Source organism: Neoarius graeffei, chromosome 4, assembly GCF_027579695.1.
Source record: "Neoarius graeffei isolate fNeoGra1 chromosome 4, fNeoGra1.pri, whole genome shotgun sequence".
Classification (NCBI taxonomy): Eukaryota; Metazoa; Chordata; class Actinopteri; order Siluriformes; family Ariidae; genus Neoarius; species Neoarius graeffei.
In genome coordinates, this window is record NC_083572.1 from 6,916,542 (window position 1) to 7,060,720 (window position 144,179).

The window sequence follows — 144,179 nt, forward strand, 5'->3', positions numbered from 1 at the left end:
TCGTTTTCATTTTGGAATCCAGGCGACTTTTAACCTGTGAAAGCAAAGAGCGATAACAAAGAAAGAAAAATATCTTGCTTCTCAGAAATAAATCTCAAAATGTTAGGCTATGTGAAACATTTCATCCTTTCACACATGTAATGTCCCAAACAGCAGTGGCACACAGCTTTGCGCATTCAGTTTGCTTACAAGGTCACTTTCCTACTTTTCTGGAAAGCGAAGTCATTAATGAAATCATTGAACTCAAGCTGGCGTAGCGTGTGAAGACATGGTGGACAGTGATCATATTGACAATGACGGGTGATTTATGCGACAGGACAAGGTGGGCTTCCTTACGGGTGGCGAAATGCATCAAAAATGTTATCAATATGATCAAAACTTCTGAAAATATCGTTTCATATTTTCCGATCTTGCTACCTCCGAGGCCCCGGGCAGCTGCCCATGAAGCCCATTAGGATAACGCGTCCTTGCACTTGTCAGCCTTTTCGGTTTTTAGCCATGTTGAATGCAGTTCGTTTGGTCCACGGCAGGCGTCACTTATCTATACGATCTTCACGAGACTTCAAATGTGAAGTATCAGTGCTGCCATTTTGAAAACTGTTTACACAGCGGCCAGCTCGCCGTATCATTCCAATTTAGATCAATTTCGAGGTTTGCCAGCTTCATCAGTGATGGCGTGTCAGTCTTGCGTACTGTGATGTGTGCACCTGAAGGCACGCCTCGGGCTGCGCACGCACCGAGTGGACTCCAGTATGCACGCCATGAACAAGGCGCACCTGAGCTCAATTAAGGAACTACGTGTTTGCTTATTTAAGGACTGTGCTGATGCATTTGCATCGCGAAGTATTACGATACGCCTTTCTACCCGTTGTCTTGATTTCCTGTTTCTCGTTCTTGTCCTCGCTTAGCCTTTGATGTACTGTTTGCGCCTCGACCGATCCTTTTGCCTGTATTCTCATTTTTGATCTCGCCTGCCGTTTTGGATTGTTTGCCTGTGCATATATTGTCTCACTGTATATATATTCTGCACTTTATTAAACTGTATACTTCTGCACATACATCCGCCTCCCTCGCGTATGTGACATGGAGATTATTCCATACGACAGGATAAGGACTAGTCTGTCGCGCTGGTATTTACGTCATTACTGTCGTAAAATTAAAACGTGCCAGATCAGGCGGCTGGTGGGTTTTCAAAATGATAAATGCATGCATGTATGTATTTTTGTGATAAATACATATTACTGTATACTGAGCGCATTTCCCACATAATCCTCACTAAGGTTTTGGACAGCACTACAAAATGGCGTCTCCAGTATATAGTGAGTAGGGAGCGATTTCAGACACAGGGAAAACTTCCGGCTTGATTACATCAGCATTCGAAAGAGGGCGCACGCGTCTTTTGACAATGTTGGCAGATGTCGGTCACTTTGATTTCCGCTGTACGTTTTACTTCCGTCCTACAAAGTCTTGTACAGGTCTCAACGAATCTCGTTTACGGCCATCGCTTTGACATATGGACTGATATATTACAGAGCATATTTCAAACACTCATAACTTGCTATAGCAGTGACAAAATAGCGATCAGAAATGCATTCCGATATTTTATAAAATGAGAGAAATAGAATTTTGATAATAAAAAATTTGCCTTCAGTTCCCTTTTAATTGCAGTTATGTAACTTTGGGTAGAAGGTATCTAGATGCACCCCAGGCAGACCTACCTTCCTGCCAAAAAGAATAAAAATTGGTGAAGAATTGAAAGAAGATGCAGCAATTTTTGTGAAATGTGGACGACGGACAACACGTGATGGCATAAACTCATCACCTGTCGGCTGGATGAGCTAATAATGACCAAGACTGCACTAGGAACATCTCTACACCTTTACTCTAATATTTTATATATATATTAGTTTTTTTAAATGGGAAATTTTCTTCAATCTTATTAGAATAAAGTCATAAGAGAAAAATGAACGCTACCAGCGAACGCCACCCATGAATTTTTTACCTTCTTATATGAATGGACTTGTGTGAATCGTTATGAATTTGCACCTATGAGAATTATCTATATTCTCTTTTGTCATAATGTCAAATATATGATTAATATCTCATCTCATTATCTCTAGCCGCTTTATCCTTCCTCAGGGTCGCAGGCAAGCTGGAGCCTATCCCAGCTGACTATGGGCGAAAGGCGGGGTACACCCTGGACAAGTCGCCAGGTCATCACAGGGCTGACACATAGACACAGACAACCATTCACACTCACATTCACACCTACGGTCAATTTAGAGTCACCAGTTAACCTAACCTGCATGTCTTTGGACTGTGGAGGAAACCGGAGCACCCGGAGGAAACCCACGCGGACACGGGGAGAACATGCAAACTCCGCACAGAAAGACCCTCGCCGGCCACGGGGCTCGAACCCGGACCTCCTTGCTGTGAGGCGACAGCGCTAACCACTACACCACCGTGCCGCCTATGATTAATATTAATATATTATTAATGGCCGGCTGTAACTATTTTAGATTTCCTTATCACAGCGCTGTTGAATTCTCAACTCTGATTGGTCTGATGTTGCGTTCATTCTAATACGTGATCATTTCTGGAGTAATACCGCCTACACCAAGAGGTGTAATCCAAAAAACGGGTTAAAAACGCATGTGATTGTTGATATGGTGTGTGAGAAGACGTTTATTTCACCTTGATGGAAGGAGTCTCCAGCTGGAAGTTTACTATAATTTTACTGCTGTGGAAAAGTTTATGAACTGAATATTTAGGTTTTTTTTTGGCTTATTACAGTCATTTACAGAGAAAGAAAAGAAACATTTATCTACAAGTGTACACACACTCACTGGCCACTTTAATAGGAACTTCTTGTTGATTCTAGGATTCCTGTTCTTGGCTGTAGAAGTGGAACTCTTCTGTTTTCTGTTGCATGCTGAGATGCTTTTCTGCTCACCACGGTTGTAAAGAGCGATCATCTGAGTTACTATATCCTTCCTGGCAAAAAAAAAAAAGCTCAAACCAACCTGTCCATTTTCTGATCCCTGACCTCTCTTATCAACAAGGTGTTTCCCGTTTCCACCCACAGAACTGTCGCTCACTTACTCGATGTTTGTTGTTCGCACCATTCTGTGTAGAGACTGTTGCGTGTGAAAACCCCAGGAGATCAGCTGTTTCTGAAAAACCTAAACCAGTGACAGTCATTACATTAATGTTACATGTTATGCTCTTATCCAGAGCGACGTACCGTACAACACACCCAGAGCAGCCTGGGGAGCAGTTGGGGGTAAGGTGCCTCACTCAAAGGCACTTTAGCCATTCCTGCTGGTCCAGGGAATCAAACCAGCAACCTTTTGATCCCTGTTTCTCTAACCATTAGGCCATGGCTTCCCATAGCTTCAAAGTCACACTTTGAGACCATTCTGATATTTGAAGTGAACATCAACTGAAGCTCTTGATTTGTGTGACATAGGAGGATTAAAACATACATCAGACCTCAATCACCCCGTCACTGATTACTTTCCTATAACAGCAGGCCTCGTCGTGTTTTCTTCCAGTTCCAGCTGCATCAGATGAAAACTGTGCTCCAGAAAAGCAAGAGGAATCATTATACTGATGTGTTTTAATTTTACATAGAAAGAAGAGAGGGTCGCTACAGCAGTCAACCCCACTTGACTTTTTGACTCCTTCTATCTCTCACACACACACCATCGATGCTATATTCCCTTTTCTCTTTTCACTCCCTAACACACACACACACACACACACACACACACACACACACACACACACACGGTGACCTCTTGATTCAGCACGTTAACTGAATTCAGATGGTATGCTAATTCGGAGAGCTTGAGTCCGAGGCTTGGATTTGCATATGCAGTAGCTGCACTCGTGCTCATTATCATTCAGGGGCCATTCTGCAATAAGAGGGATGGGCTGTAATTATCTCTGAGAAACAAAGTAGACACGTCCGGAGACATCGACATCTGTTTTGTTTTTTGTTTTTAAAGATTTTACTGTAACTAAAAATATTAAGGAATGATACAATATTATACTAAAATGATCTGGAGTATAAAACAATCTTCTCAGTCACATGACCATTTCTGAATAATATTAATTCATTTAATTTATGCAACACTCATTAGCGATCATTTTTAATATGCGTATTACAGCTACTTAGGCTATTTAATGCTTCTTTTTATTAGAGACAAGAAAATGCATTTGTGGGTAATTGCACAATGTGTGCTCGAATGCATAAGAGATGAAGCGTAGATGAATATTTACACACACACACACAAAGCTGCGTATTCTGTGCTTGGAGCACCTGTTGAGTCTTCGCTCAGGCTCAAGGTCGAACGTCAGAATGTTCTTCTCTGTGATGGCATTTAGATGGAGGGAGGGAGAGAGAGAGAGAGAGTCTGGGGAGGAGAAGGGCCCGAGGCTGAAATGGCACAGGGGTCAGTGGGTACATGATATAAACCTCGACAGCCACATCTCTGCCTTTAGAACTCTCAACCTCAAGTCGGTGTGTGTATTCCTCCGCGTGTGTTGCCATGTTTTTATATCTTGCCAAGGACTAAATTCAGAGACATTTGCCCAGTGGACAATAGCCTTTTCTTTTAAACAATTAAAATATCCAAAATAACTTTTGGTTACCGTGTTTAAAGGAGATCCGCAGAACCATGGCCTCATTTTCGTTTATAAATGCCTTGAGACCTCAAGAATGGCGCAGGAATAGTTTTAAGCGTTAAGAATAAATCTAATATAGTAATTTTTACGATTAAAGTGATTCATATACGGTAGGTAGCGGTCTGAGTGAATGACCTTGACGTCCATAACGTCACAATAGGAAGTCTATCGGTCTCCTCGCCATTCCTGCTATACTAAAACACAGAGCTGACTGCAACTCCGATCCTCCATTTTGAGCTAATTGATCGCCATGCCACGTAGATGTGTTGCTGGCCAGAACAGCAACATGACAGAAGGTGGATTTATGTTGCATTCATGACCCAAGAATGTTCAAACTGCAGAGATTTGGACGCGTTTTGCGAGAAGTTCACGGGCACATTGGGCGCCTATGAAGCGGTCTCTCCTCTGCTCTGCACATTTTACTGAAGACTCGTACGAGACCTCTGATCTGTTGAGGAGCGTTGGCTATAAGCCCGGATTGAAAGAGGGTGCAGTCCCAACAATTAAAGGAAAAGAAAACCACAAGAAAAGGAAAAAGTATTTATTTTATTTTTAAAAGGAAAGTGAGTTCGGTTGCACCAGTCCTCCAGGAGTGAGTCGAGGGTTGTTGCTAAAACCTGGGACGGAACGGGACGGGACATATCGCTCGGGCAGCGACCTCCCCGCGGTTGTTGCTAAAACCAGTGACGTTCCGTCCCGTCCTAGGTTTTAGTAATTGCCTGAGCCCAGCAGTAATGGCGGAGTACTCAGTACGAAGGAAAGTGAATGAGTGGAGCAGCCGTCTTATTTCTCAACTGGATATTGCTGCCGTCTCGCCCTTACATGGAAGAAGTGAATGAACGGAGAACTGAACGAACAACTGAGTCAGACTGTTTCAAAAACAATCGGCCATAAGTTCAGCCTTCAAGAAGCGAGAACACAGACGGGTAAGATGCGACTCTCATTGGGCTACATCACAACACTCGTCGTTTACCTGCATTTAGATTAATACATGTACAGTGGTGCTTGAAAGTTTGTGAACCCTTTAGAATTTTCTATATTTCTGCATAAATATGGCCTAAAACATCATCAGATTTTCACACAAGTCCTAAAAGTAGATAAAGAGAACCCAGTTAAACAAATGAGACAAAAATATTATACTTGGTCATTTATTTATTGAGGAAAATGATCCAATATTACATATCTGTGAGTGGCAAAAGTATGTGGACCTTTGCTTTCAGTATCTGGTGTGACCCCCTTGTGCAGCAATAACTGCAACTAAATGTTTCCGGTAACTGTTGATCAGTCCTGCACACCGGCTTGGAGGAATTTTAGCCCGTTCCTCCGTACAGAACAGCTTCAACTCTGGGATGTTGGTGGGTTTCCTCACATGAACTGCTCGCTTCAGGTCCTTCCACAAAATTTCGATTGGATTAAGGTCAGGACTTTGACTTGGCCATTCCAAAACATTAACTTTATTCTTCTTTAACCATTCTTTGGTAGAACGACTTGTGTGCTTAGGGTCGTTGTCTTGCTGCATGACCCACCTTCTCTTGAGATTCAGTTCATGGACAGATGTCCTGACATTTTCCTTTAGAATTCGCTGGTATAATTCAGAATTCATTGTTCCATCAGTGATGGCAAGCCGTCCTGGCCCAGATGCAGTAAAACAGGCTCAAACCATGATACTACCACCACCATGTTTCACAGATGGGATAAGGTTCTTATGCTGGAATGGAATGTTTTTCTTTCTCCAAACGTAACACTTCTCATTTAAACCATAAAGTTCTATTTTGGTCTCATCCATCCACAAAACATTTTTCCAATAGCCTTCTGGCTTGTCCACGTGATCTTTAGCAAACTGCAGACGAGCAGCAATGTTCTTTTTGGAGAGCAGTGGCTTTCTCCTTGCAACCCTGCCATGCACACCATTGTTGTTCAGTGTTTTCCTGATGGTGGACTCATGAACATTAACATTATCCAATGTGAGCGAGGCCTTCAGTCACTTAGAAGTTACCCTGGGGTCCTTTTTGACCTCACCGACTATTACACGCCTTGCTCTTGGAGTGATCTTTATTGGTCGACCACTCCTGGGGAGGGTAACAATGGTCTTGAATTTCCTCCATTTGTACACAATCTGTCTGACTGTGGATTGGTGGAGTCCAAACTCTTTAGAGATGGTTTTATAACCTTTTCCAGCCTGATGAGCATCAACAACGCTTTTTCTGAGATCCTCAGAAATCTCCTTTGTTCGTGCCATGATACACTTCCACAAACATGTGTTGTGAAGACCAGACTTTGATAGATCCCTGTTCTTTAAATAAAACAGGGTGCCCACTCACACCTGATTGTCATCCCATTGACTGAAAAACACTTGACTCTAATTTCACCTTCAAATTAACTGCTAATCCTAGAGGTTCACATACTTTTGCCACTCACAGATGTGTAATATTGGATCATTTTCCTCAATAAATAAATGAACAAATATAATATTTTTGTCTCATTTGTTTAACTGGGTTCTCTTTATCTACTTTTAGGACTTGTGTGAAAATCTGATGATGTTTTAGGTCATATTAATGCAAAAATATAGAAAATTCTAAAGGGTTCACAAACTTTCAAGCACCACTGTAACTTGTATTGTGTGTTTAAGTTACCGGTATAAGATTATTTAATTTGCTTCAGAATGTGATTGTCTCAGTTCATCTGATTATTTAATTCGCCTTTGACGTTTTATCAGTGAAAATGCATGCATGTATGTTGCATAAGTTATAACACCCATCCTGTTTTAATGAGAGTCAACCCACAATCAGTGAAGTCAAATCAGTCTTAGTTGAGCGAGTTGGTAACGGTATTTCTTACTTTCACCATAAATTTTTATTTATATGACTTTGGTCTATAGCTGTAAAAGGCCTCGGCCTTAAAACCGGTTACCGCTGTGACGTCACGCACTCAGGGCTGGCTGGTTCAGCGGGGCGGCTCCAACGACAACTTTGCGGTCGATTTTAACTCTCAAAAAATATATTTTTTTATTCCCATTTATGCAGCATACAAGAGTCAAAGATGGAGATACTATCCACTCAGAAATGTATTTAAAAATAAAGGCTCTGCGTATCTCCTTAAAGGTTTAAGCTTAGCTGCATCAATTAGCTTCATTGCTAATTATGTTAATAGACGGTCCTTGCAAGGACAGTAAGACAAAAGTGTGTGTTTGTGTGTGGCTAAGCTCTTAACCACAATAGATGTTCAGTGTGTTTAAATGATCTCACAGTGTCGGATTAGGGCAATAACCAAGCCGACTCAGACCATTAGATGTGTAACGTGACTCCAGAGACACCTGATGGATCTCACACACTCACAAACCTCAGACATTAGAGCTGTTTGTTTTTTACACTACCTCGATGAAAAAGAAAAATCGATGATCGCAGATTCGTGCTAATTTCATCCAGGATTTATAACGGTTTCAGGGCTGAATAGCGAGCGGATAATCAATACGCCGCTGCCACACGCGCTAAGCCAACGATGATTAATCTACAGTACAGCGAGGAAGAAGCAAAGCTAATAGACACAAAAGAGACAAATGATTTCCCAGCAGATGCCAGACTCCAGACATAAATCCAGTGAAAGTGGCTAGACGTGGTCCTTGCTAAAGGATGTGGGTTTATGGGTCTAACAGCATGAAAATGTGACGCTGGTAATTATACTGATACTCAACTCAAGTGTCCATTTTAAGTATCTTCTTTTACGTAATACTTTTACTTACGACATTTTGAAAGTCGCGGCACGGTGGTGTAGTGGTTAGCGCTGTCGCCTCACAGCAAGAAGGTCCGGGTTCGAGCCCCGTGGCCGGCGAGGGCCTTTCTGTGCGGAGTTTGCATGTTCTCCCCGTGTCCGCGTGGGTTTCCTCCGGGTGCTCCGGTTTCCCCCACAGTCCAAAGACATGCAGGTTAGGTTAACTGGTGACTCTAAATTGAGCGTAGGTGTGAATGTGAGTGTGAATGGTTGTCTGTGTCTATGTGTCAGCCCTGTGATGACCTGGCGACTTGTCCAGAGTGTACCCCGCCTTTCGCCCGTAGTCAGCTGGGATAGGCTCCAGCTTGCCTGCGACCCTGTAGAACAGGATAAAGCGGCTACAGATAATGAGATGAGATGAGATTTTGAAAGTCAACAGGTGACGTTTTAGCAACGTTCGGGCAACTTGAAGGGTCTAAAGTCCGAGATCCGAGTCTGAGATCAGTGTATGTGCCGCTACGTACGCTCTGTGTTCATCTGCGGTTCGTACTGGAACGGCTAGTGATTAGCATGATTTTTTTTATGCTAGCTAACAGTTCAGAGATTAGGAATAAGCTCATTTAGCTCATGTTTTCCTTCATTGTTTGGTTCCTTGGTGAAAAAGGAACTCATTAATACATGAGGATCATATTTGTACATTTTTTTTTTCCGGGCTCAACTTTTCTGAAGAAAAATTCAGTCTCTTCACCTGTACTGATATCCTCGTTAGATTTTTTCTTAGACATCACATGGACAGATAGCTGTTATGGTCAAACCACTACACGCTTCCTTCTCATTTTTAGGCCAGAACCTGAAAAGAAAAGTGTACGAGAGAGAGAGAGAGAGAGAGAGGAGATGGTCAATCTAAAATCAGACACAATCTGATGGCACAAAAGAGCTGTGGTGGAAGAATGCCATCAAGTAGTGTACCTGTAAAAAGAGTCCAACAGTACAGAAGAAGAAGAAGGTTTTTGAGGAAATTGGTAAAAAAAAAAAGATGTTTTAACAAATTCCCTTCCATTAAATGAGATCCAAACACTTGGCCATTATGTGTAAATGTCACAATGGCTCCGCCTCTTGCTTGTCGCTTGGCAACACACCAAACCAATCAGGTGTCTGCTTTTACAGGAATGAATGCTTTTGCTTCTATTGGTGCATTAATATTTTCCTGAGCACATTAAAATATATATCAAAACATCAAAAGTGCTTCACAATTAAGCAATAACACACCTATGGCTCCTGTTCTGTTCTAGGAAAATAATCAACACTGTCACGCAGCAAAGCCCATCGTTGATTATTTTCCAATAACAGCATGCGCTCAGGTCTTTAGTTCCCATTTTTTTTGTTTGTTTTTTTTACTAGTAGCCGACTACAGCAATTTGTCAATGATTACAACTTCTTAGCTAAGAACAACACGACATGGGATACTTTTTATCCGTTTACATTTAACGTTGCGAAATATCTACGAAACAGATCCGTTTCTGCCAGTGACGGGTACAGAAAGGGGCGAATGGGTGGGCGGGCTTGGAAAAAATCTGGGTAGGCTTAAATGACTGCAACAATAATACAGTTAATAATACGGTGTCACTATTGCGTCATCATACAGCTGGAAAGAGCACCACTAGAGGGAGCTCACTACGCGAGTTCACGTCACGTCAGGTCAACGTCGTCTCATTGTCTCTAGCCGCTTTATCCTTCTACAGAGTCGCAGGCAAGCTGGAGCCTATCCCAGCTGACTACGGGCGAGAGGCGGGGTACACCCTGGACAAGTCGCCAGGTCATCACAGGGCTGACACATAGACACAAACAACCATTCACACTCACATTCACACCTACGCTCAATTTAGAGTCACCAGTTAACCTAACCTGCATGTCTTTGGACTGTGGGGGAAACCGGAGCACCCGGAGGAAACCCACGCGGACACGGGGAGAACATGCAAACTCCGCACAGAAAGGCCCTCGCCAGCCACGGGGCTCGAACCCGGACCTTCTTGCAGTGAGGCGACAGCGCTAACCACTACACCACCGTGCCGCCCGTTATTATTATTATTATTATTATTATTAACTACTTATTAACTGAGCATGAGGTCTTTACAGGAAAATATCAGACTGAACTCTTGAGAGTACGGACCAAGCAGTAGGCAAAGCTGTACAAAAAGCCCTTGGTCTGATATTTTCCTGTAAAGACCAAGCGAGCAAGGTTAATAAGGAGTTTATTATATGGCTTTTTTATTTCTAAGATTAAAATAGATGGTCATTATAATGAGGTGTGACGCTGCTTTCAGTCATGTCGTATTTTTGGCGTAGTTGAGTCACACGTGGAATAAACGGCTAGCGGTATCAAAACTGAATTTCTGTTAGCGGTTACCGAATGCTCTTCGTTACTCATTTCTTGAATAACTCAGTGACTCTTGTTAGCTCACCCGGCCAACAGGTGATGAGTTTATGCCATCGTGTTGTCCGTCGTCTGTCTGGCGTCATCCACATTTCACGAAAATCGCTTCTTCTCTCTCAATTCTTCACCGATTTTGATTCTTTTTGGCATGAAGGCAGGGGGACCTAGGGTGCATATAACTTCTACCCAGATTTGCTTCATTACAATTATTAATGAAGTTATGGGCTAATTAAGCTTTAATGAGCAGTTCAACAAAAATCGCTTCTTCTCGGTCAATTCCTCGCCGTTTTGGATTCTTTCTGGCGAATAGGTGGGTATTCCTAGGGTGGCTATCGCTTCTATATATACGGTAGCTTGCAACATTTATTGTGCAAGGTGGCCCACTTTAGATCATTCCTTCTGGACTAGACAGGGCCGGAGTGAGCTACACCGTCATTGACCGTTTCGTGCATCTTTTGTGTTTCGGCCGTTTTGATTCCGTTTTGATTTCCAGTTAATCTTTTGTGTCGTTTTGTTTTTGTTTCTTTTTTGCAACATTGAAAGCCAGCACCTTGGAAAAAAGTCTGTAATCGTCCATGGGCATTACGTGAAAATTCTGCCCGACAAGGAACCAATCAGAGCTTACGATTTTACCTGAAGTAGCTTGTGCTATATAATAAATAAATAAATAAATAAAAACCAAGACAAAACAGTTAACATTCAAAGTAATTTGCATAATTTGCCCCACCCATAGAGCCGCCTCTGGTTCCTGCTATCCCTTACACTATCACAGCTTGTGCTCTCACTTTTTAGTGAAGTGAATAAGACAACAGCAACAACAAAAGCAGCAAAAGAAAGAATCAGTAAACAGAATGTCCTCCATTTTAAAAAGGAAATTTTAAGTTATAGCTTCATCTCTGGCTGTTAAAAAGCGCTGACATTGGAGACTCCTTCCATAAATGTTACATATTTAACAGTTATTCCATGAAATCGAGTCGTACATGAGCTGATAGCCGACGAGGCACGTAGCACCAAGTTGAGTCGGCTATAATCCATGCATGATGAGATTGAGTGAAATAACTGTTTTATTCTGTCCACATTCACTGGATTTTGAGAAACAGAGCATTTTTATTTTTTGCAAATTCGATAAATAAAAACTTTATACTAGTGCTGTCAAGCGATTAAAATATTTAATCGCGATTAATGTCGCGACTGTCATAGTTAACTCACGATTAATCGCAATTTAATCGCACATTTTTGTCACATGAAAAACCATTGTAATTCTCTTATCAGCATAAAAAAGTGAATGGGCTTGCTCACCGTTCGAACTACGGGGGTACTCGGGGGATCCGAGATCCCCTGAAACAGACATGAGATCCCTTGAAAACATGATTTGGGAAATGTTGGGGGGTCTCTAAAATATTGGCAAAATGATGTTTATTGACATAGCAATCGTGTGTAACGGGAAGCATTTGCATATCCGAAGTGAGCGCGCGATGGAGAGCCGCGCTCTGAGACAAGCGCAAGCACCCCCCCAAGGGAATAAAGGGACCCCCCCGAAAATATCGGCATAGTTCGAACACTGGTTGTTAGGGCTGTAACGATACACCCAACTCATGATTCGATTCGTATCGCGATTTTTGACCCACGATTCGATACGCCCACGATTGGCTTGTGGCACACCTAGCCAGCCAATGAGCTGCTTGTTTACAGATTCACTCCCCGCGTCGCAACCAGAATGGCGACCGCTTAAAAGAAACGAATGCTCTGCCAGTGGCGAGTGTGGACGTTGCGTGACTCACAGAAGACTGTCGCAGGTCGGTGAAAAAACGACTTACTAATAGATATAAAAAAATAAAAGTAATTTAAGTAAGTTTAAAATGTAATTTAAATAAAAAGTAAAGTATTCATAAATTGAAGTTTGGAAGCGCCTCTGTTTTTGGGCTGAGGAGAAGTTTGAAAGGGTGTACCGCGATTCTGCCTTCTTGTATCATGATACGGATCGTGGCTCTGCGTATTGCGATTTCAATATGCATATCGTTACAGCCCTACTGGTTGTACCAATGTTTTTTTTTTTATTGCAAAGCATAACACGTCTTGTCACAGCCACTGCAAAGTGGGGCTGGAGCCGCTGATGGGAAAACGAAACCTAAGCCGAGCACCGTGGCTCTTCGGGGGAGGGCAGAGGACTCTGGCTGTGCGGGGTGTGGCATCATGTCACAGAGCGTTAATCTCGCGATAAAAAAATTATTGCCGTTAAAATTGAATCAAGTTAACGCGTTAACGCGACATTTTTGACAGCACTACTTTATACAAAACGTCCGACAAAATCATTTCCGCTTAGAATGTAAACAAACTGGTGAAATGACAGGAGCGATTTGTGAAAAATATGATGATAATAATAATTTTTGAAAAATAAAAAAAAGAGATGTTCTTACCATCACATACTTTCATTCCATATTTTGTTCCTTTTTTTTGTATTTTTTGGGGTTTTGTTTTTGAGTAGAGTTTTTATTTCGTCCTCGGTTGGTTCAGCAACACGCTCTGCCATTTTGTTTTTCTCTACTCATGGTATATGAACTGATATCCTAGTAGTAGAGTAGCCAATCAGAGCGTGCGATTGCTCATATCCAGTGAATGTGGATAGAATAAACCATGGTATCATTATAATCAACAATTCTGTGTTGTTGTTGTTTTTTTTTTTGCTAAAATCATACCACATTTATTGATCCATCACAATAAATCCATTATTATTATTATTATTATTATTATTAGGTTGAGATTATGTGGAGTATCTGTTTCAGCTGTTACTATAGAAACGATAATGTATTGAATGAGTGTATTAATATAAACCTGTGCTCAGAGTTAGAAAAGGAAGATATGAAAAAATCAAATGAGGAAAAAAATGTGTTAGATGATGTGTGGGGAAAAAAAAAAACCTTGTGTAAATTTTGTGTGATGTTATAACCGTACTCTTGCAATACTGTGCTTCATCACCAGACGTGTGTGTGTGTGTAAGCAATAAGACCAGCTCCTAGCCACTCATGTGGAATCATTTCTCACAGTTCTGACTGCAATCTGAGGGGAAAAACCCTGTAATATGCATTAGGGATGATTTAGATGTATAGTCAAATACGCCCAGTGTGACTGCGAGTCTATATCCAGTGTATCATAACGGCTTTAACGTACGTCTAACTGAGATGAATGGGCATATTTTTAGTTGGCGGTCTCCATGGAGAGGTCAGAAGCAGAGAGAGAGAGAGAGAGAGCGAGCTGCAGTCTCGTCTGTGTTTTTGCTCTGATGAGATGTGGATCTGTTTTTTTCCCCCCGGTTCCAGGTTTTGGGTCAGAGGCAGACATTTCAGATTTCGGTTCTGAGCAGCTTTTAAAGACATGAGGAAGAAAACAAGCAGGAGGTCACACACAAATACAAAACATGTTGATTCCAATTACACAGAATTTGCTGAATGGTGTCAAATAATGGCCAGTTGGATACTGTGGTGTGTGTGTGTGTGTGTGTGTGTGTGTGTGTGTGTGTGTGTGTGTGCGTGCGTGCGTACTGGTAGTTTAAAATGCAGTCTTTGTTAAGCTGCAGCCAATTTAAAGCAGCATGGTACAATTTACATTTAAGTGTCTATTGATTCTTCATTCCCCCCCCCCCCCCCCCCCCCCCACACACACACACACACACTAATTAAATAGCATTTCTATAGTATCCATCACATAATCACTCTGCAAATGGAGTAGAGTCATGCAAAGCTTCTGGCATTTAGTCATTCACCCTGTGTCAAAGCCATCAACACGGATAACACACACACACACACACACATTGAGAGAGTGAAAGAGAGAGATTGAGAAAGAGAGATTGAGAGAGCGCAAGAGATTGAGAAAAAGAGACAGAGAGATTGAGAGAGAGAGAGAGAGAGAGAGAGAGACTGAGAAAAAGATTGAGAGAGAGATTGAGAAAAAGAGATTGAGGGACAGAGATTGAGAGAGACAGCAAGAGATTGAGAGACAGAGAGATTGAGAGAGAGAGATTGAGAAAAAGAGATTGAGAGAGAGAGATTGAGAGAGAGATTGAGAGAGATTGAGAAAAAGATTGAGAGAGAGAGATTGAGAAAGAGATTGAGAAAAAGAGAGAGATTGAGGAAAAAGATTGAGAGAGAGATTGAGAGAGATAGCGAGATTGAGAAAAAGAGATTGAGAGAGAGATTGAGAACAAGAGATTGAGAGAGAGAGCAAGATTGAGAAAAAGAGATTGAGAGAGATTGAGAAAGAGATTGAGAAAAAGAGAGAGATTGAGAAAAAGATTGAGAGAGAGATTGAGAGAGATAGCGAGATTGAGAAAAAGAGATTGAGAGAGAGATTGAGAGAGAGAGCAAGATTGAGAGAGAGATTGAGAGAGAGATTGAGAAAAAGAGATTGAGAAAAAGAGATTGAGAGAGAGATTGAGAAAAAGAGATTGAGAAAGAGAGAGATTGAGAGAGAGAAGCAGCCGTCACGAATAACTGTACTGGAAAATAAAGCAACACATCGTGCTTATTTCACAGACATTCGGCTTTCAGATGGTCAAATCCTTCCTTCATTTGCATAATTTATTCCTCTTTCTTTACTTCCTGTACTGGCTTTGTGTACTTTACTGTTATTTACATATGCTGTCCATTTAAGGACACTTACTGAGAATTAGCACACTAGCACCTTAATTGTTGTGCAGTGAGTGGAAAGAAAGAAAGAAAGAAAGAAAGAAAGAAAGAAAGAAAGAAAGAAAGAAAAAAATTTCCCTGAATCTCACTTAAAAAAAAAAATTAAGTTGAAAACAATGCACTGAAGCAGATTGAGTGTAAAAGTCAGTGTTCCTGGAACAAGCACTGTGTGTGTGTGTGTGTGTGTGTGTGTGTGTGTGTGTGTGTGTGTGTAAAAGCTGTAACTGCGTCGTGAATCAGTTTAATGAACATGGACTAATCGAGCGCTGTATGCGTGGGTGTCTTACTTCTGACATGTTAAACGACTGCACTGTTGAATTATAGCCTCAGTTTCCAGGAGACAGTTTCATCTGCTTGCCATTTTAAGTTAGAAAAGAAGGAAATAAATAGATAAATAAACAGATAGATAAACAAATAAATAAAGAACTACAGTAGCTCTTCTGTGGGATTGGACCATATGGGCTGGCCTTCATGTCCCATGCGAACTCAACACCCATGACCGTATCACCGGTTGTCCTTTGGATCCTTGGACCACTTTTGGTAGGTACTAACCACTGCATACCGGGAACACCCCACAAGACGTGCCATTTATTATTATTTTTTTTAAAGAGATGCTCAGACCCAGTCATCTAACCATTATAATTTGGCCCTTGTCAAAGTCACTCATGCCTCTTTTCCACCAAATCAGTTCCAGGGCTGGTTCGGGGCCAGTGCTGGTGCTGGTTCACAACTCGTTCAACTCGCGAGCCAGCTGAGAACCAGTTTGCTTTTCCATAGCTCATGGTGCTAAGGGAAGACACGTCATTACGTCGCTGTATACGTCAGTTACGTCGCCGTATATGTCATTACGTCACTGTATACGTCAGTTACGTCGCTACGTTTGCATAAACCTTGGCGCGAATATCGAAGCAAAAACAACACGGAAGAAGCAGCAGCAGCAGCAACAATAATAATAATAATGGATGACTTCGCGTTTGTACAGCTGCTGCTTCTCGTCACTTAAAAATGGCGATCTTTCGCGGTCTTGTTATTGCTGTTGGTCTTAACAACTCCGCCCCCCCGCTGACATAAGCGGTTCTTTCCTCTGGCCCAGCAGAGAGTTGGTGCTAGCCTGGAACCGGTTTTTCTGGCCCCAGAGCCAGTTCTTTGTCAGTGGAAACAGAAAACCCGGTTCCAAACTAAGCACTGGCCCCGAACCAGCCCTGGAACTGCTTTGGTGGAAAAGGGGCATCAGATCCTTACGGCTGCCCATTTTTCCTACTTCCAACACATCAACTTCAACAACTGACTGTATATATTCTAATATAAATCTATTATTCAATCCACATTCAATGGATATGAGCAATTGCACGCTGTGATTGGCTACTCTACTACTAGGATATATCAGCTCATATACCGTGAGTAGAGAAAAACAAAATGGTGGAGCACATCAAGTCAGATACATCACTTTGTCATCAAGTATTTAAAAGAAACAGAAATAGCTAAAAGAATATTGTTTTTTTTCCCCCCACAATATCTCCTGTTCCACACTCCAGCCCAGTCGGTGGTGGTAATGCACCTTTAATTTGGTTTGCCAACCGCCAAAAAAAAAAAAAAAACCTTAACGAAGAAGAAGAAATAAAAACCAAAATGGCGGAGTGTGTTGCTGAACCAACTGAGAACCAAATAAAAACTCTACTCAAAAACAAAATCCCCAAAAATACAAAAAAAAGCGCAACAAAATGTGGACTGAAAGTATTTGATGGTAAAAAACGTATGTTTTTTATTTTTCAAGAAAAACTATTATTATTGCCATTTTCACAAATTGCTCCTGTCATTTCGCCGGTTTGTTTACATTCTAAGTGGAAATTATTTTGTCGGATGTTTTGTATAAAAGTTATTATTTATTAAATTTGCAAAAAATAAAAATGCTCCATTTCTAAAAATCCAGTGAATGTGGATAGAATAAAACAGTTATTCCACTCAATCTTGTCGTACATGGATTATAGGTAACTCGGTGCTATGCGCCTCGTCAGCTATCAGCTCATGTACGACTCGATTTCACAGACTACAGTGTGTGTGTGTATATATATATATATATATATATATATATATATATATATATCCAGAAGTACTGGCACCCTGCATGAAAACTGAGCAACAAAGACCATATACCGTAAAATAAACAACACATCCAGTACCGGTATTTCTATCTTCTGCCTAACAGTACTGATACTATAGTTGTATTTTGTCTTATTCAAACATTCCTTTCTTTCCTTGCGTCCTCGAATTGAGGAGCCAAGAAGCAAGGACAGAAAACAAGGAGGAACATTTAAATAAATCAGACACACCCCGGTTACTGTCTCCTTATGGTCGGTTTTGCCTGTTTCCTGTTATGAACTTCCTGCCTCAGAGCTGTTCTGCGTAGTTTGTGAAGTCTCTCACTTACACACTGAGTTTCAGGGCCTTAGTTACACTACTTTTATTTCCTATTGCTTTGTTTGTGTGTGTTTACACCATTTTTGTGAGTTTAACCCATGTTATATTGATTAGTTTCTAAGCCCTGTCTGGCCTGCAGTGCATGATTCTGACCTTTTAGTTTGGAGGTTTGGATTCTTCTTTCGGTGAAGGAGATCTCGCAGATGCCTTCTACCTCTTAGAGTCATGATTTATCACATGATACCGTATTGAGATCGATTTCAACCAGTTTGTTTCGGTTTCAAATACAGCTTGAGAGACACTGAAATACAAAACGCAAACTGTTCTTGAGCCACTTACATAATACAAGCCTTTATACTCGTACAGAAGTTTATAATGATCTCGGAGAACATCTGTATTATTGACCAAATTATTTATATATATCATTATATCAGCCTGTTCTCTGTGAGTGGATCCTCTGGGCTTAAATTTGAATCTGAGAGAGCTTTTGTCCCAGGCGGCCTCCTGTGATGCCAAGAATGTGTGTATTTATATTTATTTCATCAAATTATTTGTTTGCTTTGTTCTACAGATTGGTCAGAAGGTGTAAAGTAAGGACTTTAAGGTTGATATGAGTTGGCCTGACGCAAAGTGTTTTATTCCACTTATTCCTCTGAATAGGTATTCACACCTGTTACTGTGAAACCCCTAAATTAACCATCTGCACAGTGAAGCATGGTGGTGGAAGCATCAGGATCATATTGAGGGCTGCCCTTACACCAATGGTACTTAATACTTTTTTTTCCCCACCACACTTCAATAATACGGGCTGTTTTGTGTAAATTCATGGCGTATGTACTGATATAATCATATTTACTGATATAATTTATGGCTGAACCAAATAACAGAGTCTGGTTAGTAAATACTGTGTATTAAATTAAACACAAATCAGATAAATAAAGAAACAAACACTTATCGATAGGTTTTTGTAGCAACTTGGTATAATGTCTTTGTACATTCAGCAAAACAGCTCCATTTGCACTACTTGCTTGGAGATACATAAACGTGGCACTATTTTTAGATATGCACAAAGCCTTAACAAAACACGAGCACACAAACCCTCAATCAACACGACAATCTGAGGAACTGTACAAATTTACAAATTCTTTCCTGAGGTTCTCTTTCGCTCAATCACACACACACACACACACACACACACACACACACACACACACACACACACACACACACACACACACACACAGAGTAGCCCAAGTACTCTATAGGTCGAGAGTATGATCATGAATGCTTTTAGCTCAACTTAACATCTGGGAGACGCTGCACTGTTAAACACAGCTGGAATAACACATTGGGTTTATCTCATAGCCCACAGACAAACCCTTAACACAACAATCTGAGGCACTGTACACATTTTGGGTCCAACAATGCTGGCGGAAATAGTTTGGTTCTGAGGAAAAGTAGTGTGTTAAAGACATGGCTTGGTGGGAAATCCAATGTAAACCAGTTTCCACTTACTTCAAATGGAGTCAATCGTTCAAGGCATCTGGCATCTGATTTTTTTTTTCCTGCTTTAGTTTTGAAACGGAGCTTTGAGGATAATGTAGCTTATTTATGCAAGTCTATGTAATCCTAAATCTCTTGTAATCTATAAAAATTAGTATCTTCCAGCTGCGATCAATAGAATTGTAGATAATTGACAGTTATTCCATGAAATCGAGTCGTACATGAGCTGATAGCTGATGAGGTGCGTAGCACCAAGTCGGCTATAAACCATGTACGACGAGATTGAGTGGAATAACTGTTTTATTCTATCCACATTCACTGGATTTTGAGAAACAGAGCATTTTTATTTTGTTTTTTTTTTGCATACAAAATGTCTGACAAAATCATTTCCGCTTAGCAGACACGTGACAGATTGCAAAAAAAAAAAGGTACGTTCTTACCATCAAATATTTTTATTCCATATTTTGTTGCTTTTTTTGTATTTTTGTGGGTTTCATTTTCAAGTAGAGTTTTTATTTCGTCCTCGGTTGGTTCAGCAACATGCTCCGCCATTTTGTTTTTCTCTACTCACGGTATATGAGCTGATATCCTAGTAGTAACCAATCAGAGCACGTGATTGCGCATATCCAGTGAATGTAGATAGAATAAAATGTATTATTCTTTCTTAAGTACAATTTGGTATGTTTCCATTCAAGACCACAAGCAAATCTGATCTGGTCCTGTACTACTTTCCACCCTAAGGGAAGATTTTTACTTTTGTGCAAGAAAATGTATTTGCATCAAGCATCCAGACCAAACCAGAACTTGGTCAAAAGTTCGATGTTCAGTTGACAAAACAGATACATCAACAGTATTAATGTATCTGAGTAATCTTGAAAATATTACAAAACCAGTAAAGTGACAAAGAGACATAGAGAGTGAAAGACACGGGTAACAATCCACAGATGTGCATGAATAAAGGCAATGTAGGTTAAACCCAGTGTTGTGGTTCTTCTATACATAGGAATATAATGTGTAGCTGAAACACAATTTGGCTTGAGCCACCTACCAAAGTTTCAGTTGGATTTGAACCAGTAACCCTGTGTTCACACTAGTGAGTGATAAATCACTTGTGTCGCTTGTGGGTGTAGAGCGAGTGCTATTGTTGTAGCTTTGTCGCCTGCCATTGTGGCTGAATTTGTTGTACACGTAGACAGAAAATGAATAGTTGGTTTCTCCAATTCTTCTCACATTATGAGCTTTAATTCCCAATAACTTCCAATTATATTAACGTCATTTAGCAGACACTCTTATCCAGTAGCCTGGGGAGCAGTTGGGGGTTAGGTGCCTTGCTCAAGGGCACTTCAGCCATTCCTACTGGTCCAGGGAATCAAACTGGCGACCTTTTGGTCCCAAAGCTGCTTCTCTAACCATTAGGCCATGGCTTTCCCAATTATGAGCTATAATAATAATAATAATTAGTGAAAGATGAGACGACAGAACGTATCAATGTGATATGAAGCTAGACTTCCAATTCTTGTTCGATCTGGTGAACTACATTCGACTGGGATTAACGACTACCTTTGGAGTAAGTGGGAAATTGGACGTATCTGATTTCTCGCCAAAGTGCTCCTTTAACGAAAGTAAAACATGGAGGCCGCCAAGGCTGGAATGGAGAAACCTCACACCTAATGATGGGTAATCATGCCTTGGGTCTTCCATGGCCAACATAGTATACTGCATATTCATCACTCACATCGAGTACATTCTTAAACCTCATTCCTCAGTGTGTATATCTCTGCATCCATCTATTCAACACCATTCTATTTGTCCGTTCATCTCTTTGTCCTCATAAGGAGGTTGGAGTTTCTTAAGGTAGGGCTTTGACTGTCCCACAGGAAAAAAATGGATGTGTGTGTCAACAGCCAATGGTCCCCATGTGTACTTTATTCAGCCCCTCCAATCAGAGCGTGCTCAGTCTGACCCCAGCTCCATGAGTTCTACTTCTTACTCTGTGCAGTCTCTCTGGATAGCCCATCCCAAGCACAAACCACAAGCCAACATGTGTAAGTGTGTGTAAGGAGTACACATCCATGGATTGAACAACCTCCTACACCTGTGCTCAAGCAATACCACCCTCCAGAGCACCAGAGGGTGCTGGTGCACATCCTCAGAGCCAAAACACTAATACAAAATCCTTTGCTCCTTCAAAAGGTGAAGATTCAGCAAGGTGTGTGTGTGTCGAGGCAGAGGTGTGTGTGCGACGAGGCAGACGAGTACAGATTTGACGAGGTGGCTGCGCAGGAAGTTGCTGCGAAGCACTGTCCGGATGCGGCACTGCCTTGAGCGAGAGACTCGAGGCTACGCAGAGAGTCACTGGGATTGGTAGGTTTAAAGAGCAGCGACGTGGTATTGCTTGACTGCTCGTATCCGTTTCCCTTATGCCCCTCGTTTCCCCCTGGCGGCCTGTAGAGAGGACTGCTTGCTGACTGACTATCTGAATTAGAAGTACCGCCGAAACCAAACTCCTCGAATGCCCTTATGTCACCTGGTCCAGCTGGATAGTAGGGCTTGCCAAGGCTGTCCGAACTTGTGGAACCATTATCTGCAACACTAGCAGGCAATGGTGCCAGAGTGGGAGTTGGGTAAGAGTAGCCACTCATGCTAGATGCTGGTAGAGGTGTAGCTGGTGCAATGCTGGTAGAAAGGCAGGCGGCAGAAGGGGACGGAGGACTATAGGGGTATCCAGTGCTTGGGTAACCATAGGTGGGAAGGCTGGGTGAGGCATTAGCACCATATGTTGGCACCAAGTTGGGATGGGAGGCAACTGGATGGAGAAGTGGTCCATTATAGGAACCCACAGAGTGCAAGTAAGGGGCACTATATAGGGTGCTGCTGTACTCCTGGGCACTCGTTTGGCTACCACAGTTACTGCTGGAGAAACTGGGCTCTGGTAAGCTACCAGCACCAACACCAGGGGAGCTACCAACACTCGCAGGCATGTCCGATACACTCAACGGTGCTTTGGGAATCAGTTCTGGGACGCAGCCCAGTGGAGGGTATATGCTCTCAAGCCAAGGCTCTGCCTCCAGTTTTCGCCCGGTAAGCAAGGGTGGAGCTCTATTAACAATGCTAGGTCCATTTACACTGGCGGAAATGGTAGGATCTGGGTATCCGATGAGCCCGTTATCACAGGGGAGGTCCAAAATGGTGGAGTAACGTTCTGCATATCTTTTTAGCAGGTTGGAGGCGGTCAGCGCTGAGATGTCATCGTTAGCCCAGGAATGATGGTACGCTCCACCTGAAGATGAACTGGTTAACCTCTGACTGCGGAAAGGTTCAAACTTGCGTGCTGGTGAGCATGTGGTGGATGTGATGTCATAGTGCTGCTCCGCCCACTGTGGCTGCTCAGAGGCCCACTGCATTGTCACGCCTAAGAGAAAGAAGGGGGGACACACACACACACAAATGAGTGGTCATGATTTAAAAAAAATTCAAAAATTCGTTACGACTAAATAATATATATGATAAAAAAATCATGAAAAAGATTACAGAAATATATATATATACATACACACAGTATATTAGGAACACGTTATAAAAATCCAATGGATGCTCAGCAGTGAGATAAAAAGTAAGAAAATTTGACTTTTAAAAAAAAAAAAATCATTAAAGTATTTCATTTAAAAGGTTAACCCTGTTTATTCTTTACCCGGTAGCACTAATTGTTTGAAGGAACTCTCATCACACACACAACCCACACATGGCGAGGAAGCGAGGAGGAAAAACAGCGTAGTGGATGATATCACTGAAGTTTGATACACAGATACGGCAGAAGGCTTAATCTCAAGTGGATCAAATGAAAGCTCTTTAATGTAATCAAGAAATCTCCTATTACACAAACACTCACACACACACACTCATCCGTACATGCAAATACACACCAGAAGGGAACATAATATTTCAGCGTACTGTAATAATGAACAATCAATAACGGTGCTCTCTGCATTAGCAACTGTAGCCGACGACAGCTGTCCCCCCCCCCCCCCCCCCCGGTCCCGAGAACATAATGTGTCTCAACCATTTTCTGCTTACACACACACACACACACACACGGATAAAAAGATTTTAGATCGTGAATACAAAGGGCTTTTATACGACTCACCATATGGGGGCGAGGGAAAGAGGGAGAGATAGAGCGCACAGAACAGATTTCCTTTTTTCATCAAGCCATTTCGGCCAATTATATCAGTCATGGGAGCGTTATTGGACAACACCACGGCACATAAAGGCCATGCACATGGACACACACACACACACACACACACACACACACACACACACACACACACACACACACACACACAGATCCGAGTTATGTAGAAACCCACACCCTATGTGTAGTGCACTATTTTGGGAAGTGCTCCATTTTGTCCGAAAGCACAACGACAATAAATTGTGTCCAAATGTTGTATCACGGCAGATACAGAATACCCGTAATGCACCGGGCTGTTCGAAGATGACGGATGACCTATATAGTGAGTAGGTTGTGTGGTTTCGGACACATCCAGGTTCTGCCCAGCGGGAGAACAGAGACTGACCTACACACATCCTCTACTGACACACACCCTGCATTAGCACATGAAAATGAGATGCGTTTGCTGTGTACCGGTAGTGCGCATTCCATTCTACTACATCTGCTTAAATTATTTAATGCATTTGAATTTTAATTATGCTGTAATTTCATCCTGCCCTGTACAGGACAAACATTAGCCGTCGAGTTACACTGTGCGCTTATGGTATATCGCTACGGCAAAAAAAAAAATTGCATTGCATTATTACAGAGATGTAAAATAAATAATGAAGTATAATAAATGTCTGTCAAACTGTTTTTATTTGGCGTTATTTATTTACTTACAGTGTTGTTTCTTAGCACTGGATGGTGTAAAATGATTTTTTTTAAATTTATTTAACTCACTCCATTATGATCAACCTAAATAGTCATTTTAGTATAATTACAGTATATAAGTATTAGGCTTATATTATTGCTTGTATAATAACAATTCAATTCAATCTAATCTACAAGCAGACGTCTGTACGGAGTGTTCTACAGGAGGGGTTTATTTATCATTTTACGAACGAGTCTCTCTCCAGTGTCAGTCTCCAATGCACTTCAAAACAACGTCCAATTAAATATGCCTTTGACAAATACAACGAGACCGTACTGTACATTATAACTGTAAGACGATTATTTTCCATGCGTTTCTATTTCGAGGTCAAGTCATGCATGTTGTTTTGTTTGTCAGCAAGACTACTTTTCAGGAGATAATGACTGATTCGTGTGGAAAGGGCTGCATTTACATCTGCTATCTGTTGCAATCAAAAAAGCCTGACTAATTACATTTGGTTCTATCTAGCTGCTAATCCTTCTGATCGACACACACACACACACACACACACACACACACACACACACGCCCTCCCTCGGGTCACTTCACACTCCCAAAGGAATTCTGTACTACATGAGACACACTAGTGGTCAGATGTGTATTCATACACTCACAATGAGATCATATTCAAAAGTTATAAATGTGAGACCAAAAAAAAAAAACAGGATTCTTCAGTACTTTGATAAAAAACACCTTTTTTTCTGTTCTTGCTAAAAAGACGAGACGTTAACAGTAATTAATTCTGCATAACCTGTGAACGAGGCATGAAAAAAACGTGAAAAGCAGCAGAGATGGAGCGTGTGAGGAACATCACGTCCTGCACAGAGCGAGAGACAGAGAGAGATGAGACAAGACAGAGGAGACACCGTTTAAAATAAAGTCTCGCCTTCAGAATAAACAGAAGACGGTGAAATATGGCGGTTGTGCTCTAAAAGAAGAAAGACGTGTCCTTCAGTTTTTTTTTCTGACTAAAGAGTATTGGATGGAATGTTATACAAGATAACACCATGTGGTACTAATCACTAAAATATCCATCCATCCATCCATCCATCTATTTCTATACCGCTTATCCATTGCAGGTCGTGGGTGAGCTGGAGCCAATCCCAGCTGACATTGGGCGAAAAGCAGGATACAGTCACCAGTCTATCGTGGGGCTAACACAGAGAAACCAACAGACACTCACACTCAGATTCACTCCTATGGGCAATTTAGGCCCTGTCCACACGGCAACGGATTCAGGTGAGTCCGATACAATTGCTTATCGTTTAGGCCTGGCGTCCACACGGCACCGGCGTTTTGGGTGCCCAAAACGCAATCTTTTTGAGAACGGGTTCCAGAGTGGAAAGATCTGGCAACGTTGCCGTTGTGAAGTCGTCTGGATGAGTAGAACGGATTTGTTTACGATGACGTCACAACCACATGACTGTGAGTGCTTCACGCCGGGTAGAAGTGTAACGAACTCGATGCGAGTTGTCAACAAATCCTATAACTTGGTTCATGAAACGCGCTTACAAAATATTTTCACTGTGAATATTTATTGTGTAATGGTGCAAAGTGAGGGAGAGAGAGAGACTCTGCTCTTAGGGCAGAGTCAATCCCGCCAGCAAAAATAGGGAAAAAAAGGGAGCGATCTCACCTCTTCAGATATTGGTTTAAATCCTACAATACATTCCTCAAAAAGGGTGTAGAAGAGCAAATCAATCCATCAACGTGTAGCATTCAATTTATTCCGGACCATTAAAGACGCCGCCTTCCGCGTAGAATCATACGTCATCCTCGCCGCCATATTGGATAGGTCAAAGCGGAGAATAAAGATTCATGTGCTGCGTTTAACTGTACCAACAGGTTCACCGTCCAAACGAGATCACATGGGATTACCTTTCACAGGTGAGAAACAACAAATTAATCCATCAACGTGTAGCATTCAATTTATTCCGGACCATTAAAGACGCCGCCTTCCGCATAGAATCATACGTCATCCTCGCCGCCATATTGGATAGGTCAAAGCGGAGAATAAAGATTAGCTGCATTTAACTGTACCAACAGGTTTGCTGTCCAAACGAGATCACATGGGATTACCTTTCACAGGTGAGACTGGACTGGAAAAATACTTTTCATTGTATTTGGTCATTATAATGTAATTTTATGAACAGATTTTCCTGACTTTGTGGCTAATATGAAGTCTCGCGCATAAGTTTATGCGCATGCGTCCTTACTTCTTCTATTGTTCTGGTGTCTCCGAAGGAACCGTCTTACAGCGCCCCTAGAGGTGTGGCATGTGTATTGCATCGTTTTCAGCAAGCGTTGCGTTGCCATATGGACCTGATATTTTACTGATCGTTGCCCATTTGGACGCGATATATTTTTAAATAACATCTAGTTGCCATTGTCGTGTGGATGTAGCCTCAGATTCACTCCTATGGGCAATTTAGAGTAGCCAGTTAACCAAATCCACGTCTTTGGACTGTTGGAGGAAACCGGGAACAGGACAGGAATATGCCAACTCCACACAGGATGGCCCTGGTTGAATGGCAGGTACCCACTGTCCCACCATGCTGCCCTAAAATATTCATATTTGCTGAAAAAGGAACAATTTTCCTATAAACTTTGCATTTTTATCGATATTAGCCTTAAACGACCGCTATCAGTGAGTATTATGAGTATATTAGTGAGAGCTAAGCTTATATTAGTGAAGCTTAGCCCTATATTTGTGATTGACAAGATTATAACGTTGAGTTTGAGCTTTATATTAGTGACCATTATTATTTTGTTAGTGTCGACTAACCATGTATTAGTGAGAGCAAGCCTTATATTAGTGAGGTAAATGTTAGCCTAATAATAGTGAGTGTTAACCTTATAGTACTGACAGTGAGCCTAATATTAGTGAGGTAAATCAGAGAGGAATAAGCTAGCCTTATATTACAGTATAAGCCTTATGTCTGTGGGCACTAGCTTTATATTAGTGAGAGCGAGCCTTATATTAGTGAACACTAGGCTTATATTAATGTGTTTTAGCTTTATATTAGTGAGAGCGAGCCTTATATTAGTGAGCACTTGCCTTATATTAAAGTGTTTTAGCCTTATATTAGTGAGAGACATCCATATATTAGTGAGTAATAGCCTTATATTAGTGAACACTAGGCTTATATTAATGTGTTTTAGCTTTATATTAGTGAGAGCTAGCCTTATATTAGTGAACACTAGGCTTATATTAATGTGTTTTAGCTTTATATTAGTGAGAGCGAGCCTTATATTAGTGAGCACTTGCCTTATATTAAAGTGTTTTAACCTTATACACTGTAAAATATAATAAGTTGACTTTGCTTAAAAAAAATATGCAAAGTCGTTGCCTCAAAAAAAGTCATTTATGTTGATTTAGATAAATTAGATTGGGTTAACTTATTTTTTGTGAGTTTGCAGTACTCAAATTAACTTAGATTAGTTTGATTACATTAACTTATTTATTTTGAGTTTGCAGTACTCACATAAACTTATATTAATTTGATTACATTAACTTATTTATTGTGAATTAAAATTATATAAGATGAGTACTGCAAACTCACAATAAATAAGTTAATGTAATCAAATTAATATAAGTTTATGTGAGTACTGCAAACTCAAAATAAATAAGTTAATGTAATCAAACTAATCTAAGTTAATTTGAGTACTGCAAACTCACAAAAAATAAGTTAACCCAATCTAATTTATCTAAATCAACATAAATGACTTTTTTTGAGGCAACGACTTTGCATATTTTTTTTAAGTAAAGTCAACTTATTATATTTTACAGTGTATTAGTGAACAATAGCCTTATATTAATGAGAGTTAGCTGTATATTAGTGAGCACTAGCCTTATATTAGTGAGAGTTAGCTGTATATTAGTGAGCACTAGCCTTATATTAATGTGTTTTAGCCTTATATTAGAGAACACTAGCATTCCATTAGTGACAGCTAGCCTTAATTTAGTGAGCACTTGCCTTATATTAATGTTTTAGCCTTATATTAGTGTGAGCTAGCCTTATATTAGTGAGCACTAGCCTTATATTAATGTGTTTCAGCCTTATATTAGTGAGTAATAGCCTTATATTAGTGAACACTAGGCTTATATTAATGTTTTAGCCTTATATTAGTGAGAGCTAGCCTTATATTAGTGAACACTAGGCTTATATTAATGTTTTAGCCTTATATTAGTGAGAGCCATCCTTATATTAGTGAGTAATAGCCTTATATTAGTGAACACTAGGCTTATATTAATGTGTTTTAGCCTTATATTAGTGAGAGCGAGCCTTATATTAGTGAGCACTTGCCTTATATTAATGTTTTAACCTTATATTAGTGAGAGCTAGCCTTATATTAGTGAGCACTAGCCTTATATTAATGTGTTTCAGCCTTATATTAGTGAGTAATAGCCTTATATTAGTGAACACTAGGCTTATATTAATGTTTTAGCCTTATATTAGTGAGAGCTAGCCTTATATTAGTGAACACTAGGCTTATATTAATGTTTTAGCCTTATATTAGTGAGAGCCATCCTTATATTAGTGAGAGCTAGCCTTATATTAGTGAACACTAGGCTTATATTAATGTTTTAGCCTTATATTAGTGAGAGCTAGCCTTATATTAGTGAGTACTAGCCTTATATTAGTGAACACTAGGCTTATATTAATGTGTTTTAGCTTTATATTAGTGAGAGCTAGCCTTATATTAGTGAGCACTTGCCTTATATTAATGTGTTTTAGCCTTATATTAGTGAGAGCCATCCTTATATTAGTGAGTAATAACCTTATATTAGTGAACACTAGGTTTATATTAATGTGTTTTAGCCTTATATTAGTGAGAGCTAGCCTTATATTAATGTGTTTCAGCCTTATATTAGTGAGCACTTGCCTTATATTAATGTGTTTCAGCCTTATATTAGTGAGAGCCATCCTTATATTAGTGAGTAATAGCCTTATATTAGTGAACACTAGGCTTATATTAATGTGTTTTAGCTTTATATTAGTGAGAGCTAGCCTTATATTAGTGAACTCTAGGCTTATATTAATGTGTTTCAGCCTTATATTAGTGAGAGCCATCCTTATATTAGTGAGCACTTGCCTTATATTAATGTGTTTTAGCCTTATATTAGTGAGAGCCATCCTCATATTAGTGAGTACTAGCCTTATATTAGTGAACACTAGGCTTATATTAATGTGTTTTAGCCTTATGTTAGTGAGAGCTAGCCTTATATTAGTGAGCACTTGCCATATATAAATGTGTTTTAGCCTTATATTAGTGAGAGACATCCATATATTAGTGAGTAATAGCCTTATATTAGTGAACACTAGGCTTATATTAATGTGTTTTAGCTTTATATTAGTGAGAGCTAGCCTTATATTAGTGAACACTAGGCTTATATTAATGTGTTTCAGCCTTATATTAGTGAGAGCCATCCTTATATTAGTGAGTACTAGCCTTATATTAGTGAACACTAGGCTTATATTAATGTGTTTTAGCCTTATATTAGTGAGAGCCTTCCTTATATTAGTGAGTAATCGCCTTATATTAGTGAACACTAGGCTTATATTAATGTGTTTTAGCTTTATATTAGTGAGAGCGAGCCTTATGTTAGTGAGCACTAGGCTTATATTAATGTGTTTTAGCCTTATATTAGTGAACAATAGTCTTATATTAATGAGAGTCAGCTGTATATTAGTGAACACTAGCCTTATATTAATGTGTTTCAGCCTTATATTAGTGAGAGCCATCCTTATATTAGTGAGTACTAGCCTTATATTAGTGAACACTAGGCTTATATTAATGTGTTTTAGCCTTATATTAGTGAGAGCCATCCTTATATTAGTGAGTACTAGCCTTATATTAGTGAACACTAGGCTTATATTAATGTGTTTTAGCTTTATATTAGTGAAAGCGAGCCTTATATTAGTGAGCACTTGCCTTATATTAATGTGTTTTAGCCTTATATTAGTGAGAGCCATCCTTATATTAGTGAGCACTAGCCTTATATTAATGTGTTTTAGCCATATGTTAGTGAGAGCTAGCCTTATATTAGTGAGCACTAGGCTTATATTAATGTGTTTTAGCTTTATATTAGTGAGAGCTAGCCTTATATTAGTGAACACTAGGCTTATATTAATGTGTTTTAGCCTTATATTAGAGAACACTAGACTTCTATTAGTGAACGCTAGCTTTATATTCGTGAGAGCCAGCCTTATATTAGTGAACACTGGTGTTATATTAGTGAGAGCTAGCCTTATATTAGTGAACTCTAGCCTTATATCAACATGTTTTAGCCTTATATTAGAGAACACTAGACTTCTATTAGTGAACGCTAGCTTTATATTCGTGAGAGCCAGCCTTATATTAGTGAACACTGGTGTTATATTAGTGAGAGCTAGCCTTATATTAGTGAACTCTAGCCTTATATCAACATGTTTTAGCCTTATATTAGTGAGCATTAGCCTTATGTTAGTGAGAGCGAGCCTTATATTAGTGAGCACTAGGCTTATATTAATGTGTTTTAGCTTTATATTAGTGAGAGCGAGCCTTATATTAGTGAGCACTAGGCTTATATTAATGTTTCAGCCTTATATTAGTGAACAATAGTCTTATATTAATGAGAGTTAGCTGTATATTAGTGAACAATAGCCTTATATTAGTGAGAGTTAGCTGTATATTAGTGAACACTAGCCTTATATTAATGTGTTTTAGCCTTATATTAGAGAACACTAGCATTCCATTAGTGAGAGCTAGCCTTATATTAGTGAGCACTTGCCTTATATTAATGTGTTTTAGCCTTATATTAGTGAGAGCTAGCCTTATATTAATGAGCACTAGCCTTATATTAATGTGTTTTAGCCTTATATTAGTGAGAGCCATCCTTATATTAGTGAGTACTAGCCTTATATTAGTGAACACTAGGCTTATATTAATGTGTTTTACCCTTATGTTAGTGAGAGCTAGCCTTATATTAGTGAGCACTAGGCTTATATTAATGTGTTTTAGCCTTATGTTAGTGAGAGCTAGCCTTATAGTAGTGAACACTAGCTTTATATTAGTGAGAGCTAGCCTTATGTTAGTGCACACTAGTCTGATATTAGGTGAGAACTAGCCTTGTTAGTGCACACTAGCCTTATATTAGTGAGCACTAGCCTTATATTAATGTGTTTCAGCCTTATATTAGTGAGTAATAGCCTTATATTAGTGAACACTAGGCTTATATTAATGTTTTAGCCTTATATTAGTGAGAGCTAGCCTTATATTAGTGAACACTAGGCTTATATTAATGTTTTAGCCTTATATTAGTGAGAGCCATCCTTATATTAGTGAGTAATAGCCTTATATTAGTGAACACTAGGCTTATATTAATGTTTTAGCCTTATATTAGTGAGAGCTAGCCTTATATTAGTGAACACTAGGCTTATATTAATGTTTTAGCCTTATATTAGTGAGAGCCATCCTTATATTAGTGAGTACTAGCCTTATATTAGTAAACACTAGGCTTATATTAATGTTTTAGCCTTATATTAGTGAGAGCTAGCCTTATATTAGTGAACACTAGGCTTATATTAATGTGTTTTAGCCTTATATTAGTGAGAGCCTTCCTTATATTAGTGAGTAATCGCCTTATATTAGTGAACACTAGGCTTATATTAATGTGTTTTAGCTTTATATTAGTGAGAGCGAGCCTTATGTTAGTGAGCACTAGGCTTATATTAATGTGTTTTAGCCTTATATTAGTGAACAATAGTCTTATATTAATGAGAGTCAGCTGTATATTAGTGAACACTAGCCTTATATTAATGTGTTTCAGCCTTATATTAGTGAGAGCCATCCTTATATTAGTGAGTACTAGCCTTATATTAGTGAACACTAGGCTTATATTAATGTGTTTTAGCCTTATATTAGTGAGAGCCATCCTTATATTAGTGAGTACTAGCCTTATATTAGTGAACACTAGGCTTATATTAATGTGTTTTAGCTTTATATTAGTGAAAGCGAGCCTTATATTAGTTAGCACTTGCCTTATATTAATGTGTTTTAGCCTTATATTAGTGAGAGCTAGCCTTATATTAGTGAGCACTAGGCTTATATTAATGTGTTTTAGCTTTATATTAGTGAGAGCTAGCCTTATATTAGTGAGCACTAGGCTTATATTAATGTGTTTTAGCCTTATATTAGTGAGAGCCATCCTTATATTAGTGAGCACTAGCCTTATATTAATGTGTTTTAGCCATATGTTAGTGAGAGCTAGCCTTATATTAGTGAGCACTAGGCTTATATTAATGTGTTTTAGCTTTATATTAGTGAGAGCTAGCCTTATATTAGTGAACACTAGGCTTATATTAATGTGTTTTAGCCTTATATTAGAGAACACTAGACTTCTATTAGTGAACGCTAGCTTTATATTCGTGAGAGCCAGCCTTATATTAGTGAACACTGGTGTTATATTAGTGAGAGCTAGCCTTATATTAGTGAACTCTAGCCTTATATCAACATGTTTTAGCCTTATATTAGAGAACACTAGACTTCTATTAGTGAACACTAGCTTTATATTCGTGAGAGCCAGCCTTATATTAGTGAACACTGGTGTTATATTAGTGAGAGCTAGCCTTATATTAGTGAACTCTAGTCTTATATCAACATGTTTTAGCCTTATATTAGTGAGCATTAGCCTTATGTTAGTGAGAGCGAGCCTTATATTAGTGAGCACTAGGCTTATATTAATGTGTTTTAGCTTTATATTAGTGAGAGCGAGCCTTATATTAGTGAGCACTAGGCTTATATTAATGTTTCAGCCTTATATTAGTGAACAATAGTCTTATATTAATGAGAGTTAGCTGTATATTAGTGAACAATAGCCTTATATTAGTGAGAGTTAGCTGTATATTAGTGAACACTAGCCTTATATTAATGTGTTTTAGCCTTATATTAGAGAACACTAGCATTCCATTAGTGAGAGCTAGCCTTATATTAATGAGCACTTGCCTTATATTAATGTGTTTTAGCCTTATATTAGTGAGAGCTAGCCTTATATTAATGAGCACTAGCCTTATATTAATGTGTTTTAGCCTTATATTAGTGAGAGCCATCCTTATATTAGTGAGTACTAGCCTTATATTAGTGAACACTAGGCTTATATTAATGTGTTTTACCCTTATGTTAGTGAGAGCTAGCCTTATATTAGTGAGCACTAGGCTTATATTAATGTGTTTTAGCCTTATGTTAGTGAGAGCTAGCCTTATAGTAGTGAACACTAGCTTTATATTAGTGAGAGCTAGCCTTATGTTAGTGCACACTAGTCTGATATTAGGTGAGAACTAGCCTTGTTAGTGCACACTAGCCTTATATTAGTGAGCACTAGCCTTATATTAATGTGTTTCAGCCTTATATTAGTGAGTAATAGCCTTATATTAGTGAACACTAGGCTTATATTAATGTTTTAGCCTTATATTAGTGAGAGCTAGCCTTATATTAGTGAACACTAGGCTTATATTAATGTTTTAGCCTTATATTAGTGAGAGCCATCCTTATATTAGTGAGTAATAGCCTTATATTAGTGAACACTAGGCTTATATTAATGTTTTAGCCTTATATTAGTGAGAGCTAGCCTTATATTAGTGAACACTAGGCTTATATTAATGTTTTAGCCTTATATTAGTGAGAGCCATCCTTATATTAGTGAGTACTAGCCTTATATTAGTAAACACTAGGCTTATATTAATGTTTTAGCCTTATATTAGTGAGAGCTAGCCTTATATTAGTGAACACTAGGCTTATATTAATGTGTTTCAGCCTTATATTAGTGAGAGCTAGCCTTATATTAGTGAGTAATAACCTTATATTAGTGAACACTAGGTTTATATTAATGTGTTTTAGCCTTATATTAGTGAGAGCTAGCCTTATATTAATGTGTTTCAGCCTTATATTAGTGAGAGCCATCCTTATATTAGTGAGCACTTGCCTTATATTAATGTGTTTCAGCCTTATATTAGTGAGAGCCATCCTTATATTAGTGAGTAATAGCCTTATATTAGTGAACACTAGGCTTATATTAATGTGTTTTAGCTTTATATTAGTGAGAGCTAGCCTTATATTAGTGAACACTAGGCTTATATTAATGTGTTTCAGCCTTATATTAGTGAGAGCCATCCTTATATTAGTGAGCACTTGCCTTATATTAATGTGTTTTAGCCTTATATTAGTGAGAGCCATCCTCATATTAGTGAGTACTAGCCTTATATTAGTGAACACTAGGCTTATATTAATGTGTTTTAGCCTTATGTTAGTGAGAGCTAGCCTTATATTAGTGAGCACTTGCCTTATATTAATGTGTTTTAGCCTTATATTAGTGAGAGACATCCATATATTAGTGAGTAATAGCCTTATATTAGTGAACACTAGGCTTATATTAATGTGTTTTAGCTTTATATTAGTGAGAGCTAGCCTTATATTAGTGAACACTAGGCTTATATTAATGTGTTTCAGCCTTATATTAGTGAGAGCCATCCTTATATTAGTGAGTACTAGCCTTATATTAGTGAACACTAGGCTTATATTAATGTGTTTTAGCCTTATATTAGTGAGAGCCTTCCTTATATTAGTGAGTAATCGCCTTATATTAGTGAACACTAGGCTTATATTAATGTGTTTTAGCTTTATATTAGTGAGAGCGAGCCTTATGTTAGTGAGCACTAGGCTTATATTAATGTGTTTTAGCCTTATATTAGTGAACAATAGTCTTATATTAATGAGAGTCAGCTGTATATTAGTGAACACTAGCCTTATATTAATGTGTTTCAGCCTTATATTAGTGAGAGCCATCCTTATATTAGTGAGTACTAGCCTTATATTAGTGAACACTAGGCTTATATTAATGTGTTTTAGCCTTATATTAGTGAAAGCCATCCTTATATTAGTGAGTACTAGCCTTATATTAGTGAACACTAGGCTTATATTAATGTGTTTTAGCTTTATATTAGTGAAAGCGAGCCTTATATTAGTGAGCACTTGCCTTATATTAATGTGTTTTAGCCTTATATTAGTGAGAGCCATCCTTATATTAGTGAGCACTAGCCTTATATTAATGTGTTTTAGCCTTATGTTAGTGAGAGCTAGCCTTATATTAGTGAGCACTAGGCTTATATTAATGTGTTTTAGCTTTATATTAGTGAGAGCTAGCCTTATATTAGTGAACACTAGGCTTATATTAATGTGTTTTAGCCTTATATTAGAGAACACTAGACTTCTATTAGTGAACGCTAGCTTTATATTCGTGAGAGCCAGCCTTATATTAGTGAACACTGGTGTTATATTAGTGAGAGCTAGCCTTATATTAGTGAACTCTAGCCTTATATCAACATGTTTTAGCCTTATATTAGAGAACACTAGACTTCTATTAGTGAACGCTAGCTTTATATTCGTGAGAGCCAGCCTTATATTAGTGAACACTGGTGTTATATTAGTGAGAGCTAGCCTTATATTAGTGAACTCTAGCCTTATATCAACATGTTTTAGCCTTATATTAGTGAGCATTAGCCTTATGTTAGTGAGAGCGAGCCTTATATTAGTGAGCACTAGGCTTATATTAATGTGTTTTAGCTTTATATTAGTGAGAGCGAGCCTTATATTAGTGAGCACTAGGCTTATATTAATGTTTCAGCCTTATATTAGTGAACAATAGTCTTATATTAATGAGAGTTAGCTGTATATTAGTGAACAATAGCCTTATATTAGTGAGAGTTAGCTGTATATTAGTGAGCACTAGCCTTATATTAATGTGTTTTAGCCTTATATTAGAGAACAATAGCATTCCATTAGTGAGAGCTAGCCTTATATTAATGAGCACTTGCCTTATATTAATGTGTTTTAGCCTTATATTAGTGAGAGCTAGCCTTATATTAATGAGCACTAGCCTTATATTAATGTGTTTTAGCCTTATATTAGTGAGAGCCATCCTTATATTAGTGAGTACTAGCCTTATATTAGTGAACACTAGGCTTATATTAATGTGTTTTACCCTTATGTTAGTGAGAGCTAGCCTTATATTAGTGAGCACTAGGCTTATATTAATGTGTTTTAGCCTTATGTTAGTGAGAGCTAGCCTTATAGTAGTGAACACTAGCTTTATATTAGTGAGAGCTAGCCTTATGTTAGTGCACACTAGCCTTGTTAGTGCACACTAGCCTGATATTAGTGAACTCTAGCCTTATATCAACATGTTTTAGCCTTATATTAGAGAACACTAGACTTCTATTAGTGAACGCTAGCTTTATATTCGTGAGAGCCAGCCTTATATTAGTGAACACTGGTGTTATATTAGTGAGAGCTAGCCTTATATTAGTGAACTCTAGTCTTATATCAACATGTTTTAGCCTTATATTAGTGAGCATTAGCCTTATGTTAGTGAGAGCTAGCCTTATATTACTGTGTTTTAGGCTTATATTAGTGAGAGCTAGCTTTATATTAGTGAACACTAGCCTTATATTACTGTGTTTTAGGCTTATATTAGTGAGAACTAGCCTTATATTAGTGAACACTGTTAGTTAACACTAGCCTTCTGTTACTGAGTGCTACACTCGGTGAGCACAAAGACTCTCTGCTCTTTTAGAAGGTTTTTTAAAAATAATATACAAGTTTAAAATGTCATCAGAATCAGGTATTTAAGATTCCAGCATGTATTTCCTGAAACACTTTGGGTAAAAATCTTGTCTAACGTCTTGGCAGACGCTCTACATGTGAGCCAGCAGGGAAACTGTGTGAATTTGTTTTTTTCCTCGTACGGTCCCTTTAAGTGGTGATTTGTGGAGTCCAGAATTTTCTGCTTGTTGCTGAAATTTGCTGCCGTGCCGAAGTTCTCAATCTCGAACTTTCTGTTCTGTTCTACACAACAGCCGTGACAATCCCATTATCTGAAAACCTGCTGACCTAGGGAGGGTGTGTGTGTGTGTGTGTGTGTGTGTGTTTCAGTGATTGAGGAAAAGAGGAAGATAGAGTGTGTGTGGGTGCATGAGAGAATGCCTTTCAGTTGTTCCAATATAGCCCCTAACCTCCTGTCCTCTGGGGAAGGCTCATCTCTCTCTCTCTCTCTCTCTCTCTCTCTCTCTCACACACACACACACACACACACACATAACCCCCATTTCCTGAAGCAATGCTCCTCCAGAGGAACACATTTTATTATCCGTTTTAAGAGTGAAGGAACGGAAAGTTATTTTCTGAGCTTGTTATTGTTTTAACTCACATGATTTAGTTTGTTTTACTCAGCCCAGGGACACACAATATCATAAGCATTCTATCTGTGTGTGTGTGTGTGTGTGTGTGAGAGTGAGAGAGAGAGAGAGAGAGAGCAGCATCACATCGACAGACGAGCAGATTCTCTTCTCTGTGAAATCTCTGGTTCCTATACCAGCAAAATCAATACCCACACACACACACACACACACTGCCTGCTGAATCTATAAAATGCTTTTATTGAGTAATTAAACACCCATTACTGTCGCTGGCGGCGCAACAGTAAATCAGATAAAGCCTTTAACAGGAGGATCTGAACACATTTCTCTCTCTCTCTCTCTCTCTCTCACACACACACACACACACCCTATACAAAGCCATCAAACAGCACTTAATCTCTAAACAGTGGAAATCCACGTAAGAAGGCAATTGCCAGCTCTCCTTTAAGGGATCACATCTGTATTTCTGATCTTCTCAATTATCCTAACTACATTTTAACAAGTACAGAAATCAAAAACATCTTCAGGTTTGACTTTGTTCCCGGGATGTTCAGGTCAGCGATCTGATATGACTGCACTCATGAGAACACAAACACGAGACAAAACACTACTCAAACAGCGATCTGCTACAAAACATCTGTACAACCATCTCCCGCTTTCCACCAGGATTTATTCAGTCTTTCATAAAGATATAAACATTTCTTTCGACCTAAAACCTTTCCAAGGTTCCCCCTGCGTTCTGAAAAATATTCTCCACTTTTTTCCTTGAAAAACAAAGTCAAAGAAGTATTCTTCACTTTTTCTTCACTTAGTCTGTATTTTTTCTTAGCTACCGACTTATCAGAGTGGACTTAAGAGAGGTTTATACCAACCAAACTGGCACAATTCAAATATTTGTACAGATCCAGCCCTCTCCATTGCAGTACATATACAATTCGGGCTCCACTCCAGCCTCGAATAAGAGACTTGATTTTGGGCCCCTGTGCACCAGCAAGCTCAAATAAACCTCTAGTTTGAGCTTACTGAAGGTTATTTTAGCACGGGATGATTCAAAAGAGGTATTCGGACTCCATTTAGCCTTTACTTCAACACACAACTTGATTTACAATTGAACCGAGTCGAGAAGAATCTTGGACCAACCAACAGTGAAGGAATCCAATTTTCCTGTTGATTTACAAACCGAACACAGAATGACACTAGTCTGGTTAACACCAGACCATATCACAAGTGAAATATGGTCTGGAATCCGCCTATTGAATTTCTCGTAGGGGAGGTGTGGTTTACGATTGTCAACGGCCGTTTATTGGACGTTGCGAATGTCTATCATTTGGCGTATGGCCAATCATGGCCCATGGCCAATCATGGCAGTTGTACCCGGTGACGTAGTTAGAGCGACGAAGAAGACAAGGAAAGAGAAGGCAAAACAAAAATAGGAAAACAATGGCACCGAACGATTACTGCCGTTTTAAAACAAACTTTCGCTCTAAACTATTCAGAACAGTGTCTAAAGCTTGTTCGAAAGTTTGGTTCGTATCGCTCGCTGCCATGTTAAATGTGATCCGTAAACAGTCCCAAATAAACTACAAGCTTCCGTTTGTCGAGTAGTACGCATCACCGTCTTTCCACCCCTCCCCACTCTCTGATTGGCTCCCTAACTCAGGCGAGCCTTTAGACCATAGTTTCCATGCTGTCTTTTCAGATCGGAACGATTGTGCAAAGTAGCATGGGATTTCCCAGGCTAGAATGACACAGCATTTTACATCATATTAGCCACGGGAACTCAATACACCACACCGCCTGAAACATAGCTCCCTTCAGTCGCTTGCTGGCTGACAGCACTTTCACTTTAGTGATTTTTTTTTAAATGTCAACCCATGCTCTGTATTACTGACACTGTCCGATGTGCTCAGGGACGGTTGGGACTCTGAGCATGCCTCCTCCATGCCTGTTCCAGCCCTTAAATCATCTTCAGTGCTTGAAGAAGCCCCGCCCAAAAAACTTCCTCAGCTTAAGGCCAATTTATGCTGACAACGCAGTCCTCGCAGATGGCATCGCAGACAGTGTCTGCGTAGCCCCCCCACCTTCGCAGACGCTCTGCGCGCACCTCCCAAAAATTGTGACCACCGCAGAAGCCTCGCAGACAGCGTCGCAGACAAGAGGGCTCTGATTGGTCCACTCTACATCTGCTGTACACACACTTCCGCTTCCCTACTTTCCCGGTTTGGTTTGTTTTCACGACCGCCATTTTTAAAAACACGAGCGAAGATGGAGCAGCACGAAGAGCGGTTGACCGAGGAAGTACGTGCATCTATACGACTCCAGTTCTAGTCATTATAAGTAACCGGAGGATAAACACTCCACTAACCACACCCACCAACTACTCCTAGCGATTTCGCGCCCCCTTGCGTTGTGGCGGTGAATAACATCATGCACGCCTATTACTCCCCGCTCAACGATAAATTACAACTGTCTGCGAAAAGCTATCTGCGAAAGCCTTGTCGCAAGAGCATGCAGAGGCCCTTAGACTGCGCCATTGTTCGGTTCACGCAGAGATAATTACACCACCATGTCAGGCTGATTAATTTGCGCTGTGACTGGTCAAAAGCTTGGCGCTCATTTGGTCATTACGTGTTGTCGATTTTTATTGGTCACAATAACAACATGTGCTCATTGTTTACACTCTGGCTTCCCGAAGTCTCTTCACTGGGGTTGGGTTTTGGCAAACGGGGGGATTTATATAAAAGATGACTTACGATAATGATAAAGATGACAAATACGTTCATCACGGTGATGACTGCTAGTATTTTTCTCTTCGTCACCGATGGATTACGTTCATCAATGACGAGCGTGACGAGCGCCAGTGGGAACCCTGTCTTTCTTCAGTATTCTGGGTTACTTCCTGACCCGAACAAATTCACTCTAAACGGATTCTAAATGAAAAAGATGTTATTATTTTTTAAATGTTATTTTTTCTAATCCAGTGTCATTTCAAGAAATTATCAGATAAAACTTTTCAGTCGGCGTAAATTCCTGTCCAGAATTTATCACATCGTGTACACCTGACGACGGGAAGACATCATTTTAATTGTAGCCAGGTTTCTGGAAAAATCCAGATAGAAACAAATTTTCCTATGATTCTACAAGCAAAAAACAAACAAAAAACACTTTTGCGTAGAGTATAAAGATGCTCTGAAAATGTGATATTTACTAAAAAGACTATCACATGTAAGAACATTAATAATCTTTTATTTTGGTCTAATTCCAATTCAGCAGGATAGCGTTGAGCGTTCGGCATCGGAACTGGAACGTAAAAATAAATTTCTGTTCAGAACGAGCCAAAATGAAAAGTAAATCCTTTCTTTTACGTGTTCGCTGATTCAGCATTCTGGTAATATTTTATTTATGATGTGAATTTTCTACCAGCAAAAAACAATGTCTAAAAATCCCAAAACCATTTCTGGTAAGCAAGTTTATTTTGAAGAGTGTGTATCATGGTCCTGACTAAAGATCTTTCTAGAACCTTTGTTAACAGAGCATCACCAACACCGTATGTGAAAATCCGAGCAGCTCCGTGTCACTTCATCCAAGCACCCACAACATGACAAAAGTGCTTTTGACCGAGAACTTTTACAAGCCTACATATGCATTCTGTCAGAATGGAGCACATTTCGTGTGTGTGTGTGTGTGAGAAAGAGAGAGAGAGCGCTAGAGAGAGAATAAAAGCTGGCGTGAACAGTCTCCCTGTTGTAAAGGGTTTTGTCAGAACTGCCGAGTGTCAAACCCTTTAATTCTGCTTTAATATGAATGAGCCATTGACAGAGTCAGTGCCCTCTCTCCGTGACAGAAAGAGAGAAGGGGGACGTTTCGGAGTAAAGAGCAAGTGGAGAGATGCACGTGATCGAAATCTCAGAAACACACTTGCCATCACTAGGCGATGATAATATATTTTCCAATCACAATAACCACCTGAGCTTTAATCACGATTTATGCTATTACCACAATTTTTTTTTGTATCTCTGCAATTACATACATCCATATTTACCGTATGTTAATTCCAGTTCATGTTTGCATTATTGAATCCTCGATTCTGATTGGTCAGAAGGTGCTGCACTGGACGGCTTTATTAACAGCTTTAAGATATTCTTAAAGTTTCCTAAAAGTTTACGAAATACTACATTTCACTGTATTTACCTATAACTTTAATTATTCTATCCACATTCACTGGATATGAGCAATCGCATGCTCTGATTGGCTACTCTACTACCAGGATATCAGCTCATATACCATGAGTCAAGAAAAACAAAATGGCGGAGCGTGTTGCTGAACTGAGGGCGAAATAAAAACTACTCGAAAACAAAACCACAAAAAAAAGCGACAAAATATGGAATGAAAGTATTTGATGGTAAGAACGTTTTTTTTTCTCAAGAATTATTATTATTATTATTATTGCATTTTTCACAAATTGCTCCTGTCATTTCAGCAGTTTGTTTACATTCTAAGCGGAAATGATTTTGTCGGACGTTTTGTATAAAGTTTTTATTTATTGAATTTGCCAAAAATAAAAATGCTCTGTTTCTCAAAACCCAGTGAATGTGGATAGAATAAAACCGTTATTCCACTCAATCTCATCGTACACGAGCTCATAGTGCCATCAGCTCACGTACGACTTGATTTCGTGGAATAACGCTTAAGAATTCTTACAGTATGACTTTAAGTGACTTTCCAAGACTTCGTAAAGATAAAGATAACGAAACACTGTTAAAAAGAATGCTTAAGATGTCACTTTGTTAAGTTGCTAAATGTAATCTTTAAATGTGCTTAAAGTCATGACTAGTTTTAAGAATACCAATAAAGTGTCTTAAAAGTTACGAGGATATTTAAATGTGTTTAAAAAAATTCAGTAAAGTTACTTAAATTAACTACTAAATTTAAGGGCTGGTCTTAAAAGGCAAGTTAAATACATGAATAAATACTTAAAGGTTCCTTTAAGGTTTAGATTAAACCTGGCTTGTAGTACTCTAGTCCAGGACTCGTGACTTGACTTGGACTTGAGCACTGATGACTCGGATTTGGACTCAGACTCGTAAATTGGAGACGAAGACTCGGATTTTTCCTGTATTTTTTGTAACATGCCATAATAATTTGGCATAAGATATTTATATTTACATTGACATCAGTGGCAGCTGGTAGTCTTTCAAACAGGGGAGGCTGGTCGGTTACGATATTTCCAGATTTTAAAAGAAAAAAGAAAAAAACACATCAATCTTGCCCATACTCTTGCCTCTGATCTGGCTGATTGTTGGCAGCGTCACAAACTGTGAAATAACAGGCTCTTTTGGCCCATTAGCCTATTGTCCAATATACATGATGATGGTGTTGGGGGGGGGTATATTTTAACATTTTATATTTTAAAATTGTGGCATGTTGTTTAAAAACTGATCATTATTGAAAGCAGCTCTTTGTCAGGAACCTCAGCAGTAACAGCAGAGTGTTCTGGAATAGGCACAAGCACTGACCTTGGGGAGCCAAACATAGAGCTGGGTGCCACACATTTCATTCAATGACACTTTCCCTATATTTTACTTATTTTGACTGAGAAATGTTTTATTAACAATTTTGATAATCCTTCACTTTTAATCCAGGTCTGTAGTGTGAAATGTTCTCGGCTGTGTTTTTGTTTAAAAATGTTTTCCAAATTGTAGCTGTGTTTAATTCATATCCAGAGAAATATATATTCCAATATAATATACTCAGCATAAACATTTTAAATAGATTCTATATTTTTGGTCCATCCATGACATATTACTAAAGTAGCCTATTTACTGTTGTTGATGTGGGTCACTTGCTGTTAGCCAATTCACTTTCTCGTACCAGGAGAGCTGAAAGGAACGAGTATTATTCCCTACCTTTTTCACCAAGTCAATTTGAGGCGTTGGTCTACCCTGCTCTTTAATTTTAATTTTTTCCTCGAAAGGAAGACTGGCAAATGGCTTCGCCAAAATTAAATCAGCAATGCTTGGCATCCGTGCGCAGCTTTCTTGCTAGCTGACTAGCCCCCTCAAGTTCAAGTTCAGTCATTCAAATAAAATTTCTGGAACTAAGATAGCAAACTTGACAACACTATATTTACACTTTATTTACAATGAAAATATATACAAACTAAAAAAGCTGGTAGAAACCGTATGTAATGAATGAAATCGAAATGTAAGCTGATCTCTTACAATACACCACAGCACTTGCGAATCCGCATGGGACTGAACTGAAATTCACCGCTGCCTGTCTATATTTGAAACGAGCTGTCAATCAAAGAAAATATCTGGCCACTTTCACCAATCACCAGTCTCCTTGCGGAAACTGCCATGTCCCTCCCACTGTGAGGCTGGGAGTCCGTAGGCGGGCATTTTCGCAGTATTTGTCCAATAACCGTCTTGCATTTTGAGATTGAAAAGCGCAGAGCTCCCAAATGCCATTGAAGTCCACTGAGGCTGGGAGTCCGGTGGGCGGACGTTTTCGTAGTATTTGTCCAATAACCATCTTGCATTTTGATAATGAAAGCGCATAGCTCCCAAATGCCGTTGAAGTCCACTGAGGCTGCACTGCATCGCGCTGTCACGAGGGGGAAAAACTCACGCGCACATTAGGCGAACTGGGGAAAGTTATAACGGAATGATTTCGCACTGTAGTTGGGTTGAGCACATATATTTCTATGATTCTGGATGTGAAATAGCAATGTTATAAGGTCGGCTATAACATAAGCCTAGCGCAATTCATCCTACACGATGTTCGTCATTTTTAGAGGAGGCTGAGCCTCCCTCATTGTCTTAGAGCAATCGCCCGTGATTGACATTAATTTTTATACTAACTTTGTGCAAGAGAATGCACATTCACCTGTTCATACGTCATGTTGAGGAGCAAACTAACATTAACGGCGCTAAAATGCCTGGAGAGAACGCTGCTATGATTGTCCACTTTGCTTCTACAGACTTCTCGTGCAGTGGGAAAAAATGCCCTGCTATGTGTTCCATATGTAGAAGAACTATCGAGGAGACGACGGGGACGACCTCGAACTTCAATCGTCATTTGGCAAGACCACGCCCAGAGAAGGAAGCGACACGCTATGTTCATTGCTCTGTTGATAATGGGCGGGGCTTGCTTGCTGAGCGATGAACTAGCTAGTGTTAACCCTCTCTCATGTTATTTGCTCTGTTGATAGTGGGCGGGGCTTGCTGAGCGATGAACAAGCTTTTTATCTGTAGCCTGTTAACTAAAACGGTGCAGTCGAGCAGGAACGTTAGTCCAACACAGCAGCAGAGACGCTTTCACATAAAGGCAGCGACAGCCACCGTCAAATGGTGCGGATGGAGTCTTGTTCGAGGACTTGACTTGAAATTTTCTTTAAATGACTCGGACTTGACCACTGAGGACTCGAGACTGGACTCAGACTCGAGGTTTAGTGACTTGACTATAACAGTGGATTAAATACAATTAAATTCACATTTTAACCTAATGCTGGTGAACAAATCCAAACCGTCAGGCAGAATCAGAAGCCAAGCAGTGGTCATGTGATGTGCAAACAGAGGCAAAAGGCAAAGTCTAAAATACGAACGGGAATCAAAATCTAGAGTTGCAAAACAAACAATGGGTTTGGTATGAACAGACACGTGTGTACTTTGCGATATTTGTCTACAAATAGCATACGGAAGTAATAAGAACCAGGTGAGAGTGTTTACTTAATATTCCAGTGCGCAGCGGCCATGTTGGATGACCGCAGCTCATTGTAGGAAACGGAGTCTTGGACATTAGCCGACGTGACACAAATCAACTGGTCACATATTTTAAAACTCTAATCCAAAGAGAAGAAAACGGTCCAGCTGTCAATCACAGTGACACTAGCCAATTGCTGGTGTCTGTTTAAATGTGTATGCAGCAGACGGCGGATAGCACTCTCCTCAGAGTGTGTTCCTCAGCCCTGTCATGCAGCACGAGCAGCAGTTCAAAAAGATCCAGTGGGCTGACGGTACATGTCTCAGAGGAGGAGCGGGTTAGCCTTCAGATTAGCCTTCAGTTCATAGCTGTCATGCAGCATGACAAAAGATAAGCCGGCTCGGCGCTGGGAATTGGCAAGTGAGGAGAAAAGGAGAAAAAAAAGAAATAAAATTCATGCTAGAAAAGATAAATGATACAGAAATGTGGTCTGGGTTCTGTAGATGGAAAGCTGAGGAATAAAAACCTCTTATGGCTCTAATAACGTACCGTACATATAAATATGATTTGCTGTTAGTTGGATATATTTTGTACGGCACATTTTCCTCTCATTTCTTTCTGTCACACGCTGTTTCCCAAACACTGTGTCTAATTTTATATCACGCACTCGAAATACATTTTTCTACCAATTGAATTTAACATCCAAAGAACAATTCTACACCAACACATTTCGTGATATACTGAAGGAAAGAAGAAAGGCCACTCTCTTCCCTGGATGTCTTTCGTCTTCCCGTCCCCCCCCCCCCCCTCCTTTTCCACGTCCCCCTTCTTCATGTCACCCCTCCTTCTCCAGGAGACACATTATTCAGAATCTGTCTGAAATACGCAGTCGGGGCTTAAATCACTTTCCAAGCTCTCTAATCGAGAGACGAGCACCTCGCATGCCGATGACCAATTGGGCTCTGAGCGCCATTTCGCTCGCTTAATTAGAAGAGTGGCATGTTAATTTACGGACACAAAGCAGAGAACACGGCAGGAGGCGTGAGGATTGGACGGCTCTGGCTTGCCGGGGACACACGCCTTTAATAGGTCGTTAGCATGTTAAACATCTCAATCATGACTGGCAGTCGTGCGCTCATATATTCCAGAGATGGAGATTAAAAAGAGTGGGAGAGGGAAATAAAAAAAAAAGAAGAAGAATATTGTAGCTTGAACAGGTATTTGTGTAAAAGAGTGTATAATGTACATCATAGATCACACGGACACCATTTACAGCTTAGAGTCAAAAGAAATTTGCTTTGATTTTATTTAAATGTAGAAATGATGTAGTGAAGAAATTCAAACAGCGGATACTCGCTCACATCACGGCTTTGGTTACAGAAATACTGAATGTCACAGATGAAGAAAAGAAAAGAAAAGAAAAGTGCAAGGGCCTGCAAACTGCAGTGTCACCAAAATGTTATATCTACACCATCTTTAAAGCTAGACTGCCTTTCGGATTTTAAGTGGAGATCATAAAAAGAATTTTCCCCCCTCGACACATAATTATTTTTGTTTAGTGGACCGAAAGCTACTGAATTCGAATCACGGACTTTCAATTTTATTAGTTTTTTCTAATAGAACAATTAATGAATTTATCTCCACGTGGCCCTAAATTCTCCGCTATTTTTTCCTGCTTCACCATGACCCGATTCAAGATACGATGTCATGCATCACATCACGTGGTGAGCTTTCCCTGTTTGCGCAAGGCATTGTGGGATACAAATTTGAAACAGGAGAGAAAAATGGAGGACGCGAGTGTGCGAATGAAACGTGAAAGACCGACTACAGTAACGGAAAGAAAGCGAGAAGAAAAGACGTTATGTTATATACGAAGGAAAGAAAACGCAGGACCAAACTAATAAATATCGGCGCTCAGCGAGCACCTCGGTGTGATCAGCTGTTCGTTTAGCGACAGAATGATGGAACTGTCAGTGCACGCTCAAAGGGAAACCTGCGCGCACACACACACACACACACGGACTTCCTCTGTCTGCTTGACTGCATGAAGCGAGTGATTTCATGCACATTATTTGCTTTAATCCCCTCAAATTAAATAACTTCCTAGCTACAGAATGGCCTGATATTTTGAGATATTACAGAAATAAACATATATCACAATGACCACATTTCAGAGGGAACTAAATTTCACCGATTTTATGAAATCGAAAGGCCGGCTAGCTTTAAGTACAGATACTCAAGTACTCAATCCTGGAATGGTTGCATCCCGATAAAACCGATGTTGTCCCAACTTTTATACCATATACAGTCCTGTGCAAAAGTCTTAGGTACATGAAACAAATGCTGTCGACTGAAAATGGCTTAAAGATAATGAAATTAAATGTTTCAACTTAAAAAAAAGGGCGGCACGGTGGTGTAGTGGTTAGCGCTGTCGCCTCACAGCAAGAAGGTCCTGGGTTCGGGGCCGGCGAGGGCTTTTCTGTGTGGAGTTTGCATGTTCTCCCTGTGTCCGCGTGGGTTTCTTCCGGGTGCTCCGGTTTCCTCCACAGTCCAAAGACATGCAGGTTAGGTTAACTGGTGACTCTAAATTGACCATAGATGTGAGTGTGAATGGTTGTCTATGGTGGTGTTTACATTAGACCGTATCAGCGGATCATCAGATTAACGTTTTTAAAACGATTCGCGTGCACACAGCAACGCCAATACACGGATACGCTAATCACATGACTAATTCGGCACGCAAGTTGAAATGTGTCAGTGCGGCTCAGCGCTTCCTCCTCAGCGGCTGCGCTCCAAATCACTCCGCCCTGAACAGCGAGTGCCCTCTGGAGGGTGCGCACTCCGGCCCTGCGCAGCTCACAGAGCGCGCGAGTGAAGCGCACGAGCAGTGATTCGGGACTGAGCCGCTGTGTGTGTGATCCCAGCGCATATCGGGCATGCGCAAGTCACTCACCACTTGCAAGTGGAAGGATGGCAAGCCTAAAGACAATCATAACTACACAATGGGCAGTATTTGCATCTTACCATGAACAACATTAAGAATGACAAAGCAAAGCATTATATTCATACTTTTATACTCTTTAATGAAAAACAAAAAGGTGATACAAGGCGGAAACAATAGCAGGAAGTGAAGTCCGCGCCGTTTTTCAGCAGTCGCGTCACATGACCAACGTGGCATGAACAACGCCAGCGAATCAGGAAGGTGGATGTCACAGTGACGTTGTCCAATGACGACGTCAGCTAGAGCTCAGCACTGCGTTTCCTCGTATCTCAATGTTTACACAGCACCGGATCAGATACGAACTGGGTTGAATACGTGGACCCTGGCGGATTCAAGTTGTTCCGCCTGTGGAGTCGCTTCCCGGCGTTTTAATGTGAACGGACAGTGCATCCGCGACGAAAACGATACGGATACGGTCTAATGTAAACACCACCTATGTGTCAGGCCTGTGATGATGTGGCGACTTGTCCAGGGTGTACCCCGCCTTTCGCCCGTAGTCAGCTGGGATAGGCTCCAGCTTGCCTGCGACCCTATAGAACAGGATAAAGCGGCTACAGATAATGAGATGAGATGAGTAATCAGTAAGCCATAATAAATAAAACAGTCAGTATTTGGTGTGAGACGACCCTTTGCTTTAAAAAAAGTCGTCTCCGGTCCGGTGAGTGCAGTTTGATAAGGAAATGATCTGTAGGTTTTACTGAGCGTCTTCCAGAACCAGCCAGTTCTTCTGGACACTTTGACTGTCACACTCGCTTCTTCATTTTGCACCACTTTTTTCATCTGAAAAGTGCTCTCTTATGGAATATGCCGCTCAGACATTTACACACTTTTTTTTTTTTTTTTTTTTTAATCTGTAACATTTAATTTTGCGCTGGAAAAAAAAATAGAAATCGAAAACGAAGTTTGCCTGAAAAAAACAATAGGGTGCCTAAGACTTTTGCACAGTACTGTATATATACTGTTTACTGAATATCGTGACCCATAAAATACATAGTGTCGAGCTAAACAGCTCGGTTGGTCACAACCATCAGATAGAGAATGTCCATAGGCATTCTCAAATTTTCACTGAATTATGCATACGGCGATAAATATAGATGTGTATTTTAGCAGACAGGCCGAGAGGAGAGGGGGAAACGCGTCTCCGATGATTGCTAAAAGAGGAAGAGAGGTGAGGAAGAGAGGAGAACTAAACAGTTGAACATTCAGAAAGAGACAGAGGAGAGAAAGAGAGATTTCGAAAGATGGAGCGATAAGCGTGAGGGAGAAAACGACACGGGACACGGCGTGTCCTGAATCACTAAACCGATTCTCTTCTATTCCATTATTGAAAGATTTCAAAAAAAGTGACCACTTATCATTCATAGCAGCCCACAACACACCACACACACACACACACAAACCATGTGTCTAGTGTCTTTCAAAGCAATCTACATCAGGTACTAAAGAATGAATTCATGATTAAGGTCAGTATAATACAGAAAATGATGCTGACTCTGTGTATGTTGGAAACACACTTCTGATTAGAGGTGTAACACAGTGGCACTATCTGGATCTGGATCTCTTTAGTGCTCCAAATACCTGTATCTCAGGCCCGGCGCCATGGGGGGGCGAAAGAGGGCGTCGCCCCCTCGTGGCTACAGCCCCGCCCCCTCAACGGAGACTCGGATCACTTAATTGTTGTCTTATGAAAATATAATGTATTATAGACGTATTAATAATTTGCATTTTCAAATACGAAATATTAAGTGGTTGCGCATTGCACAAAAATACATTTCACATAAATCACTACTGGGCGGCACGGTGGTGTAGTGGTTAGCGCTGTCGCCTCACAGCAAGAAGGTCCTGGGTTCGAGCCCCGTGGCCGGTGAGGGCCTTTCTGTGTGGAGTTTGCATGTTCTCCCCGTGTCCGCGTGGGTTTCCTCCGGGTGCTCCGGTTTCCCCCACAGTCCAAAGACATGCAGGTTAGGTTAACTGGTGACTCTAAATTGAGCGTAGGTGTGAATGTGAGTGTGAATGGTTGTCTATGTGTCAGCCCTGTGATGACCTGGCGACTTGTCCAGGGTGTACCCCGCCTTTCGCCCGTAGTCAGCTGGGATAGGCTCCAGCTTGCCTGCGACCCTGTAGAACAGGATAAAGCGGCTAGAGATAATGAGATGAGATGAGATAAATCACTACTAAAACTGGCACGGTAGAACAAATCTGATTGGTTGTTATGATTCTTACGTTGCAATCGTAGAATTCAACTGTATTAAGGTAGGATTATTTCAAAAAGCCTGAATTTAATATTAACCCTGTTTTAGACATATGTATCAATCCTAACTACTGGGGACTAGTTATTGTGCGTGTATGTGTGAAATGCTGACACAGCCGCGCACACACAGACCTGTGATAAGGACAAGGGTCGTGCGGGCGGGCGGGGGTTTTACATGCACACTTACAAGTGCACTGTCTCTGCAATATCCTGCAATATGCAGTCAGTTTGCGGGAGTAGTCTTTCCCCTTCCGAATTAAACGAATTCAATCACAATATTGTGAATCCATTTTCTTTCTTTGTCGGCTAAGTTTATCTCCGTTTATGTCGGTGTGTGTGTTCATATATGGTCCGCTTTGTGCGCAAATAGCGTAAGAATATGTGTCGTTGACGTCACCCCCCATGCAGCGGGGGTGAAAATTCATCACTTCAGAGTGTTTAGTCCCCTACACGCCTAAACTGGGATCGCGGATTAAGTGGTTAGCGTTGACTCGGTGCGAGTCAGGAAGGCTATTACTGGTGCAGCCGCGGGGTCTGTTGATTTTTTTAAAATTATGATTTTGGCCGCCGAGCCAAGTACCTTAGACTTGCACTGACGTTTTGTTTTCATGCCGCGGAGCTATTTGTATGCATTTTAAATGTAAAGGACTTGCCTGTAGGTTTGTGTGTGTTGTTTTATGTTTGGCATCTTTCTGGTTGTACCGCGTGCCTGTGAGAAAATCGGAGGGGAGGGTTAACAGGTGGGCACGGGTGTTGATAAAGCACAACTGCCCTGGTAATATGCCACATGATTTTCCCGGACTAAAGCAACCTTCGGGGCCGTGGTTTTGTGGTTGGCGCAGTTAATTGTTTGAAACACGTTGTCAGACCGCCATCACTACTACACACTATATGAAAAAATATTTGCCCCCTTGCGATTTCTAATTGCCCCCTTAGTAAACTGTTCCTGGCGCCGGGCCTGCTGTATCTGTATCTCTATCTCTACCCGAATTTACACCTGAACTGGATGTGGTCTAAACTAGAAGGTTGTTTTTTGTTTTAATTACTGGAAAAAAAACCTGGAAAAAAAAAAAATCCCATGATGTATAAATGTCAGCACTGTTATCATGGTGTGTGAATTCTGGCTCGGACAGTTCCTCATCCTCGGCTACATCGTTCCACTTCGTTACCGCTCTCTCTCAGCTTGATATTTAATCCTGTTCATGCAGTTATTATTTTTATTTGTACCTGTCTGCTAACAAATTTCGAACAAATTTAACTGAATCTATTTCCCAAAATATAACAGAAACTAGGGCGGCACGGTGGTGTAGTGGTTAGCGCTGTCGCCTCACAGCAAGAAGGTCCGGGTTCGAGCCCCGTGGCCGGCGAGGGCCTTTCTGTGCGGAGTTTGCATGTTGTCCGCGTGGGTTTCCTCCAAAGTAGGACTGTGCTCACAGCTCGCGATACTTGATCATGCACGATTTTCGGGGGTACGATATGATATCGTTTACTCACGTGAAAATCCCATATACGACATATTTCATGCATATCTCCCGGTTCTGTAGCAGGTTGTCATCAATTTTCACTTGATTTAAAGGGATAGTTCGGGATTTTTGACATGAATCTGTATGGCATCCCCATCAATAGTGTCGTGCAAACACACTGACTTACCCCCGACAGCATCCTGTGAGTCCAGTTCTTGTCCAGTTTTGGTCCAGACGAAAGTAGTCCGGCAAGTTTGTTGGGGTCACGAAAGTAAAACGTTTTTCGTCTCAAAACAGTATGTGTTCAAAAGAGTGATATATTTGCATCACAAAACCATTGCCAAATAAAAAGTCAGACCTCGAAATCGCTTGGCACTATTTTCTCTCCCTTCTTATCACTGCGCGCTGCCGCCAGGTGACAGCCACGGCTGTTTCATTCATTGTTTACTGCTAGCAAAGTTAGCGACAACATGTCTGACTACAACAGCGACGTTGAAAACATTGACTTCATCTCACAGCCAAAGGGATATCTTTATGAACCCGAATATACAGATGAAGAAATTCGCCAGATGGAGTTAGAACGGGCAGAGAGAGAAAGGGTGGACAGAGAAGTGGAAGAAGGTGAAGCTGGAGCTGCAGCTTGTTAGCGCCGCTGATCTGAACTCCTAATCGCTGCCAAACAATGGGAAAGGTGTTGATTCCTGCGCAGATGTCAACATGACAGCGCGCAGTGATACCGAGGGAGACAAAATATAGCGCCAAATAATTTCGAGGTCTGACTTTTTATTTGGCAACGGTTTTGTGATGCAAATATATCACTCTTTTGAACACATACTGTTTTGAGAAGAAAAACGTTTTACTTTCGTGACCCCAACAAACTTGCCGGACTACTTTCGTCTGGACCAAAACTGGACAAGAACTGGACTCACAGGATGCTGTCGGGGGTAAGTCAGTGTGTTTGCACGACACTGTTGACGGGGATGCCATACAGATTCATGTAAAAAATCCCAAACTATTGCTTTAAAACATGTTTCATGCCAGAAATCGCCGGAAATTCATGCTTGCAACCTGTTCCAACCAAAAACGTTTTTATTTACAAAATGGCACTTCCAGTTACTCAGGGCATGCGCACTAGAAATGGGCCTTTTTTTCCATCCAAGCTACTTTATGAAACCCTCATTCTGATTGGCTGGTGTATTATAAGCCAGCCAATCAGAATCAGTGTCTTAAGGCAGCAGCATGCCGTAATGGCTGTTTGTTGTCTAATTAGTATCCAATATCTCTGTCATTTGTGCCTTTATTGTCCGACTTTTGTTATTGAAACACAACAAATGACGAAGTAGATAACATCTTTAGACATTTGGTGACCCAAATCTGAAGTTTGCTTGAATAATATCAACTGGAAGTGGCTCAATCGGTATGTTGTTATCAGTAGATTGTTAAGTTTCGATGCGCTCTGCTACAGACGCTGCAAGCCGCTAATTACGTCCCCCATGTCTCCATGGCCTCGTCTCGAGACTCATTGATTGAATCATTTTGGCGCCAAACGTATTCGCGTCCTCTGCTTACAATACATTAAAGACATCGTTTAACTCGATATATCGCGATATATATGGTATGATATCATGAGCAACTGATGGCAAACGAGCACAGCCCTAGTCCAAAGACATGCAGGTTAGGTTAACTGGTGACTCTAAATTGAGCGTAGGTGTGAATGTGAGTGTGAATGGTTGTCTGTGTCTATGTGTCAGCCCTGTGATGACCTGGCGACTTGTCCAGGGTGAACCCCGCCTTTCGCCCGTAGTCAGCTGGGATAGGCTCCAGCTTGCCTGCGACCCTGTAGAACAGGATAAAGCAGCTACAGATGAGATGAGATAACAGAAACTAACTGCCGAATTCAAATCTCTGCAATCATGACCAGGCAGTTACTAAGGATTTGGGATGTAACGATACACTCCGGGAACATGTCAGGTCATGAGGTGAATCATAAACCATGCAAAACAATCTGCAGTTTTGTCTGTTTAAATCGAAATAAATCAAAAGTTGCTATGAGCAGAGATTTATTATTGCAAACAAAATGCACTACAGGTTCACCATATCTTAAATAAATAAATAAATAAATACTCTCAAAAAATTTTTTTTGACTGAAATAAAGTTTATCTGAGCTGGAAGTTTTCTGAAAACGACTGACTGAAACACAAAGTAGCAGAAATAGAGCTCCAAAGATGGCTAAAATGACCGTCTTCCGGACACAAGAAAGTTGAAAGAAGAGCTCTTTCTTTTTTTTCCTTTTTAACTGTTATAACGTGGCTGTATAACCACATAACATATTAAGCTTGTTGGTTGATTCAACCTGGAGATATCAGGCATTCGGACTTCACAAATGCAGATCTCAGAGGCTCTCGACGAAAGAACATGATCACCTGAGCAGCATGCTTTCTAAATATTTTAACTCTATGCACAGATTAGGACCTCTGGTGCTAAAACTACAAACTTAAAAGCACGAATGAATGTCCACGATCAAATCAAATCAAATCAAAAAGGAAAATAAACCCCATCCATTATCTGTAACCGCTTATCCTGTGCAGGGTCGCGGGCAAGCTGGAGCCTATCCCAGCTGACTATGGGTGAGAGGCGGGATGTCCGAATGTGAAGTTGACTTGTCCGAGGAAATATTTGAGAAAACCCCCCACAAATAAACTATTTGTAACCCAACAATCTTTATTGCATTTGCATCACACCGCTTGTAGCTTGTACTCTTGCCATGAGACACTAGAATGTCTCGCCTATATGAAGCTGTACCTTTAAACATGCTGCTCGAGACATCAGCATAAGTAGGATGCGATATGCACAGAGAACATTGCATTCCATCTCCGGTGTCTTGGACCCATTCAAATTCATCCTTCCAAGAATTGAGAAATTTCCGCTCTCTCTTGCTTTCATAGTTCTGCTGTGATTGTTTCCTCTTTTTTTCAGCACCAGATGCCTCGGATTCACTAGACTTCTTTGTGAAGCCGAACTTCAGGAGGGACATTTTCTAAATATCTAAATTTTTATAATGAACACCATCAACAACAATTCAAAGATTTGGAAATACCACATACTCAACGTAAATATACAGTTGAATAATGATCCCACCAACAGAAATGTCAACAAATCCACGTATATGACACGATTAAAACCAATCATAAACGACCGTTTACTTTTCAGCTCAAATACACGAAGCGGTATTGGCCGGTTTCGCAAGTGGAATATTCAGTCCCCCCAGGATTTCGCAGGCCTTTTTTGTGATTGTTGCAGGCTAAAATGTCTGATGTTGCAGGGGGTTTTCCAAAAAATTGCGATGAAAGTTGCGGTGTTTTTTAGGTTTTTGTTGCGATTACATTGCGGGAGGAAGTGAAAGTTGCGAGAAATTGTTGCGATTTTCTCTTTTCGTGATTAAAATTGAGTGATATGTTAAATATTAAGTTATTACTGAAAAACTATTGATTAAAAAAAACAAAGACACTGAGAAATGGTCCTATAAACAACTTTACCAATATAAAAGATTACCAGGACTATAAAAATGCAGAAAAATAGGCTTTACTTCTCCAAATGCTCCTGTTGGTTCAAAAGTTAAAGTGCAGAGAACCTCACAGCACAACATGAAGTTACCTTAAAATATAATATAAATGCTCAGCTTTCATGTAAGAAAAAAAACTATTAATACTAGTACTGTGTGCAGGCAGTCTCTCCTGAAGACTAAATTAAACAATAATTATAAACTAATAAAATAAATGGCTCAGGCTTCATAGAAGAGAAAAAAAACAATTTGAACAGAATCTCACAGTATGATGCTGAAGCTGCCTAAACAATGGAAAATAAAATACCATTTTGGCAAAAATGCTGGCATCCATTAATTTCTTGTATTAAGTAAAAAATAATGTAAAGTGCGCACAGTCCTTCACTGTAAACATAACACACTTTCAGTAACAGAATTTAAGCCTACAGAAACACTGACTCGCACATGTTGCTTCTCTTGAACGTATACACGGAAGTAAGGCGGAAGGTAGTTTGTCGACGTCACCTCAAGACGACGCCAACGATTGGTCCAATTTGCGGGAAAGTTGCGGTGATTGGATATAATTGCAACACCGCCCTGAATTTGTGGGGATTGGTTGAATTTGCGTTGATGTTGCAAATCGCAACATCGTGAAATCCTGGAGGGTCTGAATATTGTGCATGCGCACATCGCTCTTTCCGAATAGAAACATCCGGCGATTCATCAAAACAATATGTCGAGTGAGATGCTTCGGAAATCATGTGAATAAACTGATAAATTCGATATGTAACCCGACTATCGGCGCATTTTGGCACTTGTCCAATCGGACAAGTAACTGAGACGATGAACTTGTCCGACATAAAGTATCACTTGTCCCGGACAAGCGGGCAAGCATTAATGTCGAGCCCTGTTGACCCATCTCTGTATTTGTATCAATATGCCATAATGTATTCCTGCATTCAAAATGAATCTAAATCCGACCGAAACGCTTCAGGAGGTCTCAGACTGTGCTTGCTTCAGATGTACGGTATCCTGATCCGGATTTTCTCCACTTTTACGCACACTTGTCGTCACTTCTCGTAGCTAGCTTGATATCCGAATTCCTCAATCACAAAATGTTCAAATCAGCACATTACACACAAGGCCATAACACACTACAGCTCGCGATGGGTTGTTTTGCGAATATTTAACGATAAAAAACTGGTAGCATCGCCACCAATCGTGCGATGCAGATGCACAGCGAATGTTCTCCGAGCTTCGCGAGTTGTTTTTTGCTGCCTCCCCCACCTCGTGAGTGGCCAAAAATGTCGCAAAAATTTTCACTGAAATTTGGTGGCGATGTTTTCGTAGGCAAACGAAGCAGTGAATACTTGCAGATGGGTTTGGGAATATGTCCCGAAGTTCAGGGAAGCATCACCACCCAACGGCTCATTTTCGTTGACTAAAGTATCGCGAGCTGTAGTGCGACCGTAGCCTAACAAACACATTCATGTGGTGCAGCTTGTTTAAAAAACCGTTTTCTATATCAGTCATGGCCCATGAGGCGTGTGGTGTAATGAATTCAGAGGGTTTTTAGCTGAAGAAATAGATACATTTGCACATGAAACTATAAGACCCCATTTACACCAGGACACCTCATGCATTTTGAGTATCAGGATTATATCTGGATCGGGTTTCTCATAGTCATGCAGGTGTAAATGTACATGGGACTCATTTAACCAAAAAAAAAAACTCAAAATAAATAAATTTGATCATCACTGAACACGCCCATACGTTCTAACGCACAAGACTCCCGATATAGCCGTCTATAAAGTGTTCAGAATGACAATTTATACCAAAGTGTGTTTGAGTTAATTCTGGTCAGAAGATGTTGATGAATTTTCGATATTCAGTTCTGACAGCGGCAAGTCATAAGTTTACATACACACTTGTTTTTATAGTCACTACTTATACAAGGATTTCTACATAAACGGCTTGTCGATACGGTGAAATTTTCTGAGACATTTAAGGAAGAAGTCTCCAGTGTCAGCGCTTTGTAAATAAGTTTTTCGCCATGGAAACGGAACATTGCGTCAATTTGCGTTTTTTTTTTCTTTGTCGACTTCTTCAAGCGGGAATAAAGATACGATAGCGAGGTACTTGTCGTGATGCTGTAATGAAAGTGAAACGAAACTTGTTTCACACGTTAAATGTAACAATAAATGGATAAAAAATATGACATGTTCTTTATAAAAAAAAATACACGCTGGTCATTGTTGAAGTGGCACCTTGTTGTGGTATAAATGCAATAAAACACTTCAGGAAGTGCTGATAACGTGTCAGGATGCACGTTTTTATTCCTTACACATTGCGTAGCCGATCAGCAAGACGCCCAAACATATCTGACGCCACGGTCGTTTCGTTTTGCTTCTCCAGAGTCCGTGTAAATGTCGAGGTTTTCTGCCATAATGAACCATTGCTGGAAGGATTTGCAATTTGTCCACAACACCATCTGCGAGACTCCAACCCCACGCTCACAGCTAAACACGACCGAGCAAAGCAATCTGCTCTGCATATATATCACACACACACAGGAAGGAGAGCTGGAGAAGGGAAAAGAGAAGGGATGAGAACAGATTTGAAAAGTCAGACCGTCAGAAAGGTTTGGAGCTTGTAAAATGATTTTCGCACACGTTCTCAAACGTGCAGTCACGCGTGAATCATACTGCATCATGAAACGCCGTGCTCAGATTCCTAACAGGATGCTAACCATTGCTTCACACTCGTGTTCTGACTGGACAAAACACTCGGTCAGTAATTAGACTCCGATGCAGAACTGATTAAAAACTCAGAACATCATATTCTCCTGTCACACTTTGCGACTAGTCAACTTTTTCTCGTTTCCACCAACTGATTTACATATTCTCAACATTTCACTTACAACTGCGGACGTTTTTGTTATGTGTGGGCTTAAAGGCATTTTTCTTCTCACACTTTTGCACCTTGCACTTCATTTGTGCATTTTTGTGCAAGTGCTCATGCATTGTGCATTTCTTTCAACTCTGTAGAAAAGGACAGAGGACGAAAGAGACGAAGAGCAGGGCTTATAGATATAACAATGTGGACACAAGTGTTTTACTGGGAAATACACAACTCGTATTTTTTTTCGCAGTGCGGTTTCCATCAAATCCTGCGCTCTGATTGGCTGGCGAGCGGGTCCGTATCGTACAATACGGACCCTGGTTATTGACCTCTGGCGACTCGCTCGTTCACAACAACAACAAACATAGTAGCATTTTTTGTCAACATTTATCTTTTTTTAATAAGATTTATTTATAAGATTATCAAAAATCTTATACATTTTTTGCCAGCATTTCTCAGGAGAATAGCATTAATTTTACATCATGGATAGCGATAACGACAGTGTTCACAGCGAAAGCGAGTTTTACTACCCTGAGGAAGAAGAAATAAAAGAAAACATTTCAGGAGAAAGCTAAAAACCTCTATCTGTTGCTAACGCTGAGCAAAAACATGGCTGAATCCTGAACGACTCCTATTTGTATAAATAGGGGATTACACAGGCGGCAAAATGTAGTTTTTTTCCTGCCATGGAAGTGCACTTGTATACCGAGGAGGAAGCAATTTACACTACAGCCATGAACGAGGATTCAAAATGGCGGCTCGGCTCGGTTTTCCCTTTCGGGCGCTCTCGTTTTCTGTTAGAATTTGGTAAAGAAAAAAATAAATATATTATTTACCAGCTTAAGGTCGGTCTGTATGGTGAAATACCGTGACCTCGGCCTTAAATACTCTGGGCCTCGGCCCAGAGGGCCTCGCTCAGTACTTTCAAGACCTCGGTCACGGTATTTCACGATACGGACCTCATCTCATCTCTCATCTCATTATCTCTAGCCGCTTTATCCTGTTCTACAGGGTCACAGGCAAGCTGGGCGAAAGGCAGCGTACACCCTGGACAAGTCGCCAGGTCATCACAGGCCTGACTCATACCCCTTTTCCACCAAATCAGTTCCAGGGCTGGTTCGGGGCTGGTGCTGGTTCACAACTCGTTCAACTTGTGAGCCAGCTGAGAACCAGTTTGCTTTTCCATAGCTCACGGTGCTAAGGGGAGACACGTCATTACGTCGCTGTATATGTCAGTTACGTCGCTACATTTGCATAAACCTTGGCGCGAATATCGAAGCAAAAACAACACGGAAGAAGCAGCAGCAACAACAACAATAATAATGGATGACTTCGCGTTTGTACAGCTGCCGCTTCTCGTTGCTTAAACATGGCGATCTTTCGCAGTCTTGTTATTGTTATTGGTCTTAACAACTCCGCCCCCCCCGCTGACGTAAGCGGTTCTTTTCTCTGGCCCAGCAGAGTTGGTGCTAGCCTGGAACCGGTTTTTCTGGCCCCAGAGCCAGTTCTTTGTCAGTGGAAACAGAAAACCCGGTTCCAAACTAAGCACTGGCCCCGAACCAGCCCTGGAACTGCTTTGGTGGAAAAGGGGCATCATAGACACAGACAACCATTCACACCTACGGTCAATTTAGAGTCGCCAGTTAACCTAACCTGCATGTCTTTGGACTGTGGGGGAAACCGGAGCACCCGGAGGAAACCCACGCGGACATGGGGAGAACATGCAAACTCCACACAGAAAGGCCCTCGCTGGCCACGGGGCTCAAACCCGGACCTTCTTGCTGTGAGGCGACAGCGCTAACCACTACACCACCATGCCACCCACGATATGGACCTCCCAGCTGGTAAATAACATATATGTATTTTTCATACAAGCTCCATCCGGGTCACGGAGAACCAAAACCATGACGCAAATCTCTATCTGTCACTTGTAAGGAAATCGATGAGTGAGTTGTTTGATAAATTTGAGTACTTTTTGTTTGTGAATGTGTCGATATAATAAAAAGCAAATCACATGCTGGCTTGAAGAACGTCATGAAGTTTATCCTCTCGTGTTGAAAAACTCACATTTTTCATATTTAAGTAATGTTGGCTGGCGTCGAATGGTATATCAGATATATTCCATTCAGCTAGCGTGATACTGAACGAGCCGAAGACGAGTAGCTGAATGGAATATATCGGATATAAAATGGAAAAAAAGACAACCATTATTATTATTATTATACATACACATTCCTTTCAGGTGTTCAAAGCGTCTTTCTGTTTCAAAATTCTCTCAAAATCTTCCGTATTTTGTAACGAAGCAAACCTGGCGGCCATGTTTGTTTACAAATTGTCCCAGTCGCTCGCTAGTGCGGAAGTTGTATGTCTCCGACGTGTGATGTCATGTTGTCTTGACAACCATGCAATATCGTAAACCATATTCGACGCTCATTCTCCATTGAGTAGAGTGACGTAATACACGTAGGATAAGCGATATGCTAACAATATTGCATGCTATCGAACCAAACGAATGAAACCCGCTAGAAGGGAACAGAACACGTGTTTTTATTCCATGGAAAAAGTGTCCTGTGTGTATAATAATTCTCGATATTTCACTCTGATGACGTCACTCGCAGTGTTTTCCCGCTGACTAGACGCGCGTTGTCAAAATGGCGGGCCAGTTCAAAACTTTAATTCTGTTGATTAACTTGCTTTTTTTTTTTTGCGTGTGGATGTGTCCGTATAATATAAATAATATTACACGGTGGCATGAAGATATAAAGTTTATCCATTCACCACTCGAAGATAAACTTCATATCTTGGCGTAGCTGTGTAATATCCTCTATAGATCATGATACAGGAGACTTTTCTGCGTATCACAGGCTGTCTGTGTACAGCATTACACACAGATTGGCTGATAATATTACTTTTATACTCGTCGCTTAGTATTTCTCCATATTTTTTCATCGAATATGATCACCGATTGATTGATTAGCCTATGAATATACGTTCACACTGCAGGCTGAAGTGACTCAAATCCGATTTTTTCGCCCATATGTGACCTGTATCCGATCTTTTATTGACAATATCAACGACACAGATCCGATTTTTTCAAATCCGACCCAGGCCGTTTGGATATGTGGTCCTAATTCCGATTCCTATGCGATCTTTTCATATGCGACTTCAGTCTGAACCGCCAGGTCGCATTCATCCGACTTACATGTCATCAACAAGCCACAAACGTCACTATTCTGGATGTTATACTGTCTGGATGTTCCAATAAGTGCATAAACAAGCTCCAGTTAGTTCAAAATGCAGCAGCAAGAGTCCTTACTAGAACTAGAAAATATGACCACATCACGCCTGTCTTATCCACACTGCATTGGCTCCCAATCAAATTTCGTATTGATTATAAAATGCTACTATTGACCTTTAAAGCACTAAATGGTCTCGCACCACAGTACCTGAGTGAACTTCTGCTCCTCTATGACCCGCCACACCTACTTAGATCAAAAGGTGCAGGCTATCTGCTGGTACCTCGTATAGTGAAGGCTACATCAGGGGGCGGAGCCTTTTCTTACAAAGCCCCACAGTTATGGAACAGCCTTCCAAGTAATGTTCGGGAATCAGACACAGTCTCAGCATTTAAGTCTAGGCTGAAAACATATCTGTTTAGTCAAGCCTTTTGTTAATGGTGTTTATGAGGTAAAGGAGTAGATCTGGAGGATCCTCAGACATAGTGTTTTGGTAAACTGGGATGTACGGATGCTGTCAGTCCCCACTCGCTTGCTCACTCGAGTTTGTTGACGGTGTAGTGGCTGCTGCTTTATGTCCCGGGGCTCCCTCATGCCTGTGTTACCTTCTGGCTCTCTCCTTTTAGTTATGCTGTCATAGTTAGTTGCCGGAGTCCCTGCTTGTACTCGGTGCAATATGTATACTGTTCCTACTTATTCAGGTGACATTGGGCATACCTAACAACCTGTGTTTTCTTTCCCTCCCCCCCCACCCCAAATCTGTCCCTCTGAGTTACATGGAGTCAACAGGAAATCTTTTGGTGGAAAGGGTGGAGACCTCGACTGGCTATCGTAGCCTGCAGGGCTTGGCCAGCCCTAAGGGTCCCATCTGCATCTCAGCATTGCTGAGGAGTGTGCTCCCATCACCCAATCAAGCATCCAGCCAGAGCAGGTCATGATATATTTTACCATATTAACATGCCATTGTTGTGTGTTATACCTGATGTAAAGACTCTCGTCTCTGCGAGTCTACCACACAGATTTAATACTTGTCATTTTTAGGGCATACCTAACAACGTGTTTTCTTTCTCTCCCCCCCCCCCCCCCCCCAATCTGTCCCTCTGAGTTACATGTTGGTCCTGGGATTGAGATGCTGGCCTCTTCTGCCCCTCGGACCTGCTTGATCCATCCTGGTGCCCTGTGTCTGGTCGGAGTTTTATCGCACCGCTCCTGTGAAGGACGGCCCCATGAGGACAGTTGAGGGTTATACCTGTTAAAACTGTTAATATTATAGTCAGGCTGTCTGTTGTTGCCCAAATGAGGATGGGTTCCCTTTTGAGTCTGGTTCCTCTCGAGGTTTCTTCCTCATGTCGTCTGAGGGAGTTTTTCCTTGCCACCGTCGCCACAGGCTTGCTCATTGGGGATAGATTAGGGACAAAATTAGCTCATGTTTTAAGTCGTTCAAATTCTGTAAAGCTGCTTTGCGACAATGTTTATTGTTAAAAGCGCTATACAAATAAACTTGATTTGATTTGATTTGATATTCTGCGCTGAAGTAGGCGGCGGGTCTCTCAAAAAAAGTTACAACAACATGGCTTTGATGTTCCTTTGAACGGAGGTTGCGGTCACTACCCCGCAGAACGCCTGAGCAAAAACCCTTGCCCTCTTCCTTCTCAACCTCCTCCTTAACATCAGGCTATTGCGCATGTTCTGGCTCCGTCGCAACAACAACTGCATCATCGCCAGGTACTCCATGCTGGCTACTGTCATACACAGGAAACTTTAGGTTACTTCCGTAAACACTGGCCATGCTCACTGCGTGTGACGTCGTCGTATCCTGCAATGCGCATGCGGAACACTTTTAGGTCGCTTTTCGTTCATACGGAGGATCACATACAAGTCGCATATATTTGTTAATGTGAACGACCTCACAAAAAAATCGGATTTCACAAAAAAATCGGAATTGAGCATTAAGCCTTGCAGTGTGAACGTAGTGTACTTGTTCTCATTTGGCTCCACTGATTTCTTGGTGCTTTCATATCAAAACTAAACATCACAATTAGCCTTGTTACAGTAGACGTCATTAAAGCGACAAAAGCGGGGGACGAAACTCTCTGAAATTCACGTAAATATTCCAAAGATTTCACTTTTCACTCAAGTTGTTGTCGGTGAGATCATTTGTAAAGAACAATAGTGTATTAAATTAGAACAGAATGCAAAATTGAAGTATTTTCCACTCCTGCTCTCAGACACTATCATCTATAAACAGTCGTTTACTTGTTGTTGTTGTTTTCGGTCATGTGACCAAGAAACCAGAATTGTAGCCTCTTCTATCCTGGAGACGTTCTTCTGTAAATGTCAAATAAACATCTCTCTACTATACAGGAACCCTGCATTAATATAAACATACACTCATCCACCGGCCACTTTAATAGGAACTAGTACTGTCAAAAATGTCGCATTATTAACGCGTTAACTTGACTCAATTTTAACGGCGATAATTTTTTTATCGCGAGATTAACGCTCTGTGACATGATGCCACGCCCCGCACAGCCAGAGTCCTCTGCCCTCCCCCGAAGAGCCACGGTGCTCGGCTTAGGTTTCGTTTTCCCATCGGCGGCTCCAGCCCGACTTTGCAGTGGCTGTGACAAGACGTGTTATGCTCTGCAATAAAACAAACAAAAAAACCATTGGTACAACCAGTGTTCGAACTATGCCGATATTTTCAGAGGGTCCCTTTTTTTCCCTTGGGGGAGGGTGCTTGCGCTTGTCTCAGAGCGCGGCTCTCCATCGCGCGCTCACTTCGGATATGCAAATGCTTCCCGTTACACACGATTGCTATGTCAATAAACATCATTTTGCCAATATTTTAGAGACCCCCCAACATTTCCCAAATCATGTTTTCAAGGGATCTCATGTCTGTTTCAGGGGATCTCGGATCCCCCGAGTACCCCCGTAGTTCGAACGGTGAGCAAGCCCATTCACTTTTTTATGCTGGTAAGAGAATTACAATGGTTTTTCATGTGACAAAAATGTGCGATTAAATTGCGATTAATTGCGAGTTAACTATGACAGTCGCGACATTAATCGCGATTAAATATTTTAATCGCTTGACAGCACTAATAGGAACTTGTTCTTGATTCCAAGATCCCTGTTCTTGGCTGCAGGACTGGAACCCAGTGTGTTCTTCTGTTTTCTGTTGCATGCTGAGATACTTTTCTGCTCACTACGGTCGTAAAGCGTGATTATATGAGTTACTATATCCTTCCTGGCAAAAAAAAAAAAAAAAAAAGCTTGAACCAATCTGTCCATTTTCTGATTTCGGACCTCTCAACAAGGCGTTTCCCGTTTCCACCCACAGAACTGTCGCTCACTCACTCAGTCAGTTGATGTTTGTTTTTCGCACCATTGTGTCTGTGTAAACTCTACAGACTGTTGTGTGTGAAACCCCAGGAAGGAGATCAGCAGTTTCTGAAATACTCAAACCAAAAATACTCATCTGGCTCAAACCAACACCCATGCCACAGTGAAAGAAAGAAAGTCACACTTCACTGTGAGATCGCTATTTTTCCCGTTCTGATGTTTGAACGTTAACTGAAGCTCTTGATTTGTATCTGCGTGATTTGATGCATCGTGCTGCTGTCGAGGGATCGGCTGATTACAGAACTGCATCAAATAAAACAGCAGGTGGATGGATGGATGGATGTTCCTAATAAAGCGGCCGGTGAGTGTATGTCAGAAAAACACAAAATCTTAAAATATGTATTGTTTTTCTCATAAATAGCCTTTTTATCGTCATTTTTTGATAAACTCTCAGCCTATTTTCAGCATTTCTTATAAATGAACCAAAACCTAATCAGCTGTCATTAATAAACCAAACATGGCTTATACAGACTCCACCTCCTTATAATAATAATAATAATAATAATAATAATAATAATAACAACAACGACGATCTGCTTAATATACAGTAAACTGTCCCTAATAAAGTGGACAACAAAAATCAGAAATGTCGTCTCAAATCGACTGCGTGTGAATATTTTGGAACCTAAAAAAAATGTAAATTCTCGTCAGCCCGCTCAAATCTGACACTGCTCTGCGTTCCTCACACTGGAAACAATCAGATTTATTCGTAACCTGTTCACAGGAGCGTTCACACACGAAGTGTTGCATTCAGGAACATCCAGTTTGTTGGAAAAAAAAAATTTACATATCCGACACTTCGTTCCTGAGGCCAAGTTTACATTAGACCGTATCTGTCTCGTTTTCTTCGCGGATGCACTGTCCATTTACATTAAAACGCCTGGAAATGCTGGGAAACGGGAATCCGCCAGGGTCCACGTATTCAATCCAGATCGTGTCAGCTCCGGTGCTGTGTAAACATTCAGAATACGCGGATACGCTGTGCTGAGCTCTAGCTGGCGTCTCATTGGACAACGTCACTGTGACATCCACCTTCCTGATTCGCTGGCGTTGGTCATGTGACGCGACTGCTGAAAAACGGCGCGGACTTCCGCCTTGTATCACCTTTCATTAAAGAGTATAAAAGTATGAAAATACTGCAAATACTGATGCAAATACTGCCCATTGTGTAGTTATGATTGTCTTTAGGCTTGCCATCCTTCCACTTGCAAGTGGTAAGTGATCTGCGCTGGGATCACACACACAGCGGCTCAGTCCCGAATCACTGCTCGTGCACTTCACTCGCGCGCTCTGTGAGCTGCGCAGGGCCGGAGTGCGCACCCTCCAGAGGGCACTCGCTGTTCAGGGCGGAGTGATTTGGAGCGCAGGATGCCTGCGGAGCCGAGCGTATCCGTGTATTGGTGTTGCTGTGTGCACGCGAATCGTGTATTGGTGTTGCTGTGTGCACACTAATCGTTTTAAAAACGTTAATCTGATGATCCGCTGATACGGTCTAATGTAAACCCCACCTGAGTTTGTTTAAATTTACATATAATTAGACACTCTAACGAGAAGCTGCTCCACTGACTGGCTCCGAGTCGTACAGTGTGGCGATGAGTTACTGCGAGTTTATATCCAGATTAGACCATCAAGGCTCAGTTCCAGTGAGGTTTTGTAAAACTCAGCCATGTCGTATTCATGACTTGATTGAAAGAATGCATTTCATGACAAATTAAAGAAACAGAAAGAACGGTTTGATTGGGGTGAACGTAATGGCACCCTATAGAAGCAAAAAGTGTTCATGTGTCTGTGGTTGATGATTCGCTGCAATGCCTGAGCTGCTTCTGAACCGGGAAGTCCGAGTTCCCGGTCGGAAATTTCACCTGGAACGCCCTTGAATTCGGAATTCCAATTCAGAACGTTGGACTATCCTGACCAACCCTGAGCTCAAAATCCAAGATGGCTGCTTTGTGCATCAAGAGTAAATAAAAGCTGTAGTAATAATAATAATAATATACAGTTTATTAGCACGTCTGTCTTATTTGTGTCTCATTAACTCAGTTGTACACACAACTCCTCTCTGTGGATGTGTTGCTGCGGTGTTTGTATGAGCAAAATATCGCGTAATTTATCAAGTCGTATTGCTAGCAATGGCCAACCTAATACACAAGCACTACAAAGGTTTTCCGGAAAAAGCGTCCATTTTGTTTTGTTTTTTCTGACTTGTTGTTCTGGAACGTGGCCAAATCAGGTATGACACGGTCATTCCCAGGTCCAACTTCCGAGGTAAATAGAACACACTAAACACGTAGTTCATCTCTCTCTCTCTCTCTCTCTCATCTCATTATCTGTAGCCGCTTTATCCTGTTCTACAGGGTCGCAGGCGAGCTGGATCCTATCCCAGCTGACTACGGGTGAAAGGCGGGGTACACCCTGGACAAGTCGCCAGGTCATCACAGGGCTGACACATAGACACAGACAACCATTCACACTCACATTCACACCTACGCTCAATTTAGAGTCACCAGTTAACCTAAGGTGGTGTTTACATTAGACCGTATCCATCTCGTTTTCGTCGCGGATGCACTGTCCGTTCACATTAAAACGCCGGGAAACGACTCCACAGGCGGAACAACTTGAATCCACCAGGGCCCACGTATTCAGTACATTACGTATCTGATCCGGTGCTGTGTAAACATTGAGGAACGAGGATACGCTGTGCTGAGCTCTAGCTGACGTCGTGATTGGACAACGTCACTGTGACATCCACCTTCCTGATTCGCTGGCGTTGGTCATACCACGTTGGTCATGTGACGCGACTGCTGAAAAACGGCGCGGACTTTCACTTCCTGCTATTTGTCCCGAATCACTGCTCGTGCGCTTCACTCGCGCGCTCTGTGAGCTGCGCAGGGCCGGAGTGCGCACCCTCCAGAGGGCACTCGCTGTTCAGGGCGGAGTGATTTGGAGCGCAGGATGCCTGCGGAGCCGAGCGTATCCGTGTATTGGCGTTGCTGTGTGCACGCGAATCGTGTATTGGCGTTGCTGTGTGCACACGAACCGTTTTAAAAACGTTAATCTGATGATCCGGTCTAATGTAAACACCACCTAACCTGCATGTCTTTGGACTGTGGGGGAAACCGGAGCACCTGGAGGAAACCCACGCGGAGAACATGCAAACTCCGCACAGAAAGGCCCTCGCCGGCCACGGGGTTCGAACCCGGACCTTCTTGCTGTGAGGCGACAGCGCTAACCACTACCCCACCGTGCCGCCCACGTAGTTCATTTTCTACATTTTCTGTTGCATGCCGAGATGCTTTTCTGCTCACCACGGTTATAAAGAGTGATTATATGAGTTGTTATATCCTTCCTGGCAAAAAAAAAGCTCAAACCATTCTGTCCATTTTCTGATCTCTGACCTCTCGTATCAACAAGACGTTTGTTTCCACCCACAGAACTGTCGCTCACTCACTCAATGTTTTTTGTGTTTCGCACCATTCTGTCTGTGTAAACTCTACAGACTGTTGTGTGTGAAAACCCCAGAAAGGAGATCGGCGGTTTCTGAAAGACTCAAACCAACACCCGTGCCACAGTGAAAGAAAGTCACACTTTGAGATCACAGTGTTTCCCGTTCTGATGTTGTAGCTGTCATTTTGTCCTTTCAGCTCTTTGTGAGCATTGCCTTTTATGGAGTTTTGTGGGTGTGGCTAATGATTTGGCACTTAACTTGAGCGATAAGGATTTTTAAGTTCGGTTTTGGAGTAGGGCTATGAAAAGATTTACACACAACTTTGATAACTTAAATACTAAAACAGCGATTGCTAAACGAAGGCCAGTGTTCAGAATTTGGATCTTGAACAAGAATACTGGCCACGCATGTTAATTTAAAGGTTCTGACTGCAAAGTTGAATTCTGGGTAAAATGATCTATTTCTATTGCTGTTGGAGTTTCGAGGTGCTTCACTGCTCCACACACACACCGTGTATCCTGTGTGTAAATGTTTTGCCGAGATAAAAAGCGTCCCGCGTTTTATGATTCCGGAGATCGCCGAAGCAACCGAGCAACAATAACCAAAACAAGTCGGCGCTGGCGAACATGGTGGACTCGGCTCTCTGTCCAGCGGAAAAGAAAAGGAAAGCCTGCCTAGTGAGTGCAGCTGTTCAATGATGCGCCATTTTTCTGGATAGATACCTAAATCATTCTAGCTAGTGCTTAGCTACCGTATCATCGCCTTAGAATGCATGCGCTCGACTCCACAGTAGCGAGTATAGAGTTCTACACTGAATGTTTTGATCTTAGAAAGAAACGAGAACACAAAAGCGGGAACAGATAAAAGATATAAATATTCATCTTTTGTCTGTTTCACGGATCTATTCGTGAACGTCAACCACAAATTACGTACCTGCGACTCAAAATTCTCAGAGGTCGATATTGACGCAGAGTCACGATGTCTTCTTGGTGGCGTCGCCATCTCGGTGTGACGCAGTTCCATAGTTATGCTAATTAGTTAAAGCTCCTCCCTCGCTTTCGGCTGTTTCCTGTTTCCGTAGTACTATACTGTTTACCTCAAGAAGGAGGAAAACGGTCCCAAAATGGAGAAAAGCGACCCTCAGGACATCAAAACGATCACATCCTGTTCGTCCGCATGACATTGTTCTTGCGAGACAAAGGAAAATGCCATGCATAATTTAAAAAAAAAAAAAGTTGAAAATTTCAAATGACTGCAGTCAGCACCTTTAATTTTTTTTTTTTTTAAAGAAAATGCATTTTTGTCCATTAATGTTTACCTGCTTGTGTGTGTTTTTGAATTGTTGCTTAATACCATTTTGGGGGTAAGATATCATACGGGTAAATATCACACTGTAAGCATTAACGGGTCTACGTGCAATGCAAAACCAGGCAGCGTGTGGAAACGTGTTCAAGTATCGAGAGAGAGAGAGAGAGAGAGAGAGAGATATTGGAGAATCTCCTGTTGTCATCAGAGTCCAAATTACAAAGTGTATGTAGACAGCGCGAGACAACCGTGAGCCCTACAATGCCATCGTCAAGCTCTTTTTTTTTTTAAAATTATTATTACGCTCAAACTGGCGGTGCGAGCGCGCGCGGGATATTGCGCGACATGATTGTGTTCGGTAACCTCCCATCATCAACTCTCTTCCTCCCTCCAGAAAAATGCTATCATAGCGCCGAAAATCAATCTGCCACACATACAGCGGCTATGAATAAAATATTCCAGAGAACAAGAGAACGGAGATTGGACGGGGGGTTGGGGAGGGGGGTATAGCGCATGCACGAGCGTGAGTGATTGAGTGAGTGAGTGAGTGAGGAGAGGAAAAAGAAAAAAGAAAAAAAAAACTCAGCAGGTAACATCCTGGCATGTCCGTGATGAGATGTGATGTCTGAAAAGGACACCGCAGTCCTTTTCTTTTGCACGTGCCACCCGTGTGTTTACACATCATACATCCTCCATCATGTCCGTGCACAACTTCTTTTAATCGCGTGTGCTCAAGTGCAGAGCAAACTCAACTAACTCAAAGCCATTTGATTAGAACACCAGTCAGGAAGCATTTTTAAGACAGGGTGGAAATGTAGAAATGTGTGGGCGGTGGAAAACACACACACACACACACACACACACACAGAGGAGAAAAATAATGAAATGACAGATAAAGAAAAAAACCCACACCTACCATATACACTGCTCATCATGTCACTAGGGAGGAGGGATGGAAGGAGAGAGAGAGAGAGAGGAAATCAGAGATCAAACATTTTTTAGTTGAGAAGAAAGTCAAAGAGAACGGACAGGCTCTCGTTAACCTTTGTGTGCAATTAGAGAGAGAGAGAGAGAGAGAGAGAGAGAGAGAGAGAGATGAGTAGTCACAGCTATTACTCCTCTTATACAAGCCTATTTATAGCTCAAAAAAAAAAAAAGTTGGCTACTCCAAGCTCCCTCTTCTCACTCATTTTCCCATCATTCCTAATGGTTCTAATGGTTCTCCCACAGCTTTGATATCACAAACCCGTCTATACTGTAGGTTTGGACTTGTTACACAGTCTGAAGATCTCTGATTGGGCTTTAAAGGACCTTGGTGTTGAATATAATTCACATAATTGCTATAATTAACAGTTATTCCACGAAACCGAGTCGTACACGAGCTGACAGCCGACGAGACGCGTAGCACCGCCATGTACGACGAGATTGAGTGGAATAACTGTTTTATTCTATCCACATTCACTGCATAAACTCTTGTTTACGAAGTAAACAAACTGGCGAAATGCAAGGAGCAATTTGTGAAAAATGCAATGATAATAATAATAATAATTATTATTGAAAAATAAACAGATACGTTCTTACCATCAAATACTTTCATTCCATATTTTGTTGTGCTTTTTTTTGTATTTTTTAGGGTTTTGTTTTCGAGTCGAGTTTTTATTTCGTCCTCGGTTGGTTCAGCAACACGCGCCGCCATTTTTTTCTCTCCTCACCGTATATGAGCTGATATCCTAGCAGTGGAGTAGCCAATCAGAGCGCGCGATCACTCATATCCAGTGAATGTAGACAGAATAAACACAGATACACCTGTTGTGCACCTCTAAAGTTTTATTATGTATCTTAGAATGTATGCAGTCTTTCTGAAGGTCCCAGGTGAGAGGAGTGTGGATATATATATATATATATATATATATTAGTGCTGTCAAAAATGTCGCGTTATTAACACGTTAACTTGACTCAATTTTAACGGCGATAATTTTTTTATCGCGAGATTAACGCTCTGTGACATGATGCCACGCCCCGCACAGCCAGAGTCCTCTGCCCTCCCCCGAAGAGCCACGGTGCTCGACTTAGGTTTCGTTTTCCCATCGGCAGCTCCAGCCCCACTTTGCAGTGGCTGTGACAAGACGTGCTATGCTCTGCAATAAAAAAAAAAAACATTGGTACAACCAGTGTTCGAACTATGCCGATATTTTCGGGGGGGGGGGTCCCTTATTTTCCCTTGGGGGGGGTGCTTGCGCTTGTCTCAGAGCGCAGCTCTCCATCGCGCGCTCACTTCGGATATGCAAATGCTTCCCGTTACACACGATTGCTATGTCAATAAACATCATTTTGCCAATATTTTAGAGACCCCCCAACATTTCCCAAATCATGTTTTCAAGGGATCTCATGTCTGTTTCAGGGGATCTCGGATCCCCCGAGTACTCCCGTAGTTCGAACGGTGAGCAAGCCCATTCACTTTTTTATGCTGGTAAGAGAATTACAATGGTTTTTCATGTGACAAAAATGTGCGATTAAATTGCGATTAATCGCGAGTTAACTATGACAGTCGCAACATTAATCGCGATTAAATATTTTAATCGCTTGACAGCACTAATATATATATATATATATATATATATATATATATATATATATATATATATATATATATATATATATATATATTAAAAGGTACAAAAGAAAGCAAGAAGGAACGATACCATTTACTGTAGTACATTTTTGGGATTTTTTTTAACTGTACTTTTTCTTGTCACTATAGGTTGGGAAACATCAAGTGTTATGTATGTTTAATGTGAATCGTATGTAGCTTTTTAATTCTTTCTTACCGATCTATCTCACTGGTATATCACTGCAGTGACATGGACTACGTTCAGACTGCACCCTGAAACGACCCATATCCGATTTTTTTGCCCATATGCGACCTGTATCCGATTTGTTATTGACAATCTGAACGACACAGATCCGATTTTTTTCACATGCGACCCAGGCCGCTTGGATATGTGGTTCTAATTCCGATGCATATCCGTTATTTTCACATGCGACTGCAGTCTGACCGGACAGGTCGCATTCATGCGACCTACACGTCATCAACAAGAGACAAACGTCACTATTCTGCGTTGGCTAATCCCGCCTCTTTGGTGGAAACTTGAAGAGTGCGCTTTTTTTTGTTTACGTATTACGTAGATGTGCTTATTACGTGTCAATTTGTGCATGCGGGACACTTTTGGGTCGTTTTCCGTTCATATTGGAGATCGCATACAAGTCTCATATAATTGGTAATATGAACGGCCTAACAAAAAAAAATCAGATTTCACAACAAATCGGATATGGGTCGTTTCAGGTTGCAGTCTGAACGTAGTGATGGTGTGGCGCTCTGACGGCTTTACTTTTCTTCCAGCCATCAAAGTTTCCAGGGAAGGATTACAGTAGTGGTTTCCCGTTGCCTTCTACTGGTTGAGGTTTCTCAACCATTCACACACAATGGGACAGTTTAAAGCAGCCATTTAACCTAACTGCATGTCTTTGGACTGTGGAGGAAACTGGAACAAACCCACACAGACACAGGCAAACTCCACACAGAAAGGCCTCCATCAGCCATGAAGTTTGAACCTGGAACCTTCTTGCTGTGAAGCAACAATGAAAACCACTGTACCACTGTTTTGAAGGATAGACAGATAGAGATAGATAAGTACTAAAGGCACAAAAGGTATATCCTTGTACCCTTTATTTCTGAGAGTACAGGGCAGTGGGTATGTGCCATGCCCTTGACCACTAAGGCGTCTCCTTTCCTCCACTAATCTAAGGTGGTGCCTTGAACAAGCACTAATAACCCCTCGCTCCCCCTAGTCAGGGTTACGACTGAAGACTGGACTCGGCAGACTGTGAAGAGGAAACAACACCTGGTGGTTGAACAGACAGGAAGGCGGATCCAGCAAAGCGTTTGTGGAGCGCAATCAGGGTACAGTGCAACACGAACACTGTCGGCCATCCACTGCATCGCGACCTAGCTCCAGCTGTGCAGATTCTGTCTTGCCTCTGGACCCAGTTAGGTCGGGACAAGAGGGTGAGGCTGACGGCTACGTGACTCTCCCTCACTCTAATCCAAATCAGGCGCAAGTCATGACTTCAAATTCAAATAACTGAAGTCATGGTTATGTTCGAGCCTGAAGGACGAACATCATCGTCATTAATAAGAGTGTGGAGCTTAATACTGAAACGAAGCAGTTTCTGATCCCATTAAAACCAGTAGATCCTGATGGGAAAGTGTTTTATAGTGGGAACAGTCCACATTTCCGTATGTGTGTGCGCGTATATATGTGTGTGTGTCTATCTATATATAATGTGTCTCTATATAATGTGTGTGTCTCTCTCTATATATATTATATATATATATATATATATATATATATATATATATATATATATATATATAAATAAAAAAACCACACGCGCATATATAGACACACAAACGTGTTTTTTATATATATAAAACGTTTGTGTCTACATATGCGTGTATGTGTGTAATATTATATATATATATATATATATATATATATATATATATATATATATATATGAGCCATTCCACCAAATCGGTGCCATTTCCGTCCCTAGAAAATTATATGTATAAATGCACATAAAAATGTACTTTAAAATACATTTCCTTATTACGCAGAATGTCCTGCACATTGATCTGATTTCAAATTTAAGATGTATAATTGTAAGGATTAATAAAAACTACCGAAATCACTGAAAAATAGCATGTGTTACCTGTCCCCGCACTCTAACTTTATACTTAACTATGAAATATTATGATTAGAATCCTTCAGAAACAGTATTTCTTTTGCACTGTTGTGTGACTCCATATCCTATCCATGGTTTAAATATATTTTTTTCATAAGAAATCCACAATATCTTAGTTAAAATACACATTTTAGTCGTGTCCCTGGGTTTTCACTCAGTCCTGTTACCCAAACAGATTACCCCATCTGACAAATTTGGAACATTCCATAAATCACATGCTCAACATGAAGTTACAGTTGTGTCTTCTGAAGGCCATGGGAAGACCAAAAGTTAGTTCTCTCATTTACTTTTCTGTATATTTGATGATTTATTTTACTTTGACTGATAAGGTCAATGTCCACATACTGTCCTGTTACTTAAATTATTTCTTAGATGATATTTGTTTATTTTAGAAATACAGATTTTTGGTAAATCACTAGAATGTGCCAAGTGAGGGGGTGTCGTGGCTCAGGTGGATAAGGTGCCAGACCATAAATCCGTGCGACCCGGGTTCGATTCCAGCCTGAGGTCATTTCCCGATCCCTCCCCGTCTCTCGCTCATTTCCTGTCTCTACACTGTCCTATCCAATAATAAAGGTGAAAAAAAGCCCCAAAAAAATATCTTTAAAAAAAAAAGAATGTGCCAAGTGTGGTCATGCTATTAGCGATGACGCCATGTGGCTTAATTCCATGTATTACAGTAGCTAATCCTAGGCTAAAAACTCAGTCCTGTTACTTTCAGAGTTTTGGTAACAGGACTGAAAAAAATGCAGCCATCTTTGACTTCCAAACCTTGTAACATAGCCTGAGGTTGACCAATACACATTTTGAATAGTTAAATATGTGTTATTATAATCAGTGTTGAAAAGATATAACAAATGAAGTTTAATTTGGGAGTGGTACAACAAGCAAATGGCACCCATTTGGTGGAATGTCCCATATATATATATATATATATATATATATATATATATATATATATATATGTGTGTGTGTGCAATGTGTGTATGAGTATAGTGTGTGTGTGTATAGTGTGTGTGTATTGTGTGTGTATATAATGTGTGTGTGTGTGTGTGTGTGTGCATAGTGTATGTGTCTATAATGTGTGTGTGTGTATGTAGTGTGTGTGTATATAATGTGTGTGTGTATAGTGTGTGTGTATATAATGTGTGTGTGTATAGTGTGTGTGTGTGTGTATATAATGTGTGTGTGTATAGTGTGTGTGTATATATAATGTGTGTGTGTGTATAATATGTGTGTGTATAGTGTGTGTGTATATAATGTGTGTGTGTGTATAGTGTGTGTGTGTATATAATGTGTGTGTGTATAGTGTGTGTGTATATATAATGTGTGTGTGTGTATAATGTGTGTGTGTGTGTGTTTTCCTCTGTCGGTCAGTGGTGTATGTTGACTGCTGAAGCGGACACACTAACTGATTAACTGAGCATAAGACAAAACCCCCGACTTTGTTTGTTAAGTCCCGAACATCTGCGCCCAGCCGAACCGGACCGCCTTTTTGTGTCTCGGATCTCATGGCGGACCGGATCTCCGGTGTCCGTTCTGTCCGCGCGCGCGGCGCCGCTGCTGTCCGTGCGCTGTCATGGCCCCTTTCTCTCCCTCTCTCTCTCTCTCTCACACGAAACGGACACGGCTCGTGCACAATCCGCGGCAGATCCCGAACAGACACCCACCGGAAACTCTTACCTGTTCATGTGCGGACCCCGCGGAGCCGTCACGCGCTTTCCTTTACTTATTTATTTATTTATTTATTGTTTTCTGGAGACCGGCTGCACTCGTCGGGAAGCGCGCGAGACTTCCGCTCCGTCCAGTCCCGCTCTCAGGCGCTGGTGCTCTGGAGCCGCTCCAAGTGACTGCGGGTGAGAGTGAGAGTGAGAGTGACCGCCGCCGCCGACACCGCCGACACTGCCATGTTGGAATTCCGGCTCCTCCGAGCAGCTGCTGAAAAGGAAAGCAGCGGGGCGCGCAGTGCGCATGCGCTCCTGCCGGACAGGCCAACTCCAGTCCGAGACGGCTCAGGGGATGAGACTCATCCGATTCTCTCTCTGCATCCCCTGAGCCAGAGACTCATCCGATTCTCTCTCTTCATCCCCTGAGCCAGAGACTCATCCGATTCTCTCTCTTCATCCCCTGAGCCAGTCTTCAGGAGGCTGTCAGTTCTTCATCATCATCATCATCATCATCTCAGTTCTTCATCATCATCATCATCATCATCAATTCCAGCTGTTTGAGTCAAAGCCATCATTAGGCAGTTGACAGGAACACTGTCTCAGCAGGATGTTCTTTAGTCTAGAAGTCTCCATGGAGCCCTTTATTGGATTTAATTTATTCCTTTCGGGTTTTAACCTCAAACAAGGTACTCAGCTGCCTGGACAGCAATAAAACCCTGCACTGAATTAAATATCTTTAGTTGCTTCTGTATATATAGACTAGATTTCATTTCTTCTGCTCGTCTGAGTTTATACAATCAATCAATCAATCAATCAATCAATCAATCAATCAATCAATCAATCAATCAATCAGTGATGTTTAATTAAAGCTAGACTGCCTTTCAGATTTTTCAACTATAATTTTCTCGACACCCAGTTACTTTTGTTTAGTGGACCGAAAGCTATTGAATTCAAATCACAATTCCACTTCCAATTTTATTTAAATTTTTTAAATAGAACAATTAATGAATTTATCTCCACATGGCCCTAAATTCTCCACTATTTTTTCCTGCTTCATCATGACCCGATCATGCATCACATCACGTGGTGGGCTTTCCGCATTCACACGAGGCATTGTGGGATACAAATTTGAAACAGGAGAGAAAAATGGAGGGCGTGAGTGTGCGAATGAAACGTGAAAGAAATGAAACCGACTACAGTAACGGAAAGAAAGCGAGAAGAAAAGACGTTACGTTATATACGAAGGAAAGGAAATGCAGGGCCAAACTAATAAATATCGGCGGTCAGCGAGCGCCTCGGTGTGATCAGCTGTTCGTTTAGCGACAGAATGATGGAACTGTCAGTGCACGCTCAAAGGGAAACCTGCGCATGCGCACACACACACGGACTTCCTCTGTCTGCTTGACTGCACGAAATGAGCAATTTCATGCACATTATTTGCTTTAATCCCCTCAAATTAAATAACTTCCCAGCCACAGAACGGCCTGATTTTTTTTTTGAGATATTACAGAAATAAACATATTTCACAATGACCACATTTCAGAGGGAACTGAATTTCACCGATTTTATTAAATCAAAAGACTGTCTAGCTTTAAATTTTATATATATATATATATATATATATATATATAGAGAGAGAGAGAGAGAGAGAGAGAGAGAGAGAGAGAGATATCTTATTTTACATGGTAAAGCAGAAGACAAAAAAATATATGATAATAGAAAACACAAAAAAATCATAGACACCAAGAGTGAAAGAAATGCTCAACAATATTCTATATGCTGATAATTAAACAGCTAATTCATATTTAAATATGATTCTATTAAATAATGAGTTCTTAAATGTATCTGTATTAACTTTAGGGCGTTGGGATGTGACTGGCTCTGTCTAAGACTGGAAGAAGATTGTAGTCTCCCTAATTCGTGGAAGCAGGAGGTCCAGTGGGTCATTGTTCATCATTTTCAGATTATTGAAGATGTTCCTGTTTTGTTTTTCTAACAGCACATGTATAGATCTGTTCTCTTGGAGCATCTTCACAAAAAAATTTTGAACGATGGGGAGTTCTGGTTCTGCAGCCCCATATTATTATCATTATTATAATTATATGATTATAGTTATTAATGAAAACTGATTGATTGATTGATTGATTGATTGATTGATTGATTGATTGATTGATTGATTGATTGATTGCGTACACTCTCCCTGGACTTTGATTTATTAAAAGACATTATCAAGAAAATAATCATATCCTGAGTCGCCTCTTTTTTACAGGTTCACATATCAGAAAAATAATGACCCATACACTGAATAATAATCTAATATACCATGCACTGAGAGGCTCCAGGTGAAATTATGGATTCTTTTCGGTGACTGGCATAGTACTGGTTTGTGACGGGCGCAGTACTACACCAGTCACTGAAGAGAATCCATAATTACCGGAGCCTCTCAGTGCATTGTGTATTTAACAATTATTCCACGAAATTGAGTCATACATGAGCTGATAGCCAACGAGGCGCGTAGCACCGAGTCGAGTTGGCTATAAACAGTGTGCGACGAGATTGAGTAGAATAACTTTTATTTTATCCACATCCACTGGATTTCGAGAAACACAGCATTTTTATTTTTAGTTTTTGCAAATTCGATAAATAAAAACTTCATACAAAACGTCCGACAAAATCATTTCCGCTTAGAATATAAACAAACTGGCGAAATGACAGTTACAATTTGTGAAAAATGTGATGATAATAATAATAATAATAATAATTCTTGAAAAAAAACATTCTTACCATCAAATACTTTTATTCTATATTTTGTTGTTTTCATCTCATCTCATTATCTGTAGCCGCTTTATCCTGTTCTACAGGGTCGCAGGCAAGCTGGATCCTATCCCAGCTGACTACGGGCGAAAGGCGGGGTACACCCTGGACAAGTCGCCAGGTCATCACAGGGCTGACACATAGACACAGACAACCATTCACACTCACATTCACACCTACGCTCAATTTAGAGTCACCAGTTAACCTAACCTGCATGTCTTTGGACTGTGGGGGAAACCGGAGCACCTGGAGGAAACCCACGCGGACACGGGGAGAACATGCAAACTCCACACAGAAAGGCCCTCGCCGGCCACGGGGCTCGAACCCGGACCTTCTTGCTGTGAGGCGACAGTGCTAACCACTACACCACCGTGCCGCCCTTTGTTGTTTTGTTTTTGTATTTTTTTTTTTTAGTTTTGTTTTCGAGTAGAGTTTTTATTTCATCCTCCGCCATTTTGCTTTTCTCTCCTCACGGTATATGAGCTGATATCCTTGTAGTAGAGTAGCCAATCAGAGCGTGTGATTGCTCATATCCAGTGAATGTGGACTGAGTAATAGATTTATATCCCTTATGAAAAAAATTCCAAAGTAAAAGTGTTAACTACAAAGATTTAGAAATAAACCTGAAACAAAAAATATCAGAGGTCTAACTTTGCCTCGCTAGGCATGATCATGATACGTAGATGTACAGTGGTGCTTGAAAGTTTGTGAACCCTTTAGAATTTTGGTAGAATGACTTGTGTGCTTAGGGTCGTTGTCTTGCTGCATGACCCACCTTCTCTTGAGATTCAGTTCATGGACAGATGTCCTGACATTTTCCTTTAGGATTTGCTGGTATAATTCAGAATTCATTGTTCCATCAATGATGGCAAGCCGTCCTGGCCCAGATGCAGCAAAACAGGCCCAAACCATGATACTACCACCACCATGTTTCACAGATGGGATAAGGTTCTTATGCGGAATGCAGTGTTTTCCTTTCTCCAAACATAACGCTTCTCATTTAAACCAAAAAGTTCTAGTTTGGTCTCATCCATCCACAAAACATTTTTCCAATAGCCTTCTGGCTTGTCCACGTGATCTTTAGCAAACTGCAGATGAGCAGCAATGTTCTTTTTGGAGAGCAGTGGCTTTCTCCTTGCAACCCTGCCATGCACACCATTGTTGTTCAGTGTTCTCCTGATGGTGGACTCATGAACATTAAAATTAGCCAATGTGAGAGAGGCCTTCAATTCCTTAGAAGTTACCCTGGGGTCCTTTGTGACTTTGCCGACTGTTACACGCCTTGCTCTTGGAGTGATCTTTGTTGGTTGGCCACTCCTGGGGAGGGTAACAATGCTCTTGAATTTCCTCCACTTGTACACAATCTGTCTGACTGTGGATTGGTGGAGTCCAAACTCTTTAGAGATGGTTTTGTAACCTTTTCCAGCCTGATGAGCATCAACAACGCTTTTTCTGAGGTCCTCAGAAATCTCCTTTGTTTGTGCCATGATACACTTCCACAAACATGCGTTGTGAAGATCAGACTTTGATAGATCCCTGTTCTTTAAATAAAACAGGGTGCCCACTCACACCTGATTGTCATCCCATTGATTGAAAACACCTGACCTTCAAATTAACTGCTAATCCTGGAGGTTCACATACTTTTGCCACTCACAGATATGTAATATTGACTCATTTTCCTCTATAAATAAATGACCAAGTATAATATTTTTGTCTCATTTGTTTAACTGGGTTCTCTTTATCTACTTTTAGGACTTGTGTGAAAATCTGATGATGTTTTGGTCATATTTATGCAGAAATATAGAAAATTCTAAAGGGTTCACAAACTTTCAAGCACCACTGTATACACACAAACACTCGTGGAGCCACAGCTGGGGCTCGAGTCGGCCATACAGCTTGAAATTGTGACGTCAGTTCATGGTCCATCAAGGATACACCATGACTGACTCACACCATATCCACTGTTTTTTTTTTTTTTTTTGACACCACAAGATCCATTGCTTAATCAGTGGTGGAACTATTTTATGTCATGTGAGCCATCCTTGGCCAATCCCTGCATGGGAATTTTTGATGAGGGATATAAAATAAAATATAGTGTTGCTGTTACAGCAAATGTTTAAATATTTCATGTATAGGATATACATGAACAAATACAGAGTTAACTCACTTCTACGCTTCTAAAAGATCGCATCAACTCAAGATCAAGTTTATAGTTGTTAAAAAAAATATATGCATAAACAGTGCATTTTTTTTTAGTTGTTAAACCGGATGTAAGGACGCCCGGGTGCTAAACAGAACATAAGCATTAAAGGTACAGTTGATAAAGTTTAAAACTGTTTCTAGATTAATAATAAACACGCAATATGCCTCAAATATGCCTTTACAAACCTCTGTTTTCATAATGATGCATAATTTCAGTTTGTTAGCTCGATCTGGTTAGTTTCTTTGTTTTCTGGCCCAGAAATTAGCTCCACCCATACCTGGAACAGATCAGAGGGGCTCTGCCTAATTTTTTGTAAAAGGCAACTTGCCAAGTTTTAATCCTTGACTTGCAAGTGACGTCAAAGCAGAATAGAAACCCGGATGTCGGCCATGTTGGTGGATATATAAATTTGGGGTCAAGCTAGCCTGGCAAGCCAGACTAAATGTGAATATTTAGTCTGGCCTCGATCCGTAGACATTTCCGAAGCGGGTAGGAGGAACAAACCGCTGTCTTTCAAACTGTCTCTGTGCGTATAGGCCAACGCTCTGACCAATCAGCGCAACAGTGACTGTGACGTAGTCAGAGCGACAGAAAGCAGTGGGGGAGGCCTTGAAATAAATAATTTTTCAAAATGCGTATTAATTAATAAACAGGTTCTAGATATTAAGAAGTTTGGAGATAATGACCACAAGTTTGGGGTCTGTACCACATACACTCATTTTTTTTCCAAGTGTTTTTCAAGGGTTTGCTTAAACTGTTTTTGAGAGTTTTTATTTAGTGGTGTTTGGTGAAATAATTTCCCTTGAATTTAAAATAACGGGAAAATAAGAAACAATCAAAAAGTAATGTTTCAAAGCTGTTTATTAATTCTTCGTACTGCACAAACTAGCCCCATCCTTTTGGCTACGAGCGGAGCCAGCTGGTAGATCAGACTTTTGCCATAGCCGGTCGGCAAAACAGCGAAAACGTCCTTCTTGAAAAGGAATGAGCGGAGAGCCTCTTCCTGCTCATGTTTCAACGAAAACTCCAAGTCTAATTCTTCTAAAACTGATTCCAAAGCGGAGTCAAACGCGCGCTGTTCACTAGCCCGTAGCCATCTTTCCTGCTGCGCTTTCTCCAGCGTCGCACAGCTTTGTCGTCACTCCTGCAAAAGCCCGCCCAAAGAATCAAAACAAAAACCTTGCGTTGTGATTGGCGGGCACGATTTGATGCCCGGGGTGTTTTTGTTGATATGGTGCGAGGCTAGACCCACTCGCTAGGCAAAAATATTTTTGGCCGCTAGGCGGGTGGGTCTAGTTTACTAGGCTAGGGTCAAGCGACATTCCATACAAAACATAGTCATGCGTGCGCAACTCTCTTTGTTTTTCCACTGCTTTAAGCGTTCTTTTAGCTATGCCGTCTCTTTGTGCTGTATATGGTTGTGGTCAAACAGTACTAGTGACCGTGGCGGGTTCCGATTTTTTTAGAATTCTGTCCGTGATTCGGAAAGAGGGCGAGGAAACTCCAAGGCTCAGTATGGAGAGGAGACGAGGGGATCAGGACACTTCGTCCAATGACCATTTCGTCCAATAGTTAAGACATTTCGTCCAAAGCCTTTTTCATACGCACTATCATAGTATTATATTTCAGGTATTCCGGTGTTCGCGAATGAAAGCCCAGTGAGAGCGCTGCTCAGCACCTAAAGATTTAACATGATCCAGCCGGCTGTAAAAATTAATAACTCGGCCAACAGAACTCACAGCGAAGCCAAATTTTACAGGCACCTCCCTCTAAGCCTCCCCCTTTGAAAGAGCACCGCGCCTCGGCCCGGGATTCGCAAATGAAGCCCCCACGAGAACTGAAGATTTGGTATGATCCAGCCGGTAACATAGACATGCATGCGAGCAGCCTGCAATGACAAGGGAGTTAAACTCATCCCAGGGTCAACAAGCGGCACGGGCCGACATAGTTACCCCGCTTAGGACACACTTTAGTGTCGAAGCACACGTACTATGGCACTCATTTGCTTAATGTGTTTTGCTTCGGTCAAATTCCATTGAGAATTCTTCCTTTTTTCGAACAAATACCTGAAATATAAAATAATTGATAGTGCATATGAAAAAGGCTTTGAACGAAATGTCTTAACGATTAGATGAAAAGGCTTTGGACGAAACGACCTGTATTCATACTCGATGGTCGGTAGAAGCGTCTTATCTTCAGAAAAGTCTGACTTTTTTAAATAATATGGGCCAAACCCACACGTATCTATCTTCTCTTTGTACTGAATCTTTGCTCGAGCGTTCAAATACTGAGAAAATTCAGCATTGTTTACAGACACGCTTTCAGCAGCTGCCGTCCTAGTTGCTTTGTGTATCCACCATCATGGCGGACGCTCATGACGTAGCACATTTTGATCACATGGTTGCAAGTCATCTATTGCTGGGTTTCATGTGGCGTCACATCCGCCTCATTAGTTATTCAAAACTTTAGCTGGCGGTCGACCAAAGCTCAGTTGACGAAGCGTTTGTACGGAGAAGGTTCATTGCTCGGATGAAAAATGCCTTACGCTTGCATTGTTTTCGGTTGTTCGAATCGATCAAACCGTGAAACTGATAAAAGTTTCTTCAGGGTTCCTCGTGAACTAATAAAAAAAGGGTGAACGAACACAGGATTTCATAAAAAGACGTGGAGAAAGGTGGCTTTTGAACCTCTGACTGAAATCGAAGGGAGCCGAGTCGAAGCGCGCTCGAGTTTGCAGTGATCACTTGGTGAAAGGTTTGTATTTCCTTCTCGGCTCTGTCCTTAGTGCTTTCCAAGTACTTTTCTTGTTATGTATCGTTAATTTACGGGCCTTTTTTTTTTTCACGAAGCGCTAAAGTCCCCAGCTGTTTCTTTGTTTACTCCTCACAGAGTCTATACGCATGAAGGTCGCGACAAAATTCCTCCCCAGCCGTACAGTTCCAATGCGCCGTGATCACTTTGCCGTCTTGTGTAACTAAGATCCAGGTCTTTAAAGGGGTTTCTGATGATCTTTGTGAATGATTTAGCTGAGAGATAAGAGACAACACAAGTGAGAATCAAGCCAACTGTTGTTTGTTTGTGATTCGTTGTAAAGACGTGAACGAAAAGCTTAAAAAAAAAAAACATTCTTACACAGGCAAAAACAATCCAGGATTCATTCGGCAGCGACTTGATAGCGAGGTCCTTTACCCAGCCACATATAAAAAAGTCGCAAGCCTCCATACTCTTCCACGCTTTCATCTGTTTTGCGGTGTAGAAGGACGTCTGCAACACCAGATAGTTCGAGATGTCGGGGAACTCGACTGAAGGGTAGTTTTCGAGATCGTATGACACATCCTTCTTTCTCAGACTGTTGGGGTCGATTCCATTGCACATAGCAATCTTCTGAATATATCTAAATTGAGCAGTGGCTTCTAGATTACGAGCGTACTCTGATAAGTTATCGCTAGTTGTTTGCACTACAGCAGCCGTTTAGACCACCAGCTATTTCACTTCCGGTAAAACCGCTAAGAAAAGTCACTTGACTGAAACCCAGCAATAGAGAGTGAAGTTGTTTGGGGTGAGGTGGAGTCTTGTCAATGTTTTCATGTAATTGTAATTCATTTTGCTTCCAGCAGAGGGAGAAATTACAAACCACTGCTTTAAAAGGAAAAAAATGAACATCTTGTGACTTCAGATAATATAAAAATAGAACCAGTATAACAGAGCCCAAAGTCATGAGTCCAAAACAAACTATAGATTTTATATCAACAATATAGCATGATATAAATGTAGCTGTTACATCACAAACACTGTAAATGAAATTATACAGATGTGATTAATGATTCTCATTGACCTCATCTCATTATCTCTAGCCGCTTTATCCTTCTACAGGGTCGCAGGCAAGCTGGAGCCTATCCCAGCTGACTACGGGCGAAAGGCGGGGTACACCCTGGACAAGTCGCCAGGTCATCACAGGGCTGACACATAGACACAGACAACCATTATCTATGGTCAATTTAGAGTCACCAGTTAACCTAACCTGCATGTCTTTGGACTGTGGGGGAAACCGGAGCACCCGGAGGAAACCCACGCGGACAACATGCAAACTCCACACAGAAAGGCCCTCGTCGGCCACGGGGCTCGAACCCAGGACCTTCTTGCTGTGAGGCGACAGCGCTAACCACTACACCACCGTGCCACCCGATTAATGATTCTTCTTCATTTTAATTTTCTCTCCACGATCTTCTTTTATCTATAAAGTTATATTCCTTGATAGCAATTTAAATGATTCTGTGCTCACAAATTGTGGGCAGGTTTGTACGGAGGAGACAGTTTGAGCACTGTGTGATGTGAAAGGAGTCTTTAAAATGATCATCACACACACACACACACACACACACATATACTGGGGAAGCTAAATGAAATGTGATTAGTGAAACAGTATAATGCACTCATTAAGAGAGAAAATTATAGTACAAGTCCACCTACTCTCTGCACACACACACACACACACACACACGCCTCACCTCACAGCACTTCATCCGACTCAGTAACAATTCACCATCTCTCATTTAGCGCATGAAACAACAGCTCTGAAAAATACATGACACTCACTGGCCACATTAATAGGAACACCTGTACACTCATGCAATTATCCAATCAGACAAACACATAGCAGCAGGGCAAAGCATGAAATCATGCAGAAAGAGGTCAAGAGCTTCAGTTAACACCAGTTCTCATCAAACACTGGGAAGATATATACAGTGGTGTGAAAAAGTGTTGGCCCTCTTCTAGACTGGTACCAAAATCCAGAATTGTGACACCCAAAGGCATTTTTGAGACAAAGTCGACAAACAGTCTTATTTTGTCAATTTGGGCGTGCCGAATTCAAATCTGCAATATGCCGAGCTCTATCTGACCTCTGTTGACCTCTAGAGGTCATTGAACTTTGGGCCTGTAAACGTCTCAGCTGAACCCAGTTTCTCAGCTTTCTAAGGAATGAAATGTACTAAAATGATTAATGAAGTTAGCAAATGGCCTTGTTTGTGAAATGTTTGGGTGCTGAATTCATTTGTAAAACGACATATGACCTCTGATAACCTCAAGGTCATTAAACTTGGCCTATAGGCCTATGCATTTAACGGCATTTTTAAACTGACTTTACTCCCCCAAAAAGAATATGAACAGACAAAAAACAAATAGAAAGGAACAAATACAACATTAAATGCCAGTCCATGTACATGTGACTTACTTTTCACAATGAGAATGCCTCGGCGATCACCTTACATAACATTGCATTACATTTAGCGGTTATTGTTTATACAAAGCTACTGAAAAAAGGACAGATTCAGCAGCGTACAAAATGTGGGGGCGTACAGGGGATACAGGTTAATCAGGGTTAGTATATATGAGGGTTTTTTTCTTTGTTGTTTGTTTTTTGTTTTGTTTTAAACGGGGTAAAGCCTTTACAAAAAACAAACAAGAAAGAAAAAACCTCTCATATATACTAACCCTGATTAACCTGTATCCCCTGTACGCCCCCACATTTTGTATGCTGCTGAATCTGTCCTTTTTTCAGTAGCTTTGTATAAACAATAACCGCTAAATGTAATGCAAATGTTATGTAAGGTGATCGCCGAGGCATTCTCATTGTGAAAAGTAAGTCACATGTACATGGACTGGCATTTAATGTTGTATTTGTTCCTTTCTATTTGTTTTTTGTCTGTTCATATTCTTTTTGGGGGAGTAAAGTCAGTTTAAAAATGCCGTTAAATGCATAGGCCTATAGGCCAAGTTTAATGACCTTGAGGTTATCAGAGGTCATATGTCGTTTTACAAATGAATTCAGCACCCAAACATTTCATAAACAAGGCCATTTGCTAACTTCATTAATCATTTTAGTACATTTCATTCCTTAGAAAGCTGAGAAACTGGGTTCAGCTGAGACGTTTACAGGCCCAAAGTTCAATGACCTCTAGAGGTCAACAGAGGTCAGATAGAGCTCGGCATATTGCAGATTTGAATTTGGCACACCAAAATTGACAAAATAAGACTGTTTGCCGACTTTGTCTCAAAAATGCCTAACTCCTTAAATAAGCACTTTTTTGAATTTTGGTACCAGTCTATTCCTGATTTCTGATATTTTTTGCATGTTTCTCATCTCATCTCATTATCTGTAGCCGCTTTATCCTGTTCTACAGGGTCGCAGGCAAGCTGGAGCCTATCCCAGCTGACTACGGGCGAAAGGTGGGGTACACCCTGGACAAGTCGCCAGGTCATCACAGGGCTGACACATAGACACAGATAACCATTCACACTCACATTCACACCTACGCTCAATTTAGAGTCACCAGTTAACCAGTTGCCCAAATGAGGATGGGTTCCCTTTTGTGTCTGGTTCCTCTCGAGGTTTCTTCCTCATGTCGTCTGAGGGAGTTTTTCCTTGCCACCGTCGCCACAGGCTTGCTCATTGGGGATAGATTAGGGATAAAATTAGCTCATGTTTTAAGTCGTTCAAATTCTGTAAAGCTGCTTTGCAACAATGTTTATTGTTAAAAGCGCTGTACAAATAAACTTGATTTGATTTTGATTTGATTTGATTTAACCTAACCTGCATGTCTTTGGACTGTGGGGGAAACCGGAGCACCTGGAGGAAACCCACGCGGACACAGGGAGAACATGCAAACTCCGCACAGAAAGGCCCTCGCCGGCCACAGGGCTCGAACCCGGACCTTCTTGCTGTGAGGCGACAGCGCTAACCACTACACCACCCACATGGGCCCATGTTTCAGATCATCAAACAAATTTAAAATATTAGACAAAGATAACTCAAGCAAACACAAAATGCAGTTTTTAAATGAAGGCTTTTATTATTAAGGGGAAAAAATCCAAACCTACACTACCGTTCAAAAGTTTGGGGTCACCCAGACAATTTTGTGTTTTCCATGAAAAGTCACACTTTTATTTCCCACCATAAGTTGTAAAATGAATAGAAAATATAGTCAAGACATTTTTCTGGCCATTTTGAGCATTTAATCGACCCCACAAATGTGATGCTCCAGAAACTCAATCTGCTCAAAGGAAGGTCAGTTTTATAGCTTCTCTAAAGAGCTCAACTGTTTTCAGCTGTGCTAACATGATTGTACAAGGGTTTTCTAATCATCCATTAGCCTTCTGAGGCAATGAGCAAACACATTGTACCATTAGAACACTGGAGTGAGAGTTGCTGGAAATGGGCCTCTATACACCTATGGAGATATTGCACCAAAAACCAGACATTTGCAGCTAGAATAGTCATTTACCACATTAGCAATGTATAGAGTGGATTTCTGATTAGTTTAAAGTGATCTTCATTGAAAAGAACAGCGCTTTTCTTTCAAAAATAAGGACATTTCAAAGTGACCCCAAACTTTTGAACGGTAGTGTACATGACTCTGTGTGAAAAAGTGCTTCCTCCCTCAACCTAATAACTGGTTGGGCCACCCTTAGCAGCAATAACTGTGATCAAGCATTTGTGATAACTGGCAATGAGTCTTTTACAGCGCTGTGGAGGAATTTTGGCCCACTCGTCTTTGCAGAATTGTTGTAATTCAGCCACATTGGAGGGTTTTCGAGCATGAACCGCCTTTTTAAGGTCATGCCACAGCATCTCAATCAGATTCAGGTCAGGACTTTGACTAGGCCACTCCAAAGTCTTCATTTTGTTTTTCTTAAGAGGTGGACTTGCTGGTGTGTTTTGGATCATTGTCCTGCTGCAGAACCCAAGTGCGCTTCAGCTTGAGGTCACGAACAGATGGCCGGACGTTCTCCTTCAGGATTTTTTGGTAGACAGCAGAATTCATGGTTCCATTTACTACAGCAAGTCTTCCAGGTCCTGAAGCAGCAAAACAACCACAGACCATCACACTACCACCACCATATTTTACTGTTGGTACAGTATGATGTTCCTTTTCTGAAATGCTGTGTTACTTTTACGCCAGATGTAATGGGACATACACCTTCCAAAAAGTTCAACTTTTGTCTCGTCAGTCCACAGAGTATTTTCCCAAAAGTCTTGGGGATCATCAAGATGTTTTCTGGCAAAACTGAGACGAGCCTTTATGTTCTTTTTGCTCAGCAGTGGTTTTCATCTTGGAACTCTGCCATGCAGGCCATTTTTGCCCAGTCTCTTTCTTATGGTGGAGTCATGAACACTGACCTTAACCGAGGCAAGTGAGGCCTGCAGTTCTTTTGGATGTTGTTGTGGGGTCTTTTGTGACCTCTTGGATGAGTCGTCGCTGTGCTCTTGGGGTAATTTTGGTCTGCCGGCCACTCCTGGGAAGGTTCACCACTGTTCCATGTTGTCACCATTTATGGATAATGGCTCTCACTGTGTTTCGCTGGAGTCTCAAAGCTTTAGAAATGGCTTTATAAACTTTTCCAGACTGATAGATCTCAATTACTTTGTTTATCATTTGTTCCTGAATTTCTTTGGATCGCAGCATGATGTCTAGCTTTTGAGGATCTTTTGGTCTACTTCACTTTGTCAGGCAGGTCCTATTTAAGTGATTTCTTGATTGAGAACAGGAGTGGCAGTAATCAGACCTGGGTGTGGCTAGAGAAATTGAACTCAGCTTTCCAAAGATGTGATAAACCACAGTTAATTTATGTTTTAACGGGGGTGGGGGAATCACTTTTTCACACAGGGTCATGTAGGTTTGGATTTTTTTTCCCCTTAATAATAAAAACCTTCATTTAAAAACTGCATTTTGTGTTTACTTGTGTTATCTTTGTCTAATATTTAAATTTGTTTGATGATCTGAAACATTTAAGTGTGACAAACACGCAAAAAAATAAGAAATCAGAAAGAGGGCAAACATTTTTTCACACCACTGTGTGTATATATATATATATATATATATATATATATATATATATATATATATATACACAACCCCGATTCCAAAAAAGTTGGGACAAAGTACAAATTGTAAATAAAAATGGAATGCAATAATTTACAAATCTCAAAAACTGATATTGTATTCACAATAGAACATAGACAACATATCAAATGTCGAAAGTGAGACATTTTGAAATTTCATGCCAAATATTGGCTCATTTGAAATTTCATGACAGCAACACATCTCAAAAAAGTTGGGACAGGGGCAATAAGAGGCTGGAAAAGTTAAAGGTACAAAAAAAGAACAGCTGGATGACCAAATTGCAACTCATTAGGTCAATTGGCAATAGGTCATTAACATGACTGGGTATAAAAAGAGCATCTTGGAGTGGCAGCGGCTCTCAGAAGTAAAGATGGGAAGAGGATCACCAATCCCCCTAATTCTGCGCCAACAAATAGTGGAGCAATATCAGAAAGGAGTTCGACAGTGTAAAATTGCAGAGTTTGAACATATCATCATCTACAGTGCATAATATCATCAAAAGATTCAGAGAATCTGGAAGAATCTCTGTGCGTAAGGGTCAAGGCCGGAAAACCATACTGGGTGCCCGTGATCTTCGGGCCCTTAGACGGCACTGCATCACATACAGGCATGCTTCTGTATTGGAAATCACAAAATGGGCTCAGGAATATTTCCAGAGAACATTATCTGTGAACACAATTCACCGTGCCATCCGCCGTTGCCAGCTGAAACTCTATAGTTCAAAGAAGAAGCCGTATCTAAACACGATCCAGAAGCGCAGACGTCTTCTCTGGGCCAAGGCTCATTTAAAATGGACTGTGGCAAAGTGGAAAACTGTTCTGTGGTCAGACGAGTCAAAATTTGAAGTTCTTTATGGAAATCAGGGACGCCGTGTCATTTGGACTAAAGAGGAGAAGGACGACCCAAGTTGTTATCAGCGCTCAGTTCAGAAGCCTGCATCTCTGATGGTATGGGGTTGCATTAGTGCGTGTGGCATGGGCAGCTTACACATCTGGAAAGACACCATCAATGCTGAAAGGTATATCCAGGTTCTACAGCAACATATGCTCCCATCCAGACGACGTCTCTTTCAGGGAAGACCTTGCATTTTCCAACATGACAATGCCAAACCACATCTCATCTCATCTCATTATCTCTAGCTGCTTTATCCTTCTACAGGGTCGCAGGCAAGCTGGAGCCTATCCCAGCTGACTACGGGCGAAAGGCGGGGTACACCCTGGACAAGTCGCCAGGTCATCACAGGGCTGACACATAGACACAGACAACCATTCACACTCACATTCACACCTACGGTCAATTTAGAGTCACCAGTTAACCTAACCTGCATGTCTTTGGACTGTGGGGGAAACCGGAGCACCTGGAGGAAACCCACGCGGACACGGGGAGAACATGCAAACTCCACACAGAAAGGCCCCCGCCAGCCCCGGGGCTCGAACCCAGGACCTTCTTGCTGTGAGGCGACAGCGCTAACCACTACACCACCGTGCCGCCGCCAAACCACATACTGCATCAATTACAGCATCATGGCTGCGTAGAAGAAGGGTCCGGGTACTGAACTGGCCAGCCTGCAGTCCAGATCTTTCACCCATAGAAAACATTTGGCGCATCATAAAACGGAAGATACGACAAAAAAGACCTAAGACAGTTGAGCAACTAGAATCCTACATTAGACAAGAATGGGTTAACATTCCTATCCCTAAACTTGAGCAACTTGTCTCCTCAGTCCCCAGACGTTTACAGACTGTTGTAAAGAGAAAAGGGGATGTCTCACAGTGGTAAACGTGGCCTTGTCCCAACTTTTTTGAGATGTGTTGTTGTCATGAAATTTAAAATCACCTAATTTTTCTCTTTAAATGATACATTTTCTCAGTTTAAACATTTGATATGTCATCTATGTTCTATTCTGAATAAAATATGGAATTTTGAAACTTCCACATCATTGCATTCCGTTTTTATTTACAATTTGTGCTTTGTCCCAGCTTTTTTGGAATCGGGGTTGTGTACCGGTATAAATAAAATCTCAGTGACTGGTTGTTGGTTCCAGGCAGGGTTCTAACTCAGCCTTTTCAGCATATCAGGCCGATATGCAATGTTTCTTTAATGCTACACAGACAATATTGCTGACATGCCTGTAAAAGTTGCCACTACACATAAAAATACTTGTCAATCTTGAAAATGTGTTTTTTTGTTTAATTTTTTCTTGTTATCCCCATGCAGCGGCGACGGCATGCCACCATGCGAATGTTCTACATTCGGGCATACTCCACTCCCCGGCCACGTAAGCACTCAGTCCATAGCTGCCCAAGTAGTTCCGTGTGGAGATTGCCACTTATCATGCTAAAGTGCCATCCGTGTTAAAAGGCACTTACAGTATGCGCCATGCATGTAATACACACCAGTCCCTGAGTTAGATCTGGACAGTGTTGTCGAGTCACTAAACCTCGAGTTCGGGTCCAGTCTCGAGTCCTCAGTGTTCAAGTCCAAGTCATTAAAGAAAATTTTGAGTCGAGTCCGAGAACAAGACTCCATACGCACCGTTTGACGGTGGCTGTTGCTGCCTTTATGTGAAAGCGTCTCTGCTACTGTGTTGGACTAACGTTCCTGCTCGGTTAACAGGCTACAGATAAAAAGCTTGTTCATCGCTCAGCAAGCCCCACCCACTATCAACAGCGCAAATAACATGAGAGAGGGTTAACACTAGCTAGTTCATCACTCAGCAAGTAAGCCCCGCCCACTATCAACAGAGCAATGAACATAGCGTGTCGCTTCCTTCTCTGGGTGGAGTCTTGCCAAATGACGATTGAAGTTCGAGGTTGTCCCCATCGTCTCCTCGATAGTTCTTCTACATATGGAACACATAGCAGGGCATTTTTTCCTGCTGCACAAGAAGTCTGTATAAGCAAAGCGGACAATCCTAGGGACGATCTCTCCAGGCATTTTAGCGCCGTTAATGCTAGTTTCCTCCTGAACATGACGTATGAACAGGTCAATGTGCATTCTCTTTCATGACATTAATGTAGATCTCATCTCATAATCTGTAGCCGCTTTATCCTGTTCTACAGGGTCGCAGGCAAGCTGGAGCCTATCCCAGCTGACTACGGGCGAAAGGCGGGGTACACCCTGGACAAGTCGCCAGGTCATCACAGGGCTGACACATAGACACAGACAACCATTCATGCTCACATTCACACCTATGGTCAATTTAGAGTCACCAGTTAACCTAACCTGCATGTCTTTGGACTGTGGGGGAAACCGGAGCACCCGGAGGAAACCCATGCGGACACGGGGAGAACATGCAAACTCCACACAGAAAGGCCCTCGCCGGCCACGGGGCTCGAACCCACAACCTTCTTGCTGTGAGGCGACAGCGCTAACCACTACACCACCGTGCCGCCCCACATTAATGTAGATATAAATATAAATATCTTAGGCCAAATTATTATGGCATGTTACAAAAAATAAGGAAAACATTTGAGTCCTCGTTTCCAATGCAGTTACCGCATGAGTCCGAGTCATCAGTGCTCAAGTCCAAGTCAAGTCATGAGTCCTTAAAATTAGGGCACGAGTCGGACTCGAGTACTACAAGCCTGGATCTGGATAGTCCTGTATTGTAATTGAATGGCTGAAGCTGAAAATAAAGTTGACACTTGGTGAACATCAACTGGTCATTTTATTCTTATTCCATAAATATGTCTCTAATATAGTTGAATATTAATTATAATAAATCTTCAATCAAAAACAATCACAGCATTTTTTGGCAAAAAAAAAAAAAATCTCATTAACATGACCAAAAAAAAAAAAAGAGAGACTTTCAGGGAATTTCAAGTGCCAGGAAATGCATCTCCGAGCATGTAGAACCCGTGAGCTTTCAGGGGCCTCAGGCGGCCCCAGCTGTTAAGACTGGTGCCACTATGTTGATATTTTGGTCTAGTTAGAACACTGCTGGATTATTTCATAAACTGCGATTTTCATGCAAAACAGTCTCGAAAATGTACACAAAATGGTGTGGAAAAACAAAAAACATCCAGTTCTGTGGGCAGAAACGCTTTGTTTGCCTTGAAAGAGGTCAGAAAAGAATGTCCGGACTGGTTCAAGCTGATGAGGAAGGTTACGGTAAATCAAGTAGCCATGGGTGCAGATCCCTGGGGGGACGGGGGGGACATGATCCCCCCAATTTCTGAAAAACATGAATTGTCCCCCCCAATAAAAATCCCCTAAATTATTCAAAATTGTACAAACAAATGTATTTTCAGACAAATGATTCCCTGTGCACTACTTTTTGAATGATGTGGCGAGCCTCCACGAAGTTGTGATTTATGGTTGCATGGTATGAGTTGCATACGGGCAAAAAAAAAAAAAAAAATCACTTTTGTGTCCCCCCCCAATCCTGACATCGGATCTGCACTCCTGCAAGTAGCCACTCTTTGCAACTGTGGTGAGCAGAAAAGCATTTCAGAATGCACAACCTTGAGGCAGATAGTTTACAGAAGGCAGAAGATAACATCAGGTTGCACAGGTTCACCAAAAGTGGTCAGTTTAAGGTCGGAAAAGACGACAGACAATGGTTTGGAAAGAAAGAATGAATGAATAAATGTCTTTGTGTACGGTTTTGACCTTGAGAAAAGATCTGACTGGTCCCTATTTTTTAACTTTGTGTGTGTACACTAATGGACCATTGTACACTGTTATATGCTCACATTAAACACAGAAAAAAAAACCCCTTATACAGACCCATCAGACACTCGCAAATGGATAACCGGGTTGTTATTGTTCTCACTCTTTCCCTCTCTCGTGTCTAACACGTGAGTTGCTCTTTCTTGCATATGCGTGTGTTTTATGTCTCGCTCGACAACAACATTTCACAAGCCATCATAACATTTCTATCCTTGAAGCCCAGTTTACCAAACACGGTTAAAGCCGTTTCATGAAAACAATCCCCAATGGCAGTAACGTCCAAGACTAAACTAATCATCTCTCCCTCTCATATCCATACAACATAACTTACATAACCCCACAACTATTTTACAGTGTACAAAGAGCCAAACTCTCCCAGAGCTATAATTACAAATAAGGAAAGAGTCATTCTGTTGTTCGCTAACATCGGTGTTGTCTGTAGGAGGACGAGGCATGGAAGGGCGTCTGCTCAACGTTTTCATTTCGCAGGATTGTGTTGGTTGTTATAGACTATATTTTTTCAAGCTAGACTGCCTTTCAGATTTTTCAAGTGGAGGTCATAAAAAGAATTTTCCCCGACACCCAATTATTTTTGTTTAGTGGACTGAAAGCTACTGAATTCGAATTACAGACTTCCAATTTTATTAGTTTTTTCTAATAGAACAATTAATGAATTTATCTCCACGTGGCCCTAAATTCTCCGCTATTTTTTCCTGCTTCACCATGACCCGATTCTAGATACTACGTCATGCATCACATCACGTGGTGAGCTTTCCCTGTTTGCGCAAGGCATTGTGGGATACAAATTTGAAACAGGAGAGAAAAATGGAGGACGTGAGTGTGCGAATGAAACGTGAAAGACCAACTACAGTAACGGAAAGAAAGCGAGAAGAAAAGATGTTATGTTCTATACGAAGGAAAGGAAACGCAGGACCAAACTAATAAACATCGGCGGTCAGCGAGCACCTCGGTGTGATCAGCTGTTCGTTTAGCGACAGAATGATGGAACTGTCAGTGCACGCTCAAAGGGAAACCTGCGCATGCGCACACACAAACACACACACACGGACTTCCTCTGTCTGCCTGACTGCGCGAACCGAGCGATTTCACGCACATTATTTGCTTTAATCCCCTCAAATTAAATAACTTCCCAGCCGCAGAACAAAATGGCCTGATATTTTGTGAGATATTACAGAAATAAACAAATATCACAATCACCACATTTCAGAGGGAACTATATTTCACCGATTTTATGAAATCGAAAGGACGTCTAGCTTTAAACAAGTGTGGATGAAGTTAATGAGAAACTGTAGATTTTGTTGGCTTTTAAAATCCTTGCTCAGGGGTTGGCTGGGATTTCGTGTAGCAGATCACGGTAGCTACATTTAACTATTCATGGATGATGTTCATGAACGATCTTGATAGTGTGTTCAAGTCATGTCAGTAATTGTCAGCGTTGTAAGTCTGGATAAGCATTAAACTTGGAATTATCACTTTTTCTAAACGCTATAAAAAGACACTGAGGACTATAATACTATGATGTACAAGTCTATAAAACATTCCTGTTAGGGTTTTGCTGGGATTCGAACCTGGTTCGTTGGTGTGATAATCCAGCAAACCCCCACTAGGCCACCAGGGGGATGACTCAAATGCAGAGGCGTGAGGCGGAAGTAGAAAAAGAATCAAAAGGTTTATTTAAACTATATACACTATATACAGGGCAAAACAAAAGACAAAAAAAAACAAAGAGTATAATCCAAAAGAAAAGCAAAGTGCAAAAATACAAAAGCTAAGAAGATCAAAAAAAACACAGTACAAAGGAAACTGGAGATAAACATAACAGCACAAAGACTCCGTGACAAGAGGACTGAACTCAGGGGTATAAATAGACAAACTAATTAAGGACACAGGTGAAGATAATTAGGCAATTAACACAAACACAAAACACAGGAACAGTGGCGGCCTCTAGAGGCCAAAATAAACACGACATGAAAAGGAAATAACAGCGGCCTCTAGAGGCCAAAACAGTCCTAGTCCTAACAGGACCCCCCCCTCTAGGAGCGTCTCCTGACGTTCCCAGGGCGATCCGGATGGGCCGAATGGAAGTCCCGACATAGTTCTTTATCAAGGACATCCCGAGCAGGAACCCAGCAGCGCTCCTCAGGACCATAGCCCTCCCAGTCCACCAGATATTGCAACCCGCCGCGGACCCGGCGGGAGTCAAGCAGGCGATTCACAGTGAACACAGTCTGCCCCTGGAAGATGCGGGGGGGTGGGGGGTTCCTAGGGGCAGGGGCATACGTAGACGTCAGTACGGGCCGTAACAGGGAAACATGGAAAGTGGGGTTGATCCTCAGAGTCCGGGGCAACTGGAGCCGGTAGGAGACAGGGTTCACCCTGCGCACCACCTTGAAGGGGCCAATGTAGCGAGGAGCAAGCTTGCGGTTCTCCACCCGCAGTGGAAGGTCCTTAGTGGACAGCCAAACACGCTGCCCAGGGCGGAAAGCGTGTGCAGGTCTTCTATGGCGGTTGGCCTGAGTCTGGTTGGTTCTGGAGGTCTGTATGAGGGTCTTCCTGACCTTGCTCCAGGTCTTGCGACACCGTCTCACATATTGGTTGACCGAGGGCACCCCCGCGTCCTCCTCCTGGTCCGGGAACAGAGGTGGCTGGAACCCGAATTGGCACTGGAATGGCGACAGCTTGGTGGCCGATGACTGCAGGGTGTTGTGGGCGTACTCCGCCCATGGCAGCCAGGTGCTCCACGATGTCGGGTTATCCATAGCCAGGCCTCGCAGGGTGGTTTCCAGGTCCTGGTTGAGCCTCTCCGTCTGACCATTGGACTGTGGGTGAAACCCAGAGGAGAGGCTGGCAGTGGCTCCGATGACCTTGCAGAACCCATGCCACACTCGGGAGGAGAACTGGGGCCCTCGGTCTGAGACGATGTCCTGTGGAAGACCAAAGACTCGGAAGACATGATTAAACAAAAGTTTCGCAGTTTCAAGAGCAGAGGGGAGTTTGCACAGTGGTATGAAGCGGCAGGCCTTGGAGAATCTGTCAACTAAGACCAAAATGACCGTGTTACCTTGTGACTCAGGGAGACCCGTGATAAAGTCGACTGCCACGTGGGACCAGGGACGCCGGGGAATGGTCAGAGGATGCAGGAGACCCTGGGGACGCTGTCGTGGGTTCTTGGTTCTGGTGCAAACCTCACAGGACAGGACAAATGACCTTACTTCCTTCTCCATGTTAGGCCACCAGAAGCGTCTTTTCAGGAAGTCCAGGGTCCTCCGAGCTCCCGGGTGGGCGGTGAGAGGGGAAGAGTGACCCCACTGGAGAACCTTGGCCCGGGCTTGATGTGGGACGTACAAGAGGCCTGGTGGCCCCGTCCCAGGACCGGGGTCCTGGCATTGGGCTCGTCGGACAGCCTCCTCAATACCCCAGCGGACAGGGGCCACAATCCGGGACACAGGGATAATAGGCCCGACTTCATTCTCCCTGTTAGTGGCAGAGAACAGTCTGGACAGTGCGTCAGGTTTGGTGTTCTTGGAGCCGGGGCGGTATGAGAGGGTGAAGTCAAACCGACTGAAAAACAGGGCCCACCTAGCCTGTCGAGGGTTCAGTCTCTTGGCTTGCTGGAGGTACTCCAGGTTCTTGTGGTCAGTCCAAACCAGGAATGGATGTTGTGCTCCCTCCAGCCAGTGCCTCCACTCCTCAAGGGCCAGTTTGACCGCTAGCAGTTCTCGATCCCCCACATCGTACCGGGACTCAGCAGGACTCAGGCGGTGGGAGAAGTAAGCGCAGGGGTGCAGCTTTCCTTCCGAACGTTGAGAGAGCACCGCGCCGACACCACTGTCCGAGGCGTCCACCTCCACGATGAATGGTTGGGAGGTGTCCGGGAGAACCAGAATGGGTGCCGTGCAGAAGCGGTCCTTGAGGTCTTTGAATGCCTTTTCTGCCTGAGGAGACCAGCCATAAGATCCACCTGTCCCTTTGGTGAGGTCTGACATGGGTGCTGCCACAGAACTGAAGTTCCTGATGAACTTGCGGTAGAAGTTAGCGAATCCTAAGAACCGCTGAACCTCCTTAACGGACTTGGGAGTAGGCCAATCCCGGACGGCCAGGGTCTTGGCAGGGTCCATTTGGAGTTGGCCTGTCCGTACAATAAATCCCAGAAAGGAGACCTCGGGAACATGAAATTCGCATTTCTGGGCCTTGGCGAACAGATTGTTCTGTAGCAGCCTCTGGAGAACCTGGCGGACATGGTGGCGGTGCTCCTGCACGGTCTTGGAAAAGATAAGGATGTCGTCGAGGTAGACAAAAACGTATAGGTTAATCATGTCCCTTAAGACGTCGTTGATTAGGGCCTGAAAAACAGCTGGTGCGTTGGTGAGTCCGAAGGGCATCACCTGGTATTCGTAGTGCCCAGACGGGGTGTTAAAGGCAGTCTTCCACTCGTCTCCCTGTCGGATACGGATGAGGTGGTATGCGTTCCGTAGGTCCAACTTGGTGAAGACGGTGGCGCCTTGGAGCAGGTCGAAAGCTGTGGACATCAGCGGAAGGGGATATCGGTTGCGCACAGTGATCTTATTCAGGCCCCTGTAATCAATACATGGTCGGAGCCCCCCATCCTTCTTGCCGACAAAGAAGAAGCCGGCTCCAGCAGGTGAAGTGGAGGGTCGAATAAACCCAGAGACCAGGGCATCTTTGAGGTATTCCTCCATGGCCTTGCGTTCTGGCTGAGAGAGTGAAAACAGTCTGCCACGAGGAGGGGTAGTCCCAGGGAGCAAGTCGATGGCACAGTCGTAGGCCCGGTGCGGAGGAAGAACGGCGGCCCTGCTCTTGCTGAATACCTCCTTGAGATCCCAGTACTCTGTGGGAACTTGAGATAACTCGGTGAGATCAGGGGGCTCGGCAGGAGACACAGGAGAGCTAGAGAGCAGACAAGAGGCATGGCATGCAGGGCCCCATTCCACAACCTGGCTTGTTACCCAGTCTATGCGAGGGTTGTGGCGAGTAAGCCAAGGAAGGCCTAGAATAACTGGGAACTCAGGTGAAGGAATCAGGTGCAGGGATATTTCTTCCTTGTGACCTTGAGACTGGAGGAAAACTGGAGAAGTAACTTGGGTGACTCTTCCATCACCTAACGCTTGGCCATCGAGGGCAGACACAGACAGTGGGACTTCAAGAGGTGCAGTCGGAATATTGATGCTTTGGGCGAAGTGAATATCCATAAAGTTCCCAGCCGCCCCTGAGTCTATCAAAGCTTGACAAGAGTGGACAGACTCACCCCAGGAGATGGAGACCGGGATGTAGATTCCTTGGCCAGGGAGTCCGGGAGAGAGGGTAGGCCCCGTCACAACCCTCCCTCGGCTGGACGGGGCGGTCCTTTTCCCAAGAGTTCGGGACATGATGCTCGGAAGTGACCAGGCTTGCCACAGTAGATGCAGCACTTGTCCCTCCTTCTGCGCTCCCTCTCAGATGCGGAGAGGCGAGTACGACCCACTTGCATGGGTTCTGGACAGTCACTGAAGGAGGTAGACGGTCTCCAGGTAGAGGTAGGGAGGCTGGGGGGGCTCAAGGCTTGGTGGCGTTCTCTCATCCTGTTGTCCAGACGAATAGCATGTGAGATGAGGGTTTCGAGGTCACTTGGGCATCCAATAGAGGCCAGACCGTCCTTGGTGGGGTCAGACAGACCATGGTGGAAGGCTGACACCAGGGCAGTCTCGTTCCATCCACTTACTGCTGCGAGTGTTCGGAACGAGATGGCGTAATCTGCGACGCTTCCTCCTTGCCGGATGGACATGAGCTTTCGGGCTGCGTCGGTACTGATGTCTGCCTGATCGAAGACCCGAAGCATCTCTTCAGAAAACAGCTGGAAATCAAAGCACTCAGGTCCCTGTCTTTGCCAGATAGCAGTAGCCCAGGCTCGCGCCTTACCAGCTAATAAGGTGATCACAAAGGCAATCTTGCGGCGATCCGTAGTGTAGGTGGTAGGCTGAAGCTCAAAGGTGAGTTGACACTGGGTAAGGAACTCTCGGCACTCACTGTGCTTGCCGTCATACCTCTGTGGTGCAGGAAGGCTGGGTTCGCGAGGTGAAGAAGGCAGCATTGCAGGAGGCACTGGAGCAGGAGTGGGAGCTGGATCAGGAGCAGGAACTGGATCAGGAGCAGGAGATGCAGGCAGAGATGTCAGCTGTGCCAGGGTTTTCCCAATTTGCTGAAGCAGTTCCTCGTGGCGAGCGAGGGCCTCACGTTGGCTGGTGAGCGTACGTCCATGAGCGTCCATGGTCGCTCCGAAGCGTGTCAAAGCTGCCATAATTCCCTGAAGGTTGGCCGGGTAGACAGTTGAAGCAGCCTCTGCTGAGTCGGTCATGACGGAGTCTTTCTGTTAGGGTTTTGCTGGGATTCGAACCTGGTTCGTTGGTGTGATAATCCAGCAAACCCCCACTAGGCCACCAGGGGGATGACTCAAATGCAGAGGCGTGAGGCGGAAGTAGAAAAAGAATCAAAAGGTTTATTTAAACTATATACACTATATACAGGGCAAAACAAAAGACAAAAAAAAACAAAGAGTATAATCCAAAAGAAAAGCAAAGTGCAAAAATACAAAAGCTAAGAAGATCAAAAAAAACACAGTACAAAGGAAACTGGAGATAAACATAACAGCACAAAGACTCCGTGACAAGAGGACTGAACTCAGGGGTATAAATAGACAAACTAATTAAGGACACAGGTGAAGATAATTAGGCAATTAACACAAACACAAAACACAGCAACAGTGGCGGCCTCTAGAGGCCAAAATAAACACGACATGAAAAGGAAATAACAGCGGCCTCTAGAGGCCAAAACAGTCCTAGTCCTAACAATTCCATATCTATTTCTAGTGTCTACTTCTGCTTGTAGAAAGTGCCGAGGTGTTACAGCTATGGCATCTTAAAGGAACAGTCCACCGTACTTCCATAATGAAATATGTTCTTCTCTGAATTGAGACGAGCTGCTCCGTACCTCTCCGAGCTTTGCGCGACCTCCCAGTCAGTCAGACACGCTGTCACTCCTGTTAGCAATGTAGCTAGGCTCAGCATGGCCAATGGTATTTTTTGGGGCTGTAGTTAGATGCGACCAAACTCTTCCGCATTTTTCCTGTTTACATAGGTTTATATGACCAGTGATATGAAACAAGTTCAGTTACACAAATTGAAACGTAGCGATTTTCTATGCTATGGAAAGTCGGCACTATAATGACAGGCGTACTAACACCTTCTGCGCGCTTCGACAGTGCATTGATACGGAGCTCAGATATCAATGCGCTGCTGAAGCGCGCAGAAGGTGTTAGTACGCCTGTCATTATAGTGCGCACTTTCCATAGCATAGAAAATCGCCACGTTTCAATTTGTGTAACTGAACTTGTTTCATGTCACTGGTCATATAAACCTATGTAAACAGGAAAAACGCGGAAGAGTTTGGCCGCATCTAACTACAGCCCCAAAAAATACCATTGGCCATGCTGAGCCTAGCTACATTGCTAACAGGAGTGACAGCGCGTCTGACTGACTGGGAGGTCGCGCAAAGCTCGGAGAGGTACGGAGCAGCTCGTCTCAATTCAGATAAGAGCATATTTCATTATGGAAGTACAGTGGACTGTTCCTTTAAGGATTTTATACCAAGATATATAATGGAGACAGTTTCGCACCATGTGACATGGTGTTGACAGTTGATTAAACAAACAAGTATTGTGTCTCAAATCGCATTAATTTGTACTGTACATACACTCAGCAGACATAGGAACTTGTTCTTGATTCTAAGATTCCTGTTCTTGGCTGCAGGAGTGGAACCCGATGTGGTCTTGGAGAAGCCATGACCTAATGGTTAGAGAAGCAGCTTTGGGACCAAATGGTTGCTGATTTGATTCCCCGGACCAGCAAGAATGGCTGAAGTGCCCTTGAGTAAGGCAGCTAACCCCAGGCTGCTCCGAGTATGTCGTACGTCACATCTGCTAAATGCCTGTAATATAATATAACATATATATGTTATTTACCAGCTGGGAGGTCCGTATGGTGAAATACCGTGACCGAGGTCTTGAAAGTACTGAGCGAGACCCTCTGGGCCGAGGTCAGTATTTAAGGCCGAGGTCACGGTATTTCACCATACGGCCCGACCTTAAGCTGGTAAATAATATATTCATTTTTTTCTTTACCAAATTCTAACAGAAAACGAGAGCGCCCGAAAGGGAAAACTGAGGCGAAGCGAGTCGCCATTTTGAATCCTCGTTCACGGCTGTAATGCAAAATTGCTTCCTCCTCGGTATACAAGTACACTTCCATGGCAGGAAAAAAGCTACACTACATTTTGCCACCTATGTAGTCCCCTATTTATACAAAATTGAGTCATTCAGGATTCAGCCATGTTTTTGCTCGGTGTTAGCAAATTACAGGTTTTTAGCTTTCTCCTGAAATGTTTTCTTTTATTTCTTCTTCCTCAGGGTGGTAAAACTCGCTTTCGCTGTGAACACTGTCGTTATCGCTATCCATGATGTCAAATTAATGCTATTCTCCTGAGAAATGCTGGCAAAAATTTATAAGATTTTTAATAATTTTTAAAATAAATCTTATAAAAAAGATAAATGTTGACAAAAAATGCTACTATGTTTGTTGTTATTGTGAACGAGCGAGTCGCCAGAGGTCCATAACCGGGGTCCGTAACTGGGATCCATACCATAGGATATGGACCCACTCGCCAGCCAACCAGAGCGCAGGATTTGGACTGCTAAAAAATATATATATATATATATATATATATATATATATATATATATATATATATATATATATATATGAGTGATTACACGCTTATGGGTACTGAAATGGGGACATGAACTTATTTTTAAAAATTCACCTAAAACCATTTCTTTTTTTTACCATCAGGTCACAAAACATGTAATCTTTAATGAATGATATGTTAAAAGATAACTTTAATTTTCTGAGATGTAATAAAAACATATTTATATGCCAAAGTCAGAACGTAACAGAAGTGTTGTGGACATATAGATTCTCAATTTTAACAATGTAGAATTACTTTTTGAAACATAGGAAGGTGATGTTTTAGCAAATATAATTAATAAACATGTGTAGTAGAATAAACATACACATTCTTTCAATAAGATTAACATGGTATATAGCTAGATTGTAATTAATTTGTAACAGACACGAGATGGACAATCGTAACAGAAGTAATGTAACAGACATCATTTTGGAACTCATAGGCTTGACTTTGGCATATAAATATGTTTTTATTACATCTCAGAAAATTAAAGTTATCTTTTAACATATCATTCATTAAAGATTACATGTTTTGTGACCTGATGGTAAAAAAAGAAATGGTTTTAGGTGAATAAGTTCATGTCCCCATTTCAGTACCCATAAGCGTGGAATCACTCATATATCTATCTATCTATCTATCTATCTATCTATCTATCTATCTATCTATCTATCTATCTATCTATCTATCTATCTATCTTTCTGCTGTTGCATGCTGAGATGCTTTTCTGCTCAACACGGTTGTAAAGAGTGATTACATGAGTTACTTCCTGGCAAAAAAGAATCTCGAACCAAACTGTCCATTTTCTGATCTCGGCCTGCTCTTATCCACAGTGCGTTTCCTGTTTCCACCCACAGAACTGCTGCTCATTCACTCAGTGTTTGTTTTTTGTTTTTCGCACCATTCAGTCTGTGTAAACTCTACAGACTGTTGTGTGTGAAAACCCCAGGAAGGAGATCAGCAGTTTCTGAAATACTCAAACCAAAAATACTCATCTGGCTCAAACCAACACCCATGCCACAGTGAAAGAAAGAAAGTCACACTTCACTGTGAGATCGCAGTCTGATGTTTGAACATTGTGAGCGTTAACCGAAGCTGTGTGATTTGATGCATTGTGCTGCTGATTAGAAGGATTGGCTGACTGCATAAAACTGCAGGTGGATGTATAGGTGTTCCTAATAAAGTAACCAGTGAGTGCATGTACTATTCTAGACAGGTATTGAGCGCAAACACTAACTGGTTTTCCTGTTACAGTTAGTGTTTTAAAGATTTCTCACACAGCCTTCAAACCTACTGTATACATTTTCTAGATTAGTCTACATTTACCGTAAAAAAAAAAAACCTCTACAGTTGTCGTTTTCAATTTGAGACATGGATCATAACAATGATCACAACGATAGCGGAAAATTAAAAAAAACCTCATCGCTGTGTGTAAGAATGCTGTGTATGGAATCGCTAAACATGTTATGTTTCGACTTGGAAAGACAGACACGGATGTTTCAGCTGCATCTAGTGGATGTCGCATGATGCAGATAAAGTCTGCATGTAAGTCAGAGCATTTTTTAACATAGTAGACCAAATGGTCTCCCAGTGGCCAGATTTGGTCTCCTAGTCAATGCCAAACCAGCTTCACTGGGAGACCAAATTTTAAACCAAGTTACGTCTTATCATTTGGTTCAATCAGCTGCAATTAATTAACCAAGTACCATGTAAGTATACATTTAACAAGGAAAACTTGGCACTGGGGCGGCACGGTGGTGTAGTGGTTAGCGCTGTCACCTCACAGCAAGAAGGTCCGGGTTCAAGCCCCGTGGCCGGCGAGGGCCTTTCTGTGCAGAGTTTGCATGTTCTCCCTGTGTCCGCGTGGGTTTCCTCCGGGTGCTCCGGTTTCCCCCACAGTCCAAAGACATGCAGGTTAGGTTAACTGGTGACTCTAAATTGACCGTAGGTGTGAATGTGAGTGTGAATGGTTGTCTGTGTCTATGTGTCAGCCCTGTGATGACCTGGCGACTTGTCCAGGGTGTACCCCGCCTTTCGCCCGTAGTCAGCTGGGATAGGCTCCAGCTTGCCTGCGACTCTGTAGAACAGGATAAAGCGGCTACAGATAATGAGATGAGATGAACTTGGCACTGCATTAACTATGTTGATATTATGCTGGCTGAAACGAGGATTCGTAATGCGGCAATTTGCATCACAGAATATGCTGCAGCGGTGCAGCCGCATGGACTCTGGGGCATGTGATTGTATTGCCCAGACCAGTTGGTCTCCTAGTGGAAAATCCTTAAAAAATGCTCTGATGTAAGTGTGTACAGTAGGAATCGCAAATCACATCACGTCAGGTATAAATCAGTCGGAGGTGTTAGTAGCTCCCAGTTGTTTTATCTAATCTCATCTCATTATCTCTAGCCGCTTTATCCTGTTCTACAGGGTCGCAGGCAAGCTGGAGCCTATCCCAGCTGACTACGGGCGAAAGGCGGGGTACACCCTGGACAAGTCGCCAGGAGCACCCGGAGGAAACCCACGCAGACACCGGGAGAACATGCAAACTCCGCACAGAAAGGCCCTCGCCGGCCACGGGGCTCGAACCCGGACCTTCTTGCTGTGAGGCAACAGCGCTAACCACTACACCACCGTGCGGCCCTCCAGTTGTTTTATAATTACCGTAATGCCTAATGAACGTACTGTAACACGGAGATAAATAAGCTGGAAAACAGTCAGCCAGGAAGCCAGATATGTAACGTTCACTAATGTCTAGTCCATTTCATCAATATACGGTGTAAGAGCAGGGATTGACTGACAGGACAGACGTCCAAACATACACCTTTCCTCAGAGCGCATCAGCAAATGTGAGATTAACTCACTTATTCACTGATAGCTGCTTTAAACAAAACTAAAAAAAACTCAACAGACAGCCAATCACATTGCAGCATTCAGTGTTCTGAAGCTCGTGGCCAGAAAAGTGTACAAAATATATCAGAAACTGGGTGACTGGGACTAACCCCATAGCTACTGAAGCTGTAAGGATGTCCTGGACTTAAAGCTAACAGCAGTTAGCAGAAAAGATTATTATAAGGTACGATTTTTATGATAAGATTATCAAGAGCATTAAAATAACTCTGTATTTCAATCATGTTTTTAATAAGGCCATGAATTTACCTCACATTTTATGATGTCACACAAGTGACCACTTGGGTCCCGAAGGGCAACAGTGCGTCACCTTAGTCTACACTAACTCAGTAACAGAACACAGCACCAAAATATGGTCACGTTTCACTTTTGCGAGGATTTGAAAAGTCGAATCTTTAAATATTAAGTATTTTACTGCTCTTGCTTACATTTAGAAACAGCTTCACCCACCATCTTTTTCTGGTTTGAAGAAACTGTGTCAATGCCTTCTGGGTAAATTCTGCTCCTGATGTTGACTCAATCTCTTGGCGCTTCGAGGTCTCATCTAATGAACTTCACTTCAGCTGATAAAGTACTGGAACAGCCCTTAGGATGGCAACAAAGGTTCGACAAGTTGTGAAAACGAGAATGGTTTTTAAAAAAAAAAACCACAATACTGGAACAGAGCCAAACCTGAGCACTGAAAACAGCATGCTGTCATAGCGAGGATATTTAAGTGCCTTCATAGTAAGGCTAATAAATAAAAAACAAGCGCTGTAATGTCGTTACCTCGGCTAACACGACAGGCAGCTCACAGGATCCTTGTTTTACCTCGACTAATTATTGAGCCCTGTTTTTTTTTTTTTTCTCCTGTTCACCGCTTTGCATGAGAGGTTCGTGTTTAGCATAAATCATGAATATTTCTGTGCATTTGGCGAGCAGGAAAATGGTGGCACACATAGACCTGGTGTCAAGGGGCACGGAGAACGAAACAGAGGCAGAGAAATGAAGGAGGACAATCTATATCTGCTTGACATTTTGAATTGTTTTTAATTAGTGTCTAGGTTTTTTTTTTTTTTTTTGCTGTTATTAAAGCATAGCTCTAGAGATATGATTCGAGGAACCCTACAAGTGAGAATTTCCTTTAGACAGAGGCCGAGTTTAGGAAGCTTGTTTATTGAATAGAAGTGTCATGAAATTATTTTATGAGCACAATAACTAAACCATCTCCAAATATATATACACACTTCTGAATTATTATGAGTAAGCCTACAGACTCGGGCGGCACGGTGGTGTAGTGGTTAGCGCTGTCGCCTCACAGCAAGAAGGTCCTGGGTTCGAGCCCCGTGGCTGGCGAGGGCCTTTCTGTGTGGAGTTTGCATGTTCTCCCCGTGTCCGCATGGGTTTCCTCCGGGTGCTCCGGTTTCCCCCACAGTCCAAAGACATGCAGGTTAGGTTAACTGGTGACTCTAAATTGACCGTAGGTGTGAATGTGAGTGTGAATGGTTGTCTGTGTCTATGTGTCAGCCCTGTGATGACCTGGCGACTTGTCCAGGGTGTACCCCGCCTTTCGCCCGTAGTCAGCTGGGATAGGCTCCAGCTTGCCTGCGACCCTGTAGAACAGGATAAAGCGGCTAGAGATAATGAGATGAGATGAGATGAGCCTACAGACTCTAACATTAAACCTACCCTGTGTCCAAAATGTGAATTAATTTGTTTGGTATTTATCTTATTTTTGGAATTTCATGATGTCCATCCCTGTGCCCATGTGGGTTTCCTTTGGGTTCTCTGGTTTCCTTCCACTGTTCAAAAGACTGAATGGTGGACTGGCAACACTAAAGCTGCTTTGACAGTGCCTTGAAAAAGTATTCATACCCCTTGAACTTTTTCACATTTTTCCACCTTACAACCACGAACTTAAAAGTTTTTTATCGAGATTTTATGTGATAGTCCAACACAGAGTAGCACATAATTGTGAAGTGAAACGAAAATGATAAATGGTCTTCAAAATTTTAAACAAATAAAATTCTGAAAAATGTGATGTGCATTAGTATTCAGCCCCCCTGCGTCAATACTTTGTAGAGCCACCTTTTGCTGCAATTACAGCTGCAAGTCTTTTGTGGTATGTCTCTACCAGCTTTGCACATCTAGACACTGAAATTTTTTGCCCATTCTTCTTTGCAAAATAGCTCAAGCTCAGCCAGATTGGATGGAGAGCGTCTGTGAACAGCAATTTTCAAGTCTTGTCACAGATGCTCAATGGGATTTAGGTCTGGACTTTGACTGGGCCATTCTAACACATGAATATTCTTTGATCTAAACCATTCCATTGTAGCTCTGGCTGTATGTTTAGGGTCATTGTCTTGCTGGAAGGTGAATCTCCTTCCCAGTCTCAAGTCTTTTGCAGCCTCCAACAGGTTTTCTTCCAGGATTGCCCTGTATTTAGCTCCATCCATCTTCCCATCAATTCTGACCAGCTTCCCTGTCTCTGCTGAAGAAAAGCATCCCCATAGCATGATGCTGCCACCACCATGTTTCACAGTGGGGATGGTGTGTGCAGGGTGATGAGCAGCGTTAGTTTTCCGCCGCACATAGCGCTTTGCATTTAGGCCAAAGAGTTCAACTTTGGTCTCATCTGACCAAAGCACCTTCTTCCACATGTTTGCTGTGTCCCCTACATTTCTTATGCCTGCCTTTCAACAATGGCTTTCTTCTTGCCACTCTTCCAAAAAGGCCAGATTTGTGGAGTGTACAACTTATAGTTGTCCTGTGCACAGATTCTCCCACCTGAGCTGAGGATTTCTGCAGCTCCTCCAGAGTGATCATGGGCCTCTTGGCTGCTTCTCTGACCAGTGCTCTCCTGGGGTGTCTGCATCTCCATGTCCAATGGGGTGTCTGCATCTCCACGTGCAACGGGGTGTCTGCATCTCCACGTCCAACGGGGTGTCTGCATCTCCACGTGCAATGGGGTGTCTGCATCTCCACGTGCAACTGGGTGTCTGCATCTCCACGTGCAACTGGGTGTCTGCATCTCCACGTGCAACTGGGTGTCTGCATCTCCACGTGCAACTGGGTGTCTGCATCTCCACGTCCAACTGGGTGTCTGCATCTCCACGTCCAACTGGGTGTCTGCATCTCCACGTCCAACGGGGTGTCTGCATCTCCACGTCCAACTGGGTGTCTGCATCTCCACGTGCAACGGGGTGTCTGCATCTCCACGTCCAACGGGGTGTCTGCATCTCCACGTCCAACGGGGTGTCTGCATCTCCACGTCCAACGGGGTGTCTGCATCTCCACGTGCAACGGGGTGTCTGCATCTCCACGTCCAACTGGGTGTCTGCATCTCCACGTCCAACGGGGTGTCTGCATCTCCACGTCCAACGGGGTGTCTGCATCTCCATGTGCAACGGGGTGTCTGCATCTCCACGTCCAACGGGGTGTCTGCATCTCCACGTCCAACTGGGTGTCTGCATCTCCACGTCCAACTGGGTGTCTGCATCTCCACGTCCAACGGGGTGTCTGCATCTCCACGTCCAACTGGGTGTCTGCATCTCCACGTCCAACGGGGTGTCTGCATCTCCACGTCCAACGGGGTGTCTGCATCTCCACGTCCAACTGGGTGTCTGCATCTCCACGTGCAACTGGGTGTCTGCATCTCCACGTCCAACTGGGTGTCTGCATCTCCACGTCCAACTGGGTGTCTGCATCTCCACGTCCAACGGGGTGTCTGCATCTCCACGTCCAACGGGGTGTCTGCATCTCCACGTCCAACTGGGTGTCTGCATCTCCACGTGCAACTGGGTGTCTGCATCTCCACGTCCAACTGGGTGTCTGCATCTCCACGTCCAACGGGGTGTCTGCATCTCCACGTCCAACGGGGTGTCTGCATCTCCACGTCCAACTGGGTGTCTGCATCTCCACGTCCAACTGGGTGTCTGCATCTCCACGTCCAACGGGGTGTCTGCATCTCCACGTCCAACGGGGTGTCTGCATCTCCACGTCCAACTGGGTGTCTGCATCTCCACGTCCAACGGGGTGTCTGCATCTCCACGTCCAACTGGGTGTCTGCATCTCCACGTCCAACGGGGTGTCTGCATCTCCACGTCCAACTGGGTGTCTGCATCTCCACGTCCAACTGGGTGTCTGCATCTCCACGTCCAACGGGGTGTCTGCATCTCCACGTCCAACTGGGTGTCTGCATCTCCACGTCCAACGGGGTGTCTGCATCTCCACGTGCAACGGGGTGTCTGCATCTCCACGTCCAACTGGGTGTCTGCATCTCCACGTCCAACGGGGTGTCTGCATCTCCACGTCCAACGGGGTGTCTGCATCTCCACGTCCAACGGGGTGTCTGCATCTCCACGTCCAACGGGGTGTCTGCATCTCCACGTCCAACGGGGTGTCTGCATCTCCACGTCCAACGGGGTGTCTGCATCTCCACGTCCAACGGGGTGTCTGCATCTCCACGTCCAACGGGGTGTCTGCATCTCCACGTGCAACGGGGTGTCTGCATCTCCACGTCCAACTGGGTGTCTGCATCTCCACGTCCAACGGGGTGTCTGCATCTCCACGTCCAACGGGGTGTCTGCATCTCCACGTGCAACGGGGTGTCTGCATCTCCACGTCCAACTGGGTGTCTGCATCTCCACGTCCAACGGGGTGTCTGCATCTCCACGTCCAACGGGGTGTCTGCATCTCCACGTCCAACTGGGTGTCTGCATCTCCACGTCCAACTGGGTGTCTGCATCTCCACGTCCAACGGGGTGTCTGCATCTCCACGTCCAACGGGGTGTCTGCATCTCCACGTCCAACTGGGTGTCTGCATCTCCACGTCCAACGGGGTGTCTGCATCTCCACGTCCAACTGGGTGTCTGCATCTCCACGTCCAACGGGGTGTCTGCATCTCCACGTCCAACTGGGTGTCTGCATCTCCACGTCCAACTGGGTGTCTGCATCTCCACGTCCAACGGGGTGTCTGCATCTCCACGTCCAACTGGGTGTCTGCATCTCCACGTCCAACGGGGTGTCTGCATCTCCACGTGCAACGGGGTGTCTGCATCTCCACGTCCAACTGGGTGTCTGCATCTCCACGTCCAACGGGGTGTCTGCATCTCCACGTCCAACGGGGTGTCTGCATCTCCACGTCCAACGGGGTGTCTGCATCTCCACGTCCAACGGGGTGTCTGCATCTCCACGTCCAACGGGGTGTCTGCATCTCCACGTCCAACGGGGTGTCTGCATCTCCACGTCCAACGGGGTGTCTGCATCTCCACGTGCAACGGGGTGTCTGCATCTCCACGTCCAACTGGGTGTCTGCATCTCCACGTCCAACGGGGTGTCTGCATCTCCACGTCCAACGGGGTGTCTGCATCTCCACGTGCAACGGGGTGTCTGCATCTCCACGTCCAACGGGGTGTCTGCATCTCCACGTCCAACTGGGTGTCTGCATCTCCACGTCCAACTGGGTGTCTGCATCTCCACGTCCAACGGGGTGTCTGCATCTCCACGTCCAACTGGGTGTCTGCATCTCCACGTCCAACGGGGTGTCTGCATCTCCACGTGCAACTGGGTGTCTGCATCTCCACGTCCAACTGGGTGTCTGCATCTCCACGTGCAACTGGGTGTCTGCATCTCCACGTCCAACTGGGTGTCTGCATCTCCACGTCCAACGGGGTGTCTGCATCTCCACGTCCAACGGGGTGTCTGCATCTCCACGTCCAACTGGGTGTCTGCATCTCCACGTGCAACTGGGTGTCTGCATCTCCACGTCCAACTGGGTGTCTGCATCTCCACGTCCAACGGGGTGTCTGCATCTCCACGTCCAACGGGGTGTCTGCATCTCCACGTCCAACTGGGTGTCTGCATCTCCACGTCCAACTGGGTGTCTGCATCTCCACGTCCAACGGGGTGTCTGCATCTCCACGTCCAACGGGGTGTCTGCATCTCCACGTCCAACTGGGTGTCTGCATCTCCACGTCCAACGGGGTGTCTGCATCTCCACGTCCAACTGGGTGTCTGCATCTCCACGTCCAACGGGGTGTCTGCATCTCCACGTCCAACGGGGTGTCTGCATCTCCACGTCCAACGGGGTGTCTGCATCTCCACGTCCAACTGGGTGTCTGCATCTCCACGTCCAACGGGGTGTCTGCATCTCCACGTCCAACGGGGTGTCTGCATCTCCACGTCCAACGGGGTGTCTGCATCTCCATGTGCAACTGGGTGTCTGCATCTCCACGTCCAACTGGGTGTCTGCATCTCCACGTCCAACGGGGTGTCTGCATCTCCACGTCCAACGGGGTGTCTGCATCTCCACGTCCAACGGGGTGTCTGCATCTCCACGTCCAACTGGGTGTCTGCATCTCCACGTGCAACAGGGTGTCTGCACCTCCACATCCAACAGGGTGTCTGCATCTCCACGTGCAACTGGGTGTCTGCATCTCCACATGCAACTGGGTGTCTGCATCTCCACGTGCAACTGGGTGTCTGCATCTCCACGTCCAACTGGGTGTCTGCATCTCCACGTCCAACTGGGTGTCTGCATCTCCACGTCCAACGGGGTGTCTGCATCTCCACGTCCAATGGGGTGTCTGCATCTCCACGTCCAACTGGGTGTCTGCATCTCCACGTGCAACGGGGTGTCTGCATCTCCACGTGCAACTGGGTGTCTGCATCTCCACGTCCAACTGGGTGTCTGCATCTGCATGCAATTGGTTGTCTGCATCTCCACGTCCAACTGGGTGTCTGCATCTCCACGCAACTGGGTATCTGCATCTCAAAATCCAACAGGGTATCTGCATCTCCCCATAACCTGATGAAGGTAAGAATGTCCTTCTTTAGTCCAGGTTTCACTGCAATTGGTTTGTGAATCATTTGACTCCCGTCGTTTAAAGGTGGAGAAGTTTGACACGGAAAAGCACTCGAGAAAAACTGACCACTGAATTTGTCTTGAAGTGGTCTAGTCCTGATGATAAACATCCCGGATAAATGCTACTGTGCACGTGTAATCTACTATAGCCGCTGATTGTGTTTAGACGGTAAGCGGGAACAAGATGTTCCGGAACAAGTTGCATCACCTTATAAAGTGGGGGAAGCTGCACCCACTGGTGTAAATTGTTCTGGAACAAATTGTGTTTTGACGGGCAGGTCCACGAGGGCAACCGGTTCCGGCCCAAGTGCCCGCACAAAATCTGCTTAAAGGCATAGGTATGATTGCCTTACCCAACTCTTTACCTGTTCCCACCTTTTCCAATAGGAATCACTCACCTGAATCCTTGCCATTTTGAAATGACCGTGTGTCCACGACCCGAGGCCCTGACCCCTGACCCCTCACCCCCTCCACCCTCAGGTTAGTATCAGAGGAAATGTCAGGAGCTCGCGCAGGCGATGTTAAAGAGAGGCCAAAAAGACTAACTGACATTTTTGGGCCGTTGTAAATGTCAGGGAGGTGCAGAGTGAGTGTGTAAAACTACGACTGTTAGTCTGGGGGAAGAAAGTGTTTGAGAGAACGTCACTGCAGGAGGGGAAACTATTTCTGTGGTTCACGTGCCGTTTTGTTTCTGTTCCGTTTAATTCCTGGGAGCGAGCTGGTGATTCGGGGTCGGTGATATAAAACAGACGCGGAATAAAAGAGCAGATTTCTGTCTGACAGCTTCATCTCAGAGCCGCGATGCAACTGAGCCTCGGTTCAGACTGTTCATTAGGGCCCGGGCGGTGCTCAGGAGCACGTGCGGCGCACCGGTCCGTTCTCGCCAGGGCGCGCACGCGTGTGCGTGCGTGCGTGCGTGCGTGCGTGCGTGCGTGCGTGCCACTACGTGTCGCGTGGCGAGAGAGAGAGAGAGAGAGAGATAGAGTGTCAGAGAGAGATACAGATTGTCAGAGAGAGATAGACAGAGGCAGTGTATCAGAGAGAGAGAGAGAGAGAGAGGCAGAGGCAGTGTTTTAGAGAGAGAGTATCAGAGAGAGAGACAGATTGTCAGAGAGAGATAGACAGAGGCAGTGTATCAGAGAGAGACAGATTGTCAGAGAGAGATAGACAGAGGCAGTGTATCAGAGAGAGAGAGAGTGTCAGAGAGAGGCAGAGGCAGTGTTTTAGAGAGAGAGTATCAGAGAGAGAGACAGATTGTCAGAGAGAGATAGACAGAGGCAGTGTATCAGAGAGAGAGAGAGAGAGTGTCAGAGAGAGGCAGAGGCAGTGTTTTAGAGAGAGAGTATCAGAGAGAGAGACAGATTGTCAGAGAGAGATAGACAGAGGCAGTGTATCAGAGAGAGAGAGAGTGTCAGAGAGAGGCAGAGGCAGTGTTTTAGAGAGAGAGTATCAGAGAGAGAGACAGATTGTCAGAGAGAGATAGACAGAGGCAGTGTATCAGAGAGAGAGAGAGAGAGAGAGAGAGAGAGAGAGGCAGTGTATCAGAGAGAGAGAGTGTCAGAGAGAGACAGAGGCAGAGGCAGTGTATCAGAGAGAGAGAGTGTCAGAGAGAGAGAAAGAGAGACACAGAGGCAGTGTATCAGAGAGAGAGAGAGAGAGAGAGAGAGAGAGAGAGAGAGAGAGAGAGAGAGACAGTGTGTCAGAGAGAGAGAGAGTGTCAGAGAGAGAGAGTGTCAGAGAGAGAGACAGTGTGTCAGAGAGAGAGAGAGTGTCAGAGAGAGAGGGAGACAGTGTGTCAGAGAGAGAGGGAGGGAGAGAGAGAGAGACAGTGTGTCAGAGAGAGAGAGAGAGAGAGAGAGAGAGACAGTGTGTCAGAGAGAGAGAGAGAGCGAGAATTTTGAATTTCAAAACACCTTTATTTCAAACATTAACATATATACAACAGCACTACCAGATCATTTCTGGCAAGTAAATAAATACAAAAACACACAAAAAAACAAACAAAAATGTGATACAAGAGTTTTAGTTCGAGGATCCAGCCCTCAAAAAATGTGCAAATAGCAGCTTTTCATCCTCGACTGTACACACTGCGCCATTATAACACCATGCTTGTTTAAAAGAGTCAGGGTTGGACATTGCCTTACAGAAACCAAAATCAACTAAAATACAAGATCGCACTAAAGTTGAGAAAACCAATACAACATCCTCACTAGAAGCTTGCTCAACCTTGTTTCTCCGGCTAACATATATTGCCGTCTTAGCTTGTCCAAGCAAAACTTTTAACAATTGGCACTTCAGACGTTGTTTCTGTACATATTTAAAACCAAAAATAAAAGTCCCCATTGGAAAATTTTCAAAAACATAAACAAATAGCATACGCAAAACAGCAAATAAAGGTCTGAGCCTCACACAATGCGTAAAAGCATGGAAAACTGTTTCCCTTAAAAAACAAAATGGGCACTCTTGGCCTACAGCTGGATTTAAAACAGAAATAAAAGCATGAACTGCGACAGCACCATGTAAAATACGCCATTGCAGATCCCCAGTTTTCTTAGGTAGTGGTGACATGTAAAATGCTCTCCACTGTGGTTTGACAGCTTCCCCTGTCTGCAAAACCATACGCCAGGGAGTATCTGCTTTTTTATTCAGAATCTTCTTCTTAAAAGACTTAACACAGATTTTGTATAAGGCTTTGCCATTGGCAGGGTTTGGGCCCAAGAATGCCACACTTTCACGTTGCAGAAACGACCTGTACAATCCATAAGATTTGGGGACAGCATAAAATTTGGAAAGGGATCATTGTTGACTGGATGACACAAACCCCTGGAATAGTCTACCAGCAATCCTAACTCTCCAGTTGTTAGTAACGTCCGCCACTTTCGAAGAAGAAGGCTGACTACATGAATGGATCTCACCCCCTAATGATCTGCCACTCTTTCACAGTTCTGCAACTCTGGACCGGCTAACTTAATTAAATCATTGAGAGTTGTGACTCCAGACTTGAGGAGATTAAAGGTTAGAGCAGAAAAACACTTTTCACCCATCACATCAAAAATTGAGCCATAGATCAGGGGCTCCTTTAAAAACCAATGTCGAGAGCAAGAACTGAGCCCCCTTTGCACTGTTACAAGAGACCATACTTTAAGAAGATTACGATAAAACACTGGGAGTCGGCTAAAGTTCATCTTCTGAGGATCCATCCAGAATAGAGTTCTGTCCATCCCCAAACCCTCAAAAGTCTGTAAAATAGCACAAGCCAATGACTTCCAGCCTGAGTCCACTGGCCCTGTAAGAAGCCGTTGTGCAAACTGGAGACGGAAAGCTGCTGTTCTGCTCTGTAGGTGAATAAGTCCATGTCCACCTTCATCTTTAGGTAGATACAACACACATTGTGGTACCCAGTGTAGCTTGTCCCAAAAGAAGTTGACCAGAATCGACTGGATCTTTGACAGGAGTGGCAATGGGGGATCCACACACGCTAACCGATGCCAGAGAGAGGATGCTACCAAATTATTTATAATTAGAACACGCCCTCTATAGGACATTTTATTCAGTAAGAACCTCCATTTGTCCCGACGGCCCTTTATTTTTTCAACAGTGCCTTCAAAGTTTTTTTGTATGGAGGCTTCATCCCCAAGAAAAACTCCAAGATATTTAAAATCTTTCCTGGTCCAGCTTAAGCCATCTGGGAGACTAGGCTCTCCATGTCAGAGAGAGAGAGAGAGAGAGAGAGAGAGACAGTGTGTCAGAGAGAGAGAGAGAGAGAGAGAGAGAGAGAGAGAGAGAGAGTGTGTCAGAGAGAGAGAGAGACAGAGGCAGTGTGTCAGAGAGAGTGTCAGAGAGAGAGAGACAGTGTATCAGAGAGAGAGAGACAGAGACAGTGTGTCAGAGAGAGAGAGAGAGAGAGACAGTGTATCAGAGAAAGAGAGACAGAGGCAGTGTATCAGAGAGAGAGAGTGTCAGAGAGAGAGAGACAGAGGCAGTGTATCAGAGAGAGAGGCAGTGTATCAGAGAGAGAGAGAGAGAGTGTCAGAGAGAGAGTGTGAGAGTGTCAGAGAGAGAGTGTCAGAGAGAGAGAGAGAGTGTCAGAGAGAGAGAGTGTGTCAGAGAGAGAGAGAGAGAGAGTGTCAGAGAGACAGTGTGTCAGAGAGAGAGAGAGAGTCAGAGAGAGAGTCAGAGAGAGAGAGAGTCAGAGAGAGTGTCAGAGAGACAGTGTGTCAGAGAGAGAGAGTCAGAGAGTCAGAGAGAGAGAGAGAGTGTCAGAGAGAGAGAGAGTCAGAGAGTGTGTCAGAGTGTGTCAGAGAGAGAGAGAGTCAGAGAGAGAGTCAGAGAGAGAGAGTGTCAGAGAGAGAGAGAGAGTCAGAGTGTGTCAGAGAGTGTGTCAGAGAGAGAGAGAGTCAGAGAGAGTCAGAGAAAGTCAGAGAGAGAGAGAGTCAGAGAGTGTGTCAGAGAGTGAGTGTATGTCAGAGAGAGAGAGTCAGAGAGTGTGTCAGAGAGTGTGTCAGAGAGTGAGTGTATGTCAGAGAGAGAGAGTCAGAGAGTGTGTCAGAGAGTGTGTCAGAGAGTGAGTGTGTGTCAGAGAGAGTGTCAGAGAGAGAGAGAGTGTCAGAGAGAGAGAGTCAGAGAGTGTGTCAGAGAGTGTGTCAGAGAGTGTGTCAGAGAGAGAGAGAGTCAGAGAGAGTCAGAGAGAGAGTGTCAGAGAGAGAGAGTCAGAGAGTGTGTGTCAGAGAGAGTGTCAGAGAGTGAGTGTATGTCAGAGAGAGAGAGTCAGAGAGTGTGTCAGAGAGTGTGTCAGAGAGTGTGTGTCAGAGAGAGTGTCAGAGAGAGAGTGTCAGAGAGTGTCAGAGAGAGAGAGTGTCAGAGAGAGAGAGACAGAGAGAGAGTCAGAGTGTCAGAGAGAGAGAGTGTCAGAGAGAGAGTCAGAGAGAGAGAGAGAGAGTGTAAGAGAGAGTGTCAGAGAGAGAGAGTCAGAGAGAGAGAGTCAGAGAGAGAGTGTCAGAGAGAGAGAGAGAGAGTGTAAGAGAGAGTGTCAGAGAGAGAGTGTCAGAGAGAGAGAGTCAGAGAGAGAGTGTCAGAGAGAGAGAGAGTGTAAGAGAGAGTGTCAGAGAGAGAGTGTCAGAGAGAGAGTCAGAGAGAGAGTGTCAGAGAGAGAGAGAGTGTCAGAGAGAGAGAGTCAGAGAGAGAGAGAGCGCACGAGCTCGCTGAGGCTGATATGGTCGCGGTGGCCGCCAGGAAGGAGCGCGAGGCCACAGTGGCGGAATACTGATGAGCGCGAGGTGAAGAAGCCACCGGTCCGCCAGGAGGAAGTGAGTCGCTTCCCCTCCGCCGTCTCACAACACTGACCACACGGAGCATATTAAACACGAGCATGTCACTCCATCTCTCTCTCTCAGACACACACTGTCTCTCTCTCTCTCTCTCTCTCTCAGACACACACTGTCTCTGTCTCTCTCTCTCTCTCTCTCAGACACACTGTCTCTGTCTGTCTGTCTGTCTGTCTGTCTGTCTCTCTCAGACACACTGTCTCTGTCTGTCTGTCTCTCTCTCTCTGACACACTGTCTGTCTGTCTGTCTCTCTTTCAGACACACTGTCTGTCTCTCTGTCTCTCTCTCAGACACACTGTCTGTCTGTCTGTGTCTGTCTGTCTGTCTGTCTCTCTCTCTGACACACTGTCTGTCTGTCTCTCTCTCTCAGACACACTGTCTCTGTCTGTCTGTCTCTCTCTGACACAGTCTCTGTCTCTCTCTCTCAGACACACTGTCTGTCTCTCTCATTCAGACACACTCTCTCTCAGACACACTGTCTGTCTCTCTGACACACTGTCTCTCTGTCTCTCAGACACTCTGTCTCTCTCTCTCTCTCTCTCTGACACACTGTATCTGAAACACTGTCTGTCTATCTCTCTGACACAGTCTGTCTCTCTTTCTCTTTCTATCAGTCTGTCTGTCTCTATCTGACACTGTCTGTCTCTTTATCTGAAACACTATCATTCTCTCTGTCTCTCTCTATATGACTTTTTCTGTCTGTCTCTATCTGAAACACTCCCGATCTGTCTCTTTCTCTCTGTCTTTCTATCTGACACACTGTCTGTCTCTGACACACTCTCTCTCTCTCTCACACACACACACACACACACACACACACACACTTTTCCTTACTCTGTGTCTGAGAACCTTCCATTGACACAAGAAGCAGTAGTTTATTTATCACACATACACTTAAGCACAGTTGTTAATGTAGTTAATGAATGCTATGGAACATTAACCTCAGTCACGAAAAGGAAACTTTTTGGCTCATTCATTTATTCATTCATTTAAATTTTTGCTTAAAGAAAAATCACAACACTTTTCTTGTGGGGACTGTCCAAATGTCCCCACAAGGTCAAAACTCACCCCTCACTTCTAACACACACACACACACACACACACACACACACACACACACACACACCTGGTGTTAATCCCTTCTTAAAGCGGATGTTAAAGGGTTAAGAAGGTGTCCAAACTGATGAGTTTGAGTTCCACACTCCGAAATAAACCCCGTTTCAGCTGAGTGTTTATGAACGATAATGAGCAAGAGTTATTTTGTTTTATCGTAAATGACTCGAGCTGTAAGAGAAGTTCCCCAACCCATCCCTGTAGGCTCCTTTCACTAAAATTAAAAGTCAGCCATTTTCATTCTTCATTATCTCCACCATGTAGCACTTTCCTGCTTCCTCTCTTCCACCTCATCTCATTTCCTGTTTTTTTTAAACTTCCTGTTCATTTTTACAGCACCGTGTCCCGTACGGCTGCGAATAGCATTAAAAAGAAGACTGCGTGCCAGTATTGTGAAGGTATTTCTATCATTATGAGAGTGGAAACTTAAAAAAAATAATAAAAAAAAAAAACCCCACACGACACACTGCACCTTTAATGCTTTGATTCTGTGGTGGGTTTTGGTTCCTGACGCCTCGCAGTTCACTGGAACACACTGGGATAAATATGCACGCTGGGTCACGGGGTCATGTCTTCGAAGCGCATCAGGGTTTTTCAACATCTTCGGCGTGTTTTTGAATATTTCGAGCCTCTTGTCTTTGGATGTATGAATGTGTGTGTGTGTGTACACACGTGTTCAAGAGGGCAAGAAAAGGAGCAGTGAGGATGGATGGATGAAAAACAAATGTTGAATTGATAAAAAGCAGGGATTAAAAGGTTCTTCTCTGAATGACGGTAGCCTTTTGCAAGAAAGTGTAGAAAGATGGTCCTATGCACCAGGTTGCCAGTTTATTAGGTACACCTAATGATCATTACACTTTGTTCAAACTTGACCATGACTCACTGACTGTCGTCCATCTTTTGCTCACATTCCTCGCACGCCCAGTGTGCGTTCATCTTCCTCTAACCTTCACCAGTGTGAAATTCCTGAATCTGGAGGTTTGTTGTTGTTGGATTGTTCCAGAAACACTGCTGTGAAGAGGATGAGCTGACATTCTGTAAAGAAGATGGTGCTGCTCGGTGGTTCTCCTACTTACGCTGGTCCCTTTCTGAGTTTACAAATTACACATAGCAGCGGATGGGAGGCTGTCAGTAATTGTATAAATCGTAAGCTTTTTTTTTTTTCCCCCCTGAGCGGCACACCAATTCAAGATCACGTTGCATCAGCGGGTCTGTGTAAATCCAATCATGCTCAATTATCAGCACGTCTAAAATCTTCCCAGCTTCATGATCATCTTGGCACAGTCTAAACCTCATCATTAACACATCTGTATTATTTTATTCCAGGTTTATCCCTGATCTGTATCTTGCAGCTTAGCTGATTCGGTCATGTCCGATATACTGGACATGGAGGATATTATACAGTTGCATGAAGATCTCATCTCATCTCATTATCTGTAGCCGCTTTATCCTGTTCTACAGGGTCGCAGGCAAGCTGGAGCCTATCCCAGCTGACTACGGGCGAAAGGCGGGGTACACCCTGGACAAGTCGCCAGGTCATCGCAGGGCTGACACATAGACACAGACAACCATTCACACTCACATTCACACCTACGCTCAATTTAGAGTCACCAGTTAACCTAACCTGCATGTCTTTGGACTGTGGGGGAAACCGGAGCACCCGGAGGAAACCCACGCGGAGAACATGCAAACTCCGCACAGAAAGGCCCTCGCCGGCCACGGGCCTCGAACTTGGACCTTCTTGCTGTGAGGCGACAGCGCTAACCACTACACCACCGTGCTGCCCCGTTGCATGAAGATAAAATGTGAATATATTCACGAGTGAACGAGTGTATTGTTCTTTATATTATACGGACCCCCCCCCAAAAAAATATGCAAGTTAACGAAAAGAATTTTAATTTTGAACCAGTTCGCCATTTTGACAACGCGTGTCTAGTCAGCAGGAAAACACTGAGTGACGTCATCGGAATGAAATCTCGGGAATTATTATACATACAGGACACTTTTTTGATGGAATAAAAATACGCGTTCTATTCCCTTCTAGCGGGTTTCATTCATTTGGTTTGATAGCATGCAATATTGTTAGCATATCACTTATCCTACGTGTATTACGTCGCTCTACTCTACCCAATGGAGAATGAGCGTTGAATATGGTTTACGATATCGCATGGTTGTCAAGACAACATGACGTCACACGTCAAAGACTTGTAAAACTTCCACACTAGCGAGCGACTGGGACAATTTGTAAACAAACATGGTTGCCAGGTTTGCTTTGATAAATACGGAAGATTTTGAGAGAATTTTGAAAGGAGAAAGACACCTTGAACACCGGAAAGGAATGTATAATAATAATAATAATGGCTTTTTTTTGTGGTACATCAGATATATTCCATTCAGCTACTCATCTTCGACTCGTTCAGTATCATGCTAGCTGAATGGAATATATCTGATAGACCACTCAACGCCAGCCAACATTATTTAAAATATGAAAAATATGAGTTTTTCAACACGAGAAGATAAACTTCATATCTTCAAGACAATGTGTGATTCACTTTTTATTATATCGACATGTTCACAAACAAAAAGTCCCCAAACTTATCAAAACAATTCATCGATTTCCTCACAAGTGACACACAGAGATTTGCGTCACGGTTTTGGTTCTCCATGTCCCGGATGGAGCTTGTATGAAAAATACGAGTGGTGTATTTCCCACTGAAACACTCGTGTCTATCTATCCATCCATCTCTCTCTACATTTTATATCATAATAGAAAATAATTCTTTTCACGTTTTATTCAGTTTGGAAACACTTTATCATCTCCTGATGAAACCAGTCCAAGGTTAAAAAGCAGAACGTTAAAATAACAATAACATGTAAAATAAAAATAACATGTAGCTGAGGTAGTGGCTCATCCTAAAGAAGGGGACCATGAGATTGCTGGTAACAACCGCCCTATATCCCTCTTACCTGTATTATCTAAGGTCCTGGAGTGCATTACACATGTTCAGTTGGTCAGCTATTTGACATCAAACAATCTACTCTTGACTCACCAAAGTGGAAATAAGAAATGTCACTCAACGGAAACTCTGGGCTGGGTGTTCTCTTCACTAGTCAACTGTGATGAGAAAAAATTAACTGCTGTCCTACTGTTAGACCTTAGCAAGGCGTTTGATAGTATGAACCACCAGAAATTACTTATGAAGTTGCGAGACCTCAACGTCTCCGAGTTGGCTCTTGCTTGGTTCCAAAGTTACTTGTCAGGTAGGAGACAACAAGTACGCATAAATAGTTCTGTTTCAAGTCCCTTGGATTTAAAGCATGGTGTTCCACAAGGTCCATCCTTGGTCCCATGCTTTTCAATTTGTATCTCAACGATCTTCCATCAGTTTGTAAGACATGTAGTGTTGAGTCATATGTTGATGATTCCAAGCTTTATGTCTCATTTTCCAACAAAGAGATCAATGGAGGGCTCAACGATCTTAAGGAAGATCTGTTGCGGGTGGCTGCTTGGTGCTGTGATAATAGTTTGCTGATAAATCCTGACAAGACCAAGTTCTGTGTGTTTGGATCAGACAAGCTGCTCAGTCAGACGCCTGTTCCATCTATCAAGTTCCTGGGAAAAGAGCTACCAGTCGGACATTCAGTTAAAGACCTTGGTGTTATAGTAGATAGTAACTTGTCATTTGATGAACATATTAGAACTCTAACTGCAGACTTGATAAGCAAACTAGTAATGCTGAGTAGGATTTGTCACCTTTTTGATCAACAGACACTTTTTATAATTATTAATTCCCTAATTTTTTCTAAGCTTTTTTATTGCTCTACTGTCTGGTCTGGTACTAGCAAATCAAACATTCACAAGTCACAGCTAGTCCAGAATTTTGCTGCCCGAATTTTGTCTAGAAAGCGCAAATTTGATCATATAACGCCCTCTCTTAAAGTGCCATTCCACCATTGGATGTATTTTTTTGGCATAAAATACAATATATTTTATGACAACATGACTAGACAGAGAAATCTTTTAGCTTCAGAATGATATATCAAACATAATTTTTTGACAACGACAAGTATATTAATTTTGCGACCAAAGTCACCTACCCTTTTAATTTCCGCGCGGTAGTGAAACGTGATGTCATTGGCAGGTTCCCCTTCTTGTGTACCACGTCACGTGTGACGTGGCACAGATTATCAGCAATGGCGGATAGAACGCGATTGTCAGCTTCGGAAAAGAAGCGAAGGAAAATAGCAAGTGATGCCCAAAGGAGACGGTCGATGGTGAATATCAGCACAGCAATCGACAAGTGGAACTCGCGTTCTATCCGCCATTGCTGATAATCTGTGCCACGTCACGTGGTACACAAGAAGGGGAACCTGCCGATGACATCACGTTTCACTACTGCGTGGAAATTAAAAGGGTAGGTGACTTTGGTCACAAAATTAATATACTTGTCATTGTCAAAAAATTATGTTTGATATATAATTTTGAAGCTAAAAGATTTCTCTGTCTAATCATGTTGTCATAAAATATATTGTATTTTATGCCAAAGAATACATCCAATGGTGGAATGGCACTTTAAGGAACTTAAGGTTTTGCCTGCGTCAGATTTATTAGCCATAGGAGACGTGGTACTGATGTACAAGTCAGGGGCGCAGATACGCTTTTTGAACTGGGGGGGACAAAAAACTGGGGGGGGGGGGGGGGTGACAAAGCTGCCAGCAAACCAACCCCAACCCCGATATGCCTGTCAAACTTGTTGTGGGTTACCATAGCAACCAAGCTCGAGCTCGCAACCTGTGCAGTCTGCGCAGCTCAACCAACCGAATATCAGTCTTTGTTTTGTTTTATGTGAGTTGTTGCAACTATGTATACACTGCTGTGCACCTCAATAAACCGAATGGTAATTAGTCTTTTGATTTTTCTGTGAGGTTTGCCTTATGCAAAGTGGGGGGGACCGAACGAAGTGAATTTAAATCTGGGTGGGACGAATCCCACCCGTCCCACCCTCTATCTGCGCCCGTGGTACAAGTGTATGAACAATCTTGCGCCTGATTATCTTGCTAGCCTGTTCAGGAAACGCGCCAGCATACATCAACATAACACTAGGAACAGCGACAGTCTGAATATTCTTAAGTGCTGTACCGTTAAGCCACAGCACTCATTTCTTTACAGAGGGGTTTCTGTCTGGAATTCACATCCTAAGGCTATTTCTAATTCTTCATCAGTGTCAGTATTTAAGCAGAATTTGAAGTCGCAGTATTTGGAAAAGTGGTTGAGTGTAAAGGCCAATTTATGCTGACAACGCAGTCCTCGCAGATGGTGTCGCAGATAGCGTCTGCGTAGCCCCCCCACCCTCGCAGACGCTCTGCGCGCACCTCCCAAAAATTGTGACCACCGCAGAAGCCTCGCAGACAGCGCCGCAGACAAGAGGGCTCTGATTGGTCCACTCTACATCCGCTGTACACGCACTTCCGCTTCCCTACTTTCCCGGTTTGTTTTGTTTTCACGACCGGCATTTTTAAAAACACAAGCGAAGATGGAGCAGCACGAAGAGCGGTTGATTGAGGAAGTGAGGAAGCACGTACATCTATACGACTCCAGTTCTAGTCATTATAAGTAACCGGAGGATAAACACTCCACTAACCACACCCACCAACTACTCCTAGCGACTTCGCGCCCCCTTGCGATGTGCCGGTGAATAACATAGCGCACGCCTATTACTCCCCGCTCAACGATAAATTACAACTGTCTGCGAAAAGCTATCTGCGAAAGCCTTGTCGCAAGAGCATGCAGAGGCCTTAAGGCTACATCCACACGACAACGGCAACGAGATTTTTTTTTTTTTTCAAATATCGCGTCCACATGGGGAACAGATCAGTAAAATATCAGGTACATATGGCAACACAACGCTTGCTGAAAACGATGCAATACACATGCCACACCTCTACGTGCGCTATAAGACGGTCCCATCGGAGACACCAGAACAATAGAAGAAGTAGACGCATGCGCATAAACCCCTTCTTCTGTAGCATCAGCCACATAAAGTTTTGATTATTAATCAGTAGCGTAAAATAGTATCTATTGTCTAAGACACATTTATATTTCATATTAAAACGTCTATGTAAATTAATACATAGAAAGCCTGGCCAGGCACTGAACGTTCTTCTGCCTTCACTTTAAGAGAAATTCAGGGCGAGCATGAGCCTAGGTTCTTCCCTGTCACTGTCACACGCGCACACCTCCTCACTCCCTGTCCTATGGCTATAGTCCCTTTGAATCACGTGCTCGTTTTTTGAATGGAGACGCGGAAAGAGGAATGAACGGGGGTAGATGGAGAGAGAGACGAATGAACGGGGGTAGATGGAAGCCGGTACGCCAACATTCTGAGATCCTCCAGAATTCTTTAATGGTCCGGAATAAATTGAATGCTACACGTTGATGGATTACTTTGTTCTTCTACGCCCTTTTTGAGGAATGTATTGTCGGACTTAAACCAACATCTGAAGAGGTGAGATCGCTCCTTTTTTTTTCCCTATTTTTGCTGGCGGGATTGTCATGTGGTTGTGACGTCATCGTAAACAAATCCGTTCTACTCATCCAGGCGACTTCGCAACGGCGCCGTTGCCAGATTTTTCCACTCTGGAACCCGTTCTCAAAAGATTTCGTTTTGGGGCACCCAAAACGCCGGTGCCGTGTGGACGCCAGGCCGAAACGATAAACAATTTTATCAGATTCACCTGAATCCGTTGCCGTGTGGACAGGGCCTAAATTGAATTGATGATATAGTATATTCATTAGATCTTATAGTCTTTTTTTTTAGCTTTTTTATATATTTTTTTCCTAGATTAATATTTTTAATTTTTTGTTTAGATTTTATCACAGTTTTCATTTAAAATTTATCTCATCTCATTATCTCTAGCCGCTTTATCCTTCTACAGGGTCGCAGGCAAGCTGGAGCCTATCCCAGCTGACTACGGGCGAAAGGCGGGGTACACCCTGGACAAGTCGCCAGGTCATCACAGGGCTGACACATAGACACAGACAACCATTCACACTCACATTCACACCTACGCTCAATTTAGAGTCACCAGTTAACCTAACCTGCATGTCTTTGGACTGTGGGGGAAACCGGAGCACCCGGAGGAAACCCACGCGGACACGGGGAGAACATGCAAACTCCACACAGAAAGGCCCTCGCCGGCCCCGGGGCTCGAACCCAGGACCTTCTTGCTGTGAGGCGACAGCGCTAACCACTACACCACCGTGCCGCCATTTAAAATTTATGATTATTTGTAATTAGAAATATTTATGATTAGATTTTTTTGTAAATTAGGTATGAAGATCCCGTGTTTGGGAACCTAATAAAGCTTATTGTATTGTAAAAGGACGTGTCTGAGGATCAGGACTCCTGCAGGTTTTAGTAAGTTTGAGTTATTAGTGCAGGTACAGACTGCACACATGGTATCATACAAATAAATGAATGGTGTAAATGTTAGATATGAAAGCAGTTCAGACCTCCAAATCATGTGGAAATGAAAGTATCGGGGAAGAATCAGATCTGAAAAAGAAAAATCTTGTTTAAAAAAAAAAAAAAAAAAAAAATCACATGAAAAGGCGGCGGCACGGTGGTGTAGTGGTTAGCGCTGTCGCCTCACAGCAAGAAGGTCCGGGTTCGAGCCCCATGGCCGGCGAGGCCCTTTCTGTGCGGAGTTTGCATGTTCTCCCCGTGTCCACGTGGGTTTCCTCCGGGTGCTCCGGTTTCCCCCACAGTCCAAAGACATGCAGGTTAGGTTAACTGGTGACTCTAAATTGAGCGTAGGTGTGAATGTGAGTGTGAATGGTTGTCTGTGTCTATGTGTCAGCCCTGTGATGACCTGGCGACTTGTCCAGGGTGTACCCCGCCTTTCGCCCGTAGTCAGCTGGGATAGGTTCCAGCTTGCCTGCGACCCTGTAGAACAGGATAAAGCGGCTACAGATAATGAGATGAGATGAGATGAGATGAGATGAGACGAGACATGAAAAGAATAAAGTAAGAATCAGATCTGGAAATGAATGAACGGATCACATGTAAAACAAACGATCACATATGAGGTGAGCTACAGTATCTCGATCACTAGATCACGACACTCGTACTAAAACACAAACACACACACACTTGCACAAGTTTACAAATATATTAATAACTGGATATGGTGGAGAACTTTGGCTAAGGATAAAAAGGTCGCTCCTGCATTGATTCATGATTTTGTACAAGTCCTCTGGCAATGTCAGATCCCTGTCTCTCTCTCTTTCTCTCTCTGTGCTTGAGGTCATTTATTGATCGTCTTTCCCTTTTTTTTTTTACTCTTTGCTCCATGAATATGTTTTGTGTTATCCTGAGACTGAATATGTTTTCTATTCTCGACAGAGCAGCGGGAAAAACAGGAGGAAAAAAAAAAAACCCCAAACGATTTGTATACAATGGTGAATAAAAATGAGAAGAAACAATACTACAAGAAGCCGAGCACAGATAGCACGGATGCGGTCTATGGTGACCTTCACATCTCAGTTGTGTATGTGTGATGTATATATGAAAGCTACACAGATTAACGTTAGCATGTTTAGTGTCGTTAACGTTCCCTCCAACGGAATCCCAGTCGCCATGTTACTGTAGGCCTGCTTTAGGAGTACAAGTGGCGGTTTCTAAGTACGTCCTTGCCTTTAAGAGCAGAATGTACTTCAGAATTTACCCAGAAGGCAGTGCCACTGGAGGACATACAGCCTACTCCTGGAAGTTATGAAGGAAAGTGCATGAGTGAATTGTAAACTGGACTGAAATGCAGGTCTTGGGTTCACATGTCTATAGTGGAACAATGATCCCACCTAGTGGTCACACATATAGGCCAAAATAAATAGTAGTATGTTATTCAGAAAGTAATTATAGAAATAAAAGCTTCACTGCTTACAAACAAACAAACAAACAAACAAACAAACATCGATAATACAACATTGAGCATTATTATACACCCGGGACACTTTTTCGATAGCCTAGTAAACTAGACCCACCCGCCTAGCGGCCAAAAATATTTTTGCCTACGAGTGGGTCTAGCCTCACACCATATCAGCAAAACACCCCGGGCATCAAATTGTGCCCGCCAATCACAACGCAAGGTTTTTGTTTGGATTCTTTGGGCGGGCTTTTGCAGGAGTGACGACAAAGCTGCGCGACGCTGGAGAAAGCACAACAGGAAAGATGGCTACCGCTAGCGAACAGCGCGCGTTTGACTCCGCTCTGGAATCAGTTTTAGAAGAATTAGACTTGGAGTTTTCGTTGAAACATGAGCAGGAAGAGGCTCTCCGCTCATTCCTTTTCAAGAAGGACGTTTTCGCTGTTTTTCCGACCGGCTATGGCAAAAGTCTGATCTACCAGCTGGCTCCGCTCGTAGCCAAAAGGATGGGGCTAGTTTGTGCAGTACGAAGAATTAATAAACAGCTTTGAAACATTACTTTTTGATTGTTTCTTATTTTCCCGTTATTTTAAATTTAAGGGAAATTATTTCACCAAACACCACTAAATAAAAACTCTCAAACACAGTTTAAGCAAACACTTAAAAAAAAAAAAAAAGCGTGTATGTTAAGTATGTGGTACAGACTCCAAACTTGTGGTCATTATCTCCAAACTTCTTAATATCTAGAACCTGTTTATTAATTAATACGCATTTTGAAAAATTATTTCAAGGCCTCCCCCACTGCTTTCTGTCGCTCTGACTACATCACAGTTGCGCTGATTGGTCAGAGCGTTAGCCTATACGCACAGAGACAGTTTGAAAGACAGCAGGTTGTTCCTCCCACACCCTTCGGAAACGTCTACGAGCGAGGCCAGACTAAATATTCACATTTAGTCTGGCTTGCCAGGCTACTTTTTCGATGGAATAAAAATACGTGTTCTATTCCCTTCTAGCGGGTTTCATAGCATGTAATATTGTTAGCATATCGCTTATCCTACGTGTATTACGTCGCTCTACTCTACCCAATGGAGAATGAGCGTTGAATATGGTTTACGATATTGCATGGTTGTCAAGAAAACATGACGTCACACATCGGAGATGTAAAACTTCCACGCTAGCAAGCGACTGGGACAATTTGTAAACAAAACATGGTCGCCAGGTTCATTTTCTTACAAAATATGAAAGATTTTGAGAGAATTTTGAAAGAGAAAGACACATTGAACACCCGAAAAGAATGTATAATAATAAATATTGGCTGTCTTTTTTTGTGGTATATCAGATATATTCCATTCAGCTACTCGTCTTCGATTCGTTCAGTATCATGCTAGATGAATGGAATATATCTGATACCATGAAAAGGAAGAAGAAAAAAAAAAGCCAGTCAATATTATTTAAATAGTTCACTGGGAGGTGACATGGTATTGCGGTGGTTCGCATTGTAGCCTCACAGCAAGCACATTCCAGGTTCAAACCTTCCTGTTCCCACTTATCGACCAACAGGGAATTGGTTCATGTACCAAATTTTGAACCGTTCCGAGCATTACGACCAAAAATAAATTTGTTTGGATGTAACCTGAAAACTTGGATGGTGAAACATGTACATTTGTAAAAGATTAGACAGTAAAACTTGAATGTATGAACAAAATGCTATGGTTCATTCTTGTGGATGAAAATCATCATCAACATCTGGACACTTGGTTTCTTCATCATCGGGTTTAAATTATACTGCTTTCACGCCCTCGTTAACAGTTTAATGGAGCAACCTGAGATTTCATTTCTGCTGTATTTTCCTATTTATAAAACATGTACGGTATGTAGAAGGGTTGTGTGTCTTGGGGCATTTTGGAGAGAAAACATGTTTTGCTGCATAGAAACAAAACATATTACTGAATCTCGCTCAGAGCAAAAAAACAAAAGAAAGAAAGAGAGAAAAAAAAAATCAGCCTGTGCTCCAGAATTCAACTCAACTTACATTATTTTCATTTAAATTTCAAATACAGCACGTTGGAGTGTATCCTTCGGCTATTTTTAAAAACCATAAGCACAGAGGAGAGTAGAAAATTGGACTGAATCCTAGGTCTTTTTTTTTTTGTAAGTGTGGCACTGTATTACTGCTTAATACATCAAAAAAAAAAAAGAAAAAAAGAAAAAGACAACCCATGATGCTTGAAATATTTAATTTACAAACAAAACAAAAATCACTACTTTGATCAGATATTTCCGAATCATTTGACGGTTTACCAAGATTAGACCAATTATATAACAAACAGGGCTCAATTAAAAAAAAAAAGGAATAATAAAGCCATCAAAATCAAAATGTAATTCATTAATGATATAATGCGAGCCTGTACTTCTTTAGATTTCCAAAAACAACCAAATGTGACGTGATGAAGCTTCATCTGGACCCAGATCTTGAGGGCTGCTCCAAATGCTTCAACCTGTGGACACAAACACTCAACGTTATATAACGTTCTGATAATATTCATGATTTATTTTCTCATTTTAATTATTGAATAGAATTTTAAACTTTGAATCCTAAAGTAATCTCCTATTACAGTAGATCAAACCTTTCATAAGTTGAGTGTAACGGTAATGCAAAGTAATGAGATTATACTGTAATGTTTTTATAAAACGCCTAGGAGTACGATGTGCAGTTTTGCTGTGATGCAAGAGGAACGAAACACTTTGTGATGTGCCGTTATAGGAAAATAATCAACTTCAGGAGGGCAACAGTAACTCGGATTCATGTCGGGTTGCATCATGCAACCATCCATTATCTGTAGCCGCTTTATCCTTCTACAGGGTCGCAGGCAAGCTGGAGCCTATCCCAGCTGACTACGGGCGAAAGGCGGGGTACACCCTGGACAAGTCGCCAGGTCATCACAGGGCTGACACATAGACACAGACAACCATTCACACTCACATTCACACCTACGCTCAATTTAGAGTCACCAGTTAACCTAACCTGCATGTCTTTGGACTGTGGGGGAAACCGGAGCACCCGGAGGAAACCCACGCGGACACGGGGAGAACATGCAAACTCTGCACAGAAAGGCCCTCGTCGGCCACTGGACTCGAACCCACAACCTTCTTGGTTAGCACCGTCGCCTCACAGCGCTAACCCACTACACCACCGTGCCATCCACAGCCTTTCACTGTAGACGTGATACTAGAAGTAAACTCCGAAGCACATAATGGCATAATTCAGTTATTTTTAATGCCCCCCCACAGGATCTCGACTCTAAATGCAGTTATACAGGATATGGGCCGCTTCAAAGGTGCAGCTTCCTCCTCACATAAACACACACAAAAACACACTTCCATACACTTACAGGAAGGAAGAAACCACTTGTATATACAGAACAAAAGTCAAAACAGACACTATTATGAATGCAACATGCCAATCTATACATGTTACACTTCAGAACAAAAACACACACACACGTTTGTCTCACTATCTTTGTGAGGACCTTCCACTGACAATTATAATTGCAGTTAATTAATGCTGTGCCTGCACCTAAACCGAACCTCAGTCATGAAAAGGAAACTTTTGGGCTCTTTTTTTTTTTTTAAACAAAAAACATCCACAAACAGCAATTTCCTTGTGGGGACCATCCAAATGTCCCCACAAAATCAAAATTGTCGGATTTTACTATCCTTGTGGGGACATTTGGTCCCCAGTAGTATAACACACACACACACACACACACACACACACACGTTTGTCTCACTATCCTTATGAGGACCTTCCACTGACAACTATTATTGCAGTTAATTAATGCTGTGCCTGCACCTAAATCTAACTTCAGTAATGAAAAGAAAAACAAAAATAAATAATTGAGCCAAAAAGTTCTCTTTTCATTACTGAAGTTAGGTTTAGGTGCAGGCACAGCATTAATTAACTGCAATAATAGTTGTCAGTGGAAGGTCCTCATAAGGATAGTGAGACAAACGTGTGTGTGTGTGTGTGTGTGTGTGTGTGTTATACTACTGGGGACCAAATGTCCCCACAAGGAGGGTAAAATCTCTCAGTTTTGACCTTGTGGGGACATTTGGACGGTCCCCACAAGGAAATTGCTGTTGAGGTTGTTTTTTTATTAATTAAACAAAAATAAATAATTGAGCCAAAAAGTTAATTAATAAAAAAATAACCTCAACACCAATTTCCTTGTGGGGACCGTCCAAATGTCCCCACAAGGTCAAAACTGTGAGATTTTACCATCCTTGTGGGGACATTTGGTCCTCAGTAGCATATAAACACACACACACACACACACACACCTTTGTCTCATCATCCTTGTGAGGACCAAAGATTCTAGATTCTACAATTGACAATTATTATGGCAGTTAATTTATGCTGTGCCTGCACCTAAATCTAACCTCCGTAATGAAAAGGAAACTTTTTGGCTCTTGTTTATTTTTATTTAAAAACACACACACGAATTTCCTTATAGGGACCATCCAAATGCTTAAAAAGGAATAAAACATGACAAGTGTATCATTTTATCACGGCACGTCCAGAAGCGTCTTAACCCTCTTGCTGTTTACTTCAGCAATTTGACAATGATTACAATTTTGATTTATTTAACATCCTCATCCTTTCTATCCATTTATAGCAACCTTAAACACTGTGGTACAGCCACGAAACAAGTGAGTTCCTATCATTACCTCTGCCTAGGACGTTACATTTTCAGAGCAGTTTGTTCGTCTGTCTGTCTGTAAGCAGGTTTGTGCAAAACCTACCAATCTGACTTCCATGCAACTTGCAGCTTAAAAATCCAATAGAGGTCAGTAAAGTTCAATAGTTAAAAAAAAAAAAAAAAAAAAAGACTATCACAATGCACATTAACGGGTACCAGTAATCCTCCAAGATACACATGTAGGCATGTAATGCTAACAGTTTTGGAAATCTATCCAGATGTATATAAAGTGGTTGCTGTTGCAGATTTGCACATGATCGAAGAGTCGACCATTATCCTTGGCGGAAGTCTGCGCTCTCTGATCTACACTCTAATCTAAATAATCAGCAACTGAAGAGGCGTAAACCATTAAAAATTTTTGACTTGGTCATTTATATATTTAGACCTTGATTGGTGCTACGGTTTCAAACACTATACTGTTCCAGTTAACTCTGCATGTACCGAAATAATAATTTAAAACAACCACCACCACCCCAGACCACTTACTGTGTGCGTGAACAGGAAAGCCAGGCCTGCCTCCTCGCCTGAGGTGTCATAGCAGAGGTAGGCGGGGCTTCATTGCAGGCACCTAGACATGCTGGACTCTTAGAAATGAACTCTTGCGAGATCAGGTTTTGGAAATAGAGCTTTTGAGAGGAAGTGTTTTGAGAACCGACACTTTGAGGATGTTGAGTTGGAGAGCTGATCCTTCTTGTAGACGGAATTAAAGGACAAAAGGCATTTCCAAGACTCTGGACTCTCTGGGAGACGGCCAAAGCAAAAAGAGATGGCGAGTTTGGAGAAGAACGCTCAAAGCCAGGGTCGAGTTCAGATTTTGAGACCTTGGGCAAAGTAGACTGAACTGAAATGGGTTGGTGATTACGAGGACTGGATTGAGGAGAGCTTGGGGAAGGTGAGTCAGATTTGGAGGACTCGACGTTGGAGGAAAGGTTTACATCCCAGTCGGGGCCTTGGGTATCACCATCAGATATAGGATCACACCTGGACGTATTTGGGTTTTGCATAGGGAAAGTGTTTGTTGCTTGGTCTACCTCAGCTTCCTTTAGATTCTGCGTCTCAGTGTCTTCCTCTTCCCAGCAAACACGAAGTTGTGGTGATGGTGGAGGAACATCATCCACGATTTCTTCATCAAATGCTTTTGTAGAGGTCTTTGATTTTGCTTCTTTCCCACTGTCATGATCATCATTGCTTAGAAATCTCCTCCTTCTTTCTTTGTACTCCTCTATCCAGTCTCTCTCATCTCTATCTTCCATCCCATCTCCTGCATTCATGTTCAGGTTTAATTTCCCAAACGCTTCTGTGATACCCAGCTCTTTATTCGTTTCCTCTACATTCTCAAATTCAGCATCTATTCTTTCAAGCATCACCATCTCCGTTTTCTCAGTCTTTCTGGATTCTGAGCTACTTCCCTCCAGATTTCCTCCTGCATCTCCATTCATTTTCTCCATTGTGAGGAGAAACTCGTATTGTCTCATGCTTTGAGGCCTTCTCTGAGGCACCACGGTGAAGGTTGTGAGGCCGTGTCTCTGAGAGCCGTGTCTCAGCAGCTCACAGCCAGGGGGCACCATGGGATCACCGTCCAGAGATCCAGACACTGGAGGTGAATGTGTCATAGACCTAAGGAGAGAAGGAGATGATGAAAGGGCAAGATCAGTGAAAAACAAAACTAGCAGGAGAGAGTTGTAGGATTACAGTTAGAAGTTAGACAGGCTTCCAAAAAGCATCACAGCACAAAGATCACTGGTTAATGGTGAAGTGAGCATTATATTGAACGCCTCATCATCAAGCTTTATGATGCTTCTTGGAAACCGTGACTGCATTTTCCTCAAACAAACATAAAACATAGCAGCAGGGACTTGAATAGCATTTCAATTTCGCTCATCGAGTTACCTTTTAAAGCTAGACTGCCTTTCAGATTTTCAAGTGGAGGTCATAAAAAGAATTTCTCCCCCTAAAACCTAGTAATTTTTGTTTAGTGGACCAAAAGCCACACACTTCCAATTCTATAAGGTTTTTTTTTTAAATAGAACAATTAATGAGTTTATTTCCACATGGCCCTCAATTCTCCGCTATTTTTTCCTGCTTCACCATGACGCAATTCAAGACACATCATCATGCATCACATCACATGGTGGGCTTTCCCCGTTCGCTCAAGGCATTGTGGGATACAAATTTGAAACAGGAGAGAAAAACGGAGGACACGAGTGTGCGAATGAAACTTGAAAGACCGACTATGGTAATGGAAAGAAAGGTGAGAAAAGACGTTATGTTACATACGAAGGAAAGGAAATGCAGGACCGAACTAATAAATAAATAAATAAATAAATAAATAAATATCGGCGCTCAGTGAGCACTTCGGTGTGATCAGCTGCTCGTTTAGCGACAGCAGAGGCTCCAACTCTCCCACTTTAGGGAACATTTAGAAAATCCTCCCAACCTCCCGCTGACAACATAAAAATCTCCCGCCCACCCTTACTTACTTAGAGTCACCAGTTAACCTAACCTGCATGTCTTTGGACTGTGGGGGAAACCGGAGCACCCGGAGGAAATCCACGCGGACACGGGGAGAACATGCAAACTCCGCACAGAAAGGCCCTCGCCGGCCCCGGGGCTCGAACCCAGGACCTTCTTGCTGTGAGGCGACAGCGCTAATCACTACACCACCGTGCCGCCCCTTGATACATTTATGTTGACGAAAATTAATAGTTGACTTTCCGCTTTTCGTGCGTCTGACATTGGATGGGTGGACTCAGTGTGTACCCCGCAGTATATGCCGATTCCCCAGTTGGTACACCGATCGGCGTAATGGGGGGATTGAAGTGAATGCTGGAGGCATGCGCGCGCAGATCAAGCACGCATATGAATCGGGAGGAATTCGGTACGCCATGGGGTACACACTTGAGCCCACCCAATGTCTTAGCAGTTACCGATAAAGCATACAGATGGCGCTATTAAAGATATGTGCGAGAGAACGAGAAAACCCGCGACACTCAACCATTTTGTTTGTTTTATTGCGTCTGCATTTATCGCCTGCTCATCTTTAACTTTATGTTCTCTTGAATGAGATAATGAAACGAAGTTCCGTTGGTGGAAATGGCGAAAGCCAAACTACGAAGAAAAAAATATCAGAAAATCACAAAGATAAAGCTCGGATCACCCGTCGCGATGGTCGCCAGGGACGAATGGCGGACTATTTTGGACAGCAGCAAGACGACCCTATATCTGACAAGGTTAGATCACCAGACCAGACATTAGATTCTAATGAACTTGTCTGACTTTTACTAACTTAGACTTAGAAATAGAATATTATTAGATGATCATTATTGGCAATTTATAATAGTCATTATTGACATTAACATTAGGCATATTAAAGTTTGGTCTATAGTCACTGGATTTATCCAGATCCGTTACTATTAAGATTTAATTGACACGAAACGTGGTGAATCGTTCATATATAAATAAAACTCGCCTTCGTGCCTATGGCGCTCAAACTTGTCTCCCTCCGAGCTACTCGTAGAGAGGGAGAATCTCCCTTTTTGCAATTTCCCAAGTTGGAGCCTCTGCGACAGAATGATGGAACGGTCAATGCATGCTCAAGGTAAACACACACACACACACGGACTTCCTCTGTCTGCTTGACTGTGTGACGCGAGCGATTTCATGCATATTATTTTCTTTAATCCGCTCAGATTAAATAACTTCCCAGCCACAGAATGCCATGATATTTTGTAAGATATTACAGAAATAAATATATATCACAATGACCACATTTCAGAGAAAAGTAAATTTCACCGATTTTATGAAATCGAAAGGCCGTCTAGCTTTAATACACGATTTCATGTGAAAGCGTTCTTACTTTTAAACACAAACCAAATCAGGTCATGAAGTACATTCAATTCCATCCCTCAAGACAAAATGTCACGTTCCTTCAAATCATATTGTCTCCTAAAATGTTGTCCTGAGAGCACCTTCAACTGCATCACATGCAAATGTGATGTTACATTTCGAACTGAACCACCATTGGGATTAAAATGGTTGCATTAGAAGCCAGAAGGATTGAGGATCATTTTGAAATACCGATCAAACGAGATGTCTTTCTGCTCCATGGTTTTCATTCTGTCAATAAATTCAGACAGGACTTCGGTCATCAGAGAGGACGATGGGATGGACAAGTTAAAATCGCTGGACTGGTTGAAACCGGCTTCAGCAGCGTCATCATCATCAGTGTCCTCGAGAAAGGATCCTGTATACAACCTTTCTGATGAGAAAGAACACACGACTTTGTCTTTGTCCTTACGTCTTACTCTTTGCTTGCACACACACACACACACACACACACACACACACACCTTTACATAAAACATATAACCCATAGCAAAAATCCACATCATAAAATCAACCAACCCAATTATTGGTCTGTTTCCTTTTTTTTAAATTAATAATTCCTTTTTATTGATGATAATAATAAACACGGCGCTGAATATGGCACATAAAAGCAACATAAATATTTAAAAAGATGAAGAAAAAAAGAAATAAAACTGACTACATGGTGGCAAGAGCTTCAAGTGCATAAATTGAAAGTTAGAAAATAGTATCGAAATATTTAATTAAACAAAAAGCAAAACAGAAAAGCAGATAAATAATTATTTATTAGAATATAATATAACATGGTCCTGTTTTTAAGTGTGAAATAATATAGAAGAGGTTACAATGACAAGGTGAAAATGGACCTGGATACAGGAACAATCAATATTTAATTTAAGTAAAACGTCAATATTTTTTCCAAACTGATGCATGTCACGGCTTAATTACTGCCCTTATTAATTTACTGTTTAAAAAAGAAAAAGAAATACAGTGACATTTCGAAGGCATTTATTTTACACGTTGGATACATGGACAAACCTTACAAACCCACTGATCAGTCATCTTCCCATGAGCCGAAGACCCGATTCATGAGGCTGTAGCGCTAAATGTTAGCTAGCTAGCCTAGTTTCTTTGTGCTTAATTAAAAACATTACATTAAAAAAAAAAAAATTCACAATTATCAGGCGACTGTTTGAAACCGATCATGCCTTTTGATACCCCGTTTTGAACACTTTGCATCTTCAAGCTGACAGAATTACTGAAATTACAAGACAAAAAAAAGGCAGGATGTCAAAATAAGCCAAAAATTCTGAATATTGTATATTATTCCAGCCACATTCACTGGATATGAGCAATCACGTGCTCTGATTGGCTACTCTACTACTAGGATATCAGCTCATATACCATGAGTAGAGAAAAACAAAATGGCAGCGTGCATCAAGTCAGATTTATCAATTTGTCATCAAGTATTTAAAAGAAACAGAAATAGCTAAAAGAATCAAGTCCCTCCCTGATATCGCCTGTTCCACACTCCAGCCCAGTTGGTGGCGCCAAACCACCAAAAACCCTGAAGAAGAAAAAAACGTCAGAATGTGTTGCTGAACCAACTGAGAATGGGGGGGGGAAAAAAAAAAAAAAAAAAAAAAAACCTCTACTCAAACCCCCCCCCCCAAAAAAATTTACATTATAAGCTGAAGTTATTTTGTCTGATGTTTTGTAAAATTTTTAATTCATCGAATTTGCAAAAAATACAAAATGTTCCGTTTCTCAAAATCCAATGACTGTGGATAGAATAAAACAGTTATTCCGCTCAATCAATCTCGTCGTACATGGCTTACAGCCGACTCGACTCGGTGCTACGCTCCTCATCGGCTATCAGCTCATGTACGACTCGATTTCGTGGAATAACTGTTAATTATAGATATGTTCAATAAAAGAACGGTAAATGTTAAAATTTACTCCGATTCATTTAATTTCTGACTTACAATGGACCTCTTATAAAACTGTGAACTTAAATGACGTCAAACAGTAACAGCCGTAACAGTGCTGACCATCTACGACTAGTTTCTGTCCTTGTCAATTCATTCATGATGAAGACAGATCGGCCTGATCCTGGATCAGCTTCTCCAACACACACATGAGGCACACAGAGCAACCACAAGCTCAATAACATGACCGACACAGACATGACAAAAAGGTGAGAGAGAGAGACACAGAGATGGAAGAGGAGGAGAAAGAGAGGGGATCTGCCCTTCACCAGTGAGCTGGACTATAAGACAGAAGCAACAGTGATGGAGCCAGGTTGTCTCCTAAGCGCCCCCTCCTGGCAGGACAGTGTCTGCACACAAGCACAGATGCAAGCCAACACTTACTGAACACGTCTTCCTGGAGCGTACAGACCGCTTGACAATTCCCTTTACATCACATCAGCTTTTAAAAAAGTAGCTGTACCTTGATCTGAAGTGTCTGCCTGGGAGGGGCTTGAGTGTGGAGGGGGTGGAGCTCTACGTTTGTTCCTCTTGAGAGCCGACTCGGTGGATGAGACACGACTTCGCACACCCTGAACACACCGTGTGTTTGTGGTCAATTTCCAATTTGGATAAAATATTTACATGATAATTCATACACATTTGGAAAGATTTAACAAAGTCAGCCATGTTGTTTCCCCCCCACCTCGTTTCCGTCCTTAAACAAACCCACATACGGTATGACAGACATCACATTGTTGGACCCTGAACTTCTTAGAAAGTTACTTATTGTGGCATATGCAAATATGAAGCCATTTCATTATTCATACATGATACACTAGATCACCAAAAGTATATGAACACCTGACCATAACTCCCATATGTGGCTCGTCCTCAAATTCCATCCATCCATCCATTATCCGCAACCATTTATCTTGTGCAGGGTCGCAGGCAAGCTGGAGCCCATCCCTTGGGTACACCCTGGACAAGTCGCTAGATCATCTCAGGGCTGACACAAACAACCATTCACACCTACGGTCAATTTAGAGCCACCAGTTAACCTAAGCTGCATGTCTTCAGGGGAAACCGGAGCACCTGGAGGAAACCCACGCAGACACAGGAAGAACATGCAAACTCCACACAGAAAGGCCCCTGTTGGCCACTGGGCTCGAACCCAGAACCTTCTTGCTGTGAGGCAACACCACCGTACCGCCCTCTTCCCCCAATTGTTGCCACGAAGTTCGAAGTACACAGCTGCCTGCGTATACATTTGTATGCTGTACTACGTTCCCTACAATTTCCCTTCACCGGAACCAAGAGGCCCAAACCTGTCCAAGCACGACAATGCCCCTGTGCACAAAGCACGCTCCATGAAGACATGGTTTGCTAAATTTGGAGTAGAACAACTCGAGTGTCCTGTACTGAACACCTTTGGAATGAATTGGAACACCGATTGCACCCCAGGCCAATATCCCTCTTGCTCTTGTTGCTGAATGACCACAGATCCCTCCAGCCACGCCCCAAAATCTAGTAGAAAACCTCCACTCATCTTGGAAGGCAATCATAACAGCAAAGGGGGAATAAATCTAGAACGAGATGTTCAACAAATACATACGAATGTGATCACGTCGTCAAACCTTTGGCCATATTGCGTACATGTAATTCGAATAATTCAGATTAACTCCTTTTCTAATGATTGGATTCTTATTTCAAACAAGAACGGTAAAGACAACACATCCACAGCACTAGAGATGCCTGAATTTCTCAAGATCACTATACATTTCTGCTCATCTCGTCACCTGTTTTTCATCATCGATGGACGGCAGTGTTGACTGGTGACTAGAGTTCAGTTCATAAGAGACGCTCTGCGAGCCGGGCATGCTGGGAGGCTGAGGCGCCCGCCTCTTCTTGGGCATTTCAGAAGACGTCATGGACGAGGCTTTGGAGCTGGTTGGATTGTTTGCATGCTGATCTTTCAGCACCGGAGAGGTGGCGGTGCTAATGGTGGTGGTGGTGGCAGGCTATTGTCATTGGAGGAAAGGGGGGGGGAAGAAACAGGGTGGAACAGGAAACAGGAAGCAGCAAAGGCTAATTAGATGTCTGAAGCAGATACAGAAAACACCCAAACGAACACCCAAATTCTGCTTTCATGGTTGTTAAAATAATCAGGGAAATGAGATGATCAAACAGTTCTTGCGCATTTTAAAGCACACATAGTAAAAGGTGATCTTTACAGTATTACGCATCGCATGGCAGGCAGAATATCTATCTGCTCTTGGTACAAAGGTGCACATGGAAGGTGAGGTGACTCATACAGCAGCAACTGTGATTACCAATTAATAATTCATTACAGTTCATACTGAGCCATGACATTAAAGCTAAGAGCTTGATCATTTAAGAGACAGCGATGTCCAACAGACCTCTTCAGCCGATTTCTTGCTTCTCCTAAACAAGCCGAGAAATCCTCTATTCTCTTTCTCTCCCAGGACTTTCTCCTGCACCGCAAAGTTTTCCTTCTTGCAATCTGGACAGACAAACACACACATCGCATCCGGGAAAACCGCACACGCAACTGAACAGCGATACAGGCTCAGTGAATATCGACTTCATCTCGGTTATTATTCCCCGATATTCACTCAGCCTGAGGCAGATAATCGTTTCAGTATAAATACACAGATGATTATTTAAAAAAAAAATTTAAACTGCAAAAGCAGCATGTAAATGTAATAACATCATGGCGCAGACTTGTGTCACATAAAATACTTTATTTTGAAACAGATTTAAAAAAAAAGACTAAAATATGAAAAATGAGTACATTACTGGGCGGCATGGTGGTGTAGTGGTTAGCGCTGTCGCCTCACAGCAAGAAGGTCCTGGGTTCGAGCCCCGGGGCCGGCGAGGGCCCTTCTGTGTGGAGTCTGCATGTTCTCCCCGTGTCCGCGTGGGTTTCCTCCGGGTGCTCCGGTTTCCCCCACAGTCCAAAGACATGCAGGTTAGGTTAACTGGTGACTCTAAATTGAGCGTAGGTGTGAATGTGAGTGTGAATGGTTGTCTGTGTCTATGTGCAGCCCTGTGATGACCTGGCGACTTGTCCAGGGTGTACCCCGCCTTTCGCCCGTAGTCAGCTGGGATAGGCTCCAGCTTGCCTGCGACCCTGTAGAACAGGATAAAGCGGCTACAGATAATGAGATGAGATGAGTACATTACTTCACAGCATTGCAACAGTGAAGCATGGTGGTGGGAGCATCATGGGGAGTTACTGTATTATTTAGACTCCATCTCCAAATGATACAGGGTTTTTTTTTTTCTCCAGGACTTTTGACAACACCTTAGTGTTCATGATGCTGTTTGTTTACAAACCGAGTAAAGTAAGCAAACAGTCTCCCCTTTTTTATTTTATTTAACAATTATTCGCTGAAGGTGAAGTGAATATCCGTGAATAATAACCGAGAGATGAAGTCGAGGTCATTATTCACCAAGCCTGAGAGGAATAATATTTTTTAATATAAATACACAGGTGATTATTTAAAAAAAATCATATAAAAATAATTTATTTCAAACTTCAAAAGTGGACGCAAACGTAATAACTTTGCGGCGCAGATTTGCGTCACTTATCTACGCCGAGTCACATAAAATACTTTGTTTTGAAATCAATAAAATAAATCACAATCTCACGTCACCTTTGAATAGTTTTAGACCAAACTTCGGAGCATCTTTAGTGCTTTTAGGAACAGCATTTTCTTTCATCATTTGTGATTCTTCCTCACTTACGGTGACTAAGCGACTGGCTGCTGTTTTGCCGAGTCGCTTGAGGTAATTATCAAGGAATAGTCTGAATTTCTCGACCAATCAGAGTGCGCAATTTTCTATAATCACCTCTGTATTTATATCAACAAGTGATACATGAAGCAATGATGGCACTTTTCTGCATAATTCACTGTTCGAGTTGGACAAACCACTGAAGGATAGAGTTCAGATCTCACAAGCTATACACTACCGTTTAAAAGTTTGGGGTCACCCAGACAATTTTGTGTTTTCCATGAAAAGTCACACTTTTATTTACCACCATAAGTTGTAAAATGAATAGAAAATATAGTCGAGACATTTTTCTGGCCATTTTGAGCATTTAATCGACCCCACAAATGTGATGCTCCAGAAACTCAATCTGCTCAAAGGAAGGTCAGTTTTATAGCTTCTCTAAAGAGCTCAACTGTTTTCAGCTGTGCTAACATGATTGTACAAGGGTTTTCTAATCATCCATTAGCCTTCTGAGGCAATGAGCAAACACATTGTACCATTAGAACACTGGAGTGAGAGTTGCTGGAAATGGGCCTCTATACCCCTATGGAGATATTGCACCAAAAACCAGACATTTGCAGCTAGAATAGTCATTTACCACATTAGCAATGTATAGAGTGGATTTCTGATTAGTTTAAAGTGATCTTCATTGAAAAGAACAGTGCTTTTCTTTCAAAAATAAGGACATTTCAAAGTGACCCCAAACTTTTGAACGGTAGTGTAAATTAACTATTGCTCTTGGTACTAGATGAGCAGCGTTATATTAAAATCACCATTTTAGCAGATTTTACGCTCATTTTGAAACAATAAAACAAAAGTTGATCAACTTTAATCATTAAAAAGTCTTAGGCACATGGAAAGAAATGCTGTTAACCGAAAATGGCTTTAAAAAAATAATGAAATGAAATGTTTCAATAAGGGGGGGGGGGGGGGGGGGGATACTATAAACAGT

The 144,179-nt window shown here is 42.5% G+C and overlaps 2 protein-coding genes across 2 annotated transcripts in view; both read right to left on the reverse strand.

Moving 5' to 3' along the window:
- Nucleotides 1-21,574: 21,574 nt before the first annotated feature.
- LOC132884281 (fidgetin) lies at nt 21,575-76,443 on the reverse strand. The gene is made up of 3 exons (XM_060918107.1): nt 76,333-76,443; nt 70,760-70,782; nt 21,575-22,846 (listed from the first exon to the last, which is right to left on the reverse strand). Exons 1-3 carry the CDS (start codon nt 76,338-76,340, stop codon nt 21,636-21,638), a joined length of 1,242 nt encoding a protein of 413 aa, XP_060774090.1. The 5' UTR covers nt 76,341-76,443; the 3' UTR covers nt 21,575-21,635.
- A 54,713-nt stretch (nt 76,444-131,156) lies between these two features.
- The window catches only part of cobll1a (cordon-bleu WH2 repeat protein-like 1a), a 33,792-nt gene continuing 20,769 nt past the window's right edge, over nt 131,157-144,179 (reverse strand). The window contains exons 6-11 of the mRNA XM_060918108.1: nt 141,850-141,953; nt 141,229-141,450; nt 139,914-140,022; nt 137,676-137,856; nt 134,085-135,215; nt 131,157-131,336 (exon numbers count right to left, since the gene is read on the reverse strand). Of these exons, the coding sequence (XP_060774091.1) occupies nt 131,294-131,336; nt 134,085-135,215; nt 137,676-137,856; nt 139,914-140,022; nt 141,229-141,450; nt 141,850-141,953 (1,790 nt within the window). The 3' untranslated portion in view covers nt 131,157-131,293. The remainder of the gene's footprint in view (nt 131,337-134,084; nt 135,216-137,675; nt 137,857-139,913; nt 140,023-141,228; nt 141,451-141,849; nt 141,954-144,179) is intronic.

Bases quoted from the DNA above. Each gene is read 5' to 3' on its own strand.
- LOC132884281 (XM_060918107.1), bottom strand. The intron at 22,847-70,759 runs GTAGGTGTGGGT...TCTTTCTCTTAG, and splicing joins CATGATGAGCAGTGTATATG to GCGTGACAATGCAGTGGGCC.